General features: G+C 36.1%; 3 protein-coding genes and 1 long non-coding RNA gene across 6 annotated transcripts; all 4 read left to right on the forward strand.

The window, feature by feature from the left end:
- Positions 1 to 12,183: 12,183 nt before the first annotated feature.
- LOC132037940 (uncharacterized) lies at positions 12,184 to 22,033 on the forward strand. Of its 2 annotated transcripts, none has more exons than XR_009410138.1 (4): positions 12,184 to 12,522; positions 15,057 to 15,185; positions 15,249 to 15,383; positions 21,716 to 21,742. It is a non-coding gene; the product is annotated as an uncharacterized LOC132037940 (long non-coding RNA). The 2 variants fall into 2 exon arrangements; XR_009410137.1 differs by lacking the exon at positions 21,716 to 21,742 and adding an exon at positions 21,772 to 22,033 and having other exon boundaries at positions 12,187 to 12,522.
- An 11,206-nt stretch (positions 22,034 to 33,239) lies between these two features.
- LOC132037942 (zinc transporter 8-like) lies at positions 33,240 to 36,105 on the forward strand. The gene is made up of 3 exons (XM_059428609.1): positions 33,240 to 33,875; positions 34,367 to 34,516; positions 35,487 to 36,105. The coding sequence occupies exons 1-3, from the start codon at positions 33,300 to 33,302 to the stop codon at positions 35,790 to 35,792; spliced, it is 1,032 nt and encodes a 343-aa protein (XP_059284592.1). The 5' UTR covers positions 33,240 to 33,299; the 3' UTR covers positions 35,793 to 36,105.
- Positions 36,106 to 48,619: 12,514 nt separating this feature from the next.
- On the forward strand, positions 48,620 to 53,477 carry LOC132037945 (uncharacterized). 2 transcript variants are annotated; one of them, XR_009410139.1, is made up of 3 exons: positions 48,620 to 50,250; positions 51,279 to 51,783; positions 52,904 to 53,477. XR_009410139.1 is itself a non-coding variant. In XM_059428611.1 (2 exons), exon 1 carries the CDS (start codon positions 49,017 to 49,019, stop codon positions 49,575 to 49,577), a length of 561 nt encoding a protein of 186 aa, XP_059284594.1. In that variant the 5' UTR covers positions 48,636 to 49,016; the 3' UTR covers positions 49,578 to 49,589; positions 52,904 to 53,477. The 2 variants fall into 2 exon arrangements, 1 of the variants encoding a protein (XP_059284594.1); XM_059428611.1 differs by lacking the exon at positions 51,279 to 51,783 and having other exon boundaries at positions 48,636 to 49,589.
- Positions 53,478 to 70,832: 17,355 nt separating this feature from the next.
- Positions 70,833 to 74,905, forward strand: LOC132037943 (zinc transporter 5-like). The gene is made up of 3 exons (XM_059428610.1): positions 70,833 to 71,651; positions 72,655 to 72,804; positions 74,409 to 74,905. Exons 1-3 carry the CDS (start codon positions 71,079 to 71,081, stop codon positions 74,712 to 74,714), a joined length of 1,029 nt encoding a protein of 342 aa, XP_059284593.1. The 5' UTR covers positions 70,833 to 71,078; the 3' UTR covers positions 74,715 to 74,905.
- Positions 74,906 to 144,179: the final 69,274 nt, after the last annotated feature.

The raw sequence follows: 144,179 nt of genomic DNA on the forward strand, positions 1-144,179 counted from the left end.
TTTATGATGAATTATGATAAGCATGTTATGATACGCATGTTATGGTAAGCATATTATTGATTATTATACCCACCTATATGGTCGCGCTATTACGGTTATGCATATATGATAGTGATGTTAAGTTACGATAGAACCATGATATGCTTATAAGACAATCCATAATCATAAATCTACAAGATGTACGATGTTGAGTATATGGTATGTATGCCAAATATATGTATTATGACGATATGAGATATATGTGATGTAATCGAGCCCTCGTGGCCGAATACGACCTCTGTCGAGCCTATGAGGGCCGAATACGGATAATGATCAAATGTGTATAAATAGATGCGAAAGATGATAAGTGTATGTATGTGTATGATGAATGCGGGAAATGATGACTAGATATGTTAAGGTCATGATACCTATGTGATATATATGTATATATGTATGTATCGAGCCCGGTAAGGGCCGGGTACGTGTACCATTAAGCCTACCGAGCCCATGAGGGCCGGTACGGATGCGTAAGCCTATCGAGCCCAAGAGGGCCGAGTACGTATGCCAATGGAGCCCATCGAGCCCAAGCGGGCCGAGTACGAATGCCATCAAGCCTATCGAGCCCAAGAGGTCCGAGTACGTGTACCAATGGTCCTATCGAGCCCTAGAGGGCCGAGTACGTATACCAAGAATGTCATCCAAGCCAGGAAGGCGAAAGTACGCATGTTGGCGATCCTATCGAGCCCGAAGGGGGCTTCTAGCACGAATGATGCCAACCTATATGAATACGAGTAATGCCATATGTATGATACCGTTATGAATACGACTACGTTATATGTGATGCTTCTATGTGAGCACGACTATGTTTCACGTATGATATCTATGTGAGTATAATTGTGTTACCTGTATGATTGTACCATATGCATCACATTCTGCGAGTACGAATGAGATAAGTATATGACATCTTTTACGAGCACGAGTATGCTATGTATATGACCGCGATTAGGTGCGGATATGCTAATACCGTAAGTGCCGAGTAAGGGCTATGTATATGCAAGTACGGGATACGAGCATGAGCATGACAAGTGAATAGATATGAAAGGTAAGTAAAAAAGATATGAATGTATGTACGCGAGCACGAAATAGAACATGGAACGTCCCTACGGAAAGCAGGTAAGTACTATGAAGAGCATGTTAATGTCTTCCATCTTATGTCATTTCATATAATACCGTTATGCTTTTCATGCTTTACATACTCAAGATAAATATTCGCATCGACGTCCGTTTTCTTGGACGGTGTGTTCATGCCACGGAGTAGACAGGGAGACGGTGCCGATTCACAGTAGCCCTCAGCGGAGTTGCAGACGCCCTCCTTTATTCCGGAGGTGCTATTTCGAGACATCATTTTGTCTACATGTATTTTGGGCACGGCGGGGTCCTGTCCCGTCCATATGTCTAGTATTCCGAAAGAGAGTGCTCGTAGATACGTATGTGTGGGTAGTATGGTCCCATAGTCAGTTAAATGAAAGCCTATGTATATTAATATTATTTTGATAGCCCATGGCCTACGTTATATAAGTAAATATGTTCTATATAAAGTCGTTTCCTATGATTATAAACGATAAGAGAAATGCATAAAGACAAAGTTAAGCAATAGAATGAGGGGTGCTCGGTGGTCAGCCTCGGGTACTCATCGCGGCCCGTAGGTCGGGTCATGACAATACAAAGACTCTAAAACATAACTGTCTAAAGAATGAACAACTGTCTATAAATGTAAATAATGTATGGAATGAAAGTAGACATCAAATAAGAAGGATCTTCAAGTTGCATGGCATGGATAGGAGCTTACCCTCGGATCTGATCAGGAACTGGCCTCAAGCTAAATATAAGGTCTGGACGAAGTCTCTGGCACACAATCTGCACTCAAATAAAAAGTGCAGCAAGGTAGTATCAGTACAAACACTATGTACCGGTAAATATCATAGGCTGACTAAGATTAGTATCATGCATACGTTCATAAAACTAATAAGATAGGCTGATAGGCACAACAACACATAACCAAATAATGTCATCAACAGAAATCAACCAACACATGAATAAGATAAGTCCTGCCAAAACCATCAATAGGAATAATATAAGTCCGATGCAATGCAACAATGATAGTATCTCAAACGTGTACACACATACTAAATAGTAATGTTTGCCCAGTTAGCCATGACCTGCATGGGACCCATGGTGTCTATGTACCACTCGCTTTGGAACTGACCTCGGATCACGAGCCCATAACGAGGCCACATCCTCACCCCCTGTCAAATGTGCTTTTCTATATGCATTCTTTCTGTTTCTCATTATAAAATGAATCTCAACGTATTTCTAGTCCAACAGTCAATATGGACTATGATCAGCCAATAATATCATGTCAAGAATTTCAAGGCATCAAGCCATAAGTCATATTTAGACTCAAGTAAATTAACTCATCAACATAGTAAATATGTAATCGTCTCAATCAAAAAGAAGAGTATATAAGAACTCCTTCCTTCTTATAACACAACAATTACACCTTAGGTTTCAGTACATAAAGTAATGGCGACAAGCCCACATAATCAACCAATCAGTACCAACCTAGGAATTTCCAACCAGACTTCATGTCCGAAAACCGATTCATGCTTTCTCCAATCAATTCTATTACATATACATTCAACTAATCAAAGTATAACCCAAGTAGACCATAACCTACCTCAAAGCCAAACTGAAACAATAACATTACTCCGCAATAGCTTTCCCCTTTCAGAAAGCTTCAGAACGTTCAAGGTCTAGCAACATAACGCTAAGTGAGTAACAGATCATGTACTCAAACAACAAGAATTGGGGAAGAGAACCCAACTAATTCTACCCTTTTCAAATGGGTGAACTATCACTAAGTGTGAATTCATCATAAAATTAACCCCAACCATCATACTATTCCCATTCATGGGTTTTCTAATCAATTCGTCCACTTTTAAACAATTTTTAGGCTAAAGTTTCCATTTTTATTGGCACCCTAAGTCTCAATCAATAATTTCCACCATTAATAATCAATTTCTCACCTTAGGAAGTGATAATCTATACCCCTAGATGATTAAGCAATAATAAAATCAATAACCCATCAATTATTCAAGGGTTTGCAATTTCTAGGGTTCTAACCTTTTCTTCCACTATTAAAGGACCCTTAATTCATGTAGGAACTTAAGAGTGACAATGGAATGAACAATAAAACGGTTGAAACTTACCTTCAATGGAGGACCCACTAAGACTCTATGGAATTCGCCTCTTATTCTCTAGGGAACAATTTTTAGTGTAAAGTGAGGAATGGCTAGAAATTCGACAATATACTAGTCAGTTCTACCTCCGGTCGATGTTCCGCTACTGCGGTCGATGTTCCGCTATAACGGTCTTGCTATAGCGGGAATTGACCTGCTATAGTGGACCTCATCAAATCTCGAAACCCCGCGGCGGTGAACTCGCTGCAGCGATAATACACCCATTGCAACGGTCACATTGACCAGTGAGCACTGGTTTTTCACCCAAAATCCCAACGTCAATCCGAGGCCCAATCGACACAAACCAAACATGCACATCAATGTAAAAATATGCTACGAACTCACCCGCGTCCTCAAAATTCCCAACAGAAGTCAAATTTACTAAGTCATCCCCAATGAAAAATAAGTCAAGTTTTCAGACAAGTGCACAAATACGATCAAATCAATTTCAATTTTTAGACTTCTAACTCTTTGAGGTCTCATTAAGCTCATTTCTATTCTCAGAAAGGCACTAACAAGGGTAAAATATTCAGAGCCCCATAACGACCTAGCGGATCGTTACAGAAGGAAGTTCAAAGAAATTGCATCTGGATCCTACAAGAAAAACTAAAGAGACTTGCTAGCACCTTGAGTCAATGGTCCAAGAATACTATAGGAGATGTGTTTCAACATGTAAAGAATCATGGAGAGCTTATTCTGGACATGGAACAGAAAATAGACAATGATGATTCAGAAGAAAATAGGCGGGAACTCAATAGAATGAATGTTGAATACATCAAGTAGACTGGACTACAAGATAATCTCTTACAACAAAAGGCTAATATTCAATGGACTGAGAAGAGTGACTCTTGCATTAAGTACTTCTTCAGCTGTATCAAACACAACAGAAGAAAAGTCACTCTTCATAGAATTTAAAACTCTATAGGAAACTGGATTGAGGGCAATGAAGCAATTGGAGAAGCTGCAATACAGCATTTCCAGGAGTTGTTCACTGAATCAAACCAAATCCTTGACTTTGAAGTGTTGAAGCACATTGAGAAGCTCATCTCTGAGGAGGAAAATGCAAAGTTGAGTGCTTTCACTGAAGAAGAGGAGATCAAGCAGGATATTATGGACCTAACCCCCAACAGTGCAGCTGGACTAGATGGCTTCAATGGTTTCTTCTTCCAAAAAAATTGGCACATCACCAAAACTGATCTGGTAAAATTTGTACATAGCTTCTATTGTGGTAAAAGATTGACTAAGTATTTTACTAATACATTTTTAGTCTTGATCCTAAAATTTGAAGAACCCTCTACTTTTTCACAACTTAGACAATCAATTTAACTAATTTCTCCAATAAGATCATTTCAAAGATTATGGCTACTAGATTGAATGTTTTGTTGCCTAAGTTAGTCTTAGAAAAACAATCTGGATTATAAGTGGAAGACTCATTAGTGAGAACATACTTCTTACTCATGAAGTAGTTCATGGTATTAACAGAGGCAATAATCCTAATCTTATCTTCAAACTAGATATGGAAAAAGCTTATGATAGAGTTTCTTGGCTATGCATTATTTTCAATTTGAGAAGATTTGGATTCTCTGAATTTTTTATTGATTTAGATTGGAGACTCCTCTCAAATGTTTGGTATTCAATTATTATTAATGGCGAAAGAAAAGGATCTTTTCACTCTACAAGGGGTCTTAAACAGGGAGACCCCCTTGTCCATTTCTTTGCATCTTAACTGCTGAATTGCTCTCTAAGCTTCTTAACAAGCTACATGATAAGAATAGGTATAAAGGCTACAGCAGTAACATGAATGGCACAAGAATTAGTCATCTAGCATATGCTGATGATGTAATCCTTTTGATAAGTTGGTATTTTACCAACTTATCTCTTCTTTAATCTTAGATTTTTGCTATGTTTGATTGATAAAGTAGTGCATTTAATGCAATTTACTTCTATTTTACAGGTTTATGTGATTTAGAAGTGATCGGGAGAAAAAACAAGTCAAAAGAGGCCAAATTGAAGAAAACAAAAAAGTGGCTAAAAATGCAAAAAGCGGGTCAGATTTGCAAATATGAAAGTTAGGGGCTCATTTTGTCATATTTTGACTCGGAAATTGGGGGAATTATAAGAGGAAGACCTAGGGAAATTTCCCACATCTTTGGCCACATTCAAGCTTGGAAGCTAGGGTTCATCATCAACCGCACTATTGGAGGAGAAGATTAGAGCACCTTATGAGAAATTTCTTCAACTCCTTGCTTTGTATTGTATGTCTAAATGTACAGAATATTATTCCATCACTTAATCTTGGTTATGGAAATATTCATTTGCAAAGTTGGATTAAATCTCTTGTTATGTTAATGTATTGAATGATTTTTATTTCTATTGAAGTGGGTCTTTACTGTTTTAATTAATCTTGTTTTTTAATGTTTCTTAAGGGATTAGCTAACCCCAAGATCCGCCCATCTATTTGAGCTCGAGAGAGGAAGATTGAGGTTGGGAAAGATTAATTAACAAAAATTTGGGTCATTAAATCCCATTTAATAACTTGAGCTAGAGATAGAAAAGTTACTTGAGATTATATTGATTGTTCATATTTTCCACATTCTAAGGCTTGAGAGAGCTTAGTAATGATATTCATCAATTTGGTTGAGAGACTTATGATGAGATTTTATAAATCATTATCTATTAACATAAACCCGCTCTTAGTTGTAAAATCATAAAATATATTGGATCGTTACTTGAGAGTTCCTTGAGTCCATGCTTTTGGCCATTGATCATTTTACTTGCTTTCTAGGTTATATTATCTTTGTTAGTTTTTAAATAAAAAATCAAGCATTGCAAAAGTGTTTTGGCTTGGCTTAGCTTAGTTGGTGATAATTTCTTATTTATTTAAATCGCCTTTATATTGTTCCCTGTGAATTCGACCCCGACTCATAGTTGGGTAAATTATATTGCGACGATCGTGTACACTTTCTCTTTGAGGAGTGGATTTGAACGTTATCACCTTTTTACTTCTTGGGACAACTACTCTATTAAGAAATTGCTAAGGCAGCTTAAGAAGTATGAAGAAGTGTCAGGGCAAAAGATCAATAATAGCAAGAGCAGTTTCCTAACTGCATCTCATGCTTCCAGAGGTACTCTAAGAATAATCTGTAGAATGACAGGCTTCAATCCAGGTAGTTTTCCTTTAACTTATCTTGGTTGCCCTATTTGCACTGGAAGGAAGATAATCCAATATTTTACTAAAATTCTTAAAATAATTGGTGGTTGGCAAGGTAACTTACCTTCCCATAGTGTAAAGCTATAATTATTCAGCAAGTTTTTCAATCTCAAGCTTTACATCTATTGGTTGCTATCTCTCCTCCTAAAACAGTTTTGAAACAAATTGAGAAATGTTTTGCAAACTTCTTTTGGGTTAAACTGAAGGTAAAACAAGTACCATTGGAGTGCTTGGAAAAACCTTTGCTATCGTAAAGAAGAAGAGAAGTTGGGGTTCAAAGCCTTAACTGATATTCAAAGCTCTTTTATCTGAAAAAGATAGCGGAGATTTGGACCCAAAAAAGTTTATGGGCTGATTACTTGGGATCTAAATACTGCATAAGAACTAACTCTATTGCTAGATGTTGCAATTCAGGTTAATCTTAGAGTTGGAAGGAATTGCTTGAATGTAGGAACACTGTTGAGCCCCATATGTTCTAGAGGATTAATTCTGGCACATCACTCTTTTGGTAGGACAGTTGGACAGGCCTTGGTCCTATTGCTAAGCTACTTGAACCTGGTCCTAAACCAGGAAATACCCTTGTAAAGGAATTCATCACTGATAGGAAATGGGACATCAGCAAGCTTGAAACCACTGTCCCTCCCGATCTGCAGAATCTTATTAGCAAAATCTAGATTGTTCATCATACACTTCATGACACTTGTATTTGGACACAGAATAATGATGGAAGCTTCACTACTGCTTCTGCTAGATAACTCACCAGGAGAAGGAGAAACAAAAATAATACTTTCAAAAACCTTTGGCATAAGGGCATCCCTTTTAATACGGCTTTCCTGAATTAGAGAATGATTAAAAGAAAACTACCAATGGATGAAATGATGGCCAGGTTTGGAAAACAAGTAGTTTCCAAATGCAACTATTGTACTAACCCTCAAGCTGAGACAGTGGACCATGTCTTCATAGAGGGAGAAATTGCTGAAAGAATATGGAGGTTTTTTGCTAACCCCATGGATATTAAAATGCAAAAGGGATTCATAAAGCTGTTAATGTGAAGCTGGTGGGCAACTGACTATTCCAATGCTTTGCATAATACTCTTTGCAACATAACTCCTACATATATAAACTGGGAACTATGGAAAAGAAGAGGTGCAAGTAGGTATGGGCAGAATTCTTACTCTACAAGTAGAATTATCAATCAGGTTAATTTTCAAGTTAAAATTATCCTGTATAAACATTTTACATAGATTAAACTTCATTTGTCTTGGAAAGATATTTGTTCTATTAGGATAACTACTTAGCTTTTGTCAACTTGGGGAACAAGTTATTGGCCTATCAAATTGTCAACTACAAGCTCAGCGTCATCGGTCACGGTGTAGTTGCGACAGTCGATCTGCAAAGTAGATCATATACTTGTAGAGTTTTTGATTTGGACAAAATACGTTGTCCACATGCAATGGGAGCGCTTTGGGTCCAATACGGTGATGACTTGAAAATATCTACCTTTTTAGCACTTGTGGCACAACTTCAGCAGGAGGAGTAGCAATAGACTTCTGTGGAGTACTTGGTTTCCTTACACTACAATCAGCAAGTGCCTTGGAAATTGTTTTAGCCCTCTTACGAATTCCAATAGGAGTATAGGGTGAGCTAAGCTTCTTAGATGGATTGACACCCCTCTTCAAACTCTTTATAGGAGAATTTGTATCTTTTTGTGCCTGAACCAACTCTTCAACCTTGTTTATCAAATCATGCATTTTCAGCTTGTAAGTATTGCATTCACAAGCACAAGAAGACACCTTGGAGGAACCGGCACCAACTGAAGAATATTTACCCAACATATATGGGATATCTGTGGTCTGCCCACCACCACCACTTTGGTGAGTATATCCACCAACTCTATCACCACCATCATCATCATCTCTTCTTTTATCAGCAAGACCTTCCACAGCTTGTCTTGCAACATTAACAACAGTATTAATATCAACACCATCACCAATACCAATACCACCACCAACATCAACATCACCATCACCACCATCAACAACACCAGCCCTTATGATGGTTGTGGCTCCAGTCAATTCTTCTTTTATCTGATCAATCAATTCATCAGGCGCAGATTCCCCAAGCCCTAAACTAACAAGACATAACATGTGCAACTCTCATTTTTTCGGGATAAGCCGTGGGTGCACAACCTAAAACAAACAACCAGATATATTCAAATGGTTGGAAGAATTTACAAGATGTTGTAATAGGTTGATAAGTTAACAATTTAACAAATAACTTGACCTGTTACAGCAGGTGTCAAACTTGTTCGATATTTTCCAACAAGTGTGTAATCTGTTGCAACAACCCCCACACATGTTCCAACAACCTCCTCAGTTGTTGCAACATATTCTTCTACTGTTGGAAAAACCAAAACAGTTGTTGCAGCTTCCTCTACAAGTGTTGTGATATTTTCTAACATATTGTGAAACTGTTGCAACAACTGAGTCAGTTGTTCCAACATCTTAGGAGTTGTTGCAACATATTCAATATCTGTTGGAATATATCAGAATAGTTGTTGCAGCTTCCTTAGCAACTGTTTTGATTTTTCCAACATATTCTGAGGTTGTTGCAACGGATAAATGTATCTGTTGCAACAAGTAGTTACTTGTTATAAAACTATTCAGGGATATTTTCCAACAGATTCTAACTTACTGCTTTCTTTGGGGGGGGGGGGGTTAAAAGGATCAAGATTCATTTTTTTGTTGTTGTTTTTGGCGATCAACCATCTAAGGATCCTTGGAAAATAAACTTCTTTCGAGTAGTCCCTGCCTTGACTCCGGAGGTGAGGAATGGCTTCAAATGCCCAGGCCTCGAAAAAATTATGCCACCAAAAATCAGAATAATCAATGAAGGAAAAGAATTAAAAAGATAAAATATTGAAGAAAGAAAGTTTACCATGAATGCCCAAGGGAAGCCATAGATGTTAGAAGTCTTCACATTAGGGTTCAAAGTTTTCAACAAATAATCAACAATCAACTTAAAACTTTCATGACCCCATGGATAGTTATTGAATGCCTCATGATTCTCCGAGAGTTCAATCAAAACCAAGTTGTTATTATTCTTTACATTCTTTGCCCAAAGAATAGAATGCACAAACTAAACTAAGCACAATGACTCCTTGTGCTTTTTTGACATAGCTTTTGACTTCAAGTCTTCTAGAAACTTTTCTACCTTGTAGCTCTTTCCAACAACGTCCACTAAATCCAAATCATCATCAACCTTGGCTTTGCTTTTCTTGCCTTTCTTGGTTGCTTTGGATGACTTGGGTGTCTTGGCTCCCTTCTTTAATATAACTGTAAGAAGAGGCTGAGAAGGAGCATGACACCTCAGTCCTGTGATTATGGAAAACTCCTTGATGCCAAAACAAACTGGCATGCCACAATAGTTTATCCATATCTCATCAGTTTTGCTACAAATAATTCTTCGTTTGAGAAGACCATACACAATGGTCATTTGAAACCTTGCATTGTTGTCCTAAGGAAAATCTAGATACATCCCAAAACATTTGGCCTGACGAAATCCTCCAAGTCCTCCTCTTGAAGCATCTTCCTAAAGTAATCAAAAGGCTTGCCCATGACTGATTTTACAACAAGATCATCATTCAAATCACCTAATTTATCCATCGGCATCTGCACACGTAACTTCTCAATACTAAAAGTTTTGACAACTTCATCAGTGGAAGGTTTGTCAATATCAATCCCAATAGAGGACTCAACAGCCTCGGTCGTCGACCTTTCAAAAGAAGCATTTTTATCCTCTTCATTTTCTTCTTCATCTTCTTCGGATTCTTTATTGTCATCATTATTTTCATCATGTTCTTCTTGTTCTTGTTCTTGTTCTTCTTCTTCTTCTTCTTCTTCTTCTTCTTCTTCTTCTTCTTCTTCTTCTTTTCATCTTGTCTTTTTTTTTTCTTCATTGTCTTTTTTTTTCTTCTTCTACTTTCTTGGCAGCTCCTAAACTCGCTGAGAGGTTTACTGTTCAGCAATTTGTTCATAAAGAATATTTGCATGTTCAGTAAGATCATCTAATGATGCCTCCTTGGCTCTTTTACTAACTGTAGATGATTGCTCCTTTTTTTTTCGTGGAGACATTTTATCTACACGTAGGAGATAAACAAAAGCAATTTTAATTGATTTGTGCATCATTGAAAGTAAACAAATAATGAATTTTTACAACAGTTGAAGCATATGTTGTAACAAGTATGTAATATGTTGGAACAACTCCATCATATGTTCCAACAACTTCATCAGTTATTGCAACAGATTAGACATCGTTGGAAAATATCAATACGATTCTTTGCGGCTTCCTCGGCAACTATATTGATTATTTCCAACGGATGGATAATCTGTTAAAAACTGACCGATGAAGTTGTTGAACATATGATGGAGTTGTTCCAACGTATTAATCAAGAAACCATCGGAACAATTCTTCATGCTTCCTCGAAAGAATCGTTTTAAAAATTTCCAACAGATTGTGAATCTATTGCAACAACAGATTCACTTACTGCAACAACCTCAACAACTGTTTGGGTGTTTACCAACAGATTACTCAGCTGTTGGGTAAAAAATAAACAAAGGCAAGACCTTTTTTCCTAAGCCTTACAAGGACAACAACAGGACAATAAAATCTCTTTCACTATCAGCAATATCAGTGTACATTTAGAAACACAAAACCGTAAAAAATTGAACAAAATACGCACCATTGAAGAGACACCCTACCCATGTTCTTCCTCTTCTTCTTTAACCAAAATTCATCATTTTCATACTTTAATTTCAAAACCCTAACTTTTGAACCAGAAAAAACATCTATTTCACTACGAATACACAACCATCACAAGTTAAACAAAATACACCAGCCTCAACTATCAAACAAGTGCTGAATTTGCTGCAACAACTTACTCAACTGTTGGAAAAAATCCAAAAAAAAAAAAATTCAAACCCTTTTTTCAAAACCCCAAGGAGAACAAGAACATAAACAGGACCAAAAACCATAATTTCACAGCCACATACACTATTTAAAAACACGCAAACCCCAACAAGTGGATCAAATAGAGTAAATAAGGGTTTTGTCAAGCCCAACAACCCCTTTTTTATAAATCCTAAGGAGAACGAGAACATAAACAACACCAAAAACCATAATTTCACAATCACATACACTATTTACAAACACACAAAAGCAAATACAAGCAAATAAGGGTTTCTCGAGCATTGAACAACAAAATAACAACATTGAAGACAAATCCATGTTATTATTCTTCTTAACCAAAATCGTCATTTTTCACACTTTGATTTCAAAACTCTAACTTTAAAAGAGGAAAAAGTTTAGCGATTTTACAGAGAAATAAAAAAAAAGCACTGGTTTTGAAAAGCGATTGACTTCCCGATTCGGTTCGCTTTGAAGGAGCCCGAGTTCAAGTTCGTGTGTCTTTGAATTAGAGCTTTTGATTTGATATGGACTGATGTTGATTTTGAAATAAATGGGGGGTTGAATTAAATGAATTGGGGTCTTTTTTGTATTTTGTGAAAGATTAAGAAGTTTGAAAAAATACATTTTAAATCCTAATTTTTTTAAACCCAAATTTAATTAAATTTTGATTTCATATGGTCCCCAGAAATCACCTGTGCGCTGTGGTAATTTCACAACTTGAAAGTCCCCTCTAGTTAATTCTTCGCAGCAACTTTCTCAAATAGCAACTTTCTCAAATAGAATGGCAATCACATCCTCGTGGTGTGATGCGTCTCTCGCCAATTTTTAGCTCAACAACAACGAAACGAAAGGATATTACCCAGTTTATGAGACATAATATCCGGTGGTTAAAACTAAAAGTGGAGGGGCGAAAAAGAGGCGCAAATTTTGTCAAAAATTTCCCCGGCCCAAACCACTCCTCCCAGGAAAAAAAAAAAAAAAGAAACCCTTTGACACAAAGGATTTTCAACTCTTATTCGTAACTGCTACTTTGCCCTGCCTTCCAGATTTTAATGTCTGGATTTCGTAAGTTTCTATCTTCCTCGCTAAACTAAACCCTATTATAGCAATCTCTGATTTATCCTAATTCTTTTAAGCTCATATAAGGTGTAGATATGTGTTTAGAAAATTTGATTCCAGATTGGTTGATGTTTTTCCTTTTGATGTTTATGTGGTTTGAGTTGCAAATTGGGTATTTAGACCATGTAGTTGAACGAATGAGGCTTCAATTTTGATTTCCTTGTTACATTTGACTTGAAAATGGTTCTAGTTAAAAGTAACGAGTTGTTCAAAGTTTTTATATTTATAGTTAAGTCCCTTATTTAGTATAATTTTAAGTTGAGTCCCTTAGTCTATATAAGCCTAAGAAATTTTAATTGTAATTCTATGGGTCTTTCAATTTGTAATGTCATTGGTTAGAAACGGTTAAATTGATTTTGAATTTTTCTAATTTAGGATAAATATACTAATCGCCTGAATTTAAAGTATGCTCGATCTGTTATTTTGTCTATGTTAACTTTAAAATTTGATTATTACTCTATTGCCCTTGCTTGGTTGAATTGAATTTTTAAGCTTACGTGTTGTGTTAATGATTGGTTTGTGTTCTAGTATATAACATACTCTAGGATTTCTGATAGTTGTATGTGCGAATTGATGCAATAATTAAGCATGAGTTTTCATGGAATATGGATGAAAGAGCTTCTGTCTAGCTGAGTTAAACTGTCTGTTTTTCTACATGATTTGCCATTATCAAGTGTTATGCAACTATATATAAATGCTAAAAGTGTGGTTCAGTTTTTTAATGGTGATAGAAAGAAAGAATGTTGAGATCTATTAGAATCTTCAAAATTTTGCTGCAAATATCATTCCATAGAATATTCATTCTACGAGCAAGTCCTTCTTTTATATCATTGAGCTCACATGCTGCTAAATTTTGCTATTATTGGCCTCTATAGAGTCAAGGTCGTAATCTGATTTTCTTAGTATCTCCTAAACAATTCACTCAAGAGAACATGATTTAGGTTCTAAAAGACCATAAACTAATTTATATACGTGTCCTTTTTTTAAGTCTTCTCTAGTTAAGTGATCTTTTAGTTAACATACTTATATATACTTATATCACAAGAAGATACCGATTTACTATATACTCATAATGAGATGGAAAATTTGGAATCTCCTATTTAGGCTTTTGGACTCTTAATTTTTCTATTGAAACTTATTTTGAAAAAAAAAAAAGGCAATTGAGCTGAAAGAGATTTGAAAAATTAAGCTTCGAGTGCCATGAAAGAAGGTTAGCTGGACAATACGATATATTTGCAATTTTTATCCAGATTATTTTGCATCAAGCTCCCTGCCCAATGTTTTTTCTTAATTTTTTTTTTTTTTTAATTACTTAAAGAAAGGGGAATCAAGAAGATGGAAAAAGAATAGTGAGAATCGAAATCAGAGCAGCTATGTGTAAGACAAGTTGTTTGGTGCCTTTTGCATAGATTATATGGGTAACAAATGGACTATATTCAGAAAGGTGTAATTGTGCATGGATTTGTCTGCTAGGGATGAGTTAGAGGAGCCAATTTTCTTTTATAATCCCAGAATGTTGAATCGGACAATTATGTCATTCGATGTGTTACGACGTACGAGTAAGTGGAAAGTAAATCTCCAAAAGATTCTTATTGCATACAATTCTTATATTCTATACCATAAAAAATCTCAAACCATTTTAGTTGTACATTAAAGGGTGATGTTTTTTCAATGGATAAACAAGTGTCAGAATTGAGTTTGGCTACTCAATAACTAAGAGAAGGTTCAATGGTGCCTTTGGATAAACATGAAACTTAGTCGATGGTCTACCGGTGTATTTGTATGGTTGTTGAATGAGCTATTCTAGTGCTAAATGTTGGATATGAAGAGTTTAAGGCCGAACGAGATGGTGTAGTTTGCCAAATTAAAAGGACTTAACTTTTTCAATAATTGTTTGTTTATATTGGATGATAGTTGAAGTTGACTGTGACAGGAGACAGGTATCCATGAATTAATTAGACTCTATTGTGTTAACTTCTCAAACAGAGAATGAAGATTCTGTACCTTTAAGAATAGACTTGGAAACAGAAAGATAATATCTTTTGAAAAAGCAAGACTTGGAATATAGATTCAACTAGGAAAGACATCTTGAATCCCCTCAACTAAATGTTACAGATCCTAGAATATTTTAAAGTCAATTTGCCTATATGATAGAACTCATGTTATGACCAAGCGAACTTTGCAGTTCATCTAAATGGCCACGATTTTTGACATTGCACAAAACATCAGCTTTCACATAGTTGATGTACCTTTCTTGTTACATGCCAAAAACCTCTCATAATGAATCAACATTTGGTAGCAAGTCACATGTGTAAACTGAGAATTAGTGTAGACGGAAAAGTTGTGTTTCCAATCTATTATGTGCTTGCTAATGTATTTGGATAACTTGATGTTCAAATTTACAAACTACAATTCATGAGATAATATCTTGAACTCGTTTAACATATTCATTGCCTTTTTCCATTTATTTTTTCTATTAGCTTGATATGAATCCATTCAGTTTCGGAAGTCTGAAGTGGTATTAACTTCAAAAGCTGAAATATACATTCATTACGCCTCGTGCCTTAGGAAGGAGATATGGGAGAAGCTTGAGATCTTATTGCCTCAAGGTACAATATTTCTTTTAATTGACTCGGTACTTTGTTTTGCTTGACTTTAATGGAAATTTGTAGGTCCATTTGATTCTGGAAGGTGATTAGTAAGAGGTTAGAACAAGTATAAAGATCTTAATTTGTGACGGCAATATGTACCCCTTGTGCATGCACTTACGAGAAGACATATTTATGAGAAGATAAGTTGGAACACATGTAAGCTTTCTACCATCCATTCCATGATAACTATTTGCAATAGATTTAGTGATATCTTTTATTGTTGAATCGGATGAAGCGTGATTATTGAAGCTAATCTTATTGTGGTTGTGATTTTCTGTTGGCTATTAAGTAATACTAGTATATATATACTGTAATTAGGTGGATATATTACTGGGCTTAGTATTTTATTTTAATTTTGTTTCTAACTGATCAAAGTGCCAGAAATGAAATGGTGATGGTTTAGAATAATTCTTCTTAAGTTCATTGCTTTTGCTTAGACAAGTTAACTAGCATGGCAGAAATTTAAGACATGGTCTATTAGCAATGACACGTTAAAAATAGATATTTGGAGTTATAGATGGCTGGTGGAAATTTGATGTGGTCACCAAATAGATAGGGGAAATTACTCAAAGCATAACCGCCGTCAAAGATTGTCCTGTTGATTGAAGGTCTGATTATAATGTCAACCAGTTCAAGGTTATTTGGATTTAGTTAAGTTTTTTTTACAGTAATTGAAACTGGACAATGGCCAATTTTCTAGTCTAAGTAGTGATATGATATGTGGGCATTTCTGAATGTTGCATAAGTGTACTGATACGTTAAAAATTGAAGATTGAATTGTCTAATAATTTTAAGGTTTATAGATGTGTTGAAAAAATGGGAGATTAAACTGTCAAACTATTTAAAGTTGCGCCTGATAGTGCGGCTATTCTTCTGTTGGTGGGTTTTTGTAATAGATTGACATTTTTACGAATATTAGATTTAGGCCTCATTTGTTTGCACTTAATGGAGGTCTGATATGAATGGTTTAGACCTTAGGTCATTAACTGCATTTATTTACATTAAGATCTAAGCACTTATTTGATCTGAATAGGTCTTAATCATTAAGATCTAGAACAAAGTCTTAATATCACTAAGAGTTATTTTGTACGGATAATTTTACCACCAGCTCCACCCCCTCCCACCACCCACCCCCAACCCTACCCCCTCCCTCCCACTCGCCACCACCCCAACCCCTCACCCCCACTTACCCAACACTACCCACCTTATCCCAACCACACAACCAACCAACCCACCACCACCAACCCACCCCCAACACTACCCCCCCCCCTCACCACCACCACTACCAACTCCACCCTAACCCCCACCTACCCACCACTACGCACCCAACCCCACCCCATTCACTACCCCTACCCCATACGCCCCTCTCACCCACCTACCTTAACCCCCAAAACCCTCACCCTACCCTCAAACCCATCGCACTACCACCTGTTGACACCCGATTTTGTCCCGTCTTCCCCCAAATACTTATTCACATTTTCAGCAATTTAAGAAATAATTATTTATATTTTTTTTTACTATAATTATTAGCTTCTATTAATGCCAGCGTTTTACTATTTTGTTGCCGTCACTAGTTGTTATTATTTTGTTACCACAATTATTATCATTATCATCATTATTATTATTATTATTATTATTATTATTATTATTATTATTATTATTATTATTTTATTACCGGCATTATCATAATTTGCATTATAATCATTTCAGCATTTTTACCGCATTATGCACACGCATCGCATTTGTTTTCGCAAAATCAAATAATAGCGTTTATTTACTGTTGACTTTAAAAATATTATTACACGGCTATTACGAGGTAATATAATTTTATTTTTTATCTGAGCACTAATAAATACATACTTTTGTATTTTGGCACACTGAGGTCATTTATGCAAATTTTGGAGCCCAAAATAGCACAAGAAGAAAATATATTTTAGCCCATCTGTTCCAATCAATTTATGAACATTTTCGGACCAGCCCATATCATTTTAATTCACTACTCAACCCCATTTTAATACCCAGCCCAATTTTTTTTTAATACCCCAGCCCAACGTTTTAACTCATTTACCCGGTCCATTACCCGGACCTAACCCGACTCGCACAAGACAAATGAAACCTTAGGGTTTCTATTCTTTTTCTTCTTCAACGCCGCACACCCCACTCTTTCTCTTTCTTCTTCCTCTCTCCCACGCTCCTCTCTCTCTCTCTTCTCTGCTTTCTCGACCAAAATGGCAAGGCGACAGACGCCTTTCACCTTCCCCAGGCCTTGCATGGCCATTTCGGGGAAGGCGATTAATTTCCGATTCAGAGTCAACGGTTGAAAGCTTGGATCTGTGGCATCTTTTCCCGCTTCTGCTTTCAAATCTGAGAACTCTTTAATGGACTTCGTCCGTTTGTGAGGTAAATCTGTCTTTATTAGTTTCTTTTTTTATTTTCGGGTACAAAAAGCTTTTATGATTTTTGTCTCCTTCTTCTGATTCTCTGGTAAAAGACAGACAAGAGCCCTATACGTTTTGGTTTGAAAGAGCTCGATCCCGCTCAATTTTCAAAACCCTAGATTTTCCCCTATAAATAATGGTTCCTGGTTTCGTTTTGAAACAAGGTTGGACAGATGGGAAAATCCCCCTAAAATTTTAGAACTTTTTTTAGCCGAGAAATTTCCTTCAAAATTGAAATAAGCTTTTTTTTTAGCCGCAAAATCCTCCCTAAACAAAGCACAAGTTTAAGCCACCTGAAAATTCCCTAGAAAGATTAGTTTATTTTAGTGGTGGTAGCATTGTTCGATATCAAAATATATCTAAATCACATTCTTTGTGTCCGCATTTGGTTCTGTTCGGGCTTGAGGAAGTACCAACTCGACGGGTTTGGAGTGTTTTGAGGTATATCGGAAGCTCGCGCCTCACTTCGCTGCACTTGAAGAAGGTCAGTGCAATTTCCTCCCATTTTTTAGCCCGTTTCGATTTTTTGACGCATACTTGTTTCCTTGTTTAATTGTTTACTATGCTTTCGGTTTCGAGTTGGAGGTTGTGTTTAAAACTCATTGTCTGATGTCCTATGTTAGTTTGGTTTATTAGTTAAGCTTTTTTTTTTTATATGTTAGTTTCTAGTTAACATGATCGTCAGCCTTTACGCTTCAAAACTTCCTTGTTTCCCTGTCATCAATACTATTTTAATTCCCCTTCAGTGTGTTTAATTTCTGTTTTCCTGGTAGTTGAATAGCATTTGTGGGAGCATGTATATTTCTGTTTCATTAGTATGCTTCTGTCTGTTTCTTGGTTAATCCAGTGGCATTTGTTTTAGCTTAATAGCATTCTGTATGTTTGTTAGCTTAGCTACAGTTTGATGGTCAACAACATATGTGTGTGTGTTCAAGCTTCAGTTTAGTTCTTGGTCAACAGTGTGCATATCCTAGCTTAATTTAGTGTAAGTTCTAGTAGTGTCTATATGCTCAGGTCTGGATGGCTATTGTTGATAATGGGTCAGTTAATCCATTGGTATAGTTTCTGATAGCTGTTCGTTTTGCTTAACCGTATGATACTTTGGGCACATAAGCATGATAGATTAGTTCCTTCCACTTGCCTTAAATGTGAGTGGTTGTGTGAATATGATGTGTTAGGATAAACGGTCATCTCATTCGTTATTCAGAATCAAGAAAACTGCTAGCATGAATTTCACATCTTGCCTTAACTTTATGTTGGAGATTGCTAACTGAGTCTTCTTTTATCTTTATCTAGTGCTATCTGGTTTGGGTACCCCTAATAGGCCTGTTAGTTAATCTATCATGCTTTGCCGCGAGATTGCTTGTCTATATTGCCATGCTTAGTCCCAACTTGTATTGATGAATGTAACTTAGATACTTATTAAGTTCTGTATGTTACCATGGAGTTTTTTTTTTATTTTTTTATTTTGTCTAAGTTGGGCTGAATCGGTGCACCATGAAGTAATTCCTATTTGATTCTGCCTAGACATAGATTCTACAGTATACTTGGTATACAAGTTATATATCTCAAAATGCTAGCCTTCCTTATGGGATCTTGAATCTGCCTGAATATTATAAGTTCATGTATAAAGCCGTTTATGCTTCTGTGTATGTCATGTCCCCTAAGTCTAGAATATATACATGTGGATATTGTAAATATACCGCGTTTGATTATGTATATATCTGCGTATATTGCTGGTATACTCAACTGAAGCACGTTAATAGGGAGGTTAGATTGGTCATTATGGATCAAGCTTAAACCCTCCCCGGTGTTAGCCATGCCTGGGATTCATGAAATCCCTTGGAACTTGTGCAACATCGGGAAGACGGGGGCGAAAGCTTTCCAATATTGACCTTCTATATATCCCTATGGATGTGTATACATGAGGTATACTTGAATATACCATATATATACATAATCTATTGAATTGTCTTAAGTTTACATTTTATATATGTTTGATCTTTCATTTATTAGATACTAATCCTTTTCCGTTCTTTTGCATGACCATCGCATATGAGTCCGAGGGACTCGTTCGTCTTCCGCATTCAATGTTGGGCCGAGGCCCAATGAAATATTATCTTCTCCTCTGTCCAGCCATCCGTTTGCAGCAAAGAGAACAAAAAATATATATAGCAAAACAAAATTCTGGGCCAAAGCCCAACCGGCGTGAACAGTCCCACAGGCCTAAAAAATGGGCTGAACCCATTTCCGACAGCAGTCCCATTGCAACAGCCCTTTTTAAAAAAATGGGCTGGACCATTTATATTTTCACTTCCCATTTATTTTGTGTATTTAATTTTGCAACTAACTCTTTGTTTGTTTTATTTTTCTTAGCTTAAATGAACCTTAGCAAGATTAGTGGGTTTAGTTTTAGTGACGGGTAGTTAGGAAGACTAATAATTAATTCCCCGAGTTTCATTCTCTTTTATTATGTTAAAATTATTTGCAATACCTATAACTTATATCTTTCTTAGAATAATGGGTTTATAAAGTGGTATAAGTATATATTGAAGCTAAAGGGAATCATGATCCATACTTACTATCTTGAAGATTTCGAAATGACATTAATATGGAGATAATAATATAAGTATATTTTATAAACGTTGTTTCTTTCAAAATTCATCCAACTAAACATATTTTATCCAAGCCTAGTTAAATAAAGTTAGGAAAATAAAAAGAAAATTCATCACCTTTTGCATTCCGTTTATAAAAAAAGGAAATTTAGATTAGACAAAGCATATCTAATCAATAGAATTTTGAAGCTTCATTTATATTATTTTAACCTCTTGCACTTTGTTTATAATAAGTCTAGATTTTCTACATATAATGTAATTTTATCTCAAGCTTAAATTGGCTAATCTTTTCTTATTAGCTTCTAATTATGTGAAATTTATTCATATTTCGCAAGTTTCAATGGCATATTATTTCAAAACTTAGCAACATTTATAAGTTGTATTTAAAACCTTTTTTATATAAATTATTATATTTCCTATAAGTCTTTATTTAGATGGCGTTATTATATTTAAAAGCTTTAACAATATTTGTAAGTCTTATTTTAAATATTCTTTTATGCAAAATATTATATCTTCTTTAAGTCTTATTTTAAGATAACATTACTATTCTCGTTTTAAGTTTAACAGTATTTATAAATTTCATGTTAAAAGTATTTCTTTTACGCAAATTACTATATTTTTCTATAAGTTAGTTTAGACGGCATTATTGTATCTCCTTTAAAACCTTAGTAATATGTACAAGCTATTTTCTTAGAATTTAAGCACTACTTTTAACTTAATTAATTAACCTAAGTTTGGTCGGTAAACCGTAGTTAACGGATTCTAGAGGATGCCTAACCCCTTCCCTTTAGGATAATTAGAACCCTTACCTAGAATTGAAAATTAAGCAGATCATTAACGGAGGTTTAGTTAGCTTTGCCTTAGTTAATAATTAGGTGCCCTAATTCACCTTAAAATCAATTAGGTGGCGACTCCTTAAAAAATAAAGCAAAAATAGGAATCTCCAATATGTTGTACTCTAATTTAACCCGTTTAAATGGGGTATAATACCACCACCCACCCCAACCTATCAACCCCCCACCCCACCCCCAAAAAACCCACTTACCACCACTACAAACATCTCCATCATTACTAGCAAACATAAATGATTCATTTTTTTATCAAATAATATTTTTATTTTATTAAATTTGTATTTATTTTCTAATATTTAGTTACTTTTTATTTGAATTGTATATTTATTATGTTTAAATAAATACATTATGCACGTTCAGATGTTGAAAAACAAGCAGTCTTAATCATTCAGTGTTCAGATCTAAACACAACATCTTAATCATTCAGATGTGCATTCAGATTCAGACGTCTTAATCTTAATGAAAACAAATGAGAACTTAGTGATATTGGCGCAAGGCGTGCAGACATATTGCGACATGTTCTTCACTTCTTTGTTTTACATCTTATAGTGGTAGCAATCTTAAATTATTCATTTGCTTCTTAGTAAATGCAGTTATTGGAGTTTTAAACTAAACTAACATGAACTTTGTCTTTTAACAGATCAAGGGAGTCTAAAGAATGCATCCTCGAAAACCGTGCCCAGCAAGTTGTAGCAGCTGAAATTGTTGAAGCACAAGCGAACCCTACTTTGTTTGGACAGGGATTGTTTAAAGATGTAGTTTCTACATGTTACAATTCTATTTTCCTATTTTAGTAGAGAAAAATAATGTTATGCAAGTTGGATGGATATATTTTCTGTAATATGATGCTCTTGTTCTTTGATTGACCATGAAATTTATATAAATATTGATATGTTTTTGAATGTGTGTTCATACATGTTATCACAAATGACTGGATCTTTGAGATTAACAGACGATTAGCGAAAGTAAAAGAACTTTTAACGACCGGATCTGTTGTCGTAATTAAAGGATTTAACGACCGGAATGACAATCAACTAAAGGAAAATGGGGTCGCTAAAGGAGGTACAATAACCAGATTTCTTGTCGTCGCTAAATTAACGACCGGATTTTAAATTCGGTCGTCAACTTTTAAAGACAGAGCTTTTAGTGACCGCTTGATGACGGGATTTTTTCCGGTCGTTACTAATTAATAGCCACCGAATTAGGACTTTTAACGACTGGTTTTCCCTTCGCTAAGACCTATTTTCTTGTAGTGGACGGTTTTGGGTATTTGAGGTTTTCTAGTTTGTTGGATTTCGGTTTGGGAGTCTATGGTTGACTTGTTTTGGTGACATCGTCGGGACTGATTCCAAAGTGACTCTCTGATGCCCTCCTTGCGGGGATGGGGGATATATATAGCTTTGATAATGTAGGGACCGAGTCTTACGTAGATTGCTTACGTATCCCTCCGCGGGAAATCAGGCACCTCCATAGTTCGGTTTACATAGAATGTCCTTTAATTTTTCTTCACCCCAAAAGTTGCCACACCAGGCTTAATGAGGGCTTCCTACTTATTCCCCTTGGGACATCAGGTCGGACGTAGTTTCTATTACATAAAAACATATAGGAAAGGATACTATTTGATTCAAAAGTGGGGACGCCTAAACCTACCCAAAAGATGACTTCTCATTGAAGTCATGGTTGGTTGTCATCCTTATAACCGCGCATTCGGTCAACGACCTTACTTCTTAGTGACCAGGGAGAAGTACTACCCAAACCGTGTGGACCAGATACTCCAACTCGAACTTGAAAGCTTCACATTCCTCGATGTCATGCCCTGGTGCTCCACAATGAAACAAACAAATTCCCTTTCTGTTTGGCCTATTGGATGACAACTTCCAAGCAGTCTCACCCGGGCGGATCTTTCCGGTGCTTACTAGCTTTTGCAAGATGCTTGCATAGGAATCCTTGAACATGGTAAAGTCATAGCACCAGATTTGAGTGTCCTGCGTAATTTCTTTATTGGGGATGATTGGGTCATGCACCAATAGAGAGTGTTGTCCCCATAGGTTTTGGATTGTCTTGTCATCAATCAGCCTTACAATCCTTCTTCTAAGAGCCACGCATTAGTTGGCAGTGTGTCCAGGTTCATTTCTGTAGATGGACATTTTTTGTAAGCATATATTGAGGCGCAGGGCGGGAGTCTCTCACCACCGGAACACGTGGCTCCTAAACCCTCATTACCTCATAGATTTCCACACATGGCACATGTTTTGGTGCGACTTGAAAGGGACAATTATGGGCTTTGAGGGACACTGCCCACCATGTTGGTGATGGTGTGCGAGTAGGGACTTGAGGCACCTCATAGTTCTCAGTGACAACAACGGAGGCAACGGTTACGGCTTTTTTGATGGCCTACTTTGTTCCTTCTTATAAGGTTCGGACTCCTCTTCAGGTGCTTCAAATTCTTGCGTGGGCGTTTCCGACTTGTCCAAAAGAGGTATGTAGCTTCTTGCCATGCCTTCGACCATGTCTGAAAGGTTTTTTTTTGTAGTGTTCAATTTTTGTGGTTCCCTTCAGGGTGTTTCCCACCAAGTACAAAATTTGATCGACTTATTTGATCTTTTCCATAACCAGATCGATCTTCCTTTCTAACCTATTGACCTTCTCACAAAGCGAGTCTTCGCTTCCCTCTTCGCTGATCAAGTTGGCACTTTGGCTATCTTGAGCATCCGTGGCAGTAAGTCAACCTTTTTAAGAGAGGCAAAAATGGGTTAGGCATTTGGGGAAGTGGTGTTCCTTGGCAATTTGGTGTTCTTTGTGTATATCTTTGGGTAGTGATCGAAATGTTGAATCAACCAATATTCAGAAGGAACGCATGAAAGCACGTAAGCATGTAATCACATAATCACACAATTATACTACGCGCATTCCTAAGACCTTTTTGCACCAAGGCTTTTCTAATCGTTTTGAATCATGATTGTGCAAATTGTCAAATCAAACCATTGCCCTCATAAACAATAATAATAATAATAATAATAATAATAATAATAATAATAATAATAATAATAATAATAATAATAACAACAACAACAACAACAACAACAACAATAGTATTAATAATAATAATAATAATAATAATAATAATAATAATAATGTAATAATAATAATGTAATGACCGTTTAGTCGTTACCGTAAAATTCCGAAATATTCGCAACCTTGACATCCTGGACCTTTTCAGTTTGCTAAGTAATTCCGACGGACATCTAGCCTAGAGGGACCCGTTGTACGGGTAGGAATTAAAATATCAAAATCCGGGTCGGGGACCCAGTCAGGCCTCCCCAGCGCTGGGAAGACCGTCATAACGGTCGCGCCCTAGAGACCACAACCCCGCTAAAGCGTAGGTGGGGTGGTTGCATCAGATCGCGGAAGCGGCAATGGCAACCCCGAAGCGGCGCCGCTGAAGCGGTTGGTCGACCGCTATAGTGGTGATGCGCAATAATTTTCCCTATTTAAGAGTTCATTTCGGAATTTGACCCCATTTTCTCAAAACCCTAAAGCTCAGCCGCCCCTCAAGCCTTTTTGGTTGTTCAAATACAGATCTTCTTGGGAATGGTAATCTTCCTAACCTTCTAATCTCTTCTTTCACAGAGCTAATTGTTCCTAAGGTCTCCTCCTTTAAGCAAATCAAAATGGGTATCACCAATTCCGAGACTTAGAAGGTCAAATGATTAGCATGTTCTTAATATGAATTATATTGGCTCAATCTCTCATGTTCATCACCCTAGAGTGGTTACTAACTTAGATTCTCATCTTTTTCCTAAATTGTAAATGGGTTTCTTCCATGAATCTTGAAAATGGCTTTCTAAATAATAGAGTTAAATATGGTGACTTTACCTAGCTAGTAGCTTAAGTGGTTGACTTTGATCATGAATGGAGGTTAATAAATCACCTAGCCTTATTATGATGGGAAAACCTAGAGAATCTAGGAATATTCAATTCCCAACTTTCGTTATCAATCCGAATCTCTTATAAATGCTCTAATGGTGATTCCTATTTTTGGGTCTCATGATTGTTTCAAGTTCCTTCGGCGGATTACGATGTGATGAACGAATTGAAGATCTATGGATGTTCGTGGCACCCGCTCGGCCTCGAGGTAGGTTACGGCTTCCTTTTCGATAGACTCCGGTTAGATTTACATATTCATGTACTAAAGGGAAACGGAGAATGCATGTATAGGATTTTGGTGTTAGGATGGGTTCTTAGGATGGTACTGTTGAGCGATTTGTATGTTCGGGCTTGTGGCCTATAGACTTCTTAGGTTCATGTATTGGTTTTCGTTGAATATTGGTTGACTTCTTGTGACTTAGGAGTAGTTGTTCGGTACTTAGTTTACTACGTCCGTTTCATGAGGAATTCCCGTATGATGCGCATAATTTGTTCTATGCTATAAATAGTGAATCTTAATTGGTATTGAAATGTGTAAAATGTACCAAATATTGTAAATTGATTCTAGACGGGTATTAGGGACGCCTTGTAAGTATAAGGTGAAATTGTCGTGTAGTAATGTTGATAGGCAGTAAAAGAAATGAGGTAATATTGTTATGTGACTTGTCCGTGTTGACTATCGGAGACTATTGATATATCTTGTTCATGATATTGTGGTAACTTACTTATTGATGCTTGATACAGGATAGTATTTTATATGACTTATGTAGCCTTTCCATGATATTGTTGGCGTACCCATGCGTGGTACTTGTGATATTGATCTGATTATTGACATTGAACTCATACATTGCACACATTCTCATCCTTCATGATATACCGTTGATACATTGTTGATACTTGAGGAAACACTATGATGAGCTGGGCTCGGTTTGGATGAGAGTGACGTGAGGTCCGAGATGGGGGGTTGGGTCTTAGAGTTATTATTATGCTCAGGATCCACTTTAGTCGCTCCTGTACTAGTCTAGACCAGGTCGTGGGAATAGAAATAAGTCATTGTATTTATTTATCTGTTGTAATCACTGCCGTTATTTGGGTTAATATATTGATTTGATTTCCGCTATTTTCATGTATTGAAGCAAATGAATTTTATTCTTTATGTGGAAAATATGTTATTTGATTGAGAGTTATCCTACCGAAGTGGGAATGGTAGGTGCCCGCGCGATTCTAAATTGGGTCGTGACAAATAATATATTTCCCAAAAAGGGATACAAAATGTGAGCAAGCCGACAGGGGCTATAAGCAAACAAATAAATCAGCAGAAGTGGCCTCCAGTGGCAGATGATGATGCTCTGCAGTCCGAGCCTTCTTGTCCCTTCAAAGGGCCTGAATCCGGAGATGAGTCGGTATCAGCAATGAATATACCAAGAAACCCTTCTCTATGAATGCCAGTGGTGCAATCTCATCCATTGCCTCCTACATTCGAGTATCGAGGTCCTCCAAACACTCATGTGTGAACTCTGACTCATGGGTCAAGCTAGCTATGATGACTTGATCATGTTTTATCTTCTCCAAGTATTTAGCATCCCTATCATCTGGTCGCCTTTGGGTCAGACGCATCTTGATTTCGGCTTTGGAATTGACTTGTCTCGGATACAATGGTATAGGTTGGGTCCGGGAGTCAGGGTGTCTTGCAGATGTTCTCTTAGCCAGTCCTTGTAATCCTCGTCACACCCAGGATGAAACCTATCTTGAGCTAAAGTGTCGGGACCCCAGTCAGTCGACTGTTCCATTCTTGGATGATTCCTCCAACATCTCGGATCTTATCCTTCTCATAGTCAATCACATATCTACCCATGTTCCTCCCTTAGGGTATCACTTGTCTTCTCCCAAACTGTCTCAAGACCCTAGTAGGTGCCTAAGGGCGGATCCCTCGGATTCCCATGATCGATAAGAATGGACACTTTCTTTCTCTAACTACATCTTGCTCGGATATGAAGTCAGAAAACATCCATTGTATGTTAATTTGAGGGTATCCTTTTTATTATGGTTGCTTATGTATTGAGGACCCTCGAATTTGTTCAAGTGTTTCACGGTCCACCGTTGTAGCAACAGGTTACACCCTTGGAACTACCTATGATGGTTTGGGCATTGGCCTAACGCTCGATACATGTCGGCAAGGATGATGGGGACCAAGTCATCCTTTGTGGTTATGCCATAAAAGATAGCATAACCAGGTAATGATTTAAGTTATATATACTATAATACTTACAGTGTTTCTTATTTAGCATGCTTTATTATTATTATTATTTTATTCTAAGTTAAGAGTCTACCAGAAACAACCTCTCTATATCCTAAGGTAGGGGTAAGGTTTGCGTACATTATACCCTTCCCAGACCTCACTTTTGTGGGACTACACTAGGTATGTTGTTGTTATTGTTATACTGACAGTGTAAAAAATCTTTATATATACCATCCGAATAACTTGATAATAAATTACTTACCATCTAAGTTAGGTTACTAATCATTACTTATTACTCTACTCTAGTTTAAGTTTGGTGTACTGCCAGTGTACTATTGTTTTACACCATCAGGTACAGCACGTTACTAGATTTTTCTTTTTTTTTTTTTCTTTTTTTTTTTGGGTAAATATTTTGCAAAAAGAATGTCAAACAATGCCTTTTCTCTGTATCCTTTGCAAACCCACCGTCTCCCCTACCCTCAAAATTCAATCTATTTTCTCTCTCCTTCTTCTACACATAGGAAATTCCTTGAATGGATCTACCAATTCTACCTCTGAGATTTCCCCCGAAGTTCTTTGTCATAGCCCTAATGCATCTTTTGCTATTCTTCTTCAGTCCATAACAATCATACCAAACTTTTGCCAATTCTATTTCCATATCTTTAATCATATCCAACTTCCTTCTATACATGTATATTTGTTTGGGTATTGTTTCCAGGATTTATTCGTATTATTCCATGGATATGAGAAAATTAATTTTTAAATAATTAACTTTACCACTAGGGCGGACGCACGTATACCCAAGTGTGTCATCCGACACCACTTGGTTGGGAAAAAAAAATAAATATATATATATATATATGGTATAAATAAAAATAAATAAAATGGCCATACTCGACATAAGGGCTTTGTCAGCTCACTGGTGCAGTGCTCAAATAATCCCACTGCGTACGCGGGATCGAACCTTGAAAATTGAGCTTTTTAATCCATTTTTTAGTGTCATTAAATTATGGATGCCAACTAAGTTTTCGATCTCTTGACTCCTTCAAAATAAGAAAATAAGATCTAGGGGTGTCAACGGTTTTTACATTTTCTTTAAGAAAACCGACGGTTTTTATATAATTTTATAACAGTACCGAAGAATTAGGTTGGTTTTTATTTTTACAAAAATAAACCGGAGAAATACCGAACCGTACCGAATATACTTATATGTAAATATATTTTATATATTATGTTTAAAAATAATAAAATATTAAAATGTTCGCCTTAGGCCTGGGTGATGGAAATAACTATGAGCCGGCAACATAATTAACACCTAAAGTCCTACAACCAAAACCTATTATACTACTTCTATATATTAAAACTAAATTAGATCTAGGATCTGGATTAGTAACATGTAAGCTACAAGGTATTCGAACAATTTTGGATAGCAAGATATTAGATATATTTCCTCTCATATGATTTAAATTATATTCTCTTTTAGATACTTAATCATAGCAAACTCAGTTCTTGAGTCTCATCTTTATTGGTTTCTTCCCACTTGTGTGATTTAAATTATATCTTTTGTCTTTGCTTAACATTGTTTTACACTATCATAAAATAGTGAGATCAATCTCTTTTTTGTCGTCTTTCACGTTTTCTTGATTCAGCACCTTTTAAACAGTAAAAATGTCTAGAGAATTTTTGTCAAAGTCCAACCGGAGTATGCATGGTATCGTGTTCTTACTTTTACTAGTGATTTTTACATGAAGTTTTGTTTTAAAAAAATTACCGAACCATACCGACACCGAAGAAAAACCTAGGTGATGGGATGATTTTGAAAAGTTTAATTTTGGTTATAATAAAAAAAAAATAACCGAAAAATCGGTGTGGTATAGGTTTTATAAAATAACCGCCCGAATCGTACCTTTAACACCCCAAATAAGATCTACTACTCTTAACTAGTATCTAAATCAAATTGGAATCTGTGGATGTTAAAAAGATTAAGTATTTTTTATCTATAAGTTGCATTTTTTTAGGAGATCATACATACTACGTGTTACTCTCCGTTACTCTTTCAATTTTAAGTTGTCTTAATATTTTGTTCATTCTTCTTCTTTCTAGTAATTGAACGTTAAAAAAGTTAAGTATTTTTTTTCTATAAGTTGCATTTTTTAGGAGATCATACATACTACATGTTAGCCTTTCAGTTTTAAGCTATCTAAATATTTTTTTCATTCATCTTCTTTCTAGTTGGACGTTAAGAAAATTAAGTATTTTTTTTTTCTGTTAGTTGCATTTTTTTCGGAGATCATACATACTACATGTTAGCCTTTCAGTTTTAAGTTGTCTTAATATATTTTTCATTCTTCTTCTTTCTAGTTGGACATTAAAAAAATTAAGTATTTTTTCTATAAGATGCATTTTTTTAGGAGATCATACACACTACGTGTTACTCTTTCAGTTTTAAGTTGTCTTAATATTTTTTTTGGTAATAAGTTGTCTTAATAATTTTTTCATTCTTCTTCTTTCTAGTTGGAATTTCTCAAAAAAAAAAAAAAAAAATCTGAGCTTTTTAACAGTTGTTTGGTATCTAATATAGGGAAAAAAATATTTATTAATTTTTCTAATTAGTGAATCCATTATCGTCTATAGATACGCTTTAAAAAATGATAATTCATTGAGAAGAGTTGTAGTAGTGTACTTTAATTTTTTTCCTGAAATATGATATCATCCTAATGATTTATTTATTTGTTCACCTCTTTAAATTTCGTCACTACTTACAAAAATCCTGCGTACGCCACTGCAAAGACTAACTTTAATCCTGTATCACCAGAATGAGAATATTGTTAATGGTAACATTATTGCCACTACAACTTTGATTCATAAGGAATTGCAGCAATTCCCTATTAAAAGTTTCCAATGTTTGTGACGTTGATGAATCATTTCTTTTAAGATTCTAATGTTTGGGGGTTGAAGCACTACTTAAGTGGTTGATTTACCATGATGTTGAGAGAAAATAATACTTTAGTAAATAGCATTCAATGATGAAATAATTTGGTCTTGAAGAGTTTACTGAAATGAAAACCATTAAAGTTGAGAAAAAAAAGATGATGAAAAACGTATTTTTAGTAAATAATGCTGGACAAGGAAAGAATTTTGGTTAATTACAATAAGGATTCAATTTTCCTTTAATTTTTTTGTCATAAATTGAAATATATAAGTAAAGTAAATATACTACCTTTAAAATTAACTGATGGTGTAAATAGTTTTATACGCTGACGGTGCACAAAACTTAAACTCTACTCTGTATATGTTATTTATTAAATGACTTGATAGTGTAAATATTCTTTATTACTATTTTAAGTCCAAATTGTTTTGCTACTCTTTAAAAAGGATTTTATTTCATTTGAAAGATCAAGGAAAGAAGGAAAGGGGGAAAGGTAACGAGAATTGAGCATGCACTTATTGTGTGATAGATTAATTGAGTCTGCACTTATTGTGTGACAGGTTTACTATTCAATACGTAAAAGGAATGTATATTTTTTTAGCTTTATATACTATTTTTTCAAATTGATATTCTCAACTTTAAATTTGAAGATGAAGGGTTTTTATTTTAATTTTTTATTCTCCATTGGGACTAATTTCAAGTTCGTCCTTTTCTTTTTCTCTCTTTTTTCCTGTATGAATTTGTATAATCTTATCATTTATTAGTATTAACCAAATTGTATAAAAATAGAAGAAGGATAAATTGCTGATTGTTTCTTTGCCATCTTCAGCAATATCATGGACTAGACAGTCCAATTTTCAATGGAATAGACAACTGTCAATGGAATAGAGATTTGAGATATTTTATATTAACCAGTCTCTATGTACCGTGCGCTGCACCAATATTCCTTATTGATTATTATAATATTTATGTTAAAACAATAAATTGCATGGATCACCTAATATCTAAATTTAATATAGATATTTTTAGAACGTTAAAATATGTGTTCTCTGATTTTCTAATTATGAGATTTATACTATACAATAATTTTTTTACTACTGATAAGCAACTTGAAAAGAATAATATATTATGCATCAAATTGTAGTCAAATTAGCGATTGGCTAACAAATCAATTATAGTTTGTTTAGTTATTTTACAACGATTTTCTATCGTTCTAGCAAGGTACTACACTTTTGGCTGAATCAATAATAAAATACAAATGTTGATATACCACTTGTTTTCTTATAGTTGTTGCCCTCGAATAGTTGTTAGAAATTTAAAGTATACGATTCTTAAATTATTTTCTGGATTGCAATGTTTGTTTTGAATGTATAAAGCCAAATATTTACTCCCCCACACGATAATAAATCTCCGATTTGCTTATTTTATTATCAATCTTGAGTAAATAGTCTTTTTCTAAAATATTTTTCACTCTCTGATCAAATATGGGAAAGAAAATAATTATTTTTCAGAATAACATTTGTCATATTAAACGTGAAGTAAATTTAAAACACTTTGACACAAGGGACATAATTAATTTAAGTAAAAAATTTAACACATTTTATTTTACATTCTATTTTTATTCTAGCTATGTTTTTAGTTCTTGTTGCAACTTTTTTTAATCCTACTTGAAGTACAACAAAAAATAAAGCAAGGGACGATAGTATCGCACTCTAATTAGAACTTGAATAGTCTGAAAATCATAGGTTTAGTTATCCTACAAGAATTTCGACTTGGATTCTACAATTAATAAAATACTTTACGTTTTCTTACATCAATGTTGTAGAGACATCAAATCTAATTAATAAAGAGTATACATCTCGTTCAATATTTAAGGGAGATTTCGTCAATCAACATTTATATTCATGCTTTTAAAATAATATACATAGATAGATAGATAGATTGTAGTCAACAATATGATATTATCATAACGAGATGTTATTAGAAATTTAACATTCTTAATGTTATATTTCTTTTTTGGTAAAAGGATTACCAATTTACATATTTCCTTCATCCAATTAAAGGGATATAAATAAATATCTTACAATAGAAATTACCCCCCTAAACTTATTTAAAAACGGAATAATTACCCCCCTAAACGCTGATGTGGCAATATTTGCTCTTTGAACATAAAAAAAGGAAAACTTAATTTTTTAATTTTTTTTTCTTAAAAATCTTTTTGAAAATAAATCTAGTCTTCCACATTTAGTTTTAAAAAAAGGGTTTTCCACATGTTAAGAAAATAATTAATTTTTTCAAAATTTTATAAAAATTTAGTTTTTTTTTCACATTTTGTAAGAAAAACACTTTTCCGTTTTATGAAAAATAAAAGTGTCCTAAGAAAATGAAATCATGAAAATCAAGATTTTTTAAGACATTTTAAAAAAATAATCAAGTTTCCATATTTTTAACAAATCCATTTTTCCATATTAAAAAAAAAAAAAATCATTTTTCAGCTTTTTTTTCTTTTTCAAAAACGTTTTTAAAAAAAAACAAATTTTCAATTTTTTTTTAAAAGGGTTTTAAAAATCCTTTTTTAAAAGAAAATTCAGAATCCATATTTTTAGTTTTTTTTTTTAAATGTAAAAAAAATCAAATTTTTTAAAAAAAAGAGGTGTTTTAAAACTCATTTTTTTTAATGGTTTATTTTTATTTTAAAAAAATTGTATGTCAAATAAATACAAAATAGGATTGGAACTTATTATATTATTTTATTTGTTTTCAAGTTATGACTTACAATAGAAAGGCGTTCTATATAAATTCCATCTAGTGCTTTACGATCTCTATAGTAAGACTTGATTCTCATAGTTGTAATAGGATTAAGTTTTATCTTCTTCTTTTTTTTTAAAAATAGGATTGGAACTTATTATATTATTTTATGTTGTTTTCAAGATGACTTTGCCTATATAAATAAAGCTAATCACTATCTCAGACGGTTCTGACTTTGTCAAGAGCCCATAAAATAGCTAAACCACTTCAAATCCTTACGTAAATTGAAAAGCTCCTTTTTGTTTTCAATACCCATATTTTAGCCATGGCAAACTTCAAAAAGGTCGTATGTTGGTCCATTCTATTTCTTCTCCCCGCCGTTGTATTAGGGGATTGTACTTGTGATTCCGAAGACCAAGGGATAAAAAAAAACGAGGCACTCAAGTACAAAATCGCAGCGCTTGCTGCCATTTTGGTTTCGAGTGCAATTGGGGTGTGTATTCCAGTACTTGGAAAAGCCTTAAGCCCGGATAAGAATTTTTTCTTCATGATTAAAGCTTTCGCGGCTGGTGTGATCCTAGCCACGGGTTTTATACACGTACTTCCTGATGCATTTGAAAGTTTAACTTCGCCGTGTTTGAAAGAACACCCATGGGGAGATTTTCCTTTTAGTGGATTTGTGGCAATGGTTGCTGCAATGGGGACTCTGATGGTGGATACTTATGCGACTTCATATTTCAAAAACAAATCCAAGGAAAGTGGAGTTGTGGCTCAGTCTGTAGATGAAGAAGGAGCTAATAATAATGTTCATTCGCATGCTGCACATGGACATGCACATGGTTCATTAGTAGTGACGGGTGATTATGAGTCCGAGCTCCTTCGTTATCGTGTTATCGCTCTGGTAATGATTTAAGTTATATATACCGTAATACTTACAGTATTTCTTATTTGGCCTGCTTTTATTATTATTGTATCAGAAACAACCTCTCGATATCCCAAGTTAGGGGTAAGGATAATTGCTGAAAATATTGTTTCTTTGGAATCTTCAGCAATATCATGGACTAGACAATTTTCAAGAGTCCAATTTTCAATGCAATAGACAACTGTCAATGGAATAGAGATTTGCGATATTTTATATTAATTGTAGTCAACAATATGATATTATCATAACTAGAAGTTAAATAACATATTGTTCAATAAGTCATGATATCATTCATAAAGCAATTTTTTCTGGATAATACAAAGCGCTGATCTATTTACAGATAATTCTTGCTTTGTCGATTTTGTTTTCTCGTCCACTAATAGTCACTACTTGTCCTTATTCTCGTATCACTCTTGATTATATTCAAATTTCTTTTTGCGAATAACATTATATTTCTGCTGGGCATGCAGGTTTTGGAACTAGGGATAATTGTACACTCTGTGATTATTGGAATAGCTTTGGGTGCTTCTGAAAGTCCCAAAACAATAAGGCCTCTTGTAGGTGCTTTGACTTTTCATCAATTTTTCGAAGGCATGGGACTTGGTGGATCCATTGCTCAGGTAATTACACTATTTTTTTTTTGTTTCTTTTTGAATTGTCATTATTATTGGAATAGTCTAACCTTGTGTTATATGTATATCGAGGTTGATGATCAGATTTGGATAACTAAGAATCCTAATGTAACCATAAGTCACATTGAGTTTCGTAATTTAATTTAATTATGTAACTGTACCTAATCCGTCCATTTAACACGGGTAAATATGAGATGAGGTATCACACTTTTACACGATTATTGTCCTATGTTTAACACAAGATTCCTAAGGGTTTGTTTGATTGATGGTTTGAAATAGTTGACAACATAAAATCCTGCATAGCTAAAATATTATGCGGGATAGATTGCGGATAAGAACACGTATATTAACAATTCAACGGCTAAATTATTTAAAAACAAAAATATTCTTGTAAGATATTTAATTCACATATAATGATCTCCTAATTATAATTGTTGCATAATAATACTTCATTAGAGATCTTTTTATTCTCAACATATGGGGTGTGGGGGGGGGGGGGGGGGGGGTGGTGGTGGAGAATGTGAAGTGTTATGGGGCTTTTGTCCAACTGCATAGTAACAAATTTTTTGCCATTCAAAGTCAGAAAAGCATATGCTACTTCAAGTCAATGAGGAACAATATTGAGGGCACATTACTACTTATTATGTATTGCAAAAATTTAGGTGTCGGCACATTATGCAGTGTTCGTTGCATGAGCTAACCATTCAGTGGACAAAAGGAAGAAGTATTACTTTTCGAAATCGTCTTAGCTAAATCTACATAACTCAACAAAGTGCTAGTACTTTTAATTTCTTATTTGTATTTCACGTGTTTATTCGATTTTAAGTTATATCCATTAAAAATGTAAAATTATTTAAAATTGAGTTATTATAACTTATTTTTCAAATGATTTGATTGAAAAATATTTGTTACACGTGTTGACTAACAAAACATAAACTCTTGTTTGGCTCTTTTGCAGGCAAAATTGAAGTCTCGTGCAATTGCAATTATGGTTTTATTTTTCTCTCTCACAACTCCAATCGGAATAGTAATTGGAATAGGAATAACAAATATTTACGATGAAAACAGTCCAACAGCTCTTATTGTGGAAGGAATATTTAATTCAGCTTCAGCTGGTATCTTGATTTATATGGCATTGGTTGACTTTTTAGCTGCTGATTTTATGCATCCAAGAATGCAAGGCAATGGAAAGCTTCAATTAGGGGCCAATATTTCACTTCTTCTTGGTGCTGGACTTATGGCTCTCATAGCCAAATGGGCCTAGCTAATTGATCAAAGCACATTATTGTTAATTTCACATTTACTTGTTCAGCATTATTTTTAGTAGTTGGTTATACAATATATGACTGTAAATCTTTTTAAACTACATTGTGTTAGGGAGAAAAAGTTTCGAACTTCTATAAATTGAGGATCCGTCTCTCTCACACAAAATAACACAATAACATGCACAATGTAGTCGTTTAAGAGTCTTGTTTTGGAGGAGATTATTCTCTCATAATTTTTATGTTTTTCTTTTATATTAGTTTTCAATATGTAGGTCACTTGACCAAACCATATTATAATATTATGCCTTTTAGTATATTTTCTTTGTTGCCCGATTATCATCATTCAAGGTTTGCAATTGTTAGCTTCCGCATGACGCCCTAATTATTTCGACCCCAACACATCACCCCATACTTTTTTCTTTTGTTTACTTAGGAATATTCTACTTTCTCGTGTGCTTAGTGTTCTTTGGAATAGGTTGATTGAGGCCAACCTTTGGATTGTTATAAATGAAGTCAGTTTCTCTGTACTAGAGTTCTCCACAATGTTTTATGACATGTAATAATTTCTAGTTGGTATTTCGAATGTTAAAACAAGATCAACGCAATTATACTTCGTAGCCTGTGTCCAATTGATGTGAAATGTTGAAAGATAGAATATTAGACAAAAGGAAAATGGATTAGATCTCTATGCATAATTTTTCAATATTTAATCAAAAAGCTTATTAGACCTACAAAAGGAAAATGGATTAGATCTCTATGCATAATTTTTCAATATTTAATCAAAAAGCGTATTAGACCTTGCACTACAAAAAAATCGGAACGATTACGGCGGTTTTTTATAGGTATAATGGCTGTTTCAAATCACCATAACCAGCTAAAATGGCGGTTTTCAACACCGCCACAATCCCTGCCGCTATTAATACTATTACGGCGGTTTTGGGAAAACCACCATATTGTGGATATGCCAATTACCACCATGGACTTCCACCTCTCTAACTTTTCTACATTTAGTAATTAATTGGTTGTGAATAGATTCCATCCGATGATGAAATGGAGTGACATGCTTTGACGTGTAAGTTAATTCTAACAGCCCTAGGATTATTACACAGATCAAGAACACAATAACGAAAGCAAGATTAAGACGCGACGCATACCTGTTTAGTCATCTTGTTTATCAATGCGGAAGCGCGTTCCAGATGTATGGAACGATTGACTAGGTCTTCCTCTCATTGCTCCTCCTACAACTGGCAGTCAAATGGGGCGGTTGCCTTTTTGGGTTGAGGAAACGAGAGGGGACCTAGCCATATATTTATAGGTGTCAAGCCTTGACCTAATGGGTCCTCCCATAACAGGTTTTATTAGGTCTTCAACAAGGCCTACACTACTGCCAGTCCTCACCAATACAAGAGGTGATTCAGGCCCAACAAGGAATCCAATATTTGAATCGCCAAGTCATGTTCACTAACTATATTTATTTAGCCTGTTTTATAAACCGCAATAATTAAGTTAATGTTAGTCCACATTTAGTTAAAATTTCAACATTCTCCCACTTGGACAATCATTAACTTAATCTTGAAATTTTTTAAAGCTTAAAGGAAATGTTATTTTATAAAACGACTCTCGGGCTAAATGAACAGTGGCCACAAACACATACTGGTAGAACATCACTTCAAACATGGTCCAGTCAAACAAGACTATCAATGCCGAAATGTAGCAGTACATGCATCAATCAATGACATATGACAAATCCACAATCACAAACATTGAAGCTTTGCCAACTTAAACCCAATAGAGTGGTAGTGTAGCAAGAAATAACCAACATGGAGTCCATATCAAGGTTATTTCATTGTCGGTTCTCAACGATTTTTCATAACATGCACGCTTCAAATCAATATGCGCACCACAGAAAAATCATATCACTACAATTTTCCGTAACAACATGTGGGCAACAGATCAACATGTGCGCCACTAGAAAATAATGATTTTCTAAGCCCAACATGTCCAGCGGGTCATAATGTGCAACAACTAAGAAAATTCACAAGGCATAAAATATACCGTGTATGTCTCTATAAAGATCCAATAAAGACAACAACATGATCTTATCAACATGAGACATACCCACACATAAGACAACAAGTCTCAAGATTTTATAAGCATCACAGTCTGTCAATGCAGATCTATTCACATAAATATGTATAATATAAATGGTGCTCATCATATACCAATAAGAAAATCGAAGATACCCATTATTAAATAGGTTGAACAAATCATTTGATGAAAGTAATGGAATTTCTGACATGGGTCCAAATACTTCATCAAATAAATTGAATCATAAACACGATGTTTCACTAACTCTCCGTAAATTCTCAAATATCTGATTGATTGTGCCATGTCACATAGGATAATTAGGCCATGTAATTGCATTCAATTAAGTGTTATCATATACTCAATGGTAAGCGATGTAAATATTAGTATATGCCCTTTAAATAAAACTTTATCAACGATTGTCAACTTATCCTTTAATGAACACAAAACTTATCAATAACATTAAAGAAGTCTTCATAAATAGGCATATAAAAATGTGTCTCCATTATGAATAAAAAATGATAATTTTTGCGAATAAACATCAACGAGATTATCAATTCAAATCAAAGAGACAACAAGAAATGATATGACCAATATATATCAATACTCTCGATAGCATTAATTTTAATATACGTTCACACACTTAATTAAATTCCCAAAAGGAAAAAGATGTTCTACGACGATTTAATAATCTAAGCACATTCTCACCATCTCTGAAAATGAATCTACGTATTAGTAAATACTAATTTCTAATAGATTTCAACTACAAAAATATAAATATAATGTCATGCTTTATAAATATTAAGTTACAACATTATAACCTAAATAATGGAGTAACTGGCACAAAATTCACTCCCACCGATGAACAAATTTATTTTTAGTTTAAGCACGACTGTTGTACTTTTGAAGTACTGCAAAAGTAATTTCAAGACCAATATCACATAGATACACAAATAGCATATATAGGATCTTATTTTATACAAACACATCTACCAATTCAATTAATTGACTCATGTAAAAAGGTCATTCAATCATCAACAATATACTAGAACTCACTATTTTACAAGCCACAAAAATGCTTGCTTCATTTCTTTATTTCAATAAGTCATTAACTTTATTTTCAAAGTCAATGAGATTCTCCAAAGTAAATGAAAAATTGATGCTAACCAAATAATGGAGTTCATATACGCTTTCACCCCAATTTAAAGAAGAAGAAGAAGAAGAAGAAGAAGAGGAGGAGGAAAGAAGAAGAAGAAGAAGAGTAAGAAGAGGAAGAGGAAGAAGAGGAAGAGGACGACGACGAGGAGGAGGAGGAGGAGGAGGAAGAGGAAGAGGAGGAGGAGGAGGAGGAGGAGGAGGAAGAAGAAGAAGAAGAAGAAGAAGAAGAAGAGGAGGAGGAGGATATTCGACCACATATAACATTACAATAATGTGTATACAAATAATGGAACTCATATACGCTTTCACCCCAATTTTTTTAAAAAAAATAACGTGTATACATTGACATCTATGCTCAGAGTTCATCAAACTTCAACATGATTGAGAGCTTTATAAAAGCACAAATAAAGTCGCAACAAAACAAATCAACTATTGATTTAAGCATCACAGAAGTTTTAATATCAAAATTATCTATTCTTCATTGTCAAAATTCATACAAAGCGTTCAATCATTTTATGCCCTATAATACAGGAGATATACATATTCTTTCGATTTGACAACCTCTCTATTTCTCATTTATAAGGATTAATCACATTTAACTAGTCCCTTAAATGCTATAAAAAGTACTTACATATAAGCAACAATTTTGCAGAAGAGGAAGGTAGTCAAATAGTTATGTTTAATTTGGCCTTTTTCAATATGGTCAAAAATCAAGGAATATGAGATTTAATCATCTTTAACAATTTAAGAGAAGACCAAAGATATCACATAAGTTCAACAAATATTATCTCAACGAGAAATAGTAAAACAAATATATATATATATATATATATATATATATATATATATATATATATATATGTATTCCCCCTACAATATAAATCTTTCGACACAAGTAGATTTTCAAAGGGTTGTCTAACATTGCATGGTTGACATCACTAAATTTCTAGGCTGACTCAAGACTAAGTTCCATCTCTGAATTCCTATGTGAGACAAGGTAATTAGGCCAACACAACAAAATGATATGATTTAGAAAGTCTGAGAGTATAACTCAATTATTCTCCTCGAAAAATGAATGTGAGCCTTAATAATATTACCCCCTTTGGGCGAGTAATAAAAAAAAAATCCTAGTAATAGAAAATCTATCCCCTTGGGCAGACAGATTTTCTAAGCTAAAATATTTTCTTTTAAGGCCTCAAAATAACTTTGGGCAAAATTATGATGAATGCGATATAATAAAATTATGGGGAACTAATGTGAGCCTTCACAATGTAACCCCCTTTGGGCAGTAACGAGAAAATATTCCAAGATTAGAAAACTCATTCCCTTTGGGCAGGTGAATTTAATAAACTAAGATATTCACTTTTCAAGCTGCACACTCCGTATAAAATTAAATTGTATGAAGTAATTCAATAAAATCCCACATAATGAAACGAATAAGCCTTGCGAATCAAAGCGAACATGCCACTTTGGTGCACACTATCCACATTAATTCACAAAACTAATTCAGTCCTGGGGAAATTATAAAAATTGTGCCCAGACATATGAAACAATGTCTATGCTAATAAATTTATGACATGAGATATGCATCTCTAGGATCAAATAATTTATCGCATTCCTCTTGTACTTCACCCCAAATTGTATTTGCTCAATCCTTAATAACACTTTAATAAAACATTTCACAATCAACTTATCTTGTTAACAAGATTATAGTATCACGAGAATAGATATAGGATAAAGCCACATAAAATGACTAATACAATTTATTAATAATATAACTCTCTGACATGCTCACAATATCAAGGAATGATGTCATAATGTATTAATATATTCAAATATAACTAGCCTCTTCAATATTAGAATTTTGAAATCCCATTTCTTTTAAACAGTAGATTATAGGCACATAAACTCGAGTAGATTACAGGCACATAAATCGAGATTAACTCACAATTCTAAAAAATAGATTTTAGGATATGTAACAAATATTTTCAAAAAAGGAATTGGGAAGCTAGAGCTAATCCATGCGTACCATATTATGGAGAACGTCCAACCAAGACAATTGGCCACGTAAAGTATAACTGCAAAGTTAGCTTTCAAGACAAACAAGTATCTCCAGAAATTTTGAATCAATTAAATCGATCTAATTATAACAAAGTCATGTGCAAAGGAATATGACATTCTTATGAATTACAGGTGAGGTAGCAATAACACATCACTACTCATCAACGCGGCCAGGATCGAGTTCAAAAGACCACTATTAAAGATCTAATTTAATTTCTCAAATATATATAAATTTTGTACTTTTTGGCAAGGTGAGTACCTTTCCTCCCGATAAACTTCTAGTTTGTAACAAATTAAGGAAAATAGATTTTTCCACACACTAAAATTTTTAAATGTGTAAGTAACCAAAGGTCACAAGTACAAAGGTATCTTGATAGATAGTCGCAAAAATATTGTCATAGGATTCTTAAATAATATCACGATCACACTTAGAATTCTCAAACTATTTCTTTCAATGAATATCCCCTTTCATTATTTAAATCCAGTTCCCAAAATAAGTCATCCATAAATAAAATGATTGATTTTAATGTTTTCACATGCTAGGAACGAAAACTGTACTCGAAACAATTGAATACTTCATATCTAGTAAATATTACTTAACGTATGAAAATAACATTTGCTTTAAGGGAATTAAACTTTAATTACTCGGTTTCAAATATAAATATTGAGTTAGATCACGGTACACCTCTAAGTTCATAGGCAGATCATACTTCATAATATATTCACCTTCTACACAAAATTTGGTTCGAAATCACATGCACCCCTAAGGCCATATGCTGATTGTTAAATTCTTATTTTGGTGGTAGAGAAATTTTAATAAGAGATTTTCAAAGTTAGAATTAATTTCATCAAAATTTAATTCTAACAAATATAGACAATATTGATTACAATACTTGGCTAGTCACCACCACTAAAATCAGTGAGCACATACTACAACCAAGTAATCATTACAAATTACTAGCATCTCTTATTGCAACAAATCAGGTGCGCTGTTGTGAACTCAGTCGATGCATCTGTTAATATGGATAACAAGGAGGATGCGATGAGTGATTTCCACATAGGCAAGCTGCGTCGGAGTTCGAGAATTGTAATTCCACCTAAAAAGTTGGACAGTTACTTTTGGGGAGGAAAGTCACGTGAACAAAGCCAAAGTTAGTTACTGGATGTGTTTAAAAGTGTTAAGAATGTGGGTAGGAAAGGATAAGGAAGTTATTTCTGATTTGAATATTCTCATCTCTTTCTTTATCTCCTCAACCCCTTCTAGACTTCTAATTTCATTGTATTTCTCTTTGTTGTTCCCTATGTCTATTGTAATTGTATTCAGTAAACATATATATATATATATATATATATATATTATAGCAGTGCTTGTGTTGGAAATTTAAGTTGTTACATTGGTGCTTTCATCTAGAGGTCTCTAATGGAAGAGGACCCAAAACTCAAGTCCGTTGAAGACTCCATATGGGTGGTGAAAGAGTCATTCTCTAGTGACATCTCTGAGATTCGATCTATGTTGAAAGAGGTGGTAGGACACGTAATGGCTCTAGGTTCTCAGAATGTTGCTCCTGCAGTGGCAACACCTCGACCACGGCAAACTGCTGAAGTTTGTGGAGGCCAGGCATCAACACATCCTACTTTGCGACACAAACCGGCTCCGGTTGAATTAGGACGATTCCATGGAGTAAACTCTGAAGCATGGGTTTTCCAAGCAGAACGTTACTTTGAACTTTATGGAATCATGGAGGATCATAAATTAACGCTTGCATCGTTCTACTTGGATGGCGATGCCTTGGAATGGTATCGGTGGCTTTTCCGCAATAAACAGTTAGTTAATTGGGAGCATTTCGCCGAGAAACTGCTGGTACGATTTCAGAAATGGGATCTTGAAGTGCCAGGGGTCGACTTGCTAAATTTCGGCAGACCACTACGGTGGCTAAATGCCAAAGCCTCTTCAAAGCAGTGTCTAATGAGACGATGTAATTTCCAGATCAGGTATTAACCCATTTTTTTACTTCTGGTCTGAGGCCTGATATTAAAACTGCTGTTTTAATGCGTGAGCCCACAAAATCAGCCGAAGCCATACGTTTAGCCCATTTATATGAGCAAAAGATACAACTTGAGCATGGCTCCATTAAACCCGCTTTCAGTAAAACACCACCACTTCTGCTGACTCCAACTCATTCATACGGAACCTCAAAGCCCTCAACTTCGAATCATATGGTTCCAGCGGCCCAAACCACACCAAATCGTCCCCCCATCAAACGCCTTACCCCAACAGAGATACAAAGTCGCTGAGAACGTGGCCTCTGCTATTCTTGCAATGAAAAATATTCTCCAGGTCATAAGTGTAAGTCGCTTCCCCAACTTCTACTGTTATCTGAAGAATCAGAGACAGATGTAACTTTACCAGGTGAATTCTTATCGGACGATGTCTTAGCAGAGGAATTACAGTGCTTAGAGTTTCAAGAACACTCAGCTATTTCATATAATGCTCTATCTGGAGGAAGTTCTGCCACTACTCTCCGATTTACTGGTCATGTTAATGGGTCACCAGTAGAGGTGCTCGTGGACAACGCTAGTACACATAATTTTGTTCAAGCGAGGATGGCTAAGTTTCTTCAGTTGGTAACTGAACCAACACCAAGTTTTTTCGTGGTGGTTAGGGGTGTCTGAAAAGTAAACCGACAAACCGCACCAAACCGATAAATCGAGTCAAATCGAGAAAAAATCGTTGTGGTTTGGTTTGACTTGGTTTGGTGTTGAAAAAAAAAGACCATAATTGGTTTGGTTTTAACTAAAAAAAAGTCAAACCGAACCAAACCAACCCGACATTCATACGTATTCAATTTTTATAATATTTTATGCATAAAAATATTTATTTGTAATGTAATTTATAAATATTTCTTAAATTTTTTCGTAGTTTTTTAATCTATTATCATATTATTCAAGCTTGAACTTAGAATTTGGATGTCAATAAGTTTTATATCCTATGGATGTTAGGAACTCAAATAAAGTCAAATCAAAACCAACTCAACACTAATGCTAACAAAAGAAATTCAATTTACCACTAGAATGACAATAATGTTGGATATCTATTCTTTAGTTTTGCATAATTGATTTAGAGAGAAAATACATAACTTAAGTTTTTTTCTTTGTCATGTAATTAATACTTATTAGCCGTACTTATTTTAGCATGACTTAATATTTTTAGATTATGGTCATTTTTTTTATGGCTTGTTAATTAGCAATATTTATTTTAACCGATTTTATTAGCTTTTGTTGAATATTTTAATACAATGTCATCACTCTTCTCACATTTTGTGTGTTTTCTTAAGAAACACCTTAATTATATAGTTGTATCTTACTAGGACTAAAGAAATATTTGAAGTAAAGTTATATGTTTTATATCAAGACTATAGCGGAAAACCCTAAAAAACCCGAGAAAACCGAATAACCTTTAGAAAACCAAGTTAAAACCCTAATTATATTGGTTTGGTTTGGTGTGTAAATTTAAAAACCCGACGCAATTGGTTTGGTTCGGTGTTTAAAAAATCCGAACCAACCCAATCCATGTACACCCCTAGTGGTGGTGGGAAGTGGACAACGACTACGTTGTGAGGGCGTTGCTAGAAAAATTCCAATAACCATCCAGGGCAGCGATATAGTGGAAGATTTATATATTTTGTCCCTTCATAGTGCTGATATAGTACTCGGGGTTTCGTGGCTCGCAACTTTGGGACCTGTCCTCACTGATTATGCAAAGAGGATATTTGAATTCACTCTAAATGGTACTAAGGTCTCGTGGCAAGGTGATGCACCTACTGATGTGCAACCAGTGCAATTGCATAGCCTGAGAAGGATGGCTGCTACTGATGCAATTTCTTCTTATTCCATCTAATTTGGAGCATTCATGTACTACTTCCTCTGAGTTAGCAGCAGTGCTCAAAGCATATGAAGATGTGTTCCAGAAACCTTTGGGTTTGCCTCCTTCGCAAAATCAAGACCACGCAATCCATCTACTCCCAGAGGCAAAACCAGTTAATGTGAAGCCGTATCGATACCCTTAGTGTGTGGTGAGGAAGTTTTAACCAATAATCATAATCTGAGAGAATAATGGAGTAACTGGCACAAAATTCACTCCCACCGATGAACAAATTTATTTTTAGTTTAAGCACGACTGTTGTACTTTTGAAGTACTGCAAAAGTAATTTCAAGACCAATATCACATAGATACACAAATAGCATATATAGGATCTTATTTTATACAAACACATCTACCAATTCAATTAATTGACTCATGTAAAAAGGTCATTCAATCATCAACAATATACTAGAACTCACTATTTTACAAGCCACAAAAATGCTTGCTTCATTTCTTTATTTCAATAAGTCATTAACTTTATTTTCAAAGTCAATGAGATTCTCCAAAGTAAATGAAAAATTGATGCTAACCAAATAATGGAGTTCATATACGCTTTCACCCCAATTTAAAGAAGAAGAAGAAGAAGAAGAAGAAGAGGAGGAGGAGGAAGAAGAAGAAGAAGAAGAGTAAGAAGAGGAAGAGGAAGAAGAGGAAGAGGACGACGACGAGGAGGAGGAGGAGGAGGAGGAAGAGGAAGAGGAGGAGGAGGAGGAGGAGGAGGAGGAAGAAGAAGAAGAAGAAGAAGAAGAAGAAGAAGAAGAGGAAGAAGAAGAAGAACAGGAGGAGGAGGAGATTCGACCACACATAACATTACAATAACGTGTATACAAATAATGGAACTCATACACGCTTTCACCCCAATTTTTTTTAAAAAAATAACGTGTCTACATTGACATCTATGCTCACAGTTCATCAAACTTCAACATGATTGAGAGCTTTATAAAAGCACAAATAAAGTCGCAACAAAACAAATCAACTATTGATTTAAGCATCACAGAAGTTTTAATATCAAAATTATCTATTCTTCATTGTCAAAATTCATACAAAGCGTTCAATCATTTTATGCCCTATAATACAGGAGATATACATATTCTTTCGATTTGACAACCTCTCTATTTCTCATTTATAAGGATTAATCACATTTAACTAGTCCCTTAAATGCTATAAAAAGTACTTACATATAAGCAACAATTTTGCAGAAGAGGAAGGTAGTCAAATAGTTATGTTTAATTTGGCCTTTTTCAATATGGTCAAAAATCAAGGAATATGAGATTTAATCATCTTTAACAATTTAAGAGAAGACCAAAGATATCACATAAGTTCAACAAATATTATCTCAACGAGAAATAGTAAAACATATATATATATATATATATATATATATTTCCCCCTAAATATAAATCTTTCGACACAAGTAGATTTTCAAAGGGTTGTCTAACATTGCATGGTTGACATCACTAAATTTCTAGGCTGACTCAAGACTAAGTTCCATCTCTGAATTCCTATGTGAGACAAGGTAATTAGGCCAACACAACAAAATGATATGATTTAGAAAGTCTGAGAGTATAACTCAATTATTCTCCTCGAAAAATGAATGTGAGCCTTAATAATATTACCCCCTTTGGGCGAGTAATAAAAAAAAAAATCCTAGTAATAGAAAATCTATCCCCTTGGGCAGACAGATTTTCTAAGCTAAAATATTTTCTTTTAAGGCCTCAAAATAACTTTGGGCAAAATTATGATGAATGCGATATAATAAAATTATGGGGAACTAATGTGAGCCTTCACAATGTAACCCCCTTTGGGCAGGTAACGAGAAAATATTCCAGTATTAGAAAACTCATTCCCTTTGGGCAGGTGAATTTAATAAACTAAGATATTCACTTTTCAAGCTGCACACTCCGTATAAAATTAAATTGTATGAAGTAATTCAATAAAATCCCACATAATGAAACGAATAAGCCTTGCGAATCAAAGCGAACATGCCACTTTGGTGCACACTATCCACATTAATTCACAAAACTAATTCGATCTGGGAAATTATAAAAATTGTGCCCAGACATATGAAACAGCGTCTATGCTAATAAATTTACGACATGAGATATGCATCTCTAGGATCAAATAATTTATCGCATTCCTCTTGTACTTCACCCCAAATTGTATTTGCTCAATCCTTAATAACACTTTAATAAAACATTTCACAATCAACTTATCTTGTTAACAAGATTATAGTATCACGAGAATAGATATAGGATAAAGCCACATAAAATGACTAATACAATTTATTAATAATATAACTCTCTGACATGCTCACAATATCAAGGAATGATGTCATAATGTATTAATATATTCAAATATAACTAGCCTCTTCAATATTAGAATTTTGAAATCCCATTTCTTTTAAACAGTAGATTATAGGCACATAACTCGAGTAGATTACAGGCACATAAATCGAGATTAACTCACAATTCTAAAAAATAGATTTTAGGATATGTAACAAATATTTTCAAAAAGGAATTGGGAAGCTAGAGCTAATCCATGCGTACCATATTATGGAGAACGTCCAACCAAGACAATTGGCCACGTAAAGTATAACTGCAAAGTTAGCTTTCAAGACAAACAAGTATCTCCAGAAATTTTGAATCAATTAAATCGATCTAATTATAACAAAGTCATGTGCAAAGGAATATGACATTCTTATGAATTACAGGTGAGGTAGCAATAACACATCACTACTCATCAACGCGGCCAGGATCGAGTTCAAAAGACCACTATTAAAGATCTAATTTAATTTCTCAAATATATATAAATTTTGTACTTTTTGGCAAGGTGAGTACCTTTCCTCCCGATAAACTTCTAGTTTGTAACAAATTAAGGAAAATAGATTTTTCCACACACTAAAATTTTTAAATGTGTAAGTAACCAAAGGTCACAAGTACAAAGGTATCTTGATAGATAGTCGCAAAATATTGTCATAGGATTCTTAAATAATATCACGATCACACTTAGAATTCTCAAACTATTTCTTTCAATGAATATCCCCTTTCATTATTTAAATCCAGTTCCCAAAATAAGTCATCCATAAATAAAATGATTGATTTTAATGTTTTCACATGCTAGGAACGAAAACTGTACTCGAAACAATTGAATACTTCATATCTAGTAAATATTACTTAACGTATGAAAATAACATTTGCTTTAAGGGAATTAAACTTTAATTACTCGGTTTCAAATATAAATATTGAGTTAGATCACGGTACACCTCTAAGTTCATAGGCAGATCATACTTCATAATATATTCACCTTCTACACAAAATTTGGTTCGAAATCACATGCACCCCTAAGGCCATATGCTGATTGTTAAATTCTTATTTTGGTGGTAGAGAAATTTTAATAAGAGATTTTCAAAGTTAGAATTAATTTCATCAAAATTTAATTCTAACAAATATAGACAATATTGATTACAATACTTGGCTAGTCACCACCACTAAAATCAGTGAGCACATACTACAACCAAGTAATCATTACAAATTACTAGCATCTCTTATTGCAACAAATCATGTGCGCTGTTGTGAACTCAGTTGATGCATCTGTTAATATGGATAACAAGGAGGATGTGATGAGTGATTTCCACATAGGCAAGCTGCGTCGGAGTTCGAGAATTGTAATTCCACCTAAAAAGTTGGACAGTTACTTTTGGGGAGGAAAGTCACGTGAACAAAGCCAAAGTTAGTTACTGGATGTGTTTAAAAGTGTTAAGAATGTGGGTAGGAAAGGATAAGGAAGTTATTTCTGATCTGAATATTCTCATCTCTTTCTTTATCTCCTCAACCCCTTCTAGACTTCTAATTTCATTGTATTTCTCTTTGTTGTTCCCTGTGTCTATTATAATTGTATTCAGTAAATATATATATATATATATATATATATATATTATAGCAGTGCTTGTGTTGGAAATTTAAGTTGTTACATTGGTGCTTTCATCCAGAGGTCTCTAATGGAAGAGGACCCAAAACTCAAGTCCCTTGAAGACTCCATATGGGTGGTGAAAGAGTCATTCTCTAGTGACATCTCTGAGATTCGATCTATGTTGAAAGAGGTGGTAGGACACGTAATGGCTCTAGGTTCTCAGAATGTTGCTCCTGCAGTGGCAACACCTCGACCACGGCAAACTGCTGAAGTTTGTGGAGGCCAGGCATCAACACATCCTACTTTGCGACACAAACCGGCTCCGGTTGAATTAGGACGATTCCATGGAGTAAACTCTGAAGCATGGGTTTTCCAAGCAGAACGTTACTTTGAACTTTATGGAATCATGGAGGATCATAAATTAACGCTTGCATCGTTCTACTTGGATGGCGATGCCTTGGAATGGTATCGGTGGCTTTTCCGCAATAAACAGTTAGTTAATTGGGAGCATTTCGCCGAGAAACTGCTGGTACGATTTCAGAAATGGGATCTTGAAGTGCCAGGGGGTCGACTTGCTAAATTTCGGCAGACCACTACGGTGGCTAAATGCCAAAGCCTCTTCAAAGCAGTGTCTAATGAGACGATGTAATTTCCAGATCAGGTATTAACCCATTTTTTTACTTCTGGTCTGAGGCCTGATATTAAAACTGCTGTTTTAATCCGTGAGCCCACAAAATTAACCGAAGCCATACGTTTAGCCCATTTATATGAGCAAAAGATCCAACTTGAGCGTGGCTCCATTAAACCCGCTTTCAGTAAAACACCACCACTTCTGCCGACTCCAAGTCATTCATACGGAACCTCAAAGCCCTCAACTTTGAATCAGATGGTTACAGCCGCCCAAACCACACCAAATCGTCCCCCCATCAAACGCCTTACCCCAGCAGAGATACAAAGTCGTCGAGAACGTGGCCTCTGCTATTCTTGCAATGAAAAATATTCTCCAGGTCATAAGTGTAAGTCGCTTCCCCAACTTCTACTGTTATCTGAAGAATCAGAGACAGATGTAACTTTACCAGGTGAATTCTTATCGGATGATGTCTTAGCAGAGGAATTACAGTGCTTATAGTTTCAAGAACACTCAGCTATTTCATATAATGCTCTATCTGGAGGAAGTTCTGCCACTACTCTCCGATTTACTGGTCATGTTAATGGGTCACCAGTAGAGGTGCTCGTGGACAACGCTAGTACACATAATTTTGTTCAAGCGAGGATGGCTAAGTTTCTTCAGTTGGTAACTGAACCAACACCAAGTTTTTTTCGTGGTGGTTAGGGGTGTAGAAAAATTCCAATAACCATCCGACAAACCGCACCAAACCCTTCATAAATCGAGTCAAATCGAGAAAAAAATCATCTAAATGGTGGTTTGGTTTGACTTGGTTTGCAGTGTTGAAAAAAAATGCAATTTCTTCTTACCATAATTGGTTTGGTTTTAACTAAAAAAAAGTCAAAACCGAACCAAACCAAATCCATCTATTATTCAATGTGACGTATTCAATTTTTATAATATTTTATGCATAAAAATATTTATTTGTAATGTAATTTATAAATATTTCTTAAATTTTTTGGAACAAGTTTTTTAATCTATTATCATATTATTCAAAATTGGAGAAAATGAACTTGAACTTAGAATTTGGATGTCAATAAGTTTTATATCCTTAAGGTGGATGTTAGGAACTCAAATAAACCGTCCAAATCAAAAATTAACTCAACACTAATGCTAACAAAAGAAATTCAATTTACCACTAGGAATGACAATAATGTTGGATATCTATTCTTTAGTTTTGCATAATTGATTTAGAGAGTGAAAATACATAACTTAAGTTTTTTTTCTTTGTCATGTAATTAATACTTATTAAGGTATGAATACTTATTTTAGGAATGACTTAATATTTTTTTAGATTATGGTCATTTTTTTTATGGCTTGTTAATTAGCAATATTTATTTTAACCGATTTTATTGATTTTTAGTTGAATATTTTAATACAATGTCATCACTCTTCTCACATTTTGTGTGTTTTCTTAAGAAACACCTTAATTATATAGTTGTATCTTACTAGGACTAAAGAAATATTTGAAGTAAAAGTTATATGTTTTATATCAAGACTATAATGCTATATGTAAAAACCCGAAAAACCCGAGAAAACCGAATAACCCGAGAAAACCCAAAGGTTGAAAAACCCTAATTATATTGGTTTGGTTTGGTGTGTAAATTTAAAAATTCCTTACAAACTTGGTTTGGTTCGGTGTTTAAAAAATCCGAACCAACCTTAATCCATGTACACCCCTAGTGGTGGTGGGAAGTGGACAACGACTACGTTGTGAGGGCGTTGCTAGAAAAATTCCAATAACCATCCAGGGCAGCGATATAGTGGAAGATTTATATATTTTGTCCCTTCATAGTGCTGATATAGTACTCGGGGTTTCGTGGCTCACAACTTTGGGACCTGTCCTTACTGATTATGCAAAGAGGATATTCGAATTCACTCTAAATGGTACTAATATATCACACCGAGCCTCTCGTGGCAAGGTGATGCACCTACTGATGTGCAACCAGTGCAATTGCATAGCCTGAGAAGGATGGCTGCTCTGCTACTGATGCAATTTCTTCTTATTCCATCTAATTTGGAGCATTCATGTACTACTTCCTCTGAGTTAGCAGCAGTGCTCAAAGCATATGAAGATGTGTTCCAGAAACCTTTGGTTTGCCTCCTTCAAAATCAAGACCACGCAATCCATCTACTCCCAGAGGCAAAACCAGTTAATGTGAAGCCGTATCGATACCCTTAGTGTGTGGTGAGGAAGTTTTAACCAATAATCATAATCTGAGAGAATATAGAACTTGGCTTGGTAGTGATTTGAGGGAAAAAATTTAAGACACTCTTTAAGTAGGGAAAGGATCGTGGGCTTTTTGTTTATTCCTTTTAGCCTAAATAGACCGATCATTAATTGTTATCATCCCTAGTCAACCTCTTTATGCCTAATGATAAATTCCTATTCTTTTGATAGCCAAATATTTACCCTTAGCCTTTTGTTTATATATATCTTGATCTTATAGGTTCACCTTGTCCTCTTTTTGGCCCTTTACTTGAGCTTTATTGTAAGAAATAAGTGTGAGAGAATTTAATTGTGAAAAAAGAAGAAAAGGTTCCTTGTTTGTGCTACGAATTGAAAAGGTGAAAATTTAGAAAGAATGGTGTTGAAGGAATTTTTTTTTTTTTTTTTTTTAAAAGAGAATGTAAAGAAAAAGAAAAAAGAAACAAAAGAAGGGAGATATAAATGGTGGTTTGGTTGATTTTGTTGAAAGAAAATAAATATGAAGTAGTGTTGTTTTACTAAAGACTCAATTAGTGTTGTGCCATGAGGGGATTGCGTCACTTTTATCCATATAAGCCTACCTATCCCTTAGCCTACGTTACAAACAAATACAAAGCCCTACAAGATCCCAACTTGAGAAGTACTACATTAGTGGAGAGTCACTCGATTGCCAGGCCTATGGCATTCTTGAAGAGTATGATGTACTTCTTTGTGAGTGTGAGCGCACTTGAATAAAGATTTTCTGAGATGTTTGTTCATGATTTTATTGTGTGACACAAAGATGTCTTCTTTTTGGTGAGACATGTCAATGATTGCTATTTTGATTTAACTTTGATTTCCAACAGGTTAGAGATACCAATGATAAGTGTTGTACGCATTCATGAGTTTGATTTGAGTTGATTCTTGTCTCTAATGTCTTGTGCGTCGTAGTTTGGTGAAGTTAATGCTTTAAATTTGCTCGGGATGAGCAAAACTTAAGTGTGGGGTTATTTGATGGTTAGGTATTCCTCGAGTTTTATGAGCTTATTTGACGTGATTTTTATGTGAAGTTAGAGATTTTATGTGTGGATATTGCTAAATTGTGTCGTTTTATGTGTAGTTGAGGATGAACCAAAATGGAGAGCAAAATGGATGAAAATAGGATGAAACAAATGAGAAACTACACACGAAGCGGTGCGCGACCGCGCACGTGGGAGTGTCATCATACAAGTCATCGCACAGGAGAGGCAGTTTGTGAAATTGCTGGTCATAATGCTATGCCAAGTGCTATCCAGCTGCGCCATCGCACAGCGAGCCGACAAGGAATTTAATTCGAGGCTAATTTCGATATTTTACGGAAAAATCCCTGGGACTATATAATGTTTTAGCTCATCCTAACTAGGTTATCTAGGGACCTTTTTATATAGGAGGCATGGGAGGAGCGTAGAAGAGGATTTGACGGCTGAATTAATTATTTCCTTCACGATTCGATTCAATACGAAAGTTTGGATCAATCGTCGGTTGTAATGTTTTCTACTTCTATTTCTTCTATGTTCTTTTGTTCTATTATGGAGTAGTTTCTTATAGGGTTTTGACATGACATGATGTATTGATTGGCATTTTTAGATTCGATTCTTGTTTTATTGCTTGAATTCGTTAATGGAGTTTTGAATTGAATTGGAGAGTTATTTACTATTTATTTAATTGAAAGAGGAATAATTTAGTGAATATCTTTGCATTATTTTGTTTGGCTTTGATTGGTGATTATTCTAAGTAATCAAAAGAGCTTCTTGAACTATTGATTGAGCCAAGAGAGGAAAATATTCGAGAGACGTTTTCCTTTAGACTAAACCCCTTAATGTTTTCTTGCATATATTCACAGGGCTTTTCATTAGTCTTGAATTCATGGATAGTAGTTTTACTTGATTGTTGAGATATTCTTGAATGCTTTAATCGGAAGAGAAAGTCTTTATGAATTATCTCGATATAAATCTAATTTTTCTCATGATTGAATGATTTTATAGAGTAATCGAAAGAGACTCTTGAATAATTTATCTTGGGTTATAAGCTGACTATATTTGTGAGAAGTCGTCTGAAGATCTATTTCTATCCATAGTTTTTGAACATTCTCAGGGCTTACATTAGTTTAATTTGTGAAATCTGTATAAATAATCGGAAGATGTTTATTAGATTCTTGCGTACTAAACTAATTACTTATTGAATTTGAGAGACTCAATAAAATTGGAGAATGATAAAACGAATCGGGTCTAATTGCTAAAATATAGCATCTGTCTTGTCTACTATCCTTACTTCTAATATTAATAGTAACCTTTTCTTTCGTTGCCAATTGTCTTTAATTAAGTTGTAGTCGATAATCGTGGTTTATAACCACAACAAACTCAAGTTTTGATCACCTAAATAATACTGAGCAAGATTATGTTTGAGTAATTGTTTGTACCAATTCCTATGGAGACGATCTAAATATTATACTATCTTTGACTGGCGAAGCCCTTAAATTATACTGTGTTTTGTGCTCTTCTATTACTGTTAATTATCTCATCATTTTGATCATATTGTTTCTCGTGTGCTTGACCACATCTGCAAATTCAACTCTACCGATTTATGGGTAAACATCTTGTCCATTGAAATATCAGTTGAGGAAATAATTGGAATGTCATATAGAGGAAAAGAGACTAGAAAATCAATGGCGATAGAAATAGTTTTTCAAAAAGGATTGTTAATTAATGGAATTGTCATGAAAAAAAATTATTGCCGTGATTGGCACCCAAGAACCCCCGTGTCAAGCGAACCATAATATTTAACCCTTAATTTTCACTAAAATTATTATCAAATTGAAGTTAAAGACATAAATTGAATAAGCATGTTACATCCCGTATTCTCGTGCATTAAGTTGCATCATAGGTTAATCACATAAGCTCAAAGGACAGGATTATGTTTGAAGTTATAAGTGTTTATGTTATGTTCAACAAGTGATAAGTAAGTGCCGCGAAGGTTGGAGGTTAAACGAATCGGAAAAAAAAAAAAAAGTTTCGCTGAGTTTGGGATGTTGAATAACTTATACAGACTGTATGGAGTTTTGGACATATCCAAGTATGCAAATAAAGAGATCGGTGTATAAAAGTTTTAGGTCTCGAAATAATTTCAGCGGATGAACAGGAATCGCTACAATAAGTCGGTGAACGATTATTATACGTTGACTTCGAGCAACTATATAAAGGGATTAACCCCTCATTTTCAGCCAAGAAAACAGCCCAAAAATATTTCCCAACAATTCTAGAAAGTTCTCCAACCTTCCCTCCATTAAATTTCAACGCGAGTTAAGTAAAAATCTCCGGATTCGGTTAGAGAAAGCCGGCGTATAGTTACGATTATAATATTATGTTGCGGTGAATTTGTGGCTTGGGAGTAAGGCAAGTATCGGAGATATCGCGGTACTAGCGGAAGTAAGGTATGAATCTTTCTCTTTTGGTATCATTTAAGGCTTATTTACGGAGATAAATTTATGGAATAATTATGTAGCGAATTCGTTTGTGGAGGAGTTGGAGAAAATATCATATGGTGTATTTGATGGAATATTTTGGTAGTAATGAGGTTGTTGTTGTTTCTGTTGTTGTTATTGGTTGTTGATTGTTGGTATTGAGAATTCGGTGCTAGGCATATAAATGGGGAGATGCAAAAGTCCGAATTTAAATCTTTTCGACCTTAAAAGGAATTTATTTAGAGTCTTAAGATAAGAGTGTGACAATGAGCCTAATGATAATACAAATGGTTGCCTGTGTAAATTATGAGATGACGAACGATCCTAAATAAATCGCGCGACAGAAGCAAGTTGGAAAGTCGGAGAGTAAGCTCCAAAGGTGTGTTGGTTAAGGCTAGTCCCTTTCTTCTAAAGTGCATGATTCCTTTCTTATGAATCCAATAGGTGTTTTTCAAATGTCCCATGATCCCTTTATGTGAATCCATAAATGTTTTCCAAGAATATTCTTATTCCCAAAAGCTAGAAATTCATGATTCATAGAGTTTATGATTCAAAGGCATAACTTCTTTCTTGATAATCCATAAATATTTTCCAAAATGTCCCTATTTTCCGAGTCAAAGATTTATGATTCTATAAGCTTTTATGACAACAACAAAGGACATGTTTTTACAATATGAATGACGATGCTAAAGATGAGAATGTTTTCTATGATGAACATGATGATGATGATCTTAATTCTAGAAATTCCAAAGCTTATGATTTTAATGCTATTATGAGATTATTGAGCTTATTTCGTGATTGTCTCTATTTAATTCATTGTTGTTGATCTCACCTTATAATAATTGTTCCTTCAAGGTGAGATAAACGATAATGATTGACCCATAATATAATCGGAGGCTACCGACCTTACGTCACTCCGATATAGTTGAGGCTTTGATTATACCTGGTGTTATCCTACACTCATGCATGCTTTATATATATGTATGTATTTTCTCACACCGAGCCACGCTATAGTCGGTATCCGGCTACGGCACTAATTGATTTTTGTGGCAACCATCGATCAGTTGGTATTACACACCGAGTCCCGAAAGGGCTGTGTCGTTACACACCGAGTCCCGAAAAGGCGGGGGTACGTTATGATGATGATATTATATATATGTATGTAAGAAAAAGTTTTTTTTTAAAAAAGCAATGGTCACATTTCGAGCATGACATCCGCCTTACGAGGCATCCAGATGTACGGGTTATCTCTCTTATTCCAGTTACCTTCCATATCTATATTATGTTGTTATTCATGCCTTACATACTCGCACATTATTCGTACCGACGTCCCTTCGTGGACGCCGCGTTTCATGCCACGTGTGTGTATACATGTTTGTTTTCTTGTAGGATATTAGTAGAAGATGGTCCCTTTTTGTCTATTATTGGATTGGCGAGCTCCATTTCCTTCCGAAGTGCTTTTACATGTACCGAGTCGAGTATCTATATTATGGTATCTTGATTTATGTTAGAGACTTTGCGTATAGAGTCACGTATATAACATGTCAAGCTTGTAAGCCGGCTGTAGCCGATGTATCATTATGCATTATGTTACAAATTTCATATGATTCTGATTTTACTTGATTTGAGATAGACGAAAGGCATGTTTTTGAAAAGCTTTAATTATGCACTCATTTCATGATTTAAGAGTCCAAGAAGATTATGAGTATAACGAGAACCAAAATCTTCGCTTTTTTTTTTAACTAAGTAAGGGTCGGGTGCCCATTATGCCCTATTAAAAGTTGGGGTGTGACAAAGCACCTCCGTATATATAATTACAAGGTCGGTACAAACTAATCATGAGCATCTACGAACCAAGAAAAAATAACTAGAGATGAAGAATACTCCGGACGCGGATGAACAAGACAACTAACTATGGAATGAATGAACGTTGGGGTTATTGGTCAGCTAAGGAACCTCTACCTGCTATATCTACATAAGCACAGAATAACTGTGGCCTAAAGATCCAGCAAGATCATCAACCTGCCCTCCCAATTTTCCTCTGAGGCATGTTTTTAGAAATCACTAGTAAGAGGGAGCTCTTACCATAGCGAGGAAATTTGTGTCTTCGACAGTCTGCCAATTCATTAATGTTAGAGGCTAGTTTTAGAATGGGGTCGTGAATGTCCACGTTCAATCTTATACTTGACAGTAAAGAAAGACTATTAAGCTTTCAAGTTGTTATTTCGTTTAAAGTTTCATAAAAGAATTTCTTTGAATTGCCTTGAGTTATGTTGAGATGCATTGTATAATAAATAGAAATAGAATATAATAGAACAATCAATAAGGTTCTCTCGTTAAGGCATCTGGCGCCGATCGTGACTCGGTCATGAGTCATGACACCGTCAACCCAAGCGTCAATCCCTGTAGGCTTTGCTTGATTGTTTTGTTCTATTTCATCCTTAGGTGCATCTCTACCTTCCTGAACCTTTCCTAACTTGTAATACCGACATGTATTCACTCCCCAATAACCTTCCCACCCTCTTTTGGGCCCGTATTATTCTTTAGGTCTCGTTAATTATGAAAAGAAAATTTTTATTATGTGCGAGGCCCAAGTAATACAGGGCACGCAAAACTTGTGTGAGTCTCCTTTCATATTTTGCCAAGTGGATTTTGGATCCCACTTCAGCAAGCCAAAGATTCATCCCAGGAAATTTTTTATTATGGGTAGGACATGTGGATTGTGGGTCCCGTGGTATAAAATTTATCCCAAAGTTAGTCTTGGATAACCCATCTTATCCCATCAAGATTGGTATTATTTTATCCCACCTCCCAGGTGAAATAAATTAGTCCTGAAATTAAAATCTCAAAATTATAATACTGGGATAACTTAATCCGCGTATCAAATGACCCCAAAGTGTATGTATGTGGAAATGGGTGAGGAGGAAGAGAGTGGTAAAGAAGTGAAATGCGTTTGAAACAAAAGAGAGAGAGAGAGAGAGAGAGAGAAAAGCAAAGTGAAATGGGTTTGAACCGAAAAAGAAGAAGAGAGAGACATAAAGTAAAATGGGTAAATTCTGTGTCCCACGACGGACACTTGTCAACTCCACAAAGTTTCACACAACTGACACTATCTATGTCTCACTCATAATAAAAAAATTCAAATTTTATCCCAAATTCTATCCCGGAATATCCCAACTTATCTCATATCCATTGTGTCACGAACCTCAAGCATAAGGCACTCTTTAACGAACCAATCTTTCACTGTGATTAAAGTGCCCCCTAGCCGTTGTGGCTCTAACTAGAACTGGCCCTCATAATTTTAAACAACTATTTTAATTTCCATACCTACTTAAAATCACGCCTAGCTCCTTTAGCCTTTACTCGAACCATATCAACAAGTCATAAATAGTTATAGTCTTATATACATGCTCAAAACTCAACTTTGAATGCAAATACTCAAAACGACGGGTAGAGTTATTAGTGGAACTATTTTTTTAATTGGAAGTCACATTTGAAAGTGAAGTTTTGGTAATTTCTGTTATTTTTTGTTTAGTTCTAGAGTGTGATGAAGCTTTTTGAGGCTCAACTTCTGCTATTTTTAGTTTGATTTTTGTGATTATATAATGTAGTTTCTAGAATTTAATAGTAACATCTTGGCATTTCTGGTTAAATAATTTTAATCTAACAGACAGAGTGTATTTGACGGATACCAAAGCGTGCTCTCTTTTGCAAAACATAAAGAATTAGAATTATTCAAAAATATAATTAAGGAATTACTTTAAACATACCCCTAGCGTATTGGACCTTTTTCATTGTCATTTTCTCATGGGAAGTAGCCGAATTATTGGCAGGGTAACAAGTCAACCCAACAACAAAGAAAAATGCGACTAAAATCTGGGAAATAATGACAAGGAGTACTAGCCACATCATGGTCCGTATATTTAGCAAAGATGAATAGGAATTGAAGGTCTCATTTATTTTTATTAAAATCAAGACGTTTGAATTTAAATATATATATGTGGATACAATCAAACCTCTCTATAATTGTCATTCGTTATAACAACATTTCACTATAACGTTCTGATTTTCCCCAGAACCGATTTTTCATGTTATATTTTACTTCTCTATAACAAGATTATTATGTGAAAACAAAAGAGTTGCCTATAACAGCAATGGCATCCGTTATAGCGGTACACTCTTTGTAAAATTACCTCTCTATAATAGCCATACTCAAATAGCGTGTAATTATATTTTGTAAGAAATATATTATGTGACAACAAAAGAGTCGATGAAGAGCCTCAACCTATTGCTACTTGGAGATAGAAGAGTCAAATGTTAATCACTTAGACAACCTTCAAGGGAAAGCTATTGAATTTCCTTTTGCTGAAGGTTTGGACAAAATTTTTTGTCAGTTCAAGCGTTATATTATCATTAAGAGACTAGAATTTACGAAACAGCCTACAATTGTAGAGTTCTTACATCAAACTTGAAATATTTAAATTCTCAATTAATTTGAAATGCATATGTTCCATATATTTTAATTCTTTATCTGTGCGATACAACTAGTTATGGATTTATTAGTCTTTTCAATTTTTAATTTATGAGATATGAAAATCAATTGAGATTTTAAAATTTACAAGTATATTGTTTTCGTTTATAACATAAAAAGTACAAAGAGTTAATTGTTTGCGTACTTTTATTTATAACAACTAAATGAGATCTAAATATCGAATGTCAAAATTCAATATTAGATACATGCATAATAGCACCTCACTATAACCATCAATGACCATGAAATTTCCGGACAAACGTTGCCACTATAGAGAGGTTTGACTGTATTTAGTTATAGATACAGACAAACCTCTCTATAATTGTCATTCGTTATAACAACATTTTGCTATAACGGCTTGATTTTCTCCGGAACCGATTTTTCATGTTATATTTTACTTCTCTACAATAACATTCTACCTATAACAGCAGTGACATGCATTATAGCGATACACTCTTTGTAAAATTACCTCTCTATAACAGCATACTCAAATATTGTGTAATAATATTTAGTAAGAAATATATTTTGTATAAAAATAAAAAGCTATTGCTAAGAGTCAACTGTTACTTGAGGTGAGATAAAAGAGTCACATGTTAAGCTCTTAGAGAGCCTTCAAGGAAAAGATATTGAATTCCCTTCTACTGAAAGTTTAGACAAAATTCTTTGTCAATTCAAGGGTTATATTATCACTAAGAGACTGAAATTTATTAAACAACGTACAATTGTAGAATTCTTACGTCAAACTTGAGATATTTAAATTCTCAATTAATTTAAATGCATATGTTCCTTAGATTTTAACTCTTTATTGGTATCAACTAGTTATAGATTTATTAGTAATTTAGTAGTCTTTTAAAGTTTTAATTAATGAGATATGAAAATCAATTGAGATTTAAAAATTAACAAGTGTATTGTTTCGTTTATATGTAAGATAAAAAGTACAGAAAAATAATGGTTTGCGTACTTTTGTTTATAATAACTAAATGAGATCTAAACATTGAATGTCAGTATACATACATAGTAGCACCTCACTATAGCAACCATGAAATTTTCGGACAAACGCTGCCATTATAGAGAGGTTTGACTGTATTAAGATGTGTATATTATGATTTGAATGTCTAAATCTGAATATGCATAAAATATTATGATGTTATTTTGAGATTTGAATACTAAAAATTAAAACTTAATTTGTTTTCTCACTATTCAAATGTATATAACTTGTCTTTGTTTAAAAATTAATAAATATACATTCAAATAAAAAACTAATTAATCTAATAATAGATTAACAAAGTATTTTTTTTAAAATATATATGGCGAAGGGTGGTGTGATGGTTAGCGATGATAGTTTGTAGGTGCCGATTGGGGTTGTTGGCTGATGGTGTTTGTTGTGAGTAGTAGCTAGTGGCTGGCAGTATAGTGGTTAATTAACAGTGATAGTTGATGGCGGCGGCTGATAATTGTGGTGAACATTAATAATCAATCGTTAATCATGGTGGTGAACAATGGCGGTGTGGTCGATGATACATAGTGTGGTTGATGGTGGTGACCGTTGGTAGTGATTGGTGGATGTCGTGGTAATGGTGATTGATGTCGATGATTGTAATGGTAGCTAGTGATGGTGACAACTGACTATGGTGAATGGCAATAATGGTGGTTGTGTGGCTGAGGATGGCGGTTGTGGGTGTGGGTGGGGGTGGTGGTAGGTGATAAAAGTGGGCAGCAACGGTGACGGTAGTTGATTAATGATCAATTGTGACGGTTATGGGCAGGGGCGGATGTACATGGTGGTGAGGGTGTTAAAAAATTACAGTGTATATATAGGGTAAATTTTTCATATTTATGTACATATATTAACTTTTGAACACCCTAAACAAATGCAAAAGGTTAGCTCAAGCGGTCCAGGGTGTTCAAAATTGTCTCTAGCGTCCTAGGTTCGTTCGATCCCCAAGGACAACATAGTTTTTTATATTTAGCTTTTCTTGTTTTTTTCCGAACCTCTTGAGGGAAAATCCTAGATCCGTCACTGGTTATGGGTGACAATGGATGGAGTAGTCATCAACTTCATCCTCGTAGAGATTCTAGAATAGACATCTTAATGATATTTAGAATTTGTTATAGATTGTAATTATTCAAATCTATTAAGACCCATTAAATGATTGTAAAAATATTATATTTAGTGATTAATATCTAAATGATTAAGATTTAGAGCTAAAAATAATATACTTAATGACGAAGATTTAAGAAATTAGGATTAACAACTTTATTAAGTGAAAACAAATAAAGCCTAAATGTGCTCTATTTTCACTCGCCATTTTCCCTCAATGTACCATTTGATTTATTTCAGGTATTTTATTTGGTTATTTGTACCCCACAACTATGATTTAATAAGTCAAGATCCGTCTGCTAGTTGCCTCGGTTTGTTTCAAAATAAGGTGAAAAACATTTTTGGTCAATTGTTTTTTCCTGGTTTTGAAGTTGTTTTGTTGATAGCTTTGCCAAAAACAATGTCTTTCTTCAATACTTCGTGGAAAGTCTAACTTAAAGATTTTAGAAAACTTGAAGAAAAAAAACCCGAAACTTTGAAAAAATGAGTAACCTGCAAAGCCTTTCATTTGTATCAATCAAAAAGTATTTGAGTCATCTTGCATAAGATTAATTAGCCGGTCCATCGACATTTGAAAGATTTTTTGGCAGAGAATTTCACCTTATTTTTAAAACAAAATGAAAAATATACTTCTATAGTTATTATACACAATTAGTAATTATATTTCTATATTTTGTTACTGGCTTCATAAGATTGAACAGGTAACATAAAAAACAGGCCAGTGTTTGGGAAAATCATTTTGAGAACAAAGAAAAACAATGCAAAAAAGGCTTCACAACATTCGTCGTGCCGCTTGTAGGCCAAAATAGTATATTATATATGGAACTATTCGTTGGATTTCATGGAGTATTTCTAAAAGGTAACTTTTAAAAAAAAAAAATATTTTTGAAAATATTTTCTGGTATTTAGTTAGAGAATAAAAAGTATTATTTGGAAAAATATTTATTAAAGATTGACAATAGTGTTAGTGTTGATTAAAGCAATTATATGAAGTTAATAATTGAGATAATTAAGAAGAAATTGACTTCCGATTAAAAATTAGGAAAGTCATTTTCTCCTAGCCATGAAAAATATTTATCCTAAAATATTTTTATCTATAGAACATCAGATGATTTATTTTATGAAAATATTTTTAAAAAGATGTTTTCCAGCTACCAAACACACCCTCGTTATGAAAGAAATCTATATGCTATTTGGCCCAATAAGATTTTGCCATATAATTTGAGAATAATTTCGGGAAAAGAAGTATATGCATCCTGCAAGCAAAATAATAAGGGGAAATTTCAATAATGTATAATCTAGCATACAAAATTACATTTGCGTAATCATATTTTTAAATTACTCCTCGCATAGACACTCTTTCACAATATACAACATTATACAACTTTATACATCTGGAGTATACAATATATCAACCTTATGTAAAAGTGTATAATAATATATATAGTGTATAATAATGTATACGAGGTGTTTATATCCAAGAAAATTCAATTGTATACAACAATGTACAACATTTTTTCAATTGTAGTGATGATACAAATATACAACAGGCTTTTGAAGTGAGGGTATAAATTGGGCCATTTCGGGTAATTTTATAAACATGAGCTATTTCGGGTAATTATTTTCTCTAAATAGTCATAGAGGGTTATTTTTCCCAAACAATTATCCGCCCATACCATCTTACTTTCACGCCCCCAAAATTATTTACCCGGATGCCCCCAAATTATGATACCACTATGGCATCACTTTGTTTCTTATATACCATGATGGTATCATAGGGGACTTTTTTCATTTCTTCAAAAGCACTCATCAGCCCTTTATGAAACCCATATGATATATTTAAAATACTGATAGAGTATCATAGAGGATCATGTTCATTTATTAAAAAAAAAAAATGTCCAAAAAACCTCTATAATATCATTATCTTATATACATATACTGAGATAGTATCATGAAGGACTGCTTCAATCCTTCAATGATGAGACACTCCTCAAGCTTCCATGATATCATCATGGTATATCGCATATAATGAGATGGTATCATGGAGGACTGTTTCAATCCTTTAATGAGACACTCTCTTAGTCCTTCATGATACAACCATCGTATATAAATATATTGAAATGGTATCATGGATGACTACTTTTGTACTTCTCTTAGTCCTCCATTATACCATCATGATATATAAAATTACAAGTTTTTGTTCAAAATCAAAGTCTCCACTAAATGATTTGAAATTTTGTTGACAACCTCCTTAAACTATTTGCAACAAGTCTAAACACCACACCTTCTCACAAAAATCAGATTCGAAATTCAAATCCATTTCTTCAAGCATGTTCAATAATTATTAATTACTTTTTTAATATGATTTTCATCATCCAAATCCTACAATCTCACTACTTTAACCACTGATCTCCAAACATAGCAAATAAATCGAGTTTGTCAACTAACAACCGAGAGACGCTGGGTTGCAGAAGAGAAATAGGAAAAGTGATATATCCTTCTAGTTATATACAATATGAGTCAAATTCAGGTGAACGTTAAAAAAAAAAAACATGGACCCCTTTTAGTAATAAATTTAAGTTGAGTGACTGAAAGTGTAGAATATCATAATTGATTGACACAACTAAGGGACGCGTTTTGGTCCACAAAATACGCTGTTCTAGCCGAAGAATCTTTTGGAAGTCTATGAAACTCAAAGTCTTCTGGCCTTTTTGTGGAGCTTGATAATTCTGAGTTCGACAGGAAGAAAAAGTATCATAATAATAGTAATTTTTTTTTTAAAGTAACCAAATGATTTGTTTGCATGGATTAAGTATAAATTTCTATACTAGAATTTGTAGTAATAAACTAGATCCTACAGTAATAGTTTAAAGTGGTAAATTTGATCAACTTTTCTGACCAAAATATATGCTACAAATCCAGTAGACTAAAACTTATATATTTATAATGGTACAAATTCAGCTGACTAAAACTAGTCTTTTTATGGATACTGTTGGCATCCTATTCTAAAACAATCAATTATTGTCTTTTTGTACATATATACCATATATACAGCGAGCAAAACTACTTCAATTATACTAAAGGAATTTATGGAAAGCATTTGAATATATAGAATTTAAGAGGTTCCGTGTTTGAAAAACTGAACCTGGTCATCTTTTGTATTTCCACGAACTTCATTATTTAAGAATAATGTACTTCAACCTTTTCCAATGACTTAACTCATATTGTTCACTCAAGTTGCCTTTAAGCTCCCGTTTGGCCATAGATTTTGGGAGCATGTTTTGAAGATTTGTTTTCAACTCTTTGTTTGGCCATAAATTTTTGATAGATTTTGAAAATAAATCTTCAAATTTCCAATTTCTGGTTTAAACCTATTTTTGGCCCAAGATCTATGTTTTGGCCTTTTCAAAACCTTCAATTTTGACCTTTTCAAAACCTTTAATTTTGACCTTTTCAAAACTTTTAATAACTATCCCAAACTTTTGTATTTTATAAAAAAACCCATCAATTTATGACCCAACTAATCCTATGATCCTATCTAACATGTTCCTCCATTAAACCTGTATCTACCATGTTTCCGCAATTAAAGCAGACTCTTCTATAAAGTGAACATTGCTCGTACAATGTGTGAAGATTATATTAAAGAATAGCTAGTAACTATCGTTGTTTTTCTTTTCTTACACGGATGGATCTTTGTATTGTAATTTGAATTGTAGTAGCTAGTAAGTATGTTATTAACAATTATTATTAAAATATCATGTTCTGCATTGTTTGGGATTAGCAAGTACATGTTGTGTATGGTTGGGTATTCTTGATAGTTGTTAACCCAAATGTTTTTTTCAAAAACTAAAAAGTGAAATATATTTTGAAATAATAAAACACATTTTCAAAACTTGAAAAACTTCACCCAAATCAATTATTTCAATTTTTTTTCTTTTTGGGAATCTATGGCCAAACGCTAACTAATTGTTTAAGCTTCAACGAGAATATGATCGAGCAGAAGCGGATATTCCATGATTGAAGTTATGAGTTCGGAATTCTGCCACATTTAATTTCATTTGATTTATTGGGTCTGAGATCTATTATTTATACTTTTTTAATAATTTTTTAATATATATACAATATTTTTACTGTTATTGAGCTCAGATGAACCTATTACTCATGATCAACTACATTCGCCTATGTGATCAAGTGTATATACCCAACTTCATGATAAGACTAAGAAGCGTTGTTTCATTCGCTCACTGTAAACTTTTAGTATGACAATGACTTCTATTTTGAAAGCTCAAATGTATATTTTATGCTGTCAAGATATTTTTTGCTCCAGTTGGAAATGTCCAGCTTCAAATTAACGAGAGGTTTGGCTGTAATGCCCCCCCTATATATATATATATATTTTTTTTTTTTTTTTTTTTTTTGATAGAATATGAAATATCATCCTCCAATGGGAAGAATTTTATTTTTTTAAAAGAATTACCTTTTCCCTCTTATTTCCCTTCAAAAGATTCTCAACTTTGTAAGTAAATCATTTTTGCACGAAGGAATAATACCACTTTTGCTCCCTAAAGTTATTGGTAGATTCTAATATTGGTCCTAGTAATAATTAAGCATATTTAATCTTCAATACATTAAAATGTGTGCTTTGGTCCCTTTACATAGCAAATGTATTGCATTTACGCTATTTTTAGAATATGGAATAATAAGTACAAACTCAACATAACAAAATGCGTAGTTAAAATGATTTAATGGTTTATAATTCATTAAATATCTGAAGAGACAAGTGGAGAACCAAAAAATTGAACATTTCAATTAGTTAAAGATTAAATGTACTTCGACAGATATCATAAGAACAAAAATCAGAACTAATCGATATTTCAGGAACTAAAAGCGAAAATCCCTTTGGGTATCTCTCCGCTTACTGAATTAGTTTGTGTCTTTAGAATTCGAAATCTTTTTCGTTTTTTCCTTGCTCTTTCTTTACGTGGATTCATTGAAAAAGATAACCAAGTAATTGGACTAATAATGATACTCAGTTAAATGTTCTTATGCTATTACATTATGCACAAGTTATTGGACAGCAAGGTACAGTCTCTCATGGATTAAAGTCCAAAACGAATCTACCTAGTAGTACTCACACTCCAGCCATTATTAATGCCTGTTTTTAAAATCCGCATTTAACTATGTAAATGAATGAAATTAATTTAATATTTTGAAATTAAAATTTAGATATTCAAAAGCTACACGAAAAATACTATAAGTTGCAATTTTTTTTATATCTCAATATGGTCAAAAACTACATCTTAACACATTAGTCAAAGTTCAAGTAGTCTGACTCTCAAAAATTGAAATGTGTCAAGTATTTTGGGACGGAGGGAGTAGTATCTAATCTAAAGCTTTGAAATTCAATTAACAGGACGACGTTTGGTTTCAGACCGTGATTTTGGAAGTTAAATTTGTTCATATATTCATGTTTTTACCGTTCATGTACATAAAATGTTTATGATTTTTGATTAACGTTATTTCTTAACAAATAAATAAATGGAGAAAATAGTCAGATGCCCCCTCAACGCTTTTTTTTTTTAATTATTTTTTTGCATTTAACTATTATAAGCCTTATTTTTTTATTTTTGTACCCTTTTTTCGGCCATTTTTACAACCCCACTTTTTTTTTTTGTTAGGTGAGATACACGCGCCTGTGTCTTCTTCTTCATCATTTTTTTCAATTTGCTCAATTCTTTCTTTCCAAAAGATTCAAATCTATTGTTCTTCAATTTTTCTTCTTTGCATCAAAAAACGAAATTGAACCAAAGTGAAAATCGACTCACTTAAAAAAGAATAAAATATATATATATATATATATACTTAATTTCAACGCCCCCACCGTAACACCACCTCCACCAGGAAACCCACTTAATTTTTGTTCAATTTTTTTTAAAATTTCATGATTCTTGAACCCAAATAGGTTGATTTTTGAAATATATGTATGATTGATGATGAAATTGAATGTGGGTGTGTATATATATATATATATATTTTAATTGAGGGAGATAAAAGAAAGAAAAGAATTTTTTTTTTCATGATTCTTGAGCCCAAATAGGTTGATTTCTTGAAAATATATATATATATATATATATATTGAATGTGAGTGTGTTAATGGAGGAAGAAAATGGGTTTTAATTGAGGAAGATAAAGGAAAGAAAAAGAAAAAAAATTCATGATTCTTGAACCCAAATAGGTTGATTTCTTGAAAATATATGTATGTTTGATAATGAAATGGAATGTGAGTGTGTTAATGGAGGAAGAAAATGAGTTTTAATTGAGGAAGATAAAGGAAAGAAAAAGAAAAAAAAATTCATGATTCTTGAACCCAAATAGGTTGATTTCTTGAAAATATATGTATGTTTAATGAAATGGAATGTGGGTGTGTTAATGGAGGAAGAAAATGAGCTTCAATTGAGGAAGATAAAGGGAAGAAGATAAAATTGAAAAGATATCTTCCGTTAATTGAGGAAGATAACGGAGGTTATATATATATATATATATAGATGTGGTGGTGGAATTTTTAGTGATGAAGAAGATAAAATTATTGGATGATTTTAATGGTTAATTAGAGTTTAATTAGTGTAAATATAATTAATAAAAGAAAAATCAAATGAATAATAAGGAAAAGAGTAAATTTTTTTTAAAAAAAATCTGACGTGGCGCTGATGTGGCCATGTTAAAAAATATCCTCACGCACTGCTACTTCGTATTGACACGCCCATGTAAGAAATGACCGAAAAATGGTACAAAAATACAGAAAAAATAAGGTCAGGAAATAATAGATCGCCAATTTGGGATCAAAAATTAAATCGAAACGTGATAAAAGACGTTATTTTCTTAACAAATAAATGAAAACGAAGTCTAAAAAAGAAACCTAAAGTCAATACTACCCAAAAAGAAAGAAAAAGGTGGAAGCTAAATAAAAAAACCAAAGTGAAGTCAAACCACAAAACAAACATTTTGTTTCTTTTAATGTGAGGTACTATCTATAAATCTGTGTGAACTGAACTCTGGAACTATAGTTGCTCAGCTTTCGACATAATTGCTCCACCATCAAGTGTCAAGTCAATAAATTAATATTGTAATAACGTGATAACCTATCTGAATAGAGGAGCTACAATTCACACCTTTTTATTTTTTGTACTTTTAACGTCAAGAAGAATATACGAGAATATCTTAGCATATACAATTAGTTAATTTAATCAGATAGAATCAATCAAACCAATCAAATCTAATTAAGAAATAAAAGAAGAATAACTTTGCATAAAATCAACTTAATGAGTAGAAAATGAGTTAACTGCCAGCTAATTAAGAGGATTATACGAGGTTAATTGGTGAATAAATAATACTATATATATATATATATATATATATATAATTAAACTTGCCGCATTCTCCTCTTTGTTAATATATGTCGACATTATTTTGACTCTTGGTGAGGCTACACTTGTTCTTTTGCTATATTTCTCTTCATTCTTTCTCTGTCCGTCCATGTTTACGAAGCATTATGACAACATTATGTCCACACTTCTTGGCATTATTAATGCCTGTTTGCTATAAATCCGCAATAGCTATGTATAAATGTATTCTTTAATATTTAAGTATTAAAGTTAACTATAAACACGCAATATAGAGATAAGTAGAGTATAAACTTGGATTTATATGTGAATCAGCGGAACCAGGAAAAAAAAAAAAGAAAAAGAAAGAAAAAAGAAAAAGAAAAAAATGGACGTTTATTGTTGATTTTGGGCTGGGTCACTTTTGGGCCCAGCCATTTTGATTCATGATTAATAAAATGCCCAAACGGGCTTAATTTTAAAAAAAATAAATATATATATATATATATATATATATATATATATATATATATATATATATTTGACAATTAAATGAAAAGTGTTACTTCCTCGGTCTTATTTTAACTGAAGTTTTAGCTCTTTTATGTCCATTAAGAAAAAAAATAAATACAAGTTTTAGTTTACTAAGTTACCCTATTTATTAGCTATTTTTTTTAGAGAACAAAATTAAAAGAATATATCAATTACCAATTTTATTCTTTAATTTTTAAAAATTAATTTTTTGGCATAACTTAAAAAAAAAAAAAAAGCTAAATGAAACGGAGGTAATTAGTTCCATATAAGAAAAAAAAAAAAAAAGTCAAAAAACTACTTAATAATATATATATGTATTTATTAGGTTTTTTTTAGATCATACGGTTTTTATATAAACGCTACCCATTTGTTACGGTATATATATATATATATATATATAAAAAAAAACCAAATTACTTTTTAGTGTATATTATATATATATAAATATATATATTATATATATATAGTTAATATAGTTTATATGTTTTTAATATAATATATATGTTAATTGACATATTCATTTTAAATCTTTAATTTTGACAATTAAATGAATGAGGATTAATAGGTATTATATATATTATTTTAAGAAAACACATAAGGTATATTAATCTTAAAGGGACTTATCTTTTGTCCATTAAGAAAAAATAATATATACAAGTTTTAGTTTACTAAGTTATCCTATTTATTAGATGTTTGTTTTAGATTTGAACAAAAACTACTTCTTTAGTATTAAGAATATAGTTGAAACGATTGCCAACTTTAATCTTTAATTCTTAAAGTGATACTAATTATTTTGGCATAACTTTTTTGAGCTAAAACAACAATTAAAATGAAACGGAGGTCGTAGAAGTCAATATAACTTCTTAATAATTCCAGCAATATTAACCAAAAAAAATGTTCTAACTCCACAAAGTAACATTGCATAAAAGGAAGTAGTATCTGTATTATTATATTTCTTTTTCAAGTTATGACTTATGACTATGTGTTCTATATAAATTGGCAAAGTTGCGCTGATCTTTCTTGATTCACTCAGTATTTTTCTCCTTTTTTAAACATTTCATGTGGCAACTGGCAAGAGTCCATAAAACAGCCTTGGGATCACAGGATAGAAGCCTATGATCTTTCCACGGTTCTGATTTTGTCACTTGAAAAAGCACCACGGTTCTGACTTTGTCACTTGAAAAAGCAGTCCAAATCCGTACATAATTGATCAAAAGCTCCTTTTTGGTTTTCAATACCCATATTTCAGCCATGGCAAAGGTCGTTTTTTGGTCCATTCTATTGCTTCTTCCGGCCATAGTATTAGGCGAATGTACTTGTGATTCTGAAGACGAAGAGAGAAACAAACCCGAGGCACTCAAGTACAAAATGGTAGCGCTTGCTGCCATTTTGGTTTCGAGTGCAATTGGGGTGTGTATTCCAGTACTTGGAAAAGCAATTCCCGCCTTAAGCCCTGATAAGAATTTTTTCTTCATAATTAAAGCTTTCGCGGCAGGTGTGATCCTAGCCACAGGTTTTATACACGTACTTCCTGATGCATTTGAAAGTTTAACATCGCCGTGTTTGAAAGAACACCCGTGGGGAGATTTTCCTTTTAGTGGATTTGTGGCAATGGTTGCTGCAATGGGGACTCTGATGGTGGATACTTATGCAACTTCTTATTACAATAAGAAAGGTATGAAAAGTGGAGTGGTGACTCAGTCTCGAGATGAAGAAGGAGCTACTAATGTTCATTCGCATGCCGCACATGGACATGCACATGGTTCATTATTAGTGACGGGTGATTCTGAGTCCGAGCTCCTTCGTTATCGTGTTATCTCTCAGGTATTCATTTAAGTTATATATACTGACGGTGTAAAAAATCTTTAAATATACCATCCGAATAACTTGATTTGATATAATAAATTACTGAACATCTAAGTTAGGTTACTTATCATTACTTATTACCCCGTATATGTTACTTATTGAATGACTTGATAGTGTAAATATTATTTATGACTATTTTAAGTTCGAAATTTTTTGCTACTCTTAGAAAAACAATTTTATTACACCGGAAAGATCAAGGAACGAATGAAAGGGAGAAAGTAAAGTGAGAATTGAGCCTGCACTTATTCTGTGATAGATTCACTGTTCAATACGTAAAAGGAATGTATATATTTTTTCTCTTTAGCTTTATACTATTTTTTCAAATTAATATTCTCAACTTTAAATCTTAAAATGAAGGTTTTTCATTTGAATATTTTTCTCCATTGGGACTAATAATAATTGTTGAACTACAAATTCAAGTTTGTCCTTTTTTCCTCTCTTTTTTTCCTGTATGAATTTGTATGATCTATCATGAATTAGTATTAGCCAAATTAAAAAAAAATAATGATAAATTGCTGAAAGCATTGTTTCTTTGCAAAATATCATGGACTAGACAATTTGCAAGAGTCCAATTTCAATGGAATAGACAATTGTCAATGAAAGAGAAATTTGAGATATTTTATATTAAGTAGTCAACAATATGATGTTATCATAATGAGAACTTAAATAACATACTGTTGAAAAAGTCATCACTCATGAATTTTTTTTCCTGGATAATACAAAGTGCTGAGCTATTTACAGATAATTCTTGTTTTGTGCATCTTGTTTTCTGGTCCAGTAATAGTCACTATTTGTCCTTATTTTCGTAAAGACAAGACAAAAAAAAAAAAAAAAAAAAACTCACTATCACTGCAACTTCTTCTTCTTCCTCCTTTTTTTTTTATTTTTATTTTTTATTTTTATTATTTTATTATTATTATTATTATTATTTTGTGAATAACATTTCTGTTGGGGCATGCAGGTTTTGGAACTAGGGATAATTGTACACTCTGTGATTATTGGAATAGCTTTGGGTGCTTCTGAAAGTCCCAAAACTATAAGGCCTCTTGTAGGTGCTTTGACTTTTCATCAATTTTTCGAAGGCATGGGACTTGGTGGATCTATTGCTCAGGTAATTACACATTTATTCTCATGTTATATGGATAACTAAGAATTCCAATCTAACCATAAGTCACATTGAGTTTCGTGATTTAATTTAATTATGTAATTGTACCTAATTCGTCCATTTAACATGGCTAAATATGAGATGAGGTATCACACTTTTACACGTTTATTGTCCTATGTTTAACACATGATTCCTAAGGGTTTGTTTGATTGATGGTTTGAAATAATTGACAACATAAAATCCTGCATAACATAATATATTATTTGGTTGGCTGCATAAGAAAAAATACTGGTCACACATAGCTAAAATATTATGCGGGATAGAATGTGGATAAGAACGAGCATATTTATTATCAATTCGGAGATTAGATTATTTAAAAATAAAAATATTCATTTAAAATAATTAGTTCACGTATAATGATCTCCTAATTATAAAACTCGCTGCGTAACAATATTTCATTAGAGATCTTTTTATTCTCAACATATTGGGGGGGGGGCGGGGGGGGGGGTTTCGGGGTGGGGAGGTGTTTAGGGACAGTAGATTGTTTTGGGTCCATTCCATTTCTGTGTATTGAAGGCTACTCACTGCAGTTTCTTGTCTAGTTTTTGACAAACTCTTGAATGTGAAGTGTCATGGGCCTTTTGTCCAAATGCATAGTTACAAATTTACTGCCATTCAAAGTCAAAAAAAGCACATTTTTTTGTGCGGATTTCCTTCAAAAGCACTGGTCTTTAATTTTTGCCTCTTAAATTGGTGGTCTTTAAATTTTGTCCTTCGCTAGAAAAGCCCCTTGATTCCGGGTTCGAGCCCCCGCTCAGTCAAAAAATAAAATAAAATTCGCAAGGCATAAGTTGAGATTTGCAAGGTAGAGTTTTGCATACCTCAGGCAGAATTTTGAATGTAAATTCTACCTGCAGACAGAGTTTGCAAAACTCTACCTACAGGCATACAAAACTCTGCCTGCAGGTAGAGTTTTGAATGAGGCCTAACTTTGATATGCCTCAGACAGAATTTTTGAATGCAAACTCTACCTGCAGGCAGAGTTTGCAGGTAGAGTTTTGCTACAAACTTTGCCTTGCTATTTTTATTTTTTATTTTTTATTTTTTTGACTGAGCCGGGATTCGAACCCCAAACCTCATAGTATTAGGCGAAGGACAAATATTAAAGACCACCAATTTAATGGGCAAAAATTAAAGACCACCCCAAAAGAAGGGCATTCCTGCGAATTATCCAAAAAAGCATGTTACGTTGAGTTAATGAGGAACAATATTGAGGGCACAGTACTACTTATTATGTATTGTAAAAATTTAGGTGTCGGCACATTATGCAGTGTTCGTTACATTAACTAACCACTCAGTGGACAAAAGGAATAAGTATTACTTTTCGAAATCGTCTTAGCAAAATTTACATAATTCAACCAAGTGCTAGTACTTCTAATTTCTTATTTGTATTCATATGTTTATTCGATTTTACGTTATATATATACACACACACACTAAACATGTAAAATTATTAAAAAATGAGTCATATAAACTTTATTTCAAATGATTTGATTGTATAAACATTTCTTAAACAGGTTGACTAACAAAACATAACTCTTGTTTTTCAGGCAAAATTGAAGTCTCGTGTAATTGCAATAATGGCTCTATTTTTCTCTCTCACAACTCCAATCGGAATAGTAATTGGAATAGGAATAACAAATGTTTACGATGAAAACAGTCCAACGGCTCTTATTGTGGAAGGAGTATTTAATTCAGCTTCAGCTGGCATCTTGATTTATATGGCATTGGTTGATTTTTTAGCTGCTGATTTTATGCATCCAAGAATGCAAGGCAATGGAAAGCTTCAATTAGGGGCCAATGTTTCACTTCTTCTTGGTGCTGGACTCATGGCTCTCATAGCCAAATGGGCCTAGTTGATCAACATATATTAGTGGAGTGTTAATTTCACATTTTTTTTTTTTTACTTTTTTTTTTTTTTGCATCTTTTTTTATAGTTGGTTATACAATATATGACTGTAAATCTTCTTAAACTACACTGCCCCATACTTTTTGGCATCGTAATGATTTTTGTTTACACGGAATATGATACTATCTTGTGTGTTTAGTGTGCTTTGGAACATGTCGATTGAGGCCAATCTTTGGATTGTTTATAAATGAAATCAGTTTCTACAAAAGTGTTCCTTTATATTTCATTACATGTAATTCCTTTGTAGCCCATGCCCAATTTGGTGCGAAATGTTGAAAGATGAATATTAGACAAAAGGGAAATGTATTAGACCATTATGCATAATTTTCAAGTAATTAATGAAAGAACGTATTTATTAAAGATGGAATTACATAAAGAGGGACTAAAGTGTAGTTAGTCTAAACTTAGAGTACTAGATTATATTTATGATAGTGTAAAGCAAGTCTGTTAGAAAGTTAGTTAGAGTTACAGTTGTATATGTACCACGAGCATTAGTTCTCCACTTAATGAAATCAGTTTCCACAAAATATCTTCTCTCTAGAATTCATTCACCAACAATGGTGAAATATTAACATGGTATCAGAGCAATTCTTTACGATTCTGAACTGCAATTTAAGAACTTAATTCTGAAGAACACATCAATGGCGGTCGACATCGAATTGCCAGAAAAATAGAGTCAGAATCACCCACTATACTTGAGTGCAAATGACAATTTAGGAGGTGTTTTGATCTCTATGCAGTTGAGTGGATCCGAGAACTATCCTGTGTGGAGTCTTGCGATGCGACTTGCAACTCTAGGAAGAAATAAAAGGCACATGCAAAATGGTCCAAATCTCACTGATTTATGGGAAAGAAGTAATGCAATCGTTATATCTTGGATTATGAACGGTGTTTTGTTTAGTGGAGTTGTATATTCAACCAGTGCTGCTTAAGTTTGGGAAGATCTTAAGGAGAGGTTCGACAAAATTGACCGATCTAGGGCTTATCAACTTCATACTCAAATTGCGACTGTTCATCAAGGTACTAACTCGATTGCAACCTATTTCTTTAAACTACGAACACTTTGGGTAGATCTTGACAGTATTGCTCCCACACCGGGTTGTGACTATCCAAAATTCAAAGACTATGTTGAATTCATGTGTAGTCTTGATAACGTCCAAATCCACTCCTCAAGTGAGAAAGCATACACGGTCATATGCAATATAATTTACCCAACTATGAGTTGGGGTCGAATCTATAGAGAATAATATAAAGACGATTAAGAAAGTAAATGATTTATACCAACTAAGCTAAGCCATACACTTTTTCAATATTTGATTTAAATACAAACAAAGATAAACTAACCTAGAAAGCAAGTAAAATGATCAATGGCCACAAGCATGGATATAACATACATTACTCTCAAGTAACAATCCCATGTATTTCACGATTTTACAACCAAGAGGGAGTTTATGTTAATATGATACGATCCGGCTTGTGGAAGACACAGATTCAACTACGAAAACACGGAAACTAAGATAGAATAGAAATCAAGACATGAGAAGTGAAGAAATTGGGATGAGAATAGAGAGATAGGAGCAAGACCCTCTTGGTAATGAATCTATGGGTAAACTTGGGTATATTAAACCCAAACCCTCCCAATTGGATTTCAATCAAGGAACTTATACTATTCAAATTCAATTAAGAGTCAATCAAATGAATCCACAAATGAACAACTCTCATATGAAATCAATGGAAAAAGGGTTCAATAGCCAACAATGGAATCCATCATAATCAACTATCACTGAATACTAATCACTAGATTAGCTCTACCCTAATTCTACCAAACAAACTATTACTCATTTAGAGTATTCATCTCAACATCATTCAAAACTAAAGAATGAAAATAGCCTAAGGCAAGCTTATATAGTTTTCATTATTACAACAAAGGCCAAAAGTGGCCTTTGCACAAATAAACCAACATGGGCCCTTCTTCACTTGAATTACAATCCTAGCCTCAAATTTGCACTCCTAGACACGAGTTGTATTCCTAGCCATGAATTGCACTCCTTAGCCATGAATTGCACTTCTAGCCACTTTGTGTGGCTTTCCCTTCATCTTCAATTCCCTTCTAAGCAATCATCCACACCGTTGTGTCTTGCTCTTCAATGGCCTCCAAAGGCCCCATCTTCTTCATCCAAGGGCATATGGTATGGGAATGCACATCCAAAGCTCTAGTACGGGTTTTGGCCTTCATAATCATCCATGAGCTTTCTAGGATCATATCATCCTCCCTTCTTCAAAAGGATTCGTCCTCGAATCCGAACCTTGCAAAAACTAAGGAAAGATATACGAAAACATGGTCCTCATAAAGATAACGGTTACCACAAAAGACAATAATTTTATTCTCATGTCAAGGATGTGCAAACTTGTGGTACAACCACGGGTCAATGATTACTACGAACAAAATCTCCACACATGAGGCATCAAAAAATTGATTCCTCCAAATATCATAAAACAAGTATATAGTAGGGAAACCAATGGATTCAAAATACGAAGCATGTCAGACTGCATTGGTCCTAGCAAGCATGAAGAGCAAGTGATCCTTATTATTCAAACAAGAGTACTCACGCAAGTTTAAGACATCACCGTTACCCACACATCTCGATCATGACAACAACAATATACCTCAATAAGACCTCTCTCAACATAAGATGTACCTACAACACAAGCATAAGTGTCATCATAAGAAAATAAGTAGTAAAGAAAGGTGTCTCCTAAAAAAACTTCATCTATGGTGACTTCATATGTAGTATTACAAGAAGGTTTAAGAATACAATCAAGCATACTACTATACTTTTGAGCACACAAGGAAGAAGTACCGATTTGTATACAAACATCACCTTCCTTTTCAAAGCATTTCTTCCTTCCAAATGTAATATAATTCCCAAGGGAAAATCTCCATCAAAGGGAAGAGTGTCATCATTCCATAGTGAATTTTCAAACACCTTATAGTCCCCAAAAGTGGCTACACTTTCATCACTACAATACATCCCACTAGGCACTTCACTTTCAATTGCCATGTCATCATCAAATACGATATTATCTTTAAAGAGGAAATTAACAATCACTACATGATGAGGATTCAAAATAAGTGAATTTACTCTCATAATATTAAACATCATTTTTCAAAGGCACAAGCTATGAGAGTACAAAGACGTAATTATTTTTAAAACACGTTTATTAGTGTAATAAGTGATAAATATCATGAGAATTTCTATCTACATGACACGGACAACACTATCATAATATGTGGAGTTTTAAGGTGTTTCAAAGTCCTAAAATAAAAGTTCTCGAGTCTCAAACCGTTCATTGAGGAATCGGAAGTAGAATTATATACGTTAAGAACTCAAAAAGATTCTCTTCATGTGTATCAAATAATTTGGTGTTTTTTTTTTAAAAAAGTCATATTCAAAAAGTTCCAAAAATCTTCCACATTATCAAAAATGAGAATTTTGAGTGAAATTTCAAGATACCAATCAAGTTCTAATAGTCGTGAATATAATTTCATTTGGAATTAGAGGAGCAACAAGAAATGTTGAAGAACAAAAGAAGGTTCCTTTTCAATGTTATGGATGGTTTATATGTGTTTAACATTATGTTGAAGTGATGAACTAATTTTTATTTAATATTTTGTTGTTGTTGATATGGATTCCATAATAAAAATGATGGTTTAATGATTTAAATGGAAGTTGGAGTCAAGTTGTTAGAAGATAATGTGATTTTAATATGGTTTCTCCGTTGTTAAAATGCGGATTATTGATGTAGTTTATGAATTTGGAAGAAAACATGTATTGGTTGTTCTTATGGCATTTGGAAGTTTCGGTGAATAGCTAGTGATCAATTGTTTAAAGTGTTCTTGAATATTGTTTGAATGGTTTCGGATTAGTAAGTGAATGTGTAAGTGTTGGTGTTAGTTTGGTATATGCATTGAATATAAGTGAATGTCGTCTTACATTTGTTAATGTTAGAATGCATTTTGAATTAATGATTGATGTTGTTAGAATGGTTGTTGGTATTGTTGTTGATAATACAAATTCTCTCCATATAGGGGAAATGCCGCCAAATTTCGTAAATGAAGTGCGAGTCAATTGATTCTTTCAAAATACCCCCCCAACGTTTGACCAAAATGCCAACTACACACCGATGGACAAATTTTTTCTAGCAAAATGGCCCTTTTTTTGCCGATGTGGCAGAGCGTGAATACACCGCCTTCAAATTCCAAAATCAATTGTTTTGGACGCCAAAAGAATCATTAAGTAGATAAAATTTGAACATTTTTAGGCTACTTCATCTTCATCTTCATCTTTCAATTTAATATCCATCCCCATTTTTTATTGTCAAAATAATATCCATTATAAACGAAATCTCACATATGATTCCGAACAACTTGTTAAAGAACAACTTTCCACCATAAACAAAATCAAGAAAAAAAAATGAAAAAATCAAGAAAGAAAAAGGAAAAATCTATGAAAATCTAATCTTGTTAAAGAAAATCATCGAAGTTGCTTGTTTGGAGTTGCTACTTGTTCTTGGTTGAGTTATTTAAGCACTAATTCTTTGAGTTGATTTGGGAGAAAATTAAACTCCATGTAAGAATTTGGAGAAAGCTATGAAGAACACCAAATGGGTTTCTCTAAAATTCTTGATTGTTTAATCAAATTAATGGATGAACTTTGTTCTATTTGGTGTTAGGAAGCTTCCTTTCACATTTGGGTTTGTTTGGATTAGATTTGAGCAAGTTGGCAACTCCTAGTGAAGATGATGATGATGATGATGATAATGTTGATGAAGATGAAGGAGAATTGGGTATGGGTTTTCGAATCCTTAATAAAAATGGAGTATTTGAGAGATTTTTTTTTTTTTTTTTTGAAGTAATTGGAATCTTAAACACGTGGCACGTACCGCGTACAACCGATTTAATATTTGGGGGTCTTCAGATCAACAAGATTTTGCTAGAATTAAAAATTTGTGATGGTGACAGACCCCTGCAGAGTTGGCATTTTGGTCAAACGTGTTATTTTGACTATTATCTCGGCTAATGTTTGGTGTCTAACGACGTTATTGTAGATTTTGAGAAGCGAGGCTTAAGTTCGAATAGCGTAGGAAGCGAACGAGGTTGTAAACTTACCTTTCTTTCTTTTGGCATGTCTCTAGCTATATGTTATTTGGGGGCAACTCTATTCGAAGTTCAGCATGTTTACGATGCTCATTTTCTTTCATGTTGGCATCAAATATGGTCAAGCTATATCTTTGTATGATCTTTTCAATGTCGCATAAAAAGTTTTGTTTCTTTTGTAACTACGAACGTCCGAACTTTCCTTTGATATGCTCGTAAATGATTCTATGACGTATAATGACTATGACTTTCATAGGCGGTTGACGCTCGTCCGTGGGTCCCGCGGCTTATGTTTGGTTCTAATGACCTATTTTTGAAAAAGCCTAATGTGTCTATGCTTCCGATGTACTTATTTACATCGAAAAATGAGGATTTTTATGCATATGATTTCTAAAATTCTATTTGATCTATTCCCGATTCGGAGGAAACTTGATTTGACTCAAAACGTTGGACTCATCATTCACAAATAAGTTTACGTGCATATGGTTTCGGTTTGTAAATGATGTATTTTTTTTGGAGTATGATGTCCTTGTGTACATCAATGTTATGATGTCCGGTATGCTTCAATGTTGGGGATTCTCGACCGCGGTATCAATTCTCGATCGCGTATGTGTATACATATGGTATATATGAATCATTACTTGACCATGCGTACGTGTGTATATGTGATTTTGACATGATCGGTTAATGTGTGACCATATGATTTGTTCTATTTTCTATATGTATGAACAAAAGAAAGCTAAGCATTTTGGCAATTATCACATTTTGTCTCATCCATGTATGATTGTGTTTGGTATTCCGGATTTTTACGCCATTTTCCGCACTCCGTACTTTGGTTATGACCTCGTTTTCGCCATGCTTTTACATGACACAAACCCCCTTCTGCGTTTCATGCCGCGCAGTACCCACAAAGATGTTCTTCCACTGGATTGGCGAGCTCCATTTATACGAGTGCCGCCGAGTCAATGGTAAATAGAGACTTCTCTTTGTCGTGTGTGAATGTCGTTACAGGCGAGCCGATATGTTATTATGCACTAGGTTACGCACGCCTTATTTCATGACTACGGATTGTACTATTTGAAAAAGATGAAAAGCATGTTCGATTTTCCGAAAATTTTCATTGTGTACTTATGCCATGTTCTACGGGCCCAAAGAGATGATTAAGTATTACGAGAGTCACGTGTTCGCTCGACCCTAAGTAAGTCGGTGCCCATCATTATCGAAATTAGGGTGTGACATAAACATCATTTTTCAAAGCACTTTCCGTTTCATGACTATCTACATGACACACAACACTATCATTACCTTGAGTCTCATCAAATGTTAATAAGGTAAGATCAAGAGACTCATCTTCATATGTATCAAATAATGGTGGTGTGTCATATTCATAATCTTCCACATTATCAACTAGTTCAAGATCATCACTAATTTGAGGTTCATTAAGCACAACACAAAGTTCCTCAAAATAGTGGATTAACATTACAAGCAAGTTGATCAACACAAGTACCCACACTAGTTGGACTCAAATTGATCTTGCTAGAAGAATCAATTCGGTCATCGCTAGTATCAGCTAGTGTGTGAGCTATCATATCACATGAGAATGTACTAACTTTCAATTCACAAATGTCAACACTAAGTAGACACGAATTGACCTCACAAGAAGATTCAATTCGGTCATCAATAGGATCAATTAGTGTTGGAACACCCCTATCAACCACATTGTCAATATTCATCAAAGACCAATTAAGCTCAACACATGGTAAAGAATCATTAAGCTCAATGCATGGTAAGCTATCTTTCATACTCAAATCGGCATCAAGATCACTCAAAGAAGTAGGAGTATTAGAATAAGCTTCTTTACCTTGATGTGCATTCAAAGAATCTTCTTTACCTTGAGCTACCAATGTAAGCTCACTTGGCCAATTAGAGGGGTGTTCTTGGCCTCAATTCTTTCTTTCAAGCATGAGAGTTCTTCACATAAAGACTTATTTAGTAATTCATCTCCTTGAGTACCTACAAAAGAGTCTTCACAACAAGATGAAAAATTAAAAAGGTTAGAATGATGTTGTGACAACTCCCTCACGTCACTCTGCACAACCTCTTCTTTTTCCGCTATAGAGTTGTCACATGGCTCTCCCTTTCTCCTCTTAATTTTGTATCTCTTATGTTCTTTGAAGAGGGAATAAGATCCCAAAATTCCCTTCGAAGGGTTAGGATGACCCTTCACATCAATCTTCCATTTGTTTGCACAAGGAGCGACTTTCTTTCCTCCTAGCCTTTTTGGAATGTGCTTGGTGTCGTTTTTCTTTCCATGTGGAGTGACAAAGCGACACCTCCAAAATTCCTTTAAGGCACTCCAGGTCTTAATTGGGTTTCCCCTTCCTCTCTCATGCTCCCAATGCTTTATAAGAATCCCTTTGAGGGTGCTAGAAGCTAGCTCCACTTTCTCTTTTTTCAAGTAGTGGTAACATTCAAAAATCTCATCCAACTTGTGTTCCCGTTCGAGGTAACCTTCTTTATTAAATTTTGGAGTCAATGTTGGAAATTCCACATTGGAATTTCGTACATTTGCAACAAATAGGTTCTCTCTTTCTTGCCCGAGTTGAGCCATGCATGCTTCGATACTACAAGGAGGCAATGCCAAATTCCCTAACTTGAATATTGTACCTGCAAAACTAGCAAACACGTTAGTTGCAAAAATTCCTCAAGTCACTCGTATTTGCACTCAAAGCTTACCACTCAACCTAGTGCTTCTTCCAAAGCTAGTAAAGAACATCTTATCCCAAATCAATTCAGAAGGTTGCTAAGCTTTGTGGAAGAATGGATTCTTGTTTAATGAATGACAGACGATCCAAAACAAATGGACAAGAGCCAATAAACTTGCAACGAAGTTAAAACGAATAAAGCTTGAAAGAATTGGTACGAATGAAATGAGACTCAAGAACTAATTAACAACCAAGTAGGAACAATTACTAGTTGTTAATTAGCTTAGCGAATCAAAGAAATAAGCAGAAGAAGTGAACAGACCTTGGCCAAACACTTAGAGAAATTTGGGAAGTTTTTGGGCCAACACTTAGAAAATTCGGAGCTACTTGTAGCGTCTTTTTAAAACGTACGTAACTTTTTTTACAGATCTCCGATTGACTAACGGTTTGTTGATTTGGAAAGTAGACTCGCTGAACTTGAAATTAAATTGGTTATGGATCACACAACTTCTTATACACATGAAGATATACCCCCTAAAGTTGGGCTAAAATCTGCTAACACTTAGAAATTTTTTGGGACTTTTGGAAAAATCCAGTCTCTAAAACTGTGGGCCACGTGCCTACAGAAGCGCGTCAGGCCGCTGACATCAGCGCTGACGTGGCAGTTGAGTTTTTTTTTTTTTTTTTTTTTTTTATAACCAGAAAATAGGGTTGGATTTTCTGTTTCTTTTTTTTTTCTTTTTGGCCCACAAACACTTTTCAACTTTTCTGACTTGATGACGTTAGATCAAACTGCCTTTTTGGCCTTCTGCTTCACTATGAAGATGCTTATGAACTTGAAGAACACCTAATTTCCAAATCACCTTCAAATCAACTTGTTTTTGCACCAAAATTCGGATCTAAGCTCCCCTCAACTAGGAGAACAAAACCCAACACCAATTGAAGACAATTTCACCTTCAATCACCAAGATTCATTTGAGTTCTTCAAAAATCTTAAAGGTCTTAAATGGTGATACTTCAATTCTTGTCAAAACTACTTCAAATTTCGGATTTAGAGGTTTCCAACTATAAGGAACTCAATTCTAACCTCAAATTCACCAAACAACAACAAATTTTTGGGTTTTTGAATTTTTGAATTTTTTGACTTTTTTTTTTTTTTTGCAGAACCAAGGACGAAGAATTGATGGAACAATTCTTCTACCAAGATCTTAATACCAAATGATGCTATCTGGCTTGTGGAAGACACAGATGCAACTACAAAAACGCGGAAACTAAGATAGAATAGAAATCAAAAGATGAGAAGTGAAGAAATTGGGATGAGAATAGAGAGATAGAAGCAATACCCACTTGATAATGAATCTATGGGAATACTTGGGTATATTAAACCCAAACCCTCCCAATTGGATTTCAATCAAGGAACCTATACTATTTGAATTCAATTAAGAGTCAATCAAATGAATCCACAAATGAACAACTCTCATATGAAATCAATGGAAAAAGGGTTCATAACCAACAATGGAGTCCACTATAATCAACTATCACTAAACACCAATCACTAGATTAGCACTACCCTAATTCTACCAAACAAACTATTACTCATTTAGAGTATTCATCTCAACATCATTCAAAACTATAGAATGAAAATAGCCTAAGGCAAGCTTATATAGTTTTCCTTATTACAACAAAGGTCCAAAAGTGGCATTTGCACAAATAAACCAACATGGGCCCTTCTTCACTTGAATTGAAATCCTACCCTCAAATTTGAACTCTAGCCACGAATTGTATTTCTAGCCACGAATTGCACTCCTTAGCCATGAATTGCACTTCTAGCCACTTTGTGTGGCTTGTCCGTCATCTTCAATTCCCTTCCAAGCAATCATCCACACCCTTGTGGCTTGCACTTTAATGGCCTCCAAAGGCCCTATCTTCCTCATCCAAGGGCTGTGGCATGGGAATGCACACCCAAAGCTCTAGCGATGGTTTTGGGGTTCATAATCATCCATGAGCTTTCTAGGATCATATCATCAATAGATAATGGTTTCTAAAATCTCATTGAAAGTCTTCCAACCAAATCAGTGAATTTCACTCTAAACTTTTCCAACCTTTAGAGTGTGATATTAAGCACTACCAATTGAATCTCAAGTTAACTTTCCTATTCCTTGCTCAAGTTATTAGATGAGGTTTAAAGCCCCAAATCCTTATTAATTAATATTTCCCACCTCAATTTTCCTCTTGCGAGTTCAAATTGTAGTAAATGGGTGAGTCTAAGGGTTAGCTAAACCCTTAAAAAACATTAAATAACAAGATTAATTAAAGAAATAAAGATTCACTTCAATAGAAATAAACATCATTCAATACATAAGCAAAACAAGAGATATAATTCAACACTTGATAATGAATATTCTCATAAAAAAGATTCAAGTGAGAGAATAAAATACAACACCACTTAAATATGAAATATATAACAAGGAATTGAAGAAAGGGTTTAGAGTTTGCTCATTAAAGTATTCCAATCTTCTCTTCCAAAGTGTTGGTTGAAGAACCCTAGCTTCCAAGGCTTGGAAATATGGCCAAAGATGCGAGAAATTTCTCCTAAGTCTTCCTCTTATAATTCCCCAATTTTCCAAAGTCAAACTATGATAAAATAAGCCCCTAACTTTCAGTTTCGCAAATTTGTGCCCTTTTTGCATTTTTAACCCCTTTTCTGTTTTCTTCAATTTGGCCTCTTTTGACTTGTTTAGCTTGTTTTCTCCCCCGATCACTTCTAAATCACATAAACTTGTAAAATAAAAGTAAACGACATTAAATGCACTACTTTATCAATCAAACATAGCAAAAATCTAAGATTAAAAAAGAGATATTTTGGTAAAATACCAACTTATCAAACCCCCAAACTTAAACCTTTGCTTGTCCCCAAGCAAATCAAAAGGACTCAACTCAATAGTGCACTAATATTATATCAAGTCAAAAAGGTCCACTGTAAGCACAAAAACATGACTTTGATTGGTACTAGGGGTGGCAAATGGGCGGGTCGAGTCGGATATGGGCAGGGTCAAAAATGGGTTTACAAAAAATGGATCAATTACCTCGACCCGCCCATATTTAACACGGTTAAAAAATGGATTACAATAATATGGAGATCCATAGTATTCATATTATTCAAAGCTACTTCAAAGATGTTGGCTTCATGTAGCCAATATGGAGAAGATTAATTTACCATTTTGTCCACAAATCCAATCCCTAGTATATAGTTGCGCCTCAACATTTGTGGGAAGAATAGAACTTCGAAACTTTTCAATGACACGACCTCCAAGAAAATCTTTTTTTGGAAACTATCCACCCAACCCCACTCCCCACCACCCACTCCCCAACCAAATCCCAGCCTAAAAAAGAGATATTTTGGTAAAATACCAACTTATCAAACCCTCAAACTTAAACCTTTGCTTGTCCCCAAGCAAATCAAAAGGACTCAACTCAATAGTGCACCAATATTATATCAAGTCAAAAAGGTCCACTGTAAGCACAAAAATATGACTTTGATTGGTACTAGGGGTGGCAAATGGGCGGGTCGAGTCGGATATGGGCAGGGTCAAAAATGGGTTTACAAAAAACGGATCAATTACTTGACCCGCCCATATTTAACACGGTTAAAAAATGGATTACCCGACGGATAATATGGATATCCATCTTATCCATATTATCCAAAGCTACTTCAAAGATGTTGGCTTCATGTAGCCAATATAGAGAAGATTAATTTACCATTTTGTCCACAAATCCAATCTCTAGTATATAGTTGCGCCTCAACATTTGTGGGAAGAATAGAACTTCGAAACTTTTCAATGACACGACCTCCAAGAAAATCTCTTTTTGGAAACTATCCACCCAACCCCACTCCCCACCACCCACTCCCCAACCAAATCCCAGCCCCACCCAATGACCACCCTCGAACGCACTTCATCTTCACCTACCCACCCTAACTCCACCCCATCCCACACCACCGCTCCACCCAACCGTCACCCACCCCCCTCCCAAAGCGTCTATTTCATATATGACTACTTTGCACTTTGAAGACAATCCCAAAAAGTGACTATGTTTGTAAACAAGCCACTTTTTAAAAGTGACACAAAAAATGGTTATTTTTGTAAATTGACCATTTTTGAAAAGTCGTAAAAATGGTTATTTTTGCAAAAAAAATATTTCTTGCAAAACGACCGAAAATGCAAATTTACAAAAATAGCAACTTTTTTGTCATTTTTCAAATAATGGTCACTTTACAAAAGTAGCCATTTTTGTGTCACTTTGAAAAAATGGTTACTTTACAAAAGTGACCACTATCTTAGAAATGACACATTACAAATATGGTTATTTTAATACTTTCACAAAGAAGCTATTTTAAGCAATGGCTGCTTTTGCAAAGTAGTTAGTTTTTAAAGCAACTACTTTCACAAAATGACTATTTATGAAAATTGACTACTTTCAAAAAGTGACTATTTTTAAAAAGTATCTACTTTCACAAAGTGGCTATTTTCTAAAAGTGACTACTTTTACAAAGTGACTATTTTCTTACGTGACTACTTTTGCAAAACGACTATTTTTGAAAAGTAGCTACTTTTCGCAAGTAATATTTTGAAAAAGCGGATACTTTTGTAAAGTTGTTATTTTTGAAAGTTACTACTTTCACAAAATGTCTAGTTTTGCAAAGTTGAGAAACAGAGGGTGGTGATTGGTGTAGGGGGTGGGGTGGGATAGATAGGGATGGGGAGGGGAGTGCGGGGTGGTGGGGGGGGGGGAGGGGTAGGGGCAGGGTAGGAAGGGTGGTTAAGTGGTGGGATGGGTAGGGGTAGTGAGGGTGTAGGGGTGGTTAGGTGGTGGGGGGTTAGGAGGGGGTGGTTACGGAACTTGTTTTTCCCGGAGAAAATAGTTTTCAAAACATTTTGAACCAAACATCGGAAAATTGGAAAACATTTCCTCCATTCCAAACACACTCTATATGTTGTGGGTTTTTATCCATTTTAATTTAGGAATTTTTAGCTAGCATAACTACCTCTAAGACTTATTTATGAATAATAACTACTATTTAATTAAGGCAGTATTAGTAGCTAAATGAGTGTTTTATTTACATATCATAGCTATAACAATATACACATGGTTATTTCCTCCAACCAAGCATATTTTACGGCCTCTCTCCCACTTCATACGGTTTCTTCCCTTTTCCACTCCTATTTCTCTTTCATCTCTCATACGTTTCTCTTTCCACCTTCAATATTCACTATTTTTCTCTCCCTTTTCAGAATCCAATTCATTTTTGTTTCCCAACGATCTCTGTCATGGTGCTTGTCATGATTGTTGTTGTTGGTAGAGGAAGTGGCAACAAGGAAAGCAGTGGAGGATCTCCAACCAATGGCCGAAGCTTAGGCATAACAATTCGTTTGCTAAATCTCCATGGATGGGCCGAAAGAAGAGGAAAATCCTTCGTATGTTTGCTGATCATGTATTGTTGTTTATCTTATGAGTGATGAAGAATAGTATTGATTATAGCAATAAGATATTGTAGCATCATCTAGGAGTAAGAGAATAGGTTGTTGGTGTAGAAACACCATTGATGAGAGTTGTGGAGCTTCATGCCCACCAAGTGTTTGATAAAATGTTTCAGTATATTTTAGTGTATCTCTGTGTATTAACAAATAATATATCTCATTTTCAGTATATTTTAGTGTATTATTTTTTTTTTTTGGCAAATAAAGTGTATTATTTTTTCCATTGATTATGTGCATTTCAATATATTTCAGTGTATTTCTGTTTATATTTAATTATTTTTGTCATTGATTATGTGTATTTCAATGTGTTTTATCTAATTTCAATATATTTCAGTGTATTATTTTAGCCATTGATTATGTGTATTTCAATATATTTCAGCGTATTTCTGTTTGGAATGGAGTAATAGGGGAGAGAAAGACGTGAGCTGTTATTGAACATCAGCCGTTATGCGTGAAATATGGTTGATTTAATTTGACTTACCATTTAAAAAGAAAAGAAGAATCTGTTCCAAAAATATAGCCTATTTTTACTCAACCCGATTTTGTATTTCAGTGTATTTTAAAAAAATGAAATACACACATTTTAACATAAATACTAGCTACTCTTCGTAATTAACAATTTTATAATTACATCTTGTTAAAAGCTATTAAAAGGTAGCTATTTATGTAAGTTTCACTTTAGTTTACCCATATTTTAAGTGGATACTATGGGTTGACTCATATTGGACCCATTTTAAATGGGTTGGATCGGGCGGATAACCATATTTTTTACTCATTTTGCCACCTCTAATTGGTACCAACAATTAATCCAAGACATGAATCATCAACAACTTCTCAAAAATTTCATTTCATTTCAAGTGCTTAAACACCAAGTTAATCAAAGTAGCAATCATTCATGACACTAAAGCTTCAAAAATTTGTCTCATTATCACAAATCAACTTTATTTTGTCCATTCCTCTCAATTGAAATATGAAACAAATTCACAACTCAATTCTCACGTGCCCACACAACCAAAAGAGAAACTCAACTCATAAAAGGCAATTTAAAACACCAATGAGATGAATTTACTCTCTCCCACAAAAATGTTCAAATGCATATACGTAGACCTTATTTAAAAAGGATTTTGTTTACAAGCTACTTTTCAAATACCACTAGATAGAGCCCGTTTGGCTTAGCTTATAAGTTGTTGAAAACAACTTATAAGCTGTTTTCAGCTTTTTTGAATGTTTGACTAGCTAGCTTATAAGCCATTTTGTGCTTAAAATAAGCCCCAAAAAATAATTAGACCCGTTTGGCTTAGCTTAAAAAAAGCAGCTTATAAGCTGAAAACAGCTTATAAGCCAAAAAAATAAGTTAGGCTACCCCAATTTTTTTTTTTTTTTGGGGCTTATAAGCTGTTTTCAGCTTATAAGCTGCTTTATTTAAGCTCATCCAAATAGGCTCATAACTTGTATAATGACTAATACTATTTGATCGATTAATCTATACTATATTCTAAGCACGAAGGGTCTTAAAAATATTGATTGCACTTTTACTCTTCATTAAAAGACTTTGCATTAGACAAAATTGTTATTTACTATTTTCGTCAAATTATTATTTAATTATATGTTAAAAATAAGAAAGCCCTAACCTAAAAGTAAAATTATGGGAACGCTCTTATAAACCTAAATACCCTAAAACGTTAAGCAACCACTCCAAATCCAAAAAGGTTACAGTTAGTATATGTCTTCCTTCATCCTACAGGTTTTCAATGCAATAATTATTGAATCTACAATTAAGGTACAGAAAAGGGCCAAATATACCCCTGTACTATAAGAAAAGAGTCATATATACCTTTCGTTATACTTTGGGTCCAAATACACCCCTACCGTTATACTATTGGTTCAAATATACCCCTCCGTTAAGTTTGTCCAAGGTGGACATTCAATCCTATATGACACTGACATTTGATGAGGTGGATGCCACATGGCATGCCACCTCATCACCCCTAACCCATTTTACCCCTCCCCTCTATTTATTCTTTCATCACTAAAATTCTCTTCCCCTCCATCACCATTACCGTCGGCCGCCATCATGACCACTTCTATTTATTTATCTAACTTGAAAGATGAAACTTTTAAGCCTAGTAACATTTACTTGCTATTGTGAATAGCTTAGCTAAACATTGTGAACTGTTTTTGTAGAACTTTTATCCGATTTAGGTTAAGCACCACGTTTATGAAATTTTATCAAGATATAGGAATGGATAGAGGGGAAAACAGTAGTTGTCCGATGGGGAAAGTATGGACCAAAAGAAAAAGGAAACTAGAGGAAATTAAAAAACAAAGTTCCTTCCCATGTTTTTTCCTATTCTCATTTATGCATTCATGTTTTTTCCTATTCTGTTTACATTCAAAGGAGGATGGATGCAAAATTATTGATTGATCCATTAAATCTAATAATTTTTTATCCAATTAAATTATAAATTCAAATTCTTAATTAAAAGTATGGATTCAATAGAAACTAAAATTGAACTCGTTAATATCTTGCAATTATGATTGAGGGGTATGGGTTAAAGCTTGTTCATAGTGGATATCTTAGGTAGCACTAAATTTTCCTTTGTCTTAGCTGTACGAACTCATATTTTTTTATTTTTTATTTTTAGATATAGAGATGGTTATAGTGGCGGTAACGGTGGTGGAGAGGAAGCTAATTTTAGTGATGGAAGAATAAATAGAGGGAAGGGGTAAAATGGGTGAGGGGCAATGAGGTGGCATGTCACGTGGCATCCACCTCATCAAATGTCAGTGCCACGTAGGATTGGATGTCCATCTTAGACAAACTTAACGGAGGAGGGGTATATTTGAACCAATAGTATAACGGTAGGGGCATATTTGGACCCAAAGTATAACAACGGGTATATTTGGCCCTTTTCCAATAGTACAGGGGTATATTTGGCCCTTTTCCGATTAAGGTATTCCCTGTTCATTCTTCTCTGCAGTTTTCTTTACGTAGCATCTACTTTATTCTTCTCTAATTAATCTTCGGACTACAACTCCATATTTTATACAAGGATGGGAGCCTAAGGTCGAATTTTTTGAGAAGGTGACCATGGAATTAGGATAACTTGAAGTTCTTTCGGCAAAAAATTAAGACATGTATAAATAAGAGAACCATCGGCTACATCCTTGTACATGATTTATGTAACATTCAAATATGAATATATGATTACTTCTACATAATACTTTCTTACACAGTTACGCGTATGGGTGCATTATTTCAGCATTGGAAGCAGAAGTTGTTGAACAGATTGCCAGGGTAATTGTGTGCTGTTATCAATGAACAGTAGTTTAATATATGACTTGGGCTAGTTTTTGATTTTAAGGATAACATAGTCACTTCACTATAAGTATTTCATGAATCTATTTTTTGTGACATATTCATTTTAGGCTTAATTCATATGCGCCCCCCTAAACTTGTATATTTTTTTCATTTTGGCACATCAACTAAGTGTTATTCTTATAGAACCCCTGAACTCGTCATCAAGTGTGTCTATCAAACCCCCTAAATCTAATTTTTATTATTAGAATCAGAAATTAAATTGAGGAAATGAAGCTGGAGTGATATTTTAGACATGTGGTAAGCTATTCTTTAGGTCATGTATGTGTCGATTTCTGCTGTTCTATCTTCCGCTGCCAGCTTAATTAAAAGCTACTTTTTTTTTCCTTCTCAATTGCTGCTAATCTTAGCTAAAAGATGACCTAATAAAATTAGAATATATATTAGCATATTGCTACATTGAAGATGGAATACTATGTAAGTAGGATTGTGTTTGATAGACACACTTGAGGACGAATTCAAGGGTTCAGCAGGAACAACACTTAATTGAGGTGCCAAAATGAAAAAAAAAAGGACAAGTTTAGGGAGCCACATATGCATTAAGCCTTCATTTTATTACTACAACAAAGATTGAGGAAACAAAAAGAGGTAGTTCAATATTTTATGTTACAAATTCTAAACTCATAGACGTATTCATGTAAAGCAGTTAGAAAGATATTAAAGTTTCAAACAATCATACAGTTAGCGAAATGCTTTTACTCTTTAAAATTAGATTTCACACCAGACAAAATAGTCACAAAATTATTTCCTAATGTTTGTTTACGTGAAGCTTCAGAAAACATTTCAAGGTGCGGCGGTGGAAGAAAGTGTTGTCTCCAACTTTGATAGCCGACAATATTACAATAAGATGCAACATTACAAAAGCCTCAATTTATGACCATGGCTGAGAGGCTTGGTAATGCATTGATGCATGTATCTTTTTGCTTCCATAGTGTATGAGCCACTGTTATTTCTTAACTAGACCTCTAAATACATTAAGAAAATCATGTACTTGCTCCCAATGATTCTTTTTTCTTTTCTTTTCGAGAAAGGTAAATATATTGCTCCCCTATGATGTTGATTGTTGGGGCCTCACTTCACTATTTGTTAAATCCTAAAATCATGCCCAAGCAACCTTATACGGGAGGAGTCCTTCGTTTGTTAATTGCCTAAGGATTCATATCATTAGAAAATACAGCGGGATTACAACCTCACCTTACTCTAAAGTTTGAATTCTTTAACCAATCAAGTATAATTAGTTCTATTTAAGACATATTGTCAACTTAAATCTTTAACAGGTTTTGTCTCGCTATACTGTTACTGCTCCAAGTTTTAGATGGTAAGCATAATTAGTTTATAATTTATAATTCAATATCATTTTCGCTCTTCTCTTAATGTAGGTATTTACTGATGAATTATTAGAGTACTTCGCTCGACTATTTCGGTTGGCATAAAATTTCTTCCAAGTCCGCTTTTAGCTATTAAATGGTGGACTCAAGATTTAATAATCGCCATTGATTTGGATCCAACATATTTTAACACAAACTCTTATTCTTAGTTATGCTTTTTATTGAATTGTTATAATATTTTTGTCTCTTTTCAGATAACACAGAGACAAATAATTGAGAACGTAACATTGTTGTAGATACTAAAGAGGATATAACTGGTGGTAACTATTAAGACCAAAATCAGCCAAAATTTTCTTTTATTTTGTTTATTTTCTAAATGTATTTATGTTTACAGTAGCAATCGCGATGGTCTCTCCAAAAAAATTTAAAAGCTTTTTGTATTTTACCATATCAATTACTTTACAATGATTTTTCCTTCTTGTATATAATCTTTAATATAAATATTTTTTTGTTCTTTCATATACGTAATTGATTAAAGATTAAAGTGTGAGGCATGTACATAGAAAGATTTTAGTTTGTAAATCAGAATGGAATTCAATTCTAATCATTTTTCTATTCTAAAACATGTACAGTGTTAGAGAAAAATTGTTGGAATTAGTTGTGCAGGAGGTGGAAAGAGAACAAGCATTTTGCGAAAGAAGTTTATGCCTTTCACGAGCTTGATTTGGCCGAAGCACTTTTTTATGATGCCGAGGTGAATATTTGCTTAACATTATTTAAATTTGCGTGATTAAATAATGAAAGTATTATGTCAAATTTGTGTTTAGGTTGTTTTTCAGTACATTGTGCATTAGGCGAAGGCAGAAGATCTCGCGAGTTATCACTAAATTTCATGTTGATCATAATATAATTATGTTCTTCATTCCTAGTCTTTCTGATTTTTATGCTATCATTATTTTTGTTGTATTTGTTATCTAAATCAATATTTTGATGCTTCTTGGTTGGCAAAATTCTACTTTTTCGTAGAGTTAGGTAAGAACTGAAAGCCTTGATGTGAAGGCGCTGCCATTTTTGCGGAATTCAAGCGTTTCTTATATTTAGGACCAGATCCAATTATTAATGAGATGATGATGAAACTATAAAAAGAATGTGAGATTCAGTGGTGGCTCGGTAAAGACGACACTTGACTGAGCCAACGGGTAAAATAGATGCACATGTTTTTAATAGATCTACATAAATGATATTATGTGCTGTGAGAACTTGGAAAAGTTCTCCTCGGATCATTGAAGGAATACACGATGTGATTAACGAAGGTCCGAGAAGATAAGTTCGAGGAATGTCCGAGAAGTTAAGTCCAAATCCGTGAAAGGTTATCTTTCACAGATTTATCTCCGAGAATCACGCTTTCAACGGACGCGCCCGATTTTTTAGGAACCATCTACCCATGCTGGAGTTCGTGTCTTTTAGTTAGAGTAGGACACTAGCATTATAAAAGCATATGTACCAGCTCCGTTAGAGGGAATCATCATAATCTTCCATCTCCACTGTCTCATGTTTGTCAATTCTCTCTAAATAACAAAGCCCGACCATTATAAAGTTAATCTTCGTTTACATAGTCCGAGGAAGGAGCTTCTCCCAGTTGGACCCGCCGTTTATATTCACAAGCTCTCTCCTTCATTTTACGTTAATTCTTTATTGTTTGTTCATTCGTTTTATCTTTGTTAACAAGTTTGGTCACATATCCTTTAAACCGCGTACAAATTCAATTGTTACTCTTTTGGGGGTAAACAGTTTGGCGCCCACCGTAGGGCTAAGGATAATAGTGATGTACTATATAGACAACCTTTACTTGTTTTGTTGTTTTGGTGATTTCAGGCTACTCATGTCGAACCCGAGCCACTCTATTCATCTTAGCGAAGATGAATCTAGCGAACAGAACGCAAACCTCGATGCGGTGCCACCTAACAACGCACCCTCCATCGATCCAATAGGCAATCAGCCTGTCCAAAACCAACGTGCTGATGGTGCGAATAGGCGTGGAACCCCCAGGGGAGAGGCGGAGGAAATTAATTTATGTGTGATTTACAATATGTTGCAGGAACACCACGTCACCATGTAGCAGCAACAGAAGGTCCGACTCCAAAGGGATCTTAGCGATGCGTTGGCACCGGAACCAGATCGGGTATCTGAGCAAATTTGAAGGGAAATTGAGGTCGGTGACAGTCAGGACAGGCCGGTCAATGGCGAATCATCCGAGATGATAAGAATGCTCGAAGCTTTAACCAAATGTATAGACTCCAATGAGAAAAAAGTGGATGACTATAATTCCCGGGTGGATCAAATCCCGAGAGCCCTCCAATTCTCACCGGTCAAGAAACCAAATACATCGTGAGAAGGCCTTTTCCTCTTAGTGCAACACCAAAACTGATCCCGAAGAGGTTCAAAATGCCAGGTATACCGAAGTACGGTAGAACCGCCGATCCGCATGAGTATATTACTGCCTACACATGTGCTATAGCCAGTAACGATCTCGAGGATGACTAGATCGAGTCAATAAGCTTAAAGAAGTTCAGTGAAACATTGACTAAGGGGGCGATGCAGTGGTATGATTCACTACCCCAACACTCCATCCCCTCCTTTGAGTTACTTGCGGATGCCTTCGTGAAAGCTCACGCAGGGGCACGAAAGGTACAAGCACGGAAGGCAGATATATTCAAGATTTTCCAGAAGGATGACAATCGAATCAAAGAGTTCGTCACCCGATTCCAGTAGGAAAGAATGTTGTTACCGCCGGTGCCTGATGAATAGGCCGCCCAAGCATTCACGAAGGGACTCAATCCCAGAAGTTCCAACACGTCCCTCAAATTGAAGGAGAACATGCTGGAATTCAGTGCTATGACTTGGGCAGATGTACACAACAGGTACGAATCGAAGATCAGAGTAGAGGATGATCAGCTTGGACTCCCCCCGGGTCCAGTAACCCAGACAAGGAACAACAAATCGAAAAAGGTATTTGAACAGGAATACAATCCCCCGGATAGGTATCATCCTTACCCGCCTGTAAGGCCCGGCTTCAGGTCGGAGAAGAGCCGGAGTAACTCCGGTCCCAGCATGAGCTGAGGAGATCGGCGGATTGATCGAGGTTCATCAGCAGAGGCCTCCAGTACAAAACCAACACCGCCGCTGGCTCACATTCCACAGAAAGCCCAAGGTTGTCGGAGTATAATTTCAATGTTGACTCATTGACCCTGGTGGCGGTTATTGGAAAGATAGAAGGGGCGGCATGGCCAAAGCCACTCCGAACCGACCCTTCCCAGCGGGATCCGAAGTTGATAGGTGACTATTATAGTACCCATGGGTATCAAACCAATGATTGTAGGGGGTTAAGGGATGAAGTAGCCCGATTACTCAAGAATGGACATCTCAGAGAATTCTTGAGTGAACAGGGGAGGAATAACTATAAGAACAGGGAAGGCAATAAAAAGGCTGGGCCAGAAAAACTACAGCATGTAATCAACATGATCATTGGCGGGGTTGAGATACCTCGAGGATCTGTCATGAAGAGAACAAAATTCTTTATCACGAGGGAAAAGAGAAGCAGGGACTATGCACCGGATGGGCTTATTTCGTTCGATGACGAGGAAGTTGAAGGCATCACTCAGCCTCATAATGACGCCCTGGTAATCTCTGTACTTGTAAATAAAACTCACGTTGAACGTATTTTGATTTGATCCAGGTAGCTCGACAAATATTATCCGATGGAAGGTCATCGAATAACTCCGCATATTGGATCAAATCATACCGACAACCAGGGTCTTATACAGGTTCAACATGGTGTGTGAGACCACCAAAGGAGAGACTATCTTGCCCATGAACACGGCCGGAGTTGTGCAACACGCAAAGTTCTACGTTATTGATGGAGATATGAAGTACAACGCCTTGTTCGGGAGACCTTAGATACGCATGGTAAGAGCAGTACCTTGCACACTGCACCAAATTTTGAAATTTCCAACCCCCCGATGGGATAAAAGTAATACGGGGAGAAAAGCCTGTTGCCAAAGAGATGTTCGCAGTCAAGGAAGCGGCACCGAAAGAACCTGCACCAAAGGCCGTTACAGTAAGCCTCAATAAGAAGTCGGATGCAGATCAAGGGGCCAAATAGCAATTACAGAATGAGGTTGCCTAGGAAGATGACTTCGATATACCAATATCCTTCGTGCTATAGGACGAATCTGATGCAACCTAGTCAATAATAGAAGAACTGGAACAAGTTGTCCTCTTCGTTCACCTTCCAGACAGAAAGGTATACCTGGGCACGGGACTCACCTTAGAGCTCAGGAAAAAATTAATTGAATTTCTTAAAGCTAATTCTGATTGTTTTGCATGGTCCCATTTAGACATGACAGGAATCCCACCGGAAGTGACCACTTATCAATTAAGCTTGGATCGGAGTTTCCCCCTAGTTAAGCAGAAATGAAGGCCAATGTCAGAAGTCAAACACGCATTTGTCAAAGAGGATGTAACGAAGTTATTAAAAATAGGGTCCATCCAGGAAGTTAAATACTCGGATTGGTTAGCCAACGTCGTTGTCGTACCAAAGAAAGGTAACAAATTTAGAATGTGCATCGATTTTAAAGATTTAAATAAGGCGTGTCTGAAGGATTCTTTCCCTTTGCCTCACATCGATCGTATGATAGATATGATGGCCGGACACACCCTATTAAGCTTTCTCGACGCATTCTCCGGGTACAATCAAATCCGAATAAACCTGGAGGATTAGGAGAAAACATCTTTTATAACTCGGTATGGAACTTATTGTTATAATGTAATGCCCTTCAGATTAAAAAACGCCTAGTTAACAAAATGTTCGAAGAACAGATAGGGAAAACGATGGAAGTTTATATTGACGATATGTTAGTTAAGTCCCTGGAAACAGAGGACCATTTAAAATATTTGCAAGAAACCTTCGATGTCTTGCGCACATACAACATGAAGCTGAATCCGGGAAGTGTGCCTTTGGAGTGGGGTCAGGCAAGTTTCTAGGGTTCATGGTATCGAATCGAGGAATAAAAATCAACCCGGACAAGATAAAAGCCATCAAAAATATTAGGGTAGTCGAAGATGTCAAGGGCGTGTAGAGACTGACCGGAGAATTACGGCCTTAAGTAGATTCATTTCCAGATCCTCCGACAAAAGTCATCGTTTCTTCTCCCTACTCAAGAAGAAGAATGACTTCGTATCGACGCCCGAGTGTCAACAAGCCTTGGATGAGTTGAAACACTATCTGTCGAGCCCGCCCCTGTTGCACACGCCAAAGGCCCACGAGCAGTTGTACTTGTACTTGGCCGTGTCCGAGATCGCGGTAAGCAGTGTTCTGGTCCGAGAGGAAAAAGGTGCGTAATTTCCGGTCTATTATGTTAGTAGAACTTTAGGGGACGCTGAGAAGCTTGATCCCCACCTGGAAAAGCTTGCATTAGCATTATTGAGTGCGTCTAGAAAGTTGAAACCGTACTTCCAATGCCACCCCATATGCGTAATTACTACTTACCCGTTAAGAAATATAATGCATAAACCAGAATTATTTGGTAGGTTAGCAAAATGGGCAGTCGAAATTAGCGGGTATGACATCGAGTACAAACCCCGAACAGCCATAAAGTCTCAAATCTTGGTAGACTTCGTGGCAGATTTTACGCCTGCAATGATACCCGAGGTTGAAAAAGAGCTATTACTAGCCTCGGGTATAACAACAGGAGTCTACACCTTACATACGGACGGTGCATCCAACCTAAAGGGGTCCGGGCTCGGTATCATACTGAAAAGTCCGACTGAAGATGTTATACGTCAGTCTATAAAAACATCCTCGAAATTGACTAACAATGAAGCCGAGTATGAGGCCTTGATTGCAGAGAGTTGGCTCGGGGACTGGGAGCCGAGGTCGTCGAAGCAAAATACAACTCCCTCCTGGTTGTGAATCAAATTAATAGGACTTTCGAGGTCAAAGAAGATAGGATGCAGAAATATTTAGAAAAGGTTCAAGTGGTCTTGCACCGGTTCAAAGAATGGACGATACAACACACCCCGAGAGAGCAAAACACTGAGGCAGATACTTTGGTGAACCTGGGTTACTCGGTAGAAATCAAGGGACTAAACTCGGGTGTAGTTGTCCAGTTGATGAGTTCGGTTATAGAAAGTAATCAAGTCGAAGTTAACGCAATAAGCTTGACATGGGATTGGTGGAATAAATACATAGATTATTTAGTGCGTGGAAAGCTGCCTTTGGATCCGAAGGAATCACGCGCATTACGAACGAAAGCAGCAAGATACTGCATGGTCGATGGTAAGTTGTACCGACGTTCCTTTTACGGCCCCTCGCCAGATGTTTAGGGCCCGGAGAAGCCAACTACGCAATGCGAGAGGTACATGAGGGAACGTGCAACAATCATTCCGGAGCCAAGTCACTGGTCTGAAAGTTGATCCGTGCGGGGTACTATTGGGATCATATGGAAATGGATGCAAAGAACTTCGTCTGCAAATGCGACCAATGTCAGAGACACGCCCCGATGCACCAGTTGGGCGAATTGCTTCACCCGATACTTTCCCCATGGCCTTTCATAAAGTGAGGGATGGACATAGTCGGACCTCTACTGTCGACGCCAGGTAAGGCTCGCTTTATATTATTTAGGACTGACTATTTTTTTAAGTGGGTTATGGCACAGGCATTCCAAAAGTTCTGAGAAAAGGAGGTCATCGATTTCATATGGGACCATATATTTTGACGGTTCAGCACCCTTGCCAAGATCACATGTGACAATGGTCGCCAATTCATAGGGGCCAAGGTAAACGATTTCCTCGATGGATAAAAGATAAAGAAAATAATGTCGACCCCGTATCCTCCGAGCGCAAATGGACAGGCGGAATCCACGAACAAAACCGCCATTCAGAACTTGAGGAAGTGTATCGATGAGTCTAAAGGCAGATCAGAGAAGTTCTCTCCAAGATATTATGGGCATACAAAATGACGCCGAAGACGAGCATCGGGTAAACACCATTTTCTCTGGTGTATGGCACAGAGGCTCTAATCCCGGTGGAAGTAGGCGAGCCTAGCTTCAGGTTCCAATACATGACGAGAGAAACAATTGACGAAGCTATGGTTATAAAGCTCGATCTAACGAAGGAATTGCGCGAAGCAGCTTTAGTCCGTTTGGCAGCCCAAAAAGGACGAATGGGCCGATACTACAACCAAAGGACCAACCTTCGATATTTCCAACTCGGGGACTTGGTCCTTCGAAAGGTGATGCTTCATATGAAGAACCCCAACGAAGGAAAACTCGGGCCAAATTGGGAAGGACCGTACAAGGTCACCGATATTACGGGCAAAGGGTCTTACCAACTCGAGGCAATGGACGGACAACAGGTGCCGAACAATTAGAATATGGCACACCTAAAGAGATACTAATGCTAAGGTACGAATTTAACCCTGGTAAATTTCTTAAACATGTTAAAACTAACCCCTGCAGGTAATAGCACAAAGAGTTGTTATAGCGGACTTAGGTCGGAAAACACGTGTTGCACTATTTTTCCCTTACCCCGATTTTGTCCCAACTAAGGTTTTCCGGCAAGGTTTTTAACGAGGCAACAACGTACAACATGTTGGTGTGTCGAAAACTGGCTACGAGCCAGGATTGGGGACTCCCTGGTAGCAACGATAGTGTTCTTCTCATATTTCGAACATAAAGCACTGGGGGATTAGAGCATAATACCTCGTGAGATGTGGAACTAAGGGCACAAGGGTTCTGTCATTTGTAAGGCCAAACAACCGAATGAGTCGAGCCCGGATAGATTACTTGTAAGGGCCAAATGACCGAATGAGTCGTGCCCGAATAGGATATGTTGCGAAGGCTAAACGACTAAATGAGTCATGCCCTTAGGTTCTATAATCACTTGTGATTATGAAATGAGAAAGGCACTTCGGTTCATATTTTTGTTTATGAAGTTTCGATCTATTCTTATTTTTGTGTACTCCCTTTTCTCAAGGGACTCATCGCAACAACAAGATAAAATAAACCACGAATCCAAAACAAATTCTAAGAGAATTTGGACTCGATGCAAACGTAAAGGCTCTTAACATTCCGTAAAGGCTCTAATAGTTCGGACTAAGCCTGATCACCGTCCAAATTCTGAGGTCAAAACATATCGACCTAAAATGCTCAATGTGCCAATTCGGAGACGTCCGAATTCACGAGTATGAGATAGGGCCCATGATAATATATGATATATTAAGGACCAGAAAACGAGCCGAAGTTCGCAAAGGCAATAACTTCGGTTTGTCAGCCCGAAAACACCCACACTATATTCGGCCCAAGCATCACAAGAGACTCAAAAGTAAACTCTTATATACATATATATACATATATGTGTATATATATGTATACATATATACATAGATATATGTTTATATATCTATGTATATACTGTATATATCTATGTATATATGTATATATATATATCTATGTATATACTGTATATATCTATGTATATATGTATACTGTATATACATATACATCTACATGTATATGTATATATAGATATATATGCAGATGTATATGTAGATGTATATGTATGTATGTATGTATATATATATGTATGTATATGTCGGCCCAAAATTTGCCGAAACATCCACAATATTACATCAGCTTAAAACATGCCGAATCATTCCTATTTTTACACAACCAAAAAAAAAAGAAAAAAAAAAAGCTAAAGATGACTACTCCTCTCCCGAAGAGGCAAGGTCTTCAGAGTTCGAGGGGTCATCCTCGGCGCTTTCACCATTAACGGCCTTATTCATCTTGGCTTCCATCTTTTCTGCCTGAGTGATCTTGTCCCCGATGCCCTCAAGGCCTTATTCCTGGATCTCACGAAGGATATGAACCCTAGTCAACCACTTTATATGCTCAGCATTCAGAATGGAGTGGTTAGTGGCCGCTTGGACATCGGCAACAGGCTGATCCTGGATACGGCGACCAGCAACCAAGGACTAGTTCAGTTGAGTGGTCAGATTCCCCATGGCCATAGCCTGATCATCCGCTGCCTTTTGGGCCGTTTTTAGAGCCTCTCCCTGCGCAGAATACTCGGCTATTAACCTGCCAAATTTGGCCTTAAGAGCGTTAAACTCCTGCCTAAGTTCAGAAATAGCAGCCACCCGTTCTTCAAAGGCCTCAAAAGAAATCTCGGCCTCCATAACCAGCCTATCATTGTCCACCTAGAGGATGGTGTACTTCTCGCCCATTATCGCCAATTCATTTCCTACTCAGAGGTTCTCTTCCCTAGTAAGGGCAAGTTCGGTTATTGCCACCTCGAGTTCGGCTTTGGCAATATCAAGATCGGCCTTGATGGCGTTAACCTCCGCTTTAAGGACAGAAGCATCATGAGACTCCAAAAGCCTCTTTTCGGCCTCCTGCAGCAGGGTCTCAAACTTATGGGTTTCACGACCCTGAACATCCAATTGACCCCGGGCATCGTTTAGCTGACTTCGCAGCTCACCATACTTCCTGGAACCCCTAAGAAACCCCTCGTACAGCAACACCATGGCCTGCATTTGAGAATATGTTAATACGAAGCATCAAAAGGCATTAAATAAAAGGAATTCACCAGTACATACCCGGGTACTAGCGTGCATACTCCCATTCAAGAGACATTCCCATGATATGTTGTCCATCTTTTAACGATCTTCCCGGGACACCAAAGGACGAAGATAGCTGGCCACACCAATTGGATGGGATAAAAAGTGAGTATCTTTCGGTACAAAAACAATAGTAGACCTCATCCTCTTCGGGTTAACTCTCGGAGCGGGAAACGTGCCTACAAGGTGGGGCCAAGAACCCGATTCAGTAATATACAAAGGACGTCTCCTACCTTGGGGATAGGCAGATTAAAACCCGAGGGGTCAGCCCTAACAGTATCTTCCGGGGCGGTAGCATAGTACCGAGGTCTTCCCCGTGAAAAGAAGAGGAATAAGCCCTCGGCAAATTAGCTGCGTCTGTGGCATGTTCCTCACTGGATTGATCATCTTCAATCGAAATAATGTCGCCAGAAATCCGGATCGACCTCTCTGAAGGCAACTGGGAGCCGACGTCGGATAATCCCGGTAGGAGGGCTACACGTTGTAAGTCTGCACCGACCATCGTGGGGTTAACCACAAGTGGTGAAGTTTGTTGCACTCGGACAGCGATCATGAAGTCTTCATTATCGTTGTGCTCGTCTCTCAGTGCCCGCAAAGACTCACTACGAGCCGTGGCTAGTTTCTTTATCTTTAGGCCCTTAGAAGATGAGGGATGGGAGGATCTGCTCCGTTTTCTACTGGGGGCCACCTCGGTGACAAGTTGCTCGGTGTCAGCATGGTCAAACATTAAACTTAGGGGACGGGGCCGGAGGATCCCTCAGTTGGGTTTTGTTTCGCTTCAAGCCTGTGGATGTAACGGAAAGTCAAAAAAAAAAGGAGAGAAAAAAATTGAAGGGATGAAGCCGAATAAAACTCACCATGATTTTTTGCGTCCCATTTACCCTTTGACAAATGGCTCCAAGATCATAGCTCATGGGGGCATTGGGCCATGAGGCTTTCAGGCCACTTTTCGAGGTCGTCAATAAAACCAGCGACCCATTTTTTGGCTACAATGTAAAAGAACACGTGAATATAAATATGGGAATAAATTGAAGAAATTTTTTAGCATCAAAGTTTCTTACGTCGTTTGTTCCACTTCTCGGGGAAGGGACGATGGCTCGGAGGAATAATCTTCTCGGTCTTAACACGTACATACCGTACCAACCATCCCCGGTCCTTGTCATCCACACTGGAAAGAATTGGGTACTTTCCACATTTTAACAGCTTCACTACGCCCCCGCGAAAGAATCGGGGCGAGTAAAGCCAAATCAAATGATCAAGGGTAAATTCAGCATTGACCTCGTCTACCAATGCCGAATGCATGTAACTACATGCCATACATTCGGTCCGATCTGCTCGAGGCACAACTCATATGTCCGACACATATCCAGGATGACTTCGTCAATGGGCAGACTCAAATTGAACGTGAAGGGAAAGGTATACACACTCGAATACCTCTCCATGTAGGTCGTAATGTCTTCATTAGGGCCCGGGATGATGATCTCCGAAGGACCGTACCTCCACTCACCAGCCGGTGGGGGTGTTGGGCTGATGTTCTAGCCGCATTCAGCTCGGACCTTTGGCAGGACCTCCTCGTTAATAGCCGCGGGGTAACACCTGATGTCGTAACCCGGTCCGTGTTGTCTCCCTTCGGAGGCTTCTCAGGAGTAAATTTCGAGTCAAAATTATATGATGATGGCTTCATATCACTTCCCCGAGGCTCATAAGGAACTTCGGCATCTCCTTCGGCAACAGTGCTAACGGCACGAAGGGAATCAACTGGAGTATTCTCATGAGAAGGTGGTCTAGAACTCGAGGCCATATCAACTTAGAGAAGAAGAACGGACTTGGGAAAGAAGTTTGGAAGCACAAAAAGAACGAATAAAAAGATGCAAAAAATGTATCAAATAGGGAGTTCTTGAAGATTTGAAGTTAGTTTCGGAAGTTTTTTGGTGAACTGAAGCAAGATTTGAAGGTTTGAATGTGGGGAAAAATTGAAGGTTGAGGAAGCAAAATGCAGAAGTCGTAAATGGGAAAAGGAGGAGATGAGTCGAGTATTTATAGAGGGAACAAAATGCTTCCTATTCGTCGCCTCACATGCGACTAGTCGTAAATCGACGTGTACCTCGTGCCGACCAATCAGTAACTGACGCGTGTCCCAAAGTGACTAATCGGGAATCGACGCGTCCCTCGTGTCAGAGTGAAGTGACATGATGGGACGTTTGGGTTTCTCGCGTATTTCTAATGAGAAGCTTAATAGTTAAGTCTGAATGTTCTCCCCAAGCAACAATTAAATTCGAAAAAAACAGTCGAGCCATGAGCCAATTCAGAAACAAAATTAAATTAAACATCCGAACAAGAAAATTGACATCAGTCGAAACGACTGGACAAGCAAAGAAACTAGAATTGACACAGATCAAATTGACCGTACAAAGCGACTAGAATTGACATCGGTCGAAACGACCGTACAAAAAAAAAATCCTAAAATTGTGAGCTCTAGACCTCGTCAACTTTGGGCTCGTCACCATTTCCTGATAAAGCTACTTTAAGCCGATCATTCTCTACCTGAAGTCTAGCAATCTCCTTGATAAAGTTCTCTTTTATTCGGTCTGGAGGGACATCTTCATGCGGACTCGCAACAGCCTCTTCTTAGGGATCGTCCTCGATCTCCACTCGGAAGATGGTCTTCAGGAAATTCGACGAGATTTGACTTTGACACCAATTCCCGAACCTCCCATTGATGCCTCTGGTATAGCTCTTCTCTTCGGTGCCGTATCCGAACCAAAGAGCGCTTTTTTCGGCTGTGTCCTCGGGGTTTACTTTGGCAAAGACTTTCCCGTGGTGCCTTCTTCACCAGAAGCCCTGATACACAAAGAAACGAGTTAGGTTGAAAAGCCGTAAAAAATGGTAGCAGAAGAATGAGATTTACTACGATTCTTGCCCCTCCATCCAATTATGCCTAGGTCTTTCCAAGAACAGCCTATGTGTTCAGCAGCACCCAACACGACGGTTAACCATTTGAATATCCCGGGTAAGAGTTCGGGTTTAACAAAGAATTGATTCGGAATTTCACTCCTCCGGTAAAGGATCGGGGCTGGCACGTTACAGTTGGGCCATTCTTATCATGATGAACCGATACAATCATCCCCGATCAAAGATATCCTCGGGGTGGATCAGGCCCCGAAGGCCCCAAGGGATCAGATGTATAATGCCCCAATAGATGACCCGGGGAATGTAAATATGGATTAAATGGTCCAAAGTAAATGGGACTCTGGCCATATTAGCTAAAAATTGGATGCAATAAAGGAGTCGCCATATCTGAGGAGCAATTGTCCTACACAAATCCGATAACGTCAGCACAAATCTTCTATCACCTGATGAATCGGAAGCATGAACCCGATGACAAAAGGATAAGTGTATATGAGGGAATAACCTGGGATATGGTAATTAATCCGCACACCCTGTCTAGCAGGTGAAATCTCAACACCGTCATCCAAATGACACTCTCTTCAAACCCTAGGAATTGTGGCATCAACGACAAAAGATCCAAAGTGCCTCACGCGGTCATAGTGATGACCAACCTTGCAATCATCCTCGAATTTGAACCCAGCCGGAACGATTTCGGCCGCTTGAAGCTCGAGGTCTTTCATAACAGAAGGTTCAATATGAGATGGTGGTGGTAAAGGTTCAGTAGGAGATGGTGGAGGAGAATTTGGAGGCAAAGCATCACCGGTTAACAATAGTGGAGAAGAAAACATCTTAAACAAGCATCACAAAGCCAAGATTTTCAAAATATGTGTAGAACTGATGCTGTGCATGGCTTTATATAATGAGAAAGTTGAATTTGAAAAGGCTTCTAGTAATGTTAGAATACAGAAGGCCAAGGGATTTTGATGAGTGCACGTTTCCAAAGCAAACAACGGCACAACATTAATTATGCTCGAACTCAGGTTAGTCAGTTACATGATCGTAGTGAAGCAAGGTCTGGGGCTAAACAATGTCATTTCAATCCATTCCCCACATCCATTTCTTTACTTTTAAAATGGAGGGACTATCTGTGTACGGTGAGAACTTGGAAAAGTTCTCCTCGGATCATCGAAGGAATACACGGTGTGATTAACGAAGGTCCGAGAACGAGTCCTAAAAGATAAGTTCGAGGAATGTCCGAGAGAATAAGTCCGAGAAGATAAGAAAATAGGTCTAAGAATATAAGTTCAAGGAATGTCCGAGAAGATAAGTCCAAATCCATGAAAGGTTATCTTTCACAAATTTATCTCCGAGAATCACGCCTTCAACGGACGTGCCCGATATTTTAGGAACCATCTACCCACGTTGGAGTTTGTGTCTTTTAGTTAGAGTAGGACATTAGCATTATAAAAGCATATGTACCATCCCCGTTAGAGGGCATCAACATAATCTTCCATCTCCACTTTCTCATGTTTGTCAATTCTCTCTAAATAACAAAGCCCGACCATTATAAATTTAATCTTCGTATACATAGTCCAAGGAAGGAGCTTCTCTCAGTCGGACCCGCCGTTTATATTCACAGGCTCTGTCCTTCATTTTACGTTAATTCTTTATTGTTTGTTCATTCGTTTTATCTTTGTTAACAAGCTTGGTCACATATCCTTTAAACCGCGTACAAATTTAATTGTTGCTCTTTTGAGGGTAAACATATATCTTTTATGATGCCAAGGAAAATTGCTGCTTAACATTATTTAACTTTTCTCGATTAAATAATGAAATTATTATGTAAAATTTGTGTTTAAGTTGTTTTTAAGTATATTTTACATAAGGCGAAGGTGGAAGATTCGCACTGGTTATCACTAAAATTACAATATAATTTATGTTCTTCATTGCTACTGTCTTTCTGATTTTTATGTTGTCGTTATATTTGTTGTATTTGTTAACTAAATTAATATAATAATGCTTCTTGGTTGGCTAAATTTTACTTTTTCATAGAGTTGGGTAAGAGCTAAGCCCTGATGTGAAGGTGATAACGTCCAAATTCACTCCTCAAATAGAAAGTGTATACGGTCGTATGCACTATAGTTTACCTAACTATGAGTCGGGGTCGATTCCACAGGGAACAATATAATAGGCGATTTAAACAAGTAAGGAATTATCACCAACTAAGCTAAGCCAAACACTTTTTCAATATTTGATTTTTGGTTTAACAACTAACAAAGATAAAACTAACTAGAAAGCGGGTAAAATGATCAATGGCCACAAGTATGGATACAAAGGAAATTACACTCAAGTAACGATCCAATGTATTTCACGATTTTACAACTAAGAGTGAGTTTATGCTAATTAGATAATGATCTCTAAAATCTCATCAAAATTCTCTCGACCAAATCAATGAATTTCACTCTAAGCTTTCTCAAGCCTTGGAGTGTGATATTCAGCAAAATCAATATAATCTCAAGTAACTTTCCTATCTCTAGCTCAAGTTATTAGATGGGTTTTAAAGCCCCAAATTTTTGTTAATTATTCTTTCCCAACATCAATCTTCCTGTCTCGAGCTCAAATTGAAATAAATGGGCAGGTCTTAGGGTTAGCTAATCCCTTAAGAAACATTAAAAAACAAGATTAATTAAAACAACAAAGACCCACTTCAATAGAAATAAAAGTCATTCAATACATAAGCATAACAAGAGATTTCATCCAACTTTGCAAATTGATATTTTCATAAACAATATTAAGGTGATGGAATAAACTTCTACACACTTAGATATACAATACAAAGTAAGGAATTGAAGAAAGGGTTAAGAAATTTATCATTAAAGTGCTCCAATCTTCTCCTCCAATGGTGTGGTTGATGAACCCTAGCTCTCCGAGACTTGTATGAAATGGCCAAAGATAAAAAATAATTTATTCAAGTCTTTCTTTTGTAGTCCCAAAATTTTCCCACTCAAAATTAGACCAATACAGCCCCTGATTTTTGGTTTTGGCAAATCTGGTCCATTTTTGCATTTTTAGCCACTTTTTCAATTTTCTTCAATTTGGTCTCTTTTTGACTTGTTTTTCACTTGGTTTCTTTCAATCCTCTTCTCAATCATATGAACCTATAAAATGAAAGTAAACGACATTAAATACACTATTTTCTCAATCAAAACATAGCGACAATCTAAGATTCAAGAAGAAATAAGTTGGTAAAATACCAACTTATCAAGCCCCCAAATGTAAACTATTGCTTGTCCTCAAGAAAATCAAATCATATAATTTCCTTCGAAGGACTCCATTTAAAAGTGCACCAACATAATACCAAGTCAAAAAGTCTACTTTAAGCACAAACACATGACTTTGATTGCTACCACTAATTAATCCAAAACATATGAATCACCAACTTCTTCTTAAAAACTTCATTTTCATTTCAAGTGCTCAAACACCAAGTTAATCAAAGTAGCAATCAAGTCATGACACTAAAGCTTCAAAATTTGCCTCATTATCACAAAACAACTTTCTTTTGTTCATTCCTCTCAATTGGAAAATGGAACAAATTTACAACTTAAATGCTCATGTGCCCTCACACTCAAGAGAGTATCCCATACTTAGAAAATGTAATTCAAAATACAAATGAAATATCAAATAGAAAGAATTAACTCTCTCTCTCTCTCTCTCTCTCTCTCTCACAAAGATGTTCAAATGCACACAAGTAGTACCATAAGCTTGCCCTTCATGTATTTCTCCACTAACGTAGACACAGTTTGTTCAAAATGAATTAGGACTTAAAGGGTTGTAATGTAGGCTTTTAGTTAAGGTAGGGAACAAGTTGGGTAAAAGTGGCTCAAAACCTCCCTGAGCACTACAATTTTCAACATTCAAAACACATTTCCTTTGAAATTTTTCCACCCCTTTCTTCATTTTTCATTTCACCAATTAGTCATCCCTTTATTCACAACTCTTATTATTCCTTCCTTTTTTTTTTTTTTTTTTTTTTTTTCTATTCTACTACTTCATTTTTTTTTCTTTCACCTTTTCACCTTTAAAGTAACTCCCACATAACAGCTTTTTTCCAACCATCACCCTCAAACTTAGGCTTTTAGCCTATGTTTGCACTTTCAACGCACTTAAGGAGGTAGGGTGCCAAAAGATGGATCAATGAAGAACGGGGTAAAACTTGTAACATAGTTGTCAAAGAAAAGGTTAAAGGCTCAAAAGGGGTTGACTAAGGAAAATATGCAAGGGTAGGATATTAAAGGCACAAAAGCGGTCCAAGGAAGGCCTAGCATCATTTTTCAAACCAAGTGTAGTCCAGGATTTCGCCTTGAAACTCATTCCGGGCAAGTTCTAGACCACAAATAATGCAAAAGAACTCACAAATAAACCTCAACACACATGGCACATGAAAACTCAAGTAGAATATATATCCAAGAACCAATTGAAACAAATGAACTCAAACAGTCACTCATATCCTAAAGGAACTAATTCGTGAAAGTAAGAGCCAAAAATTGAATCTAAAGGTCACAACAAGAATCCTTACTTCAATTGTTTTTCTTTTTCAAAAATCAGGAATTCATACACTAAGGTTTAAATAAGTTGGTACCAAGCAAGTCAAAAGTTAGCCAAGGGGCAAAAAATCACGTCCCAACATCATTTTTACTCCTAAACTACCTAACTAAGAACGGAAATAAGATAATAAAAGTGACTAATCCACAACATGCCAAAAGAAAGAAATTTTCAAAAATTTGAGCAAGTTCCATTTGTAATCACGTTTATCCATAGCCACACTTACAAAAAAAAAAAAATCCCAGCAAGGGCCCACAATATCCATACACAAGACAAAAGCCTGTCAAGGGCACAAATCAAGCATAACCAAAATATAATGTGCTACCACATGCCACCCCCAACTACAAACATTGTAGTGTCCTCACTGGACATAATCAAAACAAACATAAAATAGTTTGAGGGACTCCCTGAATTTTGCATCAGACTACCAAAAAAAAAAAAGCAAAAAATAACTGTCAGCACCTGCGAACCACCTGTGAGACGCATGCATGACTTGCGAACCGCAGGTGATGTCACCTAATTATTTTTTTAACTGTCAGCACCTGCGAGACGCAGGCATGACCTGCGAATCGCAGGTGATGTTTGCGATTTACCCTGTACCTAAAATCAGATTTCAAGTAGAAAACTCAGCTGCTTGAGGTTCGCTCCAACACCTCAATCTGCTCAAATCAACTCCAAAAATTCTGAAACTTTGTGGATTAGTCAAAAATAATCTACTAAGCTATTCTAAAAAAGAAAATTTCAAAAACGTCTTAAAATTTTGAAAACAATGGGTTGCCTCCCACCAAGCGTTTCATTTAACGTCGCGGCACGACGGTTACCAACTTTACCACATTTCCTTCCATTTGGAAGATATGAATTTGCGCCCCAACTTTGAATCAAGATTATGATGACGCTCATGGGGCGGTGGTAGAAAAGCAAAGACGCCAACTCTCAGGTGTCGCATCTTGCACTTCTGTCATGACCCAACCCGCCATGACTGGCACCCACACTAACTCCTAGTGGGCGAACCAAAACGTAAGCCATCTATTCATTTAAGTCCATTTTTATATTAACCAATTCAATCAGTTATTAACCATTCAAGCACAAGATAAATCAAATTAAGTAATGCCATAAAAGAACGAAGTAAATGCGGAAGTCCTAACTATTACAAACCCTATAATCCGAAAGTCACCGTACAAGGACCCTAATCCAAAACATGTCTAAGGAATGTACGCTGTATAAATAAATAACCAACAATGTCTGGAATAGAAATAGACATCATAAAAGAAGATCTTCGGGCGGCTTGGCACGGATAGAAGCTCACCCTCAATCTGTCAGCAAATGGCCTCAAGCTAAATATGAGGTCGAGTAGTACTGGATCACACAATTTGCACTCAAAAGAATGCAAAGAAGGTAGTATCAGTATAAACACTATGTGCCGGTAGATATCATAGGCCGACTAAGATTAGTATAGTGCATACATCATAAAACCAATAAAATAGACAAGCCAGTCAACAACATATAATCAATAGCCCAACAACAAGTCAACCAAGGATAATAACGATCAAGTCACCAACGATATCAAGAGTCAAATCAACGGACGCAAGCAATGAAAATAAGTCTATCAACATTAACCATTCACACGATGTACACACATGCTAAGTGATGTCATTGCTCAGTAGTCATGACCTGCAGGGGACCTATGGTATCCATGTACCACTCGTTTCAGACTCATTCTTCGGACCCGAGATCACAACTAGGCCACATCCCCACCCCCGGTCAAATGTGTCTATATATATATATATATAGTGTCACATTATTTTCCATAATCAAATCATCATTCGTATCTCAATTCCACCAAGAAGATCATATTAAATTCTCATCACAACACCATCAACCTGTAGGTCCCAACACAATGAATAGTGCCACGAAGCCTACGTAATCACTCAAAAAAACAACATATAGGAAGTTCAACCACACACAATCATGTTTGAAGACTAGACATACTTTCTCCTATCAATTTCACAACACATATAATCAACTAATCAAAGTCTAACTCAAATAGACTGTAACCTACCTCAAATGTAGAGCTGGAACAATGCGAATCACTCCGCTACAGCCTTTCCCTTCCGTAAAGCCTCGGAATGCTCAAAGTCTAGCAATTAGAAATGCTCAATAAGTCATAATCATTCTAGTCACAAAATCAATTCAAGAACACCCTTCCCTTTAGCCCCATTCTAATAGGTGAATGATTTTTAGGTGTAAATCAACCTAACATTTGCCTTAGCAACCACCAATTGTCAATTTATAAGGCTATTTAATCAAAACATCTATTACAAGTAGATTCCATGGTCAAACTACCATTTTTATGAAACCCTAAGTCTTAATTCACTTAGTTCATGACTCTAATGGTTCAATTCTTGATTAAAAGGAGATAACCCAAGACATTGGATGATAAACACATGATAACAATCATAACCCATCAATTATAGAAGGTCTATTAGGTTCTAGGGTTACTATTTCTAATTCACCATTGTAGACCCATAAAAGGGATAATAATCATGAAGATGATAATGTAATGATGGAAGGAATGGTTGAGACTTACCTCTCAAGATTATTCTTGCCCTAGCTTGGAAATTCGCCTTAGGTGCTTGTGGGGAACTGTTTTGGAGTTTCATGAATAAAGAATTTGGAACTAAGTGTTTAAAGATCGAGGTTTTGTCCCCTATTTTTCCGCTGGGCGGTCAAATCACTTGTCCAATTCTTTCCAAGCGGCCGCCAAGTCCCCCATACGGACCATAATATACCCGACTTCCTCCATGGCAGCCGATCTCGCTATAGGGGCCGACATCGCCATAACTGTCCGTTGTAATCATTTTTTTTATAGCGGACACAATGGAAACCAACCGACCGGGTTTGCAAGAAGCTTGACCGTAGCGATACCTCCCCCACCGCAACGGTACCACTGAAATAGTAAGCTCTTAATTTTCCCAGTTTTTCAACTCTACCACCCAATATTTCATCCAAGGCCTCACAAACACAAACAAAACATGCACATAGACATAAAAACACCATACGAACTCACCTGTGGCCTCGAAATTCCCAACGGAGTTCTAATTTCCTACGTCACCCCCCAATGGACTCAACTAAATCAAACAACTATCACAAACAAGTTAAGTTTTCAGTTGTTAGACTTATACAATCGAGTTTCTATTAGCTCGTTCTACCCTTGGGAAGGTTCTATTTGGTGGGTCGAGTTTCTATTAGCTCGTTCTACCCTTGGGAAGGTTCTATTTGGTGGGGTGATTCTATGTTTCCCATAACACCGAGAGGGTCATTACAACTTCTTGGCCTTTAAGTGAGGGATGTCATTTTGTCTTCTTGGCATGGAAAACATCAAAATGAAAGCGCTTTCTTCTTCATTTTCAAAATCCTCCATAGGCTCGGTTAGTTCAACTTCCTTATTATCAACCAAGCACAATGTTGAAAAATGGTTGGAATGTGGTCCAACGTGCTTCAATTTCAAATTCGCTCCATTTTTGACATCCTCAGCCACAAATGAACTAAAGTCCTTAAAAAATTATTTTGTGAACCTTTTTATTCAGCTCTAGTATCATTTCATCAACTTCGGCATCATTCACTATATTTGGGTTGGTCGGTTGGCAATTCACCATTATATCATGAAAATCATTCTTGACCTCTTCTTCAATTGAATTCATCTCAAAATTACATTCCATGGCCCTTTGATATTGAGCATCACATGCTTCAATCTTTGCATTCAATTTGGTCTCCAATTTCCATATAGCAATTTCAAGTAGCTCCACTTCTTGACTTTACTCAACATGCATTTTTAAAAATTCTTCCGTCATCCGTGAAATGCCTTCACGGTGATCCTTATAGACTTCAAGTTTTTGAGCTTGATTCATTAGCCAATCTTGGCTCAAAATTTCCACTTTGCAAGTTTATCTTCATGGTGAGAGTCGTTCAAAGCTTGTAAAAATCCATCCATGGTGAGAGACCCATTTTGGATAGTTTCATCATCTCCATGTTGAACTTCTTCCCACAATTTGGTCAAGACTTGCCCATATTCTTCATTCCTCCCCATTATGCTTTTCAAAATTTCCTCAACTTCTTCTTTTTGAGAATTGGAGATTTCTTCTTCAAGATTTTGCTCTTCTTCAAGTTGAGCCACTTCTTCACTTTCACAACTTTCGTTGTGGTCACAAGAATTGTCGGGCTCATCTTTCAAATTTGAAATCTCTTCTTCAACCAATTCATTTTGAGGAGTAGACACTTCCATGACAATTGAGGAATTGGCATCCTCAAATGAATCATTCATTCTTTTCAGAGCTTCTCCATTTTTTAAAATGGATTGTTGGATGAGTTTTCACTCTTCCTCCATTTTAGCTTCCCGATCTAAGTATGTTTGGAGCATTGCCATGATGCCTTCATATCCGGCACTTTGCCCTTCGCTTGCTATGTCATTGTTCCTATCAAACTTAAAAGCGCAACTACCATTTTCGTTAGCGCAACTACCATTAGGAGGGGGAGCAAAATAATTGGGACAATCACCCCAATGTCCACCTTGAGCACCACATATATTATAAATATTCCTATCATAGGATTGAGACGATGCACATATCTCTCTCCCGGGAGCATTTTCACAATCTTGCCAAAAGTGGGGTCCTCCACAATATGAACATGGGTCATCAAAATATGGGTTTCAACCATCAAACCCACTTTCATTCCAAGATGCCATAGTGACACAAGTACAAAAATAAATAACAAAAATAAAAAACTAACACAAAGAAACACGAAAAATCACAAACACATATTCACAAGTTTGGACCAAAGCAAGCAAGCTTAAATCCCAAACTAACCCAATACGTCAAATTGTTCCTCGGCAACGGCGCCAAAATTGATAACGTCCTAATCCACTCTTCAAAGAGAAAGTGTACACGGTCGTATACAATATAATTTACCCAACTATGAGTTAGGGTCGATCCCATAGGGAATAATATAATAGGCGATTTAAACAAGTAAGGAATTATCACTAACTAAGCTAAGCCAGAAACTTTTTCAATATTTGATTTTTGGTTTAACAACTAACAAAGATAAAACTAACTAGAAAGTGGGTAAAATGATCGATGGCCACAAGTATGGATACAAAGAAAATTACGCTCAAGTAACGATCCAATATATTTAACGATTTTACAACTAAGAGTGAGTTTATGCTAATTAGATAATGATCTCTAAACTCTCATCAAAAGTCTCTCGACCAAACCAATGAATTTCACTTTAAGCTTTCTCAAGCCTTAGAGTGTGATATTAAGCGCTATCAATATAATCTCAAGTAACTTTCCTATCTCTAGCTTAAGTTATTAGATTGGTTTTAAAGCCCAAATTCTTGTTAATTAATCTTTTCCAACCTCAATCTTCCCCTCTCGAGCTCAAATCGAAGTAAATGGGTGGGTCTTAGGGTTAGCTAATATCTTAAGAAACATTAAAGAACAAGATTAACTAAAACAACAAAGACCGACTTCATTAAAAATAAAAATCATTCAATGCATAAGCATAACAAGAAATTTCATCCTACTTTGCAAATGAATATTTTCATAAACAAGATTAAAGTAATGGAATAAACTTCTACACACTTAGATATACAATACAAAGCAAGGAATTGAATAAAGGGCTAAGAAATTTATCATTAAAATGCTCCAATCTTCTCCTCCAATAGTGTGGTTGATGAACCCTCACTCTCCAAGACTTGTATGAAATGGCCAAAGATGAAAAATAATGTCTTCAAGTCTTGCTTTTGTAGTCCCCAAATTTTTCCACTCAAAATTAGACCAAAACAGCCCCTGATTTCCGATTTTTGCAAATCTGGCCCCTTTTTGCATTTTTAGCCACTTTTCAGTTTTCTTCAATTTGATCTCTTTTTGACTTGTTTTTCGCTTGGTTTCTTTCAAAGCTCTTCTCAATCATGTGAACCTATAAAATGGAAGTAAACGACATTAAATGCACTATTTTCTCAATCAAAACATAGCACCAATCTAAGATTAAAGAAGAAATAAGTTGGTAAAATACCAACTTATCAGAAGGCACTACCACTTTTGCAGAAATTGAGCTAGAGCAAATTACTTAATGAGATGATGCAGAAACTAAAAAAAAAAAAAATGTTAGATGCAGTGGTGGCTCGGAAAATAGATGCACATGTATGTAATAGATCTACATAAATGATATCTTTTGTGATGCCGAGTTGAGTTGTTCCTTAACATTATTTAGCTTTTTGTGATTAAATAATGAGAGTACTATGTCAAAATTGTCTTTAAGTTGTTTTTTTCCAGTATATTGTGCTTAGACTAAGGAGGAAGATAAATAGATTTTGTATTAGGCAAAATTGTAAATTAATTATAATCCTAATATTTATTTACGTATAAATTTTAATTATTTCCCCAACATTTACGATTTCAAAATCTACTAAATTAGGAGTCCTTTTCTTCCTCCCTTTAAGAGACGGTGTCCTATTTATTTTATAACTTTCCATTTAAAATAGTTTTCAACGTAGAATCTTACGAGAGTTTGTCATGATAAATGATGATATAAAGTAAGAAGTAGATTATCTCACCTGCCTTAAGTCACAATATACAACTTCTTCCTACGGCAATAGCAAAATAAAAAAGGTAACGATTATAGCTAAATTACGAAGTTTAAATAAGAAACAAGATCTATCTAAAGTATTTAATGTTCAAAATACTCAAACGTCTCTATAGTGGCAGCGTTTGTCCGGGAATTTCATGGCTACTATAGTGAGGTGCTGTTATGCATGTATACTGACATTCAATATTTAGATCTCATTTAGCTGTTACAAAGAAAAGTACGCAGACAATTAACTTTTTGTACTTTTTATGTTATAAATGAAAATAATATACTTGTAAATTTTAAAATGTCAATTGATTTTCATATCTCATAAATTAAAAATTGAAAAGACTAATAATTACTACTAAATCCATAACTAGTTGTATCACACAGATAAAGAATTAAAATATATGAAACATATGCATTTTAAATTAATTGAGAATTTAGATATTTCAAGGTTGACCTAAGAACTCTACAATTGTAGGTTGTTTCGTAAATTCTAGTCTCTTAGTAATAATATAACGCTTGAACTGACGAAAATTTTTGTCCAAACTTTCAGCAAAAGGAAATTCAATAGCTTTCTCTTGAAGGTTGTCTAAGTGCTTAACATTTGACTCTTCTATCTCCAAGTAGCAGTAGGTTGAGGCTCTTCATCGACACTTTTGTTGTCACATAATATATTTCTTACAAAATATTATTACACGCTATTTGAGTATGACTGTTATAGAGAGGTAATTTTACAAAGAGTGTACCGCTATAACGGATGCCATTGCTGTTATAGAGAAGTAAAATATAACATGAAAAATCGGTTTCGGAGAAAATCAGCCCGTTATAGTAAAATGCTGTTATAACGAATGACATTTATAGAGAGGTTTGACTGTATTAAGATGTTCTGTACTGTTTAAATAAGGAAAGGTCTAAAACATAAGTATGGAATTTATAATTAAGCTTTTAAGAATTATATTTTAATATATTTAGTTATAGATACACCTTATAGGATGATTAAGTGTAGGTTTCATCAAGTTTTTCGTACAATATTTGAACACTCAATAATTAGAAAATATAACTTAGAAAGTATTTAAAGATCTAGAGAGAGAGATCCAGCAGTGGTTGAAGAGCAAATGACACTAATGATTTTGCGTGAAATATTAAATGGTTTTTTACCGTTTAAAAATAGAATTCACAGTGGTTTAAATTATAATTATGGTTTAAAATTTAAGACACGGGACAAATGAAATATTAACTCAACATTATTCATTTTTAGACTTACGTTGCCACTTAGGAAAAAAAAAACTTTAATTATTGTAAACTATCACACAATAAATTTGTAATAACTAACATGAAATTACATGCAATGCACATACCCAAGAGCTCATGTAAATTGAATGATTTTTTGACCTTTTAATCAAATGTTACTCCAATGACACACATGTACAATTAAGCAAGTATTAGAACGTTAGGCAGATCGAGTCAATGATCATGAGGAGAACTCAAGAATAACTGAGGACGTCTAAACATGACTCTAATCTCCAAAATCAGCTAGCACAATGTAACACGCAAGAAAGCTGAGCGGCAGCAATATTCCTCCGAAACTCCAGAATAACCAAGGAACACAGATTTGATTGGAGTTGGAAGGGCTGATTATCTTTCTCATGGGATATTTATTATGGCATAATGTGAGCGCTTAGGGAAAATGACGTATGGAAGAGCAACGAAAATTTGCCAAGTATAGTGTAAAACTTGTTGCTAGAGGCATACTTGTCATTACTTATTACCCCGTATATGTTAGTTATTGAATGACTTGATAGTGTAAATATTCTTTATGACTATTTTTTGCAACTCATAAAATAAGAATTTTGATACACCGGAAAGATCAAGGAAGGAAGGAAAGGGAGAAAGGTAAAGTGAGAACTGAGCTTGCACTTATTGTGTGATAGATTCACTATTCAATACGTAAAAGGACTGTATATCTTTTGCTCTTTAGCTTTATACTATTTTTTAAAATTGATATTCCCAACTTTAAATCTTAAAATTAAGGTTTTCAATTTATTTGTTTGTTCCTTTGGGCCTAATATCATTCTCGAATATAATTCAGAATTATAAATTTAAGTTAGTATCACATATCTTATTATATAACTTGGGAAAGGTTCTATCAATTTAATATAATATTAACCATTTGTTGCAATACAGTCTTGTTGTTAAAAATCTTACTGGTAGATATGAAGATTTAAGTAGTTTAATTCAGAGTTCTAAAATATCAGACAAAATTCTACTATCATTTAACTAAAAACTAAAGAATTTGAAAATAGAATTTACTACATTTCTGATGTCATGAATATATAAGAAAATAATGAAATTTTTAAGATATTAATTGTATCTTTGTAATACATATTAGTAATATTTAGTGGTTATAAGAAGACTTTTGCTGAAGAATTAAAATTAATTGTAACTTAAAATATTGAAATCAAAACTTGATAATATGAAAGAACATTTAATGCATTACTATGTCACTATACAAGAAAATTCAAAATATTATATTAAAAGACTTGGAAATGGTATTAAATTTGATATAATATATAATTTTATCTCATTATTTAATGTATATACCTACTCCGTTGGTTATGATTTCTCCTATATCCCTTATTTGTTCTCTTTTTTGTTGAATGATGGTTTTATATTCCGTTTTTAACTCAATTCTGAATCAATTATTTTTATTTGTCCATTAAAATAAATATTTGAATGAATAAAAGGATTAATTTATAGCTTTCCATCTAAGAAATTTAAAATAGTGAATTTCAAAAACAATACATAAATTTTATTTAAAATATTTATGATATCTTATTAACTTTTGGCTTTAGGTCACTGATTGTATTGAGCCGTCCCTGATCATGGACAAGACAATTTTCGATGGAGTAGACAATTGTCAATGGAAAAGAGATTTGAGATATTTTTTACGATTGTAGTCAACAATAAGATTTTATCAGAAGGGAGAACATAAATAACATACTGTGTAAAAAGTCATCATTCATGAAGCACTTTTTCTGGATATATAATACAAACGTTGAGCTATTTACAGATAATTCTTGTTTTCTCGTCCAGTAATACTCACTACTTGTCCTTATTCTCGTGAAGAAAAAAAATCACTATCATTCTGTAACGACCCGTTTGGTTGTTTTAGTCTTTTCAACGTTTTCGCTGTTTCCGAGCATTGATTAGCTCACTTTTAATCCGAGGGAATCGTTGACACGCTTTCCGAGGTCTTTGGTGGACATATAGTTTTAGAGTGAAAAATGGTTGACCCAAAATTGACTTTTGGGCAAACGAACCTTTTTTGGAATTCCGTCAATTTCGGGAGGTCCAGATGGTCATTTAGAACTTGTGTGCGTATAGTTCGGTTTCCAATGCACTTGGGTGCATTTCGGGACTTGGGAGGGAAATTTGGAATTAAGGCACCAGGGGTTGACTCGGTCAACGAGACATCCGTTGGGAATTCCGAGGCCACAGGCGTGTTCGTAGCACGTTTTTATGTGGGACTATGTGTCTGGTATGCGAGCAGATGGCCTCGGGGATTAGTCAAAAAATCAGATCGGAAGGAAATCTTGGGTTAAGTTTCTAGTGTCTGGTGCCCGGTACCTGCTTTGGCGGCACCAGCACCGCGGCAGCGGCACCGCTAGAGCGGTAGCCTTGCCACTGGAGTGGTCAATGACTTTTAGTCATTACTGCTGAAGCGGCCAAGTGGTCGGCGGGCGGTCCAGGTATCGCTACAGCGGTGACGGGCAGTGATTCTTCATTAAATGTGTCTTAAATAAGTCCTAGACCCTCATTATTTCTCATCTTAGTATTTGAGCTTGGGAAAACTGTTCTTGAGATAATTTGAAGAAATTCTTGGAGGTAAAACTTGCCTAATTCTTTACTCTTCTTTAATCACAATCATCTTAGATTTTCCCCTTCCCTTAACAAACCCTTAGAGATGGAATTTGAGAGAGGGTTTTGGAAGAATATTTCCCTAGATTATTAATGATAAATTGGTGATGTTCATGTTAGATATTGATTAATCTAAGCTTATTAAGCATATATCTTCCCCTTTTAACATTGAAATTCGGATTTGGAGACTTAGGGTTTATACCCAATTTAGGAGTTTTTGCTTGGAATCAGATTAGGCCAATTCTTGAGTCAAATCAATAATTAGTGGTTGGATTATGATCACCTAGTACTTAATTTGGTATTTTGCCCCGAATTTCTCGTTTTGCCCTTGTGGGCCCGTGTACTTAAATTCTAGGGTTAAAATGGACCTAATTGATATCATAGTAATATTAGTATCATTCTTCATGATTTCTAATATGGAATTCGATTATGCTTAGACTACTTTGGTTCTAGCTTCAGAGGAAGGGCAAGGCAAAAGAATGACTAGTTGGTGTTGCGGTTCGGTAGTCCAGGTAGGTTATGGTTTACCTTTGGTGAGACTTTATATAGTGAATCACATATTTAGATTATAATTTCGAAGATAGCATGTGAACCTTCGGGTATGAATTCGGGATGAATATCGCCTTAGGTTGGGCCCTAATATGTGTTAGGACCAGCCATCCCGTTACGTGTGTTTTGAGTGTTCGATTGTGTTGGTTGGATGTCATGTGTAATTGGTAATTATCGAATTCTGTTATCATCTTGATTTGGATAGAATTAACATACCCGTGGGGGGAATTTGTACTTGGATATATTGTTGGCGTACCCACTATTAGTACTTGACTTATTGATATATGATTGGCATACCCACCGTTGGTATTGTGATGTGATACATTATTGGTGTACCTCGTTGTAGTACTTGTGATATCGAACTTGATTTTTGATGATTGACATATGCATTACACGCATTCTCTATATTCATCATGTATGGCCGATACACGCATGATCCTGTGTATCGTTGATTGAGTGAAACCGATATTTGATAACCTCTCGTTACTTGAGTGATTGTAAAAAGGCCGATATTCGAAGATCCATTCCGGAATCGTTGATTATATGAAACTGATATTTGATGAACTATTTTACTTGAGTGATTGTGAGAAAGCCGATGTCCGAGGTTCAATTCTAGAATCATTGATTGTGTAAAACTGATATTTGGCACACTCTTTTAATTGAGTGATTGTGAGGTGGCCGATGTTTGATGATTTATTTGGGCATTATTGTTGCATGGTCGATTATGATGTTATCCCAGAATCGTTGTTAGTACATGGACTCCACTGGTGCCCCAAGGTGGTGCCGGTGAGACTCCCCCTGTGAGCAATTAGCCAGGGTCCCGTCTATCTACTGGGCAAGGATCCGGGATGGGTGGCACTTATACTTGCTAGTCACGCTGGGGTGTGCTACCGAGACGTCGATATTTTCGTCCGGAGTACATGTGTACCCCTCATTTGCATGGCATGACATCGCATTCATACCATTATTGCACTGTATTGCATTATGACTTGATTGAGATGTTGTGATCACTGGATTGCGATGATTCCGTTGTGACGATTGGCTTGTGATGATTCTATTGTGGTGATTGGACTGGATCGTATATACTCGGACGTGGTATATTTCGGTTTAGAGTCTTACATAGGTGATGACGGATACTCGATTGCGATTATATTGTCTCATCTTGATTGTTTTATCTGCTTTATTTCTGAATTGTGTTAACTATGCTTAGTCGGCCGATGATGCCTACTAGTACTGTTGTTTGTACTGACCTGCAATTGCTGCATTCTTTTGAATGCAGTACTGTGTCGAATCTACTTTCGATCCGTGGTCGATCGACTCTTCAGCTTCCACTCGAGTTTCAAAGGTGAGCATGACGTCCGCTGACCTCGAAGACTTTCCTATTATATGTCTTACTTTTATTCTAGAGACATAGATATCATGTATTATTACTTCCAGATTGTATTATTCTCCCTAGATGCTCTTGTATTATTCAGACTAGACTCTGGGGGTATTTATTATCTTCCGCACTTTTTACTACTACCTATCTATATATATCGTGAGACTTACGTATTTGATATTTCGCTACTTAATTCTCTTCAATTTACGTATTGGTTCGTTGTTGGTATAAAGGTTCGTTTACCGAGGTGGGAAGGTAAGTGCCCGCATGGCCTAGGCTAAATGGGTCGTGACAAGTTGGTATTAGAGTCCTAGGTTACCCGATCTTTAATACAAGAGCGTGTCTAGTAAAGTCTCGTGGAGCAGTACGATGAGCTCCGTACTTATCTGCGGGAGGCTATAGAACATTTAGAAAATCTCTCCTTCTTTCTTTCCGTCGTGCTACTTTATTTAATTTGGTATCGAAAAAGATCAAATTGGTATCTGACTCTTGTCTCTTCTCTCACAGATGGTGAGGACTCGAGCTACTATTTCCCGAGGTTAGGTGCTAGAGCCCATAGCTACTGCTAGCAACCGAGGGCGAGCGACAGCCAGAGGGCATGGCGTAACGAGAGGCCGCGGGGCTTACCCCAACCAGGTGTAGAGCTCCGACGGTGGCCCAGCGATGAGAGAGGTCTGCATCTCCTGATCCCGAGTATCAGCCGGGTAGAGACCAGGCCGCAGAGGATGTCGTGGCCCCAGCACGGACACAGCCTGAGATTACTTCTGACCAGGCCGTGCATGACACTATGGCCAGGATTTTACTTCACCTTGATGCCCAGCAGGCGGCCGCCGCTGCAGCACTACTCCGTCGGGGGTTCACGACTAGGTTGGGGCACGTACCCCCGGAGGTGGACCTACACGGGTGACACATTCCGCGGCTGCCTACGGCTCCTCGTATAGATGCTATACATGCCCGGCGAGGATATCGTGCCCACGGATGACGCCGCGCATGACCGCCGCCGATTAGGACTGGCGGGGAGGTTCGAAAGCAGCCATCGAGATTCTCTGGTACTTCGTTTGAGGATGCTTATGAGTTTATTCTTGATATATATGAGTAGTTGCACCGTATGGGGATAGTAGAGACCCACGACGTTGATTATGTGTCATATCAATTTTGCGGTGACGCGAAGACGTGGTGGAGGTATTTCGTGCGTGCGGCACCGAGGTTCTCCTCCTTTGACTGGACTCGCCCACCGCGCCTTCCTTGAGAAGTATATGCCCTAGTCTTTAAGAGAAGCTCGTAAGGTGCAGTTTTTACACCTTGAGCAGAGAGGCGTGTCCTTAGGGTCCTATGTGACCCGTTTCCTTTATTTGGCCCGTTATTCCACTCCGTTGATCCCTACTGAGACCGACAGGATCAGGCGTTTTGTTGGAGGACTAATGTGCTCGCTATAGATTCCTTGTCTTCAGATGGAGTCTATGAGGGCTTCCTTCTAGTCCATTATTGAGCATGCTTCTATTGTTGAGGGCGCCAAGGCCCGTGCTTTCGTTCTCCAGACCAGTGGACATGGTTGTTTCATCTAGGTCTTCAGCTTTCATGTTTCAGCACTCGACTCCTCTTACTTCTTTCTCTTGTGGAGAGGTTGGGCATGTTGCCAGGAGATGTCCCCGACCTAGGCAGGATTATCAGCTGCCGAGGACTCCTATATCATCTGGTGGTCAAGGTGGGACTTTTCAGAGAGGTGGTGTTCAGTCGGGCCGCGGTACTTCCCATAGTTCTAGAGGTGGGTATCAGCTAACTAGAGGTGGTACTTAGAGTGCGAGAGGGGGATCCCAGTATGGGCGTGGTAGAGCCCATTGTTACTCATTCCCTGGTAGGCCCAAGGCAGAGGCCTCAGATGCTGTGATCTCAGATACCATTTCTGTCCGTCGTAGAGCAGCATCTGTGTTATTTGATCCTGGATCCACTTATTCATATGTATCTGCATTTCATGCCATTAGTTGGGATTTACCTTGTGATAGCATAGATATACCTATTCACGTATCTACTCCGATCGGAGATTCTGGTTATTGATCGAGTCTACCTGCCTTGTTTAGTTACTTTTATGGGGTGCGACACTTGGGTAGATTTGATGATTATGGATATGGTGGACTTTGATATTATATTGGGTATGTCCTGGCTTTCTCCTTATCATGCGATCTTGGACTGTCATGACAATACAGTCAGTTTAGCCATGCCGGGCATTCCTAGGCTTGAGTGGAGAGGCACTCCTAGTCTCGCTCCGAAGAAGATTATTTCTTTCCTTCGGGTAAAGAATTTAGTAAGCAATGGGTGTTTAGCGTACTTGGCGCACATTTATGATACGACTGCTGCATCTCCACCACTTGAGTCTATCCCTATTGTAAGCGAGGTCGTGGAGGTATTTCTGTCGGATTTGCCGAGTATGTCACCGGATCGCGACATTAATTTCTGTATCGACGTGGACCCAGGTACTCGCCCTATTTCCATCCCACCATATTGGATGGCACCTGCCGATTTGAGAGAACTTAAGGAACAATTATAGGATTTATTGAGCAACGGGTTCATTAGACCAAGCGTCTCCCCTTGGGGTGCCCAGTGTTATTTGCGAAGAAGAAAGATGGGACCATGAGAATGTGTATTGATTACCGTCAGTTGAACAAGGTCACTATTCGGAACAATTGCCCTGTGCCTCATATTGATGATCTGTTTGACTAGTTTCAGGGTGCTTCGGTGTTTTCGAAGACTGATTTGCGTTCCGGCTATCACCAGTTGAAAATTAGGATGGAGGCTATTCCGAAGACAAAGATTTCGGATGAGATATGGCCACTATGAGTTTTTAGTGATGTCTTTGGGCTTACCAATGCCCCTGCATTTATGACTTTGATGAATGGCATTTTTTAGGCCGTTCCTTGATTCTTTTGTGATTATGTTTATTGATGACATCTCAGTGTATTCCAAGAGTAGAGGAGAGCATGAGAGCCATCTTCGTACCGTTCTTGGATTATTAAAGAAGCATAGCATGTTTGCTAAATTTTTCAAGTGTGAGTTCTGGTTGGATTCTGTGGCATTCTTAGGCCATCTGGTGTCCAAGGAGGGGATTATGGTTGATCCACAGAAGATTGAGCTTTGAGGGGTTGGGCGAGACCCACTACCATTATCGAGGTTTGTAGTTTTGTGGGTTTGGCCAGTTATTACCGTTGCTTTATGAAGGGTTTTGCTGCCATTGCTTCATCCTTGACCAGATTGACTTAGAAGGATGTTCCCTTCCAGTGGACGGATGATTGTGAGGAGAGTTTCTAAGAGCTCAAGCTTCTTTGACCACAGCCCTGATCCTAGCCTTACCTGTGGAAGGCAAAGACTTCGCTGTCTACTTTGATGCTTCCCCTATGGGTTTGGGTGCGGTGTTAATGCAGGAGGGTAGAGTGATAGCTTATGCTTCCCGTTAGTTGAAAGTTCACGAGAAGAATTACCCTACCCATGATTTGGAGTTGTTAGCCGTAGTCTTTGCCTTGAAGCTTTGGAGGCATTACTTGTATGGTGTCCATTGTGAGGTTTTTACCGATCAACGTAGCCTTCAGCATGTGTTTACCCAGAGAGGTTTTTACCGATCACCGTAGCATTCAGTATGTGTTTACCCAGAGAGATCTTAATTCTGTGCAAGGCTGGCCGACGGAGTCACAAGGACTATGACATCTCTATTCTGTATCACCCAGGTAAAGCAAATATGGTGGCTAATGCCTTGAGTTGCAAGGCCGTGAGTATGGAGAGTTTAGCTCGATTGATTATTTCTAAGCGTCCGTTGGCCATGGAGGTTCAGACTCTGGCCAACAGTTTTGTTCGTCTCGATATTTCAGCCCCGGGCAGGATTTTGGCTTGTATAGAGGCGAGATCATTATTATTGGATCGGATCAAGGCTCACCAGTTTGAGGATGCTCAGTTGAGCAAGATCCGAGATAGGATTTCAAGGGATGAGGCCAAAGAGGGCGTGATTGATTCTGAGGGCATTCTGAGAATTAGAGGACGAGTGTGCATTCCTCGTGTTGGTGATCTGATTCAGTTGATTTTATCTGAGGCCCATGGCTCACGCTATTCTATTCATACGGGAGAAACCAAGATGTAACGTGACTTGAGATAACACTATTGGTGGCGTCGTATGAAGATAAATATAGTTGATTTTGTGGCTAAGTATGGAAATTGTCAGCAAGTAAAGTATGAGCACCAGCGACCCGGTGGGGTGTTTTAGAGGATGCCTATTCCCGAGTGGAAGTGGGATAGGATTACCATGGATTTTGTCGCGGGTCTTCCGAAGACCCTTGGCAAGTTTAATTCTATTTGGGTAATAGTAAATTGATTGACTAAGTCCGCTCACTTTATTCAGGTTCAGGTTTCTTATACCGCGGAGAAATTAGCCAAGATGTATATTCAGGATATTGTGAGATTGCATGGCATCCCTATTTCTGTTGTATCCGATAGGGGCACTATCTTTACTTCCCGATTTTGGAGGGCATTTCATGAGGAGTTGGGTACCCGATTGGACTTTAGTACGGCCTTCCATCCCAGATCGATGGCCAGTCCGAGCGGATCATTCAGGTACTCGAGGACATGGTGAGAGCATGTGTTATTGACTTTGGTGGTCATTAGGATCAGCACTTGCCCCTGGTAGAGTTTGCATACAATAACAATTATCATTCGAGTATTGGTATGGCGCCTTTTGAGGCCTTATATGGTAGGAGGTGTAGATCTCCAATTGGTTAGTTCGATAGGTTCAAGGCTCGACCTGGGAGCACGAATCTATTGAGAGAGTCCCTTGATAGAGTTCCTTGATAGAGTGAGAGTTATTCATGCCAGGCTCGTAGTGGCTCAGAGTCGACAGAAAATGTATGCGGACCGGAAGGTCCGGGACTTAAAGTTTGCTATTGATGATCGGGTTCTATTAAAGGTTACACCCATGAAGGGTGTCATGAGATTTGGTAAGAGGGGCAAGTTGAGCACCAGATACATTGGTCCGTTTGAAATTGTGTACTGTATCGGCAATGTAGCTTATGAGTTAGCATTACCGCCAGGCTTGGCGGGAGTTCATTCGGTCTTTCATGTTTCGATGCTGAAGAAATTCCATGCCGATGGTACCTAAATTGTCCGTTAGGAATCTATATTGCTTGATGAGAATTTGACTTATGAGGAGGAGCCTATTGCAATCTTAGATAGGCAGGTTCGAAAGTTAAGGTCGAAGGAGATTGATTCTGTAATGGTGCAATGGAAGCACTATCTGGATGATGAGGCTACCTGGGAGATTGAGTCCGATATGCATAGCCGATATCCCCAGCTGTTCACTGATTCAGGTACCTCCCTACTTTACTTCTTTTCTTTGCTCGAGGATGAGCAACGGTTCAATTGGTATCTGATGTAACGACCCGTTTGGTCGTTTTAGTCTTTTCGATATTTTTGCCATTTTCGAGCATTGATTAGCTCACTTTTGACCCGAGGGAACCGTTGACACGCTTTTTGAGGTGTCTAGACTGGATTCGGGCAACTTTGGTGGAAATATACGTTTAGAGTGAAAAATGGTTGACCCAAAGTTGACTTTTACGCAAATGAACCTTTTTCAAAATTTTGTCAATTCCGGGAGGTCCGGATAGTCGTTTAGAACTTGTGTGTGTGTTTGGTTTGGTTCCCAATGCACTTGGGTGTATTTCGGGACTTAGGAGTAAAATTTGGAATTAAGTCACCGGGGGTAGACTCGATCAATAAGACCTCCGTTGGGAATTTCGAGGCCACAGGTGCGTTAGTAGTGCATTTTTATGTGGGACTATGTGTCTGGTATGTGAGCAGATGGCCTCGGGAATTAGTCGAAAAATCGGATCGGAAGGAAATCTTGGGTTAAGTTTCTGGTGTTTGGTGCCTGCTTTGGCGGCACCAGCACCGCGGTAGCAGCACTGCTAAAGCAGTAGCCCTGCCGCTGGAGCAGTCAATGACTTTTAGTCATTACCGCTGAAGCGGCCAGGTAGTCGCTGGGGCGGCGCCGCTGGCATAGTCCAGGTACCGCTACAGCGGTGACGGGCAGTGATTCTTCATTAAATGTGTCTTAAATAAGTCCTAGACCTCATTGTTTCTCATCTCGGTATTTGAGCTTGGAAAAATTGTTCTTGAAGATAATTTGAAGAAATTCTTGGAGGTAAAACTTGCCTAATCCTTTACTCTTCCTTAATCACAATCATCTTAGATTTTTCCCTTCCCTTAACAATCCCTTAGAGATGGAATTTGAGAGAGGGTTTTGCAAGAATATTTCCCTAGATTATTAATGATAAATTGATGATGTTCATGTTAGATATTGACTAAACTAAGCTTATTAAGCATATATCTTCCCCTTTTAATATTGAAATTCAGATTTGTAGACTTAGAGTTTATACCCAATTTGGGGATTTTTGCTTGGAATCAGATTTAGGCCAATTCTGGATTCAAATCAATAATTTATGGTTGGGTTATGATCACCTAGTACTTAATATGATATTTTACCCCCCGAATTTTTCGTTTTGCCCTTATGGGCCCATGTCCCCAAATTCTAGGGTTAAAATGGACCTAATTGATATCATAGCAATATTAGTATCATTCTTTATGATTTATAATATAGTATTCAATTATGCTTAGACTACTTTGATTCTGAGCTTCAGAGGAAGGGCAAGGCAAAAGAGTGACTTGTTGGTGTTGCGGTTCGGCAGTCTAGGTGGGTTATGGTTTACCTTTGGTGAGACTTTGTATAGTGAATCACATATTTAGATTATAATGTCAGAGACAGCATGTGAACCTTCGGGTATGAAGTCGAGATGGATATTGCCTTAGGTTGGGCCCTGATGTGTGTTGGGACCAGCCACCCTGTTACGTGTGTTTTGAGTGTTCGATTATGTTGGTTGGATGTCATGTGTAATTGGTAATTATCGACTTCTGTTGTCGTCTTGATTTGGATAGAATTGACATACCCGTGGGGGGAATTTGTACTTGAATTTATTGTTGGCCTACCCACTGTTGGTACTTGACTTATTGATATATGATTGGCATACCCACCATTGGTATTGTGATGTGATACATTATTGTTTACCTCGTTGTAGTAATTGTGATATCGAACTTGATTTTTGATGATTGACATATGCATTACACGCATTCTCTTATATTCATCATGTATGGCCGATACACGGTGATGATCCGGTATCGTTGATTGAGTGAAACTGATATTTGATAACCTCTGTTACTTGAGTGATTGTAAAAAGGCCGATATTCGAAGATCCATTCCAGAATCGTTGATTATATGAAACTGATATTTGATGAACTATTTTACTTGAGTGATTGTGAGAAGGCCGATGACCGAGGTTCAATTCCGGAATCGTTGATTGTGTGATACTAATATTTGACACACTCTTTTACTTGAGTGATTGTGAGGTGGCCGATGTCCGATGAGTTATTTGGGCATCGTTGTTGCATGGCCGATTCCGATGTTATCCTAGAATCGTTGTTAGTGCATGGACTCTGCGGGTCCCCCAGGGTGTTGCCGGTGAGACTCCCCCTATGAGCAATTAGCCAGGGTCCCGTCTATCTGTTGGGTAAGGATCTGGGACATGTGGTACTTAGACTTCGCGAGTTACGCTGGGTTGTGCTACCGAGAAGTCGATATTTCCGTCCGGAGTACATGTGTACACCTCATTTGCATGGCATGACATCGCATTCATACCATTATTGCACTGTATTTCATTATGACTTGATTGAGATGTTGTGATGACTGGATTGTGATGATTCCGTTGTGACGGTTGGCTTGTGATGATTCTATTATGGTGATTGGACTAGATCGGATATGCTCGGACTTAGCGTATTTGGGTTTAAAGCTTACATAGGTGACGACGGATACTCGATTGCGATTATATTGTCTCATGCTTGATTGGTTTATCTGCTTATCTGCTTTATTTCTGAATTGTGTTAACTATGCTTAGTCGGCCGATGATGCCTACCGATCGTTGTTTGTTTCGAACTGCACTTGCTGCATTCTTTTATGAATGCCGAGTACAAGGTCAGATCTACTTCTCTGACCCGTGGTTAATTGACTCTTCAGCTTCCACTCGAGTTTCCAGGGTGAGCATGGCGTCTGCTGACCTCGAAGACTTTCCTATTATATGTCTTACTTTTATTCCAGAGACATAGATATTATGTATCAGTACTTCCAGATTGTATTATTCTCCCTAGATGCTCTTGTATTATTCGAACTAGACCCTGGGGGTATTTACTGTCTTCCGCACTTTTTCCTACTACCTATCTATATATATCGTGAGACTTACGTATATGTTATTTCACTACTTAATTCTCTTCAATTTACGTATTATTCATTGTTGGGATAAGGGTTCGCTTACCGAGGTGGGAAGGTAAGTGCCCGCACGGCCTAAAGCTAAATGGGTCGTGACACATTCTTGATTATATTCATTTTTTTCCTTGTGAATAGCATTTCTGCTGGGGCACGCAAGTTTTGGAACTAGGGATAATTGTACACTTTGTGATTATAGGAATAGCTTTGGGTGCTTTAGAAAGTCCCAAAACTATAAGGCCTTTTGTAGGTGCTTTGACTTTTCATCAATTTTTCGAAGGCATGGGAGTTGGGACTTGGTGGACCCATTGCCCAGGTAATTACACTATTTTTCTTTTTTTTTTTTCTTTTTGAATTCTCATTATTATTGTAATAGTGTAAACTTATGTTATATGGATAACTAAGAACCCTAATCTAACCACAAGTCACAATGAGTTTTGTGATTAATATTAATTATGTAATTGTACCTAATCTGTCCATTTAACATGGCTAAATATGAGATGAGGTATCACACTTCTACACGTTTATTGTCCTATGTTTGACACAAGATTCCTAAGGGTTTGTTTGATTGATGGTTTGAAATAATTGACAACATAAAATCTTACATATGATTAAAAAAAATATTGGTCACATAACTAAAATATTGTGTGGGGTAGAATGTGGATAAGAACGCGTATATTAATAATTCGGATATTAAATTATTTAAGAACAAAAATACTCTTCTAAAATTATTAATTCACGTATAATGATCTCGTAATTATAATCGTTGCATAACAATATTTCATTAGAGATCTTTTTATTCTCAACATATTAGGGTTGGGGGTGGAGGTAGGGGGAGGGGGGTTTAGGAAAGGGGCAGTGGATTGTTTTGGGTCCATTCCATTTATGTGTATTGAAGGCTACTCACTGCAAGTATTCTTGTCTAGCTTTTGACAAACTCTTGAATGTGAATTGTTATGGGGCTTTTGTCCAAATGCATAGTTACAAATGTTGCCATTCAAAGTCAAAAAAGCATGCTACCTTAAGTCAATGAGGAAAAATATTGAGGGCAAACGCTCTAAATTGCTGAAAGTTAGGGAAATTCTCTCTCTAAAAATCTCTCTTTGTACTAACGGTAATTTCATTAACGGTCATATCTGATTTGGGCGCTTGCCGCTTACGTGCCTCCCCATGGCTACCCCGGACGACCATTTATAGGCACGTCTGGGACAGATTACACACCCATCAATAGTAGCAATCCCATCCCCTTAAGTAATTGCAGTAAAATCTACTTATGCAACTGCTATCACACCTAGTTATCCAAGCCCTAGCGGTAATGGAGGAATTGAAGTTACGGCTAGAGTCTCCTCTCATCATGGAGTCTCAGCAGTGATGTTCAAATCCAAGCAGTACTATGGTGTCATGGAAAATCATTGCAGATTGACCTTAGTCAGTATGTTCGTTAAGACTCGTCCTCAGATAGAGAAAATTCGTAGTGGTTTTGCTAAAAAAAGTTACTGTCAAAAGAACAGTTCAAATTGGGGCTTTTGACTTGAGGACTGCTTTCATGGTTTTTAACAATGAAGAAGACTGCAAAAATGTTTTCTGTAGGAGAATGGTTGATATTGATGGTCAGTAGATGTGGATAAAGCAATTGACTCCGGACTTTAAAACGGATGAAGATGCTCCATTTGCTCCTGTTTGGGTACTTTTACAGGGCCTTCATTTTTATTGTCATCACTGGGATTATCTCAAACAAATTCTTAGCCTAGTTAGTATCCCTCGGACCGATGTGATGACAATGCCACTGTGACAAAAACCAGACCAGGACTTCCCAAGGAAAAGGTAATCGTGGATCTTACCAAACCTCTTTTAGATAAGATCTAGATTGGTTTAGAAGATGAAAGCTCTCATTTGAAAGGTTTCTACCTGAAGCTTGACTATGAACAAATTCCCAAATACTGCACTCATTGTAAAAGAATTGGTCATTCACTTGATATGTGTAAATGGGCTGAAAAGAAGAAGTTACAACAACAGAGGTCTGAGAACCAAAGAAGAGAGGAGAAAGATGGGGGGAAAAACAATGCCAACAACAATAAGGACTCTACTAAAGGTGCTACTAGCAAAAAAGACCAGATGCAGAACCCATAGGACAAAGGTGGTAATGGAGGTGAAAATAAAGATTAGGGGTATGGACAACAGAAGAATTCCTTAATCAAGGAGGAAGAAAATAATAAGAACAAACAGACTCCTAAGTTCACTAAATAGAACAATATGAAACAACTGAAGGAGGGTAAAGATAAAACAAAGTCTCAGATAGAATCTCCAAATTATGATAATACTGATCCTAAGGATGCTGCTACTCTCATGATAGACCCAAACAAGGACAAGAGCACTGCCAACACCAAGGATGATGCAAGTGGAGGAGAGAAGAGGACTCAAGTAAAGGAATCCTCTGATACTAGGGACAACTCTTAAGTCAAATGATAATAGAATAGTTGATACCACTACTCAATTGGATGACAGTGCTAGCAAACTGGTTACCAACAAGGGGGAAAGAGATAGCGCTAAAATTTTGATCAGAAGGAGAAAGAGAAACCAGAAAAGAATAAAAGCTAGAAGATTACAAATTGCAAGAAAAAATAAAATGCAGTGTATTGAAAAAGCTGGAGTTAAAAACCAGAAAAATAAGATTGCTGAAAAAAGAGATGATACTATGGTGATGAGCAATGAGGAAACTGAGATTGTTGAGAGGAATGGAAATGCCAATGATACTAGGATTACACAAGATACCCCTAATCTCACCAAGTACAAACCTCCAGATAAAGCTAATAAAGTGGTGGTGGTGGGGGGGGGGGGGAGGGGGGAGGAACCATCTCAATACATCTAAACTTTTCTAGAGAAGAGGAAAACAAGGATGAGTAGAAAAATGTTGAGGATTCAGGTGATGATTCAGATACTACAAATAAGCTCATTGAGGCCTTTGCCTCTGTAACAAAAGCTGAAGTATAAGCCATTGGCAAAGCCTTTGATGCTTTAACTCAAAGACACAACCTTTCCCCTAGGTGAAGATCAAGAACCAGAAAAATATAGAAAAAAGTGGTTTTACTAATGCTATGGTTAACAGGATCAGTAAGATTTGGTGCTTCTGGGATGATTATCTGGATTGTACAGTGATCTCCAACAGCAACCAACAACTTACCTTAAAGATCAAGCACTTAACTACTAGCAAAACATTTTGGTATAATATAGTTTATGCCAAGACTACTGCTAGAAAAAGAAAGAAATTATGGTACAAACTAAGGCAGAATATGCATAAAATTGATGGTCCTTGGGCTGTTTTAGGGGACTTTAATGCTATCCTCTCTCCGAATGAGAAAAATGGCGGAAGGCCTCATAGAATCAGTCAGAGCTTGGACTTCATAATCTGCATGAATGATTGTGGTTTTGTTGATACTGGATACAATGGTAACATTTTCACTTGGTCAAATGGAAGGAAAAAAGGAAACAGAATTTGCAAGAGACTTGATAGAGCACTTTACAATGAGGAGTGGAACAATAATATGGGTGATACTCTAGTGAAACACAAGGCCAGGGCAGGATAAGATCATAATCTTATTCTGCTTATTTGTAAAGAACTGTCTAATAATGTTTTTAAATATTTCAGGTTTCTTAACTTTTGGACTTTGCAGCCAAGCTTTTTACAGGTGGTGCAGAACTCTTGGGAGGAGGTGTCACGACCCAAGTAGTCGCGAGTGGCACCCACACTAAATCACCTAGTAGCTGAACCAATCCTTTACCCAATTATCAACCATTTGACAATTTATAAATCAATAGCCAGAATCAAATCATAAACCTGTCTAGTCATGCCATAAATAAATAAAAGTGTGGAAATCTAACTACTACCACCCCAAAATCTAAAAGTCATCATACAAGGACTCTAAAACATAATTGTCTAAAGAATGAGCAACTGTCTATAAATGTAAACTAATGTCTAGAATGAAAGTAGAAATCAAATAAGAAGGATCTTCAGGGTGCATGGCATGGATAGGAGCTCACCCTCGGATCTGATCAGGAATTGACCTCAAACTAAAGAGGCCTGGACGAAGTCTCTGGCACACAATCTGCACTTAAATAAAAAGTGCAACAAGATTGTGTCAGTACAAACACTATGTAGCGATAGATATCATAGACCGACTAAGATTAGCATCATACATACGTTCATAAAATTAATAAGATAGGCAGATAAGCACAACAACACATAACCAAATAATGTCATCAACAGAAATCAGCCAACATCGGAATAAGATAAGTCCAGCCATAACCATCAACAGGAATAATATAAGTTCGATGCAATGCAATACAACAATGATAGTATCTCAACCATGTACACACATACAAAATGGTAATGTTTGCCCAATTATCCATGACCTACAGGGGACCCATGGTGTCCATGTACCACTCGTCCTGGAATTGACCTCGGATCACGAGCCCATATCGAGGCCACATCCTCACCCCTGTCAAATGTGTCTCTCTTTATGCATTCTTTTTGTATCTCATCATAATATGAATTTCAACGTATTTCCAGTCCAATAGTCAATATGGAATATGATCAGCCAATAATATCATGTCAAGAATTGCAGGGCATCAAGCCACAAGTCATATTTAGACTCAAGTAAATTAACTCATCAACATAGTGAATATGTAATAGTCTTAATCAACATGAAAAGTATATACGAACTCCTTCCTTCTTATAACACAACAATCTCATCTCAGGGTTCAGTATACAAAGTAATGGCGACAAGCACACGTAATCAACCAATCAGTACCAACCAAGGTATTTCCAACTAGACTTCATATCCGAAGACATATTCATGCTTTCTCCCATCAATTCTATAACATATACATTCAACTAATCAAAGTCTAACTCAAGTAGACCATAACCTACCTCAAAGCCGAACTGGAACAATGCAATTACTCTGCAATAGCTTTCCCCTTTCGCAAAGCTTCAGAATGTTCAAAGTCTAGCAACATAATGCTAAGTGAGTAATGGATCATCTACTCAAATAACAACAATTGGGGAAGAGAACCCAACTACTTCTACTCTTTTTAAATGGGTGAACTATCACTAAGTGTGAATTCATCATAAAATCAACCCTAACCATCATACTATTCCAATTCATGGGTTTGCTAATCAATTCATCCCTTTCAAATAGTTTTTAGGCTAAAGTTTCCATTTTTATTGGCACCCTAACTCTCAATCAATACTTTTCCACCATTAATAATCAATTTCTCACCCTAGGAAGTGATAATCTATACCCATAGATGATTAAAAAACAATAAAATCAATAATCCATCAATTATTCAAGGGTTTGCAATTTCTAGGGTTCTAACCTTTTCTTCCACCATTAAGTGACCCTTAATTCATGGTGGAACTTAAGAGTGACAATGGAATGAACAATAAAATGGCTGGAACTTACCTTCAATGGAGGACCCACCAAGACTCTAAGGAATTCGCCTCTTATTCTCTAGGGAACAAATTTTAGTGTAAAGTGAGGAATGACTCGAAATTCCACAATATAAGAGTTAGCTCTGCCTCCCGTCGACTGCTGTAGCGGTCGATGTTCCGTTACAGCGGTCTTGCTATATCGAAATTGATCCGCTATAGCGGACCTCATTAAATCCCACAACCCCGCGGTGGCGATCGAAAAGCTACGGCGGCGGACTAGCTCCAGCGGTAGTATACCCGCTGCAACGGTGACATTTGACCAGTGAGCTCTGGTTTTTCACCCAAAATCCCAACGTCAATCTGAGGCCCAACCGACACAGACCAAACATGATCATCATTGTAAAAACATGCTACGGACTCACCCGTGACCTCAGAATTCCCAATGGAAGGGAAACTTTCTAAGTCACCTCTCAACAGAAAATAAGTCAAGTTTTCAAACAAGTGCACAAATATGATCAAATTAGTTTCAGTTTTTACACTTCTAACTCTTTGAGTTCTCATTAAGCTCATTTCTATTCTTGGGAAGGCACTAACAAGGGTAAAATGGTCAGAGCCCCCTTAACGGCCTAGCAGGTCGTTACATCAAATACTAATTAAAAAATCTTTCGTCACCGAACAGACAAGGAATGGAAACAAGGGGAAAGGTACCTGACTCAGTGAAAAGTTGGGGATAATTATTACCCATATCTGATACAGTCTCCCAAGTAGCTTCCTTAATAGGGCGGTTCTTCCTCTGAACCTTCACTGACGCAATATCCTTAGACCTCAACTTACGAACCTCTCTATCTAGAATAGTAATAGGCTCTTCCTCATAAGACAATTTCTCATCTAACTAGACTGAATCCCAATGAATAATAAAAGAACCATCACCATGATATCTCTTCAACATAGAAACATGAAACACCAGATGACCGCCAGACAAACCTAGAGGCAAAGTCAACTCATAGGCTACCTCCCCCACTTGGCTAAGGATCTCGAACGGACCGATGAACCTAGGACTGACTTTGCCCTTCTTTCCAAACCTCATCACACCCTTCATGGGTGAGAATTTCAACAAAAATTGCTCCCCAACCATGAACTCAAGATCTTGGACCTTTCGGTCCGCATACTTCTTTTGTTTACTTTAAGTCGCCAAGAGTTTTTCCTAAATTACCTTAACTTTGTCTAATGACTATCTTAGAAGATCAGTACCCCATGGCCTTACCTTAAATGCATCAAATCATCCAATAGGAGATCTATATCTCCTCACATAAAGAGCCTCAAACGGAGCCATATCAATGCTTGAGTGATAACTATTATTACATGCAAATTTTGCCAAAGGTAAGAACTGATCCAAATGACCACCAAAGTCAATCACATAAGCTCGGAGTATATCCTCTCAAACCTGAATCGTCCGCTTAGACTGACCATCTGTCTGAGGGTGAAAAGTTGTGCTAATATCCAACCTAGTGCCCAACTCAGACTGCAAAGTCCTCTAAAATCGGGATGTAAAAGTCATGCCTCTATCGAATATGATGGAAATAGGAACCCCATGCAGACGAGCAAAATCACGAATATAAATCTGGGCCAACTTCTGAGCAGTACAGGTGATCTGGACCTGTATGAAATGAGCAGAGTTGGTCAATCTATCAATAATGACCCAAATCGAATCAAACTTACCTAAGGTCTTTAGAAGACAAACAACAAAATCCATAGCTATCCTCTCCCACTTCCACTCAGGAATGGGCATCCTCTAAAGCATGCCTTCGGGTCTCTGGTGCTCGTACTTAACCTGCTAGCAATTTAAACATTGTGAAATAAACTCAACAATATCACGCTTCATCCTAGCCCACCAATAGTGCTACCTAAAATCCCGATACATCTTGGTAGCACCAGGATGAATAGAATATCTAGAACCATGAGCCGCTTCTAAAATCGTCCTAATCAAGTCATCAACACGAGGGACACTGACACGCCCCTTAATACTCAGAACTCCTTCTCTATCAATCATGGCCTCTTTGTCCTCACCACTCAAAACCTTATTATAAATCTTGCACAAACTTGCATCCTCGAACTGCTTTGCCTTAATCTGCTCTAGAAACGATGATCTCGGCTCAACACAAGCCAACACTCTAGCTAAATCGGACATATCAAGCCTCATGAAGCTGTTACCCAAAGTCTGAACCTCTCTGGCCAACGGACGCTCTGAAATAACCAACCAGGCTAAGATACCCATGCTAGCAAATTTCCTGCTTAACACATCTGCTTCAACGTTTGCGTTGCAGGATGATACAAGATAGTAATATCGTAATCCTTAAGTAACTCTATCCATCTCCGCTGCCTAGAATTAAGATCCCTCTGAGTAAACACATGCTGAATATTATGATGATCGGTGAAAACCTCACACTGAACAACATAGAGATAGTCTCTCCAAATCTTCAAAGCAAAAACCACTACTGCCAACTCCAAATCATGAGTGGGATAGTTCTTCTCATGAATCTTCAGCTGTCTAGAAGCATAAGTGATTACCTTCTTTCCCTTCATCAAAACAAAGACCCAAACTAGAACGAAAAATGTCACAATAAACCACAAAGTCCTTGCCCTCCACGGGCAAAGATACGAAAGGAGATGTAGTCAATAAAGTCTTGAACTTTTGGAAGCTCTCCTCACACTCGTCGGACCACTAAAAAGGTACCTCTTTCTGAGTCAAACGGGTCAAATGCGAAGCAATAAAAACAAACCCCTTCATGAACTGACGGTAGTAACTGGCTAACCCTACAAAGCTGCGAATCTTCGTCACTAATGTAGGCCTAGCACAATCTCTCACTACCTCAATCTTCTTAGGATCAACCATAATCCCCTCTTTCAAAACCACATGCCCCAAGAAGAACTCAGACGCAAGCCAAAACTCACATGCGAAGAACTTGGCATACAACTCCCTGTCTCTCAGCAGCCCAAGAACAATCCTCAAGTGTTTTTCATGATCTTCTTTACTCTTCGAGTAAACCAGGATGTCATCAATAAACACTATCACAAAAGAGTTTAAGTATGGCTTAAAAATGTTTTTCATCAAATCTATGAAAGCAGCTGGAAAGGACATAACAAAAAACTCATGGTGCCCACATCTAGTCCAAAAATCTTAGGAATATCCCCAGCCCAAATTTTCAACTGATGATAACCCGGCCTCAAATCGATTTTTAAAAACACAAAAGCCCCCTGAAGTTAATCAAATAAATTATCAATACGAGGGATGGGGTACTTATTTCGGATGTTGACTTTATTTAGCTAGCGGTAATTAATGCACATCCGCATAATCCCATCTTTCTTTTTCATGAAAAAGCACAGTAGCGCCCCCATGGGGAGACACTCGGACGAATAAAATTCTTACTATCTTGGCAGTCCAGAATTGCATGATAAGGAAGTAACCAATTCATACCAGGATGACATCAAAATCTACCATGCCTAGAATCACTAAGTCAACCCAGGTGCCATACCCCATAAGTATGACAGTACAAGATCGACAAACTCTATCTATAACCACAACGTCTTCAACTTGAGTAGATACATATATAGGGGTATGAAGCAAATCAAAGACCATATCAAGACCCATAGAGAAATATGTAGACATATAATAAAATGTAGAACCCGGGTCAAAAAATATAGAAGCCATCCGGTGACAGACTAAGATGTTACCTGTAATGAATGCATCTGAGCCCCCAGCCTCTAATCTACCAGAAAAGGCATAACAATAAACCTGTCCGCTAGTAGCCTGCGAACCACTGTGATCAATCTGCCCTGCCTGAGCTCTACCCCTGTCAGGATGATGTCCACCTCTACCTGACTAAAACCAGCCTCTGTTAGGTTGGGTGCTACCTCTACTAGCTGTGTGACCGCCACGCCCAGTCTGAGCACGGTTTTCACCATAAGATCTTCCCCCTCTACCTGATGCTGGAGCTTTGGGAGCCTAACTGTTACACCTCGGAAAATTCTCCGTTGATGCACAATGAATAGACCAACGAAGGGCACAAAGTATACGATATTTCGTTATGGAAGAAATAGCATTTGATGACCCTAATTGAGATTTCAAAGACATTTGAGGTAAGAGAAGAAAGGTTGCCAAGAAAGGCAAGGTATACGTTATGTATTGAAAAAAATTTACGAGTACCGAATTAATGATGACTTAATGATGTTTTGGAGAAGAGTTATAACGTCCCTTAGATTTTTAATGAGGTGCTAAACAAGTGTTAAGAAGGTTTCATAAGGATTGGAGATTAAATGAGTCGACAAGAACGAGTTCGGAAAAGCTGGGTATTATACGGCCCAACATACTGGCCGTATAAAATATACTGGCCGTATGTTAGGCCGTATATTCTGCCCAGAATGTCAGCCTCTCTAGACCAAATCTACGGCCAGACATACAGTCCATATAAATTATACGGACCGTATGTTGGTCCATAAAATTGGGTCGAGACAGATTTGGGAGTTATTAAAAAGGGGACTAAGTTCATTTCATATCATTTCATCTTCACTCCCCTTCTCTCAAGAACTCTCTAGAATATTTCTCCATATCTCTTCCACAAGAATTCAAAGGAAATTAATGATCAACTTCATCAAACTAAGAGAATCAAGTGTAAGAAACTCATTAATTCCAAAAATCCAAGTGGAAGTGGAACTCATCCAAAAGTCCATTACTACACCATCTGGGTCATGAATGTGAGAATAGTATCATTTTGAGTAAGCAAACATACTTAATAAGATTTACTAGGGTGTGACATAATAAGACTCTTTCGTTGCTTTTAAATTAAATCAATTAAACATGTAGCTGTACAAAACTCATATCATAATACCTCTGACTCCCGAAACCCACGACTATGTCTGCAAAGTCTCTAACTTCGAATGAAACATCGTGGCATAGTATGCTGACTCGGCGACACTCCAGAACAAAGGGAGTTTGCCAACTTCGCTGGAACATCTTCCATCCGTCTGGGTGTACCTGCGCGGCATGGGACGCAGCCCCCGAAGAAGAGGGGTCAGTACGAGCATTGTACTGAGTATGTAAGGCATGAACAGTAACATAATAAGAGATGTAGAGCATGTCACATGAAAGAGAGTATCCTGTACATAAGAGACATATCATGTGTGTAAATATCATGTAGGGTAAGCCGTACATATAAAGCATATCGTGTGAAGTCAGTAACTCGTAAGTATGAGTGCCTCTTAAGGCGGAATCATGCATGCTTAATGCTTTGCGGAACGTGCGGCCCGTGATCCATATACTATCTTTGCGGAACGTGCAGCCCGATCCATATACATTCTTTGCGGAACGTGCGGCCGATCCATTTGTATATACATGTACGTATTCTTTCTTTGAAAATATCACATTTTCATATATAAAGAAAATAGAACATACCATATTGCCGAGGCGTCGGCTCCGATCCATTTAACCACTTATCCCGCGTCCGGGCATCCCGCGTCCGGGACGATATCGTACCATTCTCCAACTGATCAGGTGGTTGTGCGCCTATAGCGCCTGCCCTTTTTCCCATCTTCCCCATATACATATACATATACGTATACTTATACATATATCATGTCATAGCATGCAGGAGAGCCCAAAGAAAAGCTATAACCCTATCGGAGTGACGTAAGGTCGGTAACCTCCGATTATACTATGGAATAACCACGGGCGCTTTATCTCACCTTGAAAGAACTAATAATAAGGCGAGACCATCAATGAAGGATAACATTTCTGGAAATCATAAAACAGGATCATAACATATCATTTCATATACTTTGGAACCTTTAAAATAGTCATTATTCAAAAATAGCTTAACATTTTCATATCGTCGTATCCATGGTAAGAACATATCCTTAGCATATTCATCATAGACGTCTTCTTACATCTGGCATCATCCTTGTCGTCATAAAATCATAGTCGTCGTTTTAGTCATGAAAACTATCAAAACGTAAAACTTAGATTTTGGAGAAAATGAATATTTTTGAAAACATTTATAACTTTTAAGAAGAAATCATGTTTTGAAATCATAAATTCTAACTTTGAAAATAAGGTCGTTATGGGAGCATTTATAATATTTCATCATGTGATTCATGCCGTAGAAAGAAAAGGGCTTAGCCTTAACATACCTGCGCCGCGCCTTAGTAGCTATGCTTGTTCGTTCAAACTTGTTGCCGTTAGTTCTACCTTCAAGACGATCAACGCAATTGTTAAATTCATTATCATATGCCTCTCTTAACCCTTCAAATACATTTACTTATAATCTGCCGAAATTTCGGCAGCATCTCCCCTGTAAATACGCCGTCCCGAGAATATGGCTCGGCCCAATCTTTAATCAATAACAATCCGGGAATCCAACCCGGCCAACAATATCATCTATACCAACAATTTTTCTAACAACACCTCAATATTTAATTCAATTCATTTCAATTCAATTTAATTCAATTCAATGCACATAATATTCCAACAACTCAATCAACACACTACTTTACCCGAAACCTTCAAATTCAACACCAACCATACATTTCATTGTCACTCATATGCATTAACTTTAACAACAACCTTTATTCTACATAACATAATCCATAACGACAACAACTAAAATGTCAAATAACATCAATTTACCATAGTTTACCAAATCATCTACTATTTGATTACAACAACTTCTTACATATTTTCATGCATTTTCATCCATCTCTATACATTCCAATAACAATACAAGACTAGGTAAAATTTGTCCATTTCATTCCACAACACACGCACGACCAACTTATGTAGCACAACACAAGACTATAACTACCATTCACAACACAACAATCAAATTACTAAATAATATTAATTCCTCACTTCAACACACACACTATATTCGGCCACCCTACTACCTCCATATTTTCCATAAATTTCCATTCATTCCTTTTCTTTACATTACAACAACAACCAACATGCTACATGCAAATATCTCTCTATACAATACATTACATGTATAATCACACACATACACACACACACACTCACGGCCAATGCCATACATCCATTCGGCCACACACACACACCACATTTCTTTCATGTTTTTCATCCATTCCTATATACTACGACATCCAAACATCCATTTCATATAAAAGGAGATTAATTCTTACCTTTTACCTTCAACTTCCACTCTTGCTAGGATTCATGAATTGCTCAAACCAGGGATGTTCTTGTTCCAACAACCCCATTGTTAGGGATGTTCCACTTGGTTGATTTGGAATACTAGGAAAAAAAATTTTTTTGATCCATTTTTATCTCTTCCTTTTTTTTTTTCATGGCCGAATGGCCCTTGTTCTTTCCCTCTTCTTTACTCTCTTTTTTTTTTTTCTTCCTTTCTCTTTCTCTCAATTAAAAATGAATTAATTCCCCTCTCTGTGCTATATATATAGCCTCCTTCAAAATAACAAAAGAACACATCTTTAAATTTTTTCTTGAAATTTCCCTTCCTTTTTCTTTATTTTTGTTCTATTTCTCCCTTTTTCTTATTATTATTAAATTATTATTCCCCTTTCATGAACTTTCATGAAACTCTTCTTTTTTTTACTTGACTTTTCTCAAATATTCAAAGATGACCAATTTTTCTTATAATAACCAAATTTTGCCACTTGTCTTATTGCCCCTACCTTTGGTCCACATCCCATTAATAATATTCAAAAAATGTCATATACCTATGTGTCACTAAAATAATTTTGAAAATGGTCTCCCTTTCTTGAACTTTTCTTGAACTTCAAAATTCCAAACGTTTTACAAAATACGGCCTTCCATATTATTTCCACGAGAACATTTGTCCTCGAATTTATCTTTTTTTAG

This window comes from Lycium ferocissimum, chromosome 11 (genome assembly GCF_029784015.1).
Source record: "Lycium ferocissimum isolate CSIRO_LF1 chromosome 11, AGI_CSIRO_Lferr_CH_V1, whole genome shotgun sequence".
NCBI lineage: Eukaryota > Viridiplantae > Streptophyta > Magnoliopsida > Solanales > Solanaceae > Lycium > Lycium ferocissimum.

What these genes read in the sequence shown, in the direction of transcription:
- LOC132037942 (XM_059428609.1), top strand. Translation starts at nt 33,300, where the DNA reads ATGGCAAACTTCAAAAAGGTCGTATGTTGGTCCATTCTATTTCTTCTC. An exon ending in GTTATCGTGTTATCGCTCTG is followed by an intron (nt 33,876 to 34,366) that starts GTAATGATTTAA and finishes CTGGGCATGCAG; the next exon opens with GTTTTGGAACTAGGGATAAT. An exon ending in TTGGTGGATCCATTGCTCAG is followed by an intron (nt 34,517 to 35,486) that starts GTAATTACACTA and finishes GCTCTTTTGCAG; the next exon opens with GCAAAATTGAAGTCTCGTGC.
- LOC132037945 (XM_059428611.1), top strand. Translation starts at nt 49,017, where the DNA reads ATGGAAGAGGACCCAAAACTCAAGTCCCTTGAAGACTCCATATGGGTG.
- LOC132037943 (XM_059428610.1), top strand. Translation starts at nt 71,079, where the DNA reads ATGGCAAAGGTCGTTTTTTGGTCCATTCTATTGCTTCTTCCGGCCATA. An exon ending in GTTATCGTGTTATCTCTCAG is followed by an intron (nt 71,652 to 72,654) that starts GTATTCATTTAA and finishes TGGGGCATGCAG; the next exon opens with GTTTTGGAACTAGGGATAAT. An exon ending in TTGGTGGATCTATTGCTCAG is followed by an intron (nt 72,805 to 74,408) that starts GTAATTACACAT and finishes CTTGTTTTTCAG; the next exon opens with GCAAAATTGAAGTCTCGTGT.